Source organism: Leiobunum rupestre, chromosome 4 (assembly GCF_980474605.1).
Source record: "Leiobunum rupestre chromosome 4, qqLeiRupe1.1.hap1, whole genome shotgun sequence".
In the NCBI taxonomy this organism is placed as follows: Eukaryota; Metazoa; Arthropoda; class Arachnida; order Opiliones; family Sclerosomatidae; genus Leiobunum; species Leiobunum rupestre.
This window is the reverse complement of record NC_143387.1, coordinates 55478150-55622328: the sequence shown is the minus strand read 5'-3', so window position 1 is coordinate 55622328 and position 144179 is coordinate 55478150. Positions and strand designations below refer to the sequence as shown.

General features: G+C 36.3%; 6 protein-coding genes and 1 long non-coding RNA gene across 10 annotated transcripts in view; 4 read left to right on the top strand and 3 right to left on the bottom strand.

Moving 5' to 3' along the window:
- Positions 1 to 8506: 8506 nt before the first annotated feature.
- LOC149948364 (uncharacterized) lies at positions 8507 to 9138 on the bottom strand. Its single transcript, XR_016480499.1, has 2 exons — positions 8976 to 9138; positions 8507 to 8907 (listed from the first exon to the last, which is right to left on the bottom strand). It is a non-coding gene; the product is annotated as an uncharacterized LOC149948364 (long non-coding RNA).
- Positions 9139 to 23963: 14825 nt separating this feature from the next.
- On the top strand, positions 23964 to 25866 carry fsd (transmembrane protein fates-shifted). Its single transcript, XM_090171807.1, has 6 exons — positions 23964 to 24045; positions 24138 to 24199; positions 24296 to 24379; positions 24449 to 24535; positions 24596 to 24791; positions 24847 to 25866. Exons 2-6 carry the CDS (start codon positions 24142 to 24144, stop codon positions 25526 to 25528), a joined length of 1107 nt encoding a protein of 368 aa, XP_090027933.1. The 5' UTR covers positions 23964 to 24045; positions 24138 to 24141; the 3' UTR covers positions 25529 to 25866.
- Positions 25867 to 47728: 21862 nt separating this feature from the next.
- Positions 47729 to 107035, top strand: LOC149948362 (uncharacterized). The gene is made up of 2 exons (XM_090172028.1): positions 47729 to 47975; positions 106204 to 107035. The coding sequence occupies exons 1-2, from the start codon at positions 47962 to 47964 to the stop codon at positions 106688 to 106690; spliced, it is 501 nt and encodes a 166-aa protein (XP_090028154.1). The 5' UTR covers positions 47729 to 47961; the 3' UTR covers positions 106691 to 107035.
- A 238-nt stretch (positions 107036 to 107273) lies between these two features.
- LOC149948361 (uncharacterized) lies at positions 107274 to 110628 on the top strand. Of its 4 annotated transcripts, none has more exons than XM_090173334.1 (7): positions 107274 to 107394; positions 107482 to 107608; positions 107682 to 107867; positions 107931 to 108283; positions 108345 to 108514; positions 108705 to 108921; positions 108989 to 110628. In XM_090173334.1, the coding sequence occupies exons 2-7, from the start codon at positions 107495 to 107497 to the stop codon at positions 110442 to 110444; spliced, it is 2496 nt and encodes an 831-aa protein (XP_090029460.1). In that variant the 5' UTR covers positions 107274 to 107394; positions 107482 to 107494; the 3' UTR covers positions 110445 to 110628. The 4 variants fall into 4 exon arrangements, with proteins under 4 accessions (XP_090029460.1, XP_090029458.1, XP_090029459.1 ...); XM_090173332.1 differs by having other exon boundaries at positions 108690 to 108921; XM_090173333.1 differs by having other exon boundaries at positions 108345 to 108523.
- Positions 110629 to 110644: 16 nt separating this feature from the next.
- Positions 110645 to 113528, bottom strand: PolH (DNA polymerase eta). Its single transcript, XM_090173335.1, has 8 exons — positions 113303 to 113528; positions 113074 to 113208; positions 112665 to 113019; positions 112498 to 112601; positions 112314 to 112433; positions 112132 to 112255; positions 112002 to 112067; positions 110645 to 111914 (listed from the first exon to the last, which is right to left on the bottom strand). Exons 1-8 carry the CDS (start codon positions 113440 to 113442, stop codon positions 110748 to 110750), a joined length of 2211 nt encoding a protein of 736 aa, XP_090029461.1. The 5' UTR covers positions 113443 to 113528; the 3' UTR covers positions 110645 to 110747.
- Positions 113529 to 127684: 14156 nt separating this feature from the next.
- LOC149948359 (uncharacterized) lies at positions 127685 to 129595 on the top strand. Its single transcript, XM_090171804.1, has 7 exons — positions 127685 to 127870; positions 127956 to 128402; positions 128469 to 128662; positions 128720 to 128962; positions 129035 to 129246; positions 129310 to 129409; positions 129471 to 129595. The coding sequence occupies exons 1-7, from the start codon at positions 127771 to 127773 to the stop codon at positions 129531 to 129533; spliced, it is 1359 nt and encodes a 452-aa protein (XP_090027930.1). The 5' UTR covers positions 127685 to 127770; the 3' UTR covers positions 129534 to 129595.
- A 3606-nt stretch (positions 129596 to 133201) lies between these two features.
- The window catches only part of LOC149948358 (uncharacterized), a 21515-nt gene continuing 10537 nt past the window's right edge, over positions 133202 to 144179 (bottom strand). Inside the window, exon 2 of the mRNA XM_090172012.1 lies at positions 133202 to 133816. Coding sequence (XP_090028138.1) covers positions 133551 to 133816 — 266 coding nt within the window. The 3' untranslated portion in view covers positions 133202 to 133550. The remainder of the gene's footprint in view (positions 133817 to 144179) is intronic.

Here is a 144179-nt window from a genome sequence, read left to right as displayed (position 1 = left end):
GGCAGTAGGTCCCCTGGGCTAACATTTCTGAGTTCCCCTTTCTATGTTTGAGCTCTTTTCATTTTAGAAACTATAAATATTACAAAAAAATGGTACCCTTGGGCTATTTATATAGATCATAGCTGAAAGCCTATGAACGGGAACATTCGGAGGCCCTAATGTAATTAAAATAATTACTTACCAAAAATCAACTGAAACCAAGAAATGATTTTTATCAAGAGAATTCACTCAAAATCAATATTTAATGATTACTCTTTCTAATAAACATTTCTTGGTTATTTATTTCAGCTGATTTTTTTAAGTAATTATTTTAATTACATTAGGGTCTCCCAACATATATTGAGAGTGGGAGACTTTAATGTAATTAAAATAATTACTAAAAAAATCAGCTGGAATAAACAACCAAGAAATATATATATATATAATATAATAATTATTTCACTCAAATACTTTAACTGAACGAAATACTTAAGTTTACACAGAAATCCCCACAAAACCAGGTCCTAACTTGTGATTTTCAGCAGTTGTGACCTGGTTTAGTGGGGCTTTCTGCCAAATATTTTATTGTGTACCTGTACTTATTTCTATAATAAATCCTGTAATATAATAAATCCTGTAAAAACTTAAATAAGTAATAAATATAAATTTTTTCGTTCAAGTAAAGTATTTGAGGGACATAACTGATTTTTGCTTATAAATGGGTTAGTTCATAGTGGTAAAACCTTACCTCATTGAGGCAGTGCTAAATATTAATGAATTAACTTAAAATTTTTCATGGGTCATGTTCTCGTCAAAATGAACAAGAAAATCCATGTGCACCAAAACATGTCGATATTTGCATTTTTTTGAACCAATCTAATATATATATATATATATATATATATATATATATTGTAAAGATTTTGGACTTTTTTAAAACGTGATCTCTTCCGTTCGAGGATATATTTTGTAGGTGTAACGCGTCTTAGACGGCAAACCGTGGTCCACCATGCGTGTGCAAGTTCCTGGTCTAATCAATTAAATAAAATCCAATAACTGAAGCACGCGTGCAAAGACTCTTACAAACGGAATTGCAAATGAAGCGATTCTAAACAACCGAACTGGATATTGTCGCGCCCGCGGACGGACAGGACGGCGAGAGAGGGAAACGGCATTGACCATCATGGTGCAATGGGAGAGAAAAGGAAATTTCGGCACGTCGCTTCACCGGCTCTCGGTGGCAGGAGACAGAAGAAGGAAGGAGGGGGAAAACCCCGAGCGGGGTATAAAAGGAGCCCCACGCGGGTCGAGAGGGCAGTCTTCTCCGCGCTCTACTCTCGGTGGGATTATTAAGGCTGAAAAGCCCAGCCTACCTAGAGTAACCGGACTGGGAGTCTGGGACGCGTAAAGCTGTAAAAGCTTACCCCAGGCCACTCACCAAACGAGAGAAGCGGTATCCACGCGTGAATAATATTTTTGTATCTTGTACTGTGTAAATATTCAATAACCAATAAAAGTAATTTGTCTTACGTCCGGCTCGTTATTTCTACGCCTGACAATATATTGGAGTTCTGGTTTCATAACGCGATTGTACCATTTTCATTTCACTCTCTTATAGGATCCGCCATTTTGTTTTAAGAATTGAAAAATAAGGTGTTTTGAAGGGAGTATGAACTTAAATATTTATGATGGAACAACGAATTTTAATTTTAATTCAATAATTCTCCATGGATCCTTTTAAAAATTTTAATATCAACGAATTTCACATTACTGCCTGGGGTGATTGGCGTAAATTACGTTAAGAAAAAAGTTGCCGCGGATGTTAGTGGACGATTTTGCAATTCAATCCTACTTCCTTCAAGTGCTAACGGCAACTTATAACTTATCTTGATATTTGGGGAACGTCCAGAAACTAAGTAAAGCACTAAGAGGGCTCTTACAAGTGTTATGTAAAGGGAATATAACCTGCAAAGCAATCTTTATGGAAGAGTCCTTCAATTTTTCAAATTACCCTGTACAGTGGCGCCAAACATTTTTAAAGCCAAAGGCAAGAGCGGCCAGAGCTGCAAACTTTGGTGTTCCACACTAAATACCTGAGGTTATATTCCCTTTATTGTTACAAAGGAAAGGGGAGGGGGCACTGAAATGTAACGATATTTATCATTAATTCTATGCCAGAGCCTAAATTATCAGTGATCTATCTATATAAATAAAAGATGTTTGTATGTTTGTTTGTGTTTGTTTGAATACTTTTGATACGTTCTTACAGTTTAATTCTGTCCGAGCTCTACAAAATTTGTTTTGGGATTCCGTGGTGCCATAGACGCCAAAAAGGCTATTCTGTAAAAATCAAATATGACCAAAACATTTCTATCCGTCAAAAATGGCAATGCGCGTGCGAAGAAGGGGCAGATATCGAAATATCAAACTATCGATTGTGTAAGTTCAATTCTAAGTAGTGGCAGTATGTTACGCTATATCCGGTATTTTAGTCAAATGATAAACTAAATGCTTAAGCGGACATAAAATACCTGTTTATTTTTGGTTCCCAAGACTTAAATTTGCACCATCGACCTTATGTCGAAGCATTTAATTAAAATCACTTATGTCGGCATTACAGACCGCCACGATTTTGAATTTGACCAATACTGTTCTAAACCGAAATTGAAACCCAGGTCTAAAAGCCCGGCGGCCCGCTCTCCCCACAGGCCCCATATGATGACTTAGGCCTAAGGTGGTGCCTTGGGTATTAGCCTAGCTGATTTACGTCACTTTTTGTGACTATGATTTACGAGGCGTAGTTGCCGAAGGTCTTAGATTTTGCACTTTACGAGATGCGTGTGTATGCAGACTACCAAAATAAACTTTAAAATCAACTAACTTACAGAAAACATTATTTACTGTCTAACAATCAATATTAAACGCTTAACAAACTTCAACGTTTCGCTTCCGGGGGAAAAACGGGAGAAGATAGTCAACATCAAATCAGGAATATGGGAATATCGTTAACTTTTAACGATACATAACTTAATAATATAAGCTTCTAAATGGATGGCTTACGTTGAAGATCAAAGTACCGATATTTTAGCCTATTTTACATAAATAAATATTCGTATTAGGACTAAAACTTTAGGCCTACCTGTACACTTTAGTCGGCATATCTTCAAAAATAAATAAAAAACCTAAAATCAAAAAAACTTGGTTTATTAACCAAAATATAAGTTACATAATGGTTACATAATCCAACCAAATATAGATAAATACAAATAAATTCGAGAGTTATCGCGATTATCCGGTTCTATTCGTTTTAAAAATAATTAATGATTCGGAAACAATTTATTCGTTAAAATAATTATCACGCTACTGGCGTTCGTCTTAGGATATTATCTTTTAAGGAACGTGCAAACGTACAAACAGCAAAAGTTTTTTTTTTTTCCCTTTTTAGAAACCCAATTACTTACGAACTTTCAAGATATTTAAGAAGCAACTTTTGCGTCCCCTTCAAAGGGAGAATTTATTTATGGCAATTCCGTGTTAACCATTTTATTTTTTGCGGCACCTATTTAGCGATCATCTGCGGGCTTTTAGCCAGCCATTATTCAAAAACGCGCTTGTTTCGAAGAAATTTGATTGATTTTCCCGGTTGTGGAACTTGTGGTGCATTGTTTCCCCATCCGTTGTTTATTCGCGTAACTACGGCAACGGGGACGTTAAGTCGCAAATGCCTATACCGGACATTGATTTTACGTGTTTAATAAAATAGCATTTCGCGAGGGGGTTCCTAATTTTACTCGTTCGAATCAACCTGTGGAGTATTCCTATCGAGCGATAAGTGTTGCAGTTTTTGTTTACGGAAAGTCTGGCGCCATCTAACGGACTTTAGATGTACCTCAGACAACGTTCACTTTTTTGGTGGCCGCAATATATTAAATTAAAGAAAATATATATTAAAAATACAACTTAAAATATATAATCCCCAAAATAAGCGATTATAATTACGTATTTTTTCGCCAGTAGAGGGATAGGAATAGCCGTTTGTACGTTTTAGGCAAGTCGAAAAGAACATTAGCGTTCCTAGCTAGTAGTTTGTCGATGAGTAGTTGAAACATCCCTGTTGATTTAATTATTACAAACTGGCGCCACCTTCATGCGAACACTGGTATTACAAATTATTTTTGTTCATTGTTCTTAGCAACCTTGAGCTAAGGTCAGGTAGCCTTAACATTATTTTTAAATTATACAAAACTTAAAATTAAACCTATTTTAATTTTATTTGTGTGCATTTTGCTAAAGAGTGTTAATTTTACATTTTAGCTAAATTAAAAAAGAATGTTATGGTACAAAGCTAATCAATCTGGTACTTTCTAATTTGTATTACAATTACTCGCGCAGCTGGAAAATCGAGTCTGCCGATTTATCATTAACTACACACAGTGTACGTCTGTAACTTTTAGCAGTGGGACTGTGTTTTTGCTATATTGTGCTTTAGCTATATTGTGCTTTTTGCTATATTGTACTTTAGCTATATTGTGCTTTAGCTATATTGTGCTTTTTGCTATATTGTGCTTTAGCTATATTGTGCTTTTTGCTATATTAGAAAAATAGGACGATATATCGGTGCATCCCTAGTTACAATGCGTAGGAGGGTGGTGGCCATATGCGGCTTACTGGTTATTTTACCATTACTTACACTTTTACAGAACCAATTTCTAAAATTTACTAAGCCTCATCATTTAACCGACAACAACGGCGCCTTTTTGTCAAAATTGAACCTTCTCGCTCCAGCTTCTCTACGAAACTACGCCGGAAATCGACTTCAGCGACGCCAAGTTTGTCCACATTGAAGTAAAATTATCCGTGATTTTCCTATTCCCAGTATTAACGCGTGCTTTTTGAAGCCTGAACAGTCAGTCCCCTCAAACTAATTGAAGCGCATGCCTGTGAAGTTTTTCCTCTCCCCCCCCCCCAGTCATAAATTGGATCAGCTGATCGTTTCAACTTAGTCATTCTCCCTATAGATCGATTTACCATTTTTAACGGGCAAAGACGACTTTCAAGGGGTAAAATTCATCCGAGGTAACGTGGTGATGGCGTTATTTGTTAGTAGATGGCGCTCTGATAGCAACATGACGTCATAATTTTTATTTTCAACGATTGGTTGAAAGTTTTCAGTTTTTAGTGGAGAACGGTTTTGTCGAGCTTTAAAATACAAAATTCTCTTCCCTGATTGAGTGTTTAAAATGGTATTATAGTGCCATCTATCGCGGAGAGTGTTAACTTCTGTAAAAATTAATTGTTAATTTAAATCACAAAACTTATATACTTTTAATAAGAATTTAAAGTACTATAATTTAGTAATTAATTAATAACTTTTTAAAAAAGTTTATTTTTCATAAATTTTATAGTGTCGCCATCTATCTCAAACATTATTAAATAGGAAGGTACCTCGGGTGGATTTCGCCCCTTTTTGCATATTTCCCTGTAGGCCATATGTGAATGCGTCTATATATTATTAAATAAAAAAATTATACAAAATAAAGGTTGATTCACATTTCTGCGACATTTGTCTGCGTACTTGTCAACAATTTATCCCCTTGTTAAATTACGCGAAAAAGTAGAAAATTCCATAGTAAAAAGGTGGCAAAAAAGTTTAAGAGAAAACTTACGAAATACTCGAACCAATAGGTCTTCGAGGATAAAATTAAAACGTGGAACTCGGACTAAATTGATCTTCGAATCAAAAACTAATTAAAATATAATTAAAATAGCCAGAAATTCCAGCGGTACTCCGGTTTTGCCCCCCTCCCCTCTTGACGCGGTCGTTGACTTGAGCTATGGGTATAAAAACAAATCATCAAGATGTCTTTTAGCGCCCCAACCCTCCCCCTTGAGTTTTTTCTGTATCCGCCACAACTTGTGACTAACTAAACCGAAAAGAGAAGCTAAGCCTAAACATTAAAAATTTAATAAGTCGGCCAAGGCCGTAATATTAGTTCCACATGGATGAATTAATTAATTATTCTCTAAGCCTTGGCGCGTGTCAAAAGGTTAAGCATTACGTCAGACGTAAGCTTCTTTATCTGTATTGTAAGTTTGAGCTCCGTATCTCAAATCCACTAGGAACTACGAAGAAAATTCGCATACGCTCACTAACCCTTGGTGCGCGTTAAAAGAGTTCAACATAGGGTCAGACTTCAGCTTCTTAAATGTATAAAAAGTTTGAGCCCCGTATCTCAAATCCAGTCAAGACTGCGTAAAAATGCTAAGCCTTCGTTAATTTAAAATTAAGTCTGGTAAAATATCCGCAATACCTATCCTAATACCTACATCAAGTTTCAAATCGCACGCGAATAGCGTTAAAATTAGGCCAAAACAAGCTAAGCCTTGGTTAAATTACAATTAAGTCTGGTAAAATATCAGCAATGACCATCCTAATAACTACATCCAGTTTCAAAGTTATACCTCAAATCGCACGCGAATAGCGTTAAAATTAGGCCAAAACAAGCTAAGCCTTGGTTAAATTAAAATTAAGTCTGGTAAAATATCAGCAATGACCATCCTAATAACTACATACAGTTTCAAAGTTATACCTCAAATTGCACGCGAATAGAAATAAATTAGACCAAAACAAGCTAAGCCTTGGTTAAATTAAAATTAAGTCTGGTAAAATATCCGCAATACGAACCCTGATAACTATATCAAGTTTCAAAGTTATACCTCAAATCGCACGCTAATAGCGTTAAAATTAGACCAAAATAAGTTAAGCCTTGGTTAAATTAAAATTAAGTCTGGTAAAATATCAGCAATGACCATCCTAATAACTAAATCAAGTTTCAAAGATATTATTCAAACCGCACGCGAATAGCGTTAAAATTAGGCCAAAGCATGCTAAGCCTTGGTTAAATTAAAATTAAGTCTGGTAAAATATCAGCAATGACCACCCTAATAACTAAATCAAGTTTCAAAGATATTCCTCAAACCGCACGCGAATAGCGATAAAATTAAGCCAAAGCATGCTAAGCCTTGGTTAAATTAAAATTAATTCTGGTAAAATATCCAGAATACCAACCCTGATAACTATTTCAAGTTTCAAAGTTATACCTCAGACCGCACGTGAATAGCGTTAAAATTAGGCCAAAGCATGCTAAGCCTTGGTTAAATTAAAATTAATTCTGGTAAAATATCCGCAATACCCATCCTAATAACTTCATCAAGTTTCAAATTTATACCTAAAATCGCACGCGAATAGCGTTGGCAATACACGGCTTCGATAAGTGAGTGTCACACTTATTTGTTACTTCTGGTCATACATGGCTTCGATAAGTAGTGTCACACTTATTTGTTACTTCTGGCCATCCACGGCTATGATAAGCAAGTGTCACACTTATTTGTTACTTCTGGCCATACGCGGCTTCGATACGTAAATTACGCACTCTAAGTGTCACACTTATTTATTTCTTCTGGCCATACGCGGCTTCGAGACGTAAATCACGCACTCTGCGTAAGGCAAAAACGAACGTCAGCGGGAATGTGGTTTATGCGGCGCCCAAGGGCCCCTAATTTTTCTAGGGCACCGAAACCTGGCAAACCGTTAGAGCTAAAATAAATACGTAATTTAAAAAAAAATTTTAAGTCACTCAGTTGGGTAATAATCAGCGTGCGTAAATCAACGCTCACAATCGGAAAAGGGGGGCTTTTGCGCCCCCTGTTTCCACGACAGAGCTGAAACGCGCGCACATTGTAGAGGTATAGCGGTTATATAGATTAAAACTTAAACGGAATTTAAAAGTCAATCGTATCCAAAATTATAAGACTGCGTATTTTTAAAATAAGACTGCGTATTTGTTTTAAAAGTGCCTAAGGGGGGTCGGATAGAAGGGGCTGGCAAAGCGCCGCTAACTAAATTTAACCCGTGAAACTTGGTTGTGCAGATAGTGGCAACCATATTAAGCATTCTTAGAAAAAACGGTGGGGTTATGTCACCCCGTTCAAAAGATATGGAAGATGTTGCAAATGTGGACGACGACGACGACGACGACGACGCCGACACTTCACAACATTCTAACGAAAACAATAGTCCCACTCTATATATACATATAGATGTGGAACTAAAAACGTGTGGTGTAGCAATGGAAAGCCAAATATGGGGATATTGGTGGAGAATGAAACCGCCCACTGCGTCCATAGGTGGTTTTTATTATCTTTAAACTAACCTCTACACCATTTAATTAGTATTAACACGAAAATTGGTAAGCCTTTTGTATAGTGTGCTGTTAACTTGAAACAGCCTTCAGCAGTACAGTATCTAAACACTTGGCCGCCCCCCAACCAACATATCAAATTTCTTTTATGGTGCATTCTAATAAAAAGCTGATAGAAATTTTGTTATGTTTTGTTCAATCATTTTTAGTGAAATATTGGAAAGCAAATCCCCAAAAACTGAAAGACATCAAAGCAAAGAAGATGGCTGCTGTCAAAAAGAAGAAGGGTTGAAATTCCAATTGAGGAAAAAGAAACGTCCAATACATTATTGTAATAAAACCTTTTAAAAATTTTAATTAAATTTATTTGCCCTTAACAAAAAATACTTTGGAACTCGCGAAACAATTTTCTTCCTAAAATTGTATTTACCAATTTCAATTTATTATTGTAAAAACCCACCTGTGGCACCTTTGAATAACTATTTATAGAAAGTTCCGAGTAACAGCACCTCGCGTGAAATGGTTTAGTCTCTTTTGTCTTTGTACGGTATCCCCTTCATGCACTCGACGAGACAGTTATTTGGGTTGCTGCAGCACAACAATGGCTCGTCGCAAACGGTGTGGTTGGCGCATGTCCGTTCGTAGCCCTCCGGGCAGTTGTAAGGGTAATACTCCCAAAGGCGAGGACACACGAATTCTATTGCAGTCATGGAATAGTGGACTCCACCTGTAACGTCACAATGATAAAACAAAGCGACATCGAGGTCAATTACGTTCTCTGAAATGGGACCCTACCATTGTTGGTCAATTCGTGTCCTAAGCAGCCAAACACGAGACAAGCTGTTAGTAAATTTCTCAGCATAATCACCATAATTATATCGGAAATTCGGATACTCTATCTCTCTAACTCTCTCGAAACGGTCTAACTATTTTGCTGGAAATCTCGCTCTACACCTACAAGCCTTGCCAACTTGTCAAGTGTCCTTATCAATACTGATAATAAGTCAAATGATAGGGCTCGGTTTCGTTTGCTTACTGTCTTGAAATGACGCATTTTTTACTATGTCCCCTAGGAGGGGTTTTAAAATCACCGTATCTGTCATCCCCCTGTCTGTCTGTCTGTGGGTCTGCGAACGCGTACGCATTTTCGGGGCAAAGTGAATCACTGCGTACGAAGTTTCTTGAAATCGCCGCGTTCACAGTTTCTTAGAATTAGGGAAAAGGCTTTTCTAAAAGCGCCCTCTTTTTGTCATTGGGTGTATTATAATTTTCTTTTGCGAATTGTGATTGTACGTGAAGAATCTTCAAAGTTTGGGACGGACCGAGTGCTGAGGGTTACGGTAAATGTCTCAACGTCCAAATGGCAGGGTTTCCACCAAATATTCACGGTAAACGTCATAGTATCATTTTGCGATCGCATCGGGCGGGTTTCGAACCCGAGCCCTCCTGCAGGCGAGTGTTCTACCACAGAATTTAAAATTATAAGCTCAGCTTAAGCGGAAGAATATATTAATAGTTTTTAAAGTCTACTTTTTTTTACGTATGACTTTTTAAAGGTCAAATCTTGTTTTACGTATGAAATTATAAAGGTCAAATCTTGTTTTAGCGCGGTCGGCAGAGATATTGAGATAAGAGGGACACAGGTTAGAGTCCTTGGGTGGTCTACATAGTTTTTTGTCTATCGGTATTTACTTTTCATCTATGAAAACAGTTTCAAGTTGTATACATCGCTCTCTTATGCCTTTTCGTTTGGCTTACTTTACTCGTAACTTCGTAATTTATTTTACGTGTTTTCTTATGGGCTTTAGATGTGTGATACATTTTCATTAATGTGGTTACGTTGGTTTTATTTTGAGATATGCGCTGTTGTTTAGCCTTCACTATTCAGTTAAGGTTTTTTTGTGTTCGTTATAAGCCGGGAATTGTTAAAGGTGTTTTTGGTTTTTTCTATTACAATTTTCATTGTAATAGAATTACCTTGTTGTTTGATTGGGTTATTATTACATATTTTTTAATTCATACTTCTGCTAATACAATGTTTATTACTGTGGTTATTTAGATAGACTTTTTCTTGATTTTAAATACTTGGTTGGGTTATTATTATATATTTTTCTATTGGTTATTTTTCTTGTTTTATTTCGTCTATCGAAAGTGTTGATAATGTGGGGGAGAATTCGTGTCTAAGATTTTTTATTTGCATTGATATCTATCGGCTACGTTTGGTTGTCGTCATGAGCCCACGTAGTTTTTATTAGTGCTTTTACTTATAGTTTTGGTTTTCGCTTCAACTTTTGTTTTCCATATAACTTGGATTGTTTAAGACCTATAATACAAAAGGGATAAAAAAGCTGAACCCTAAACAAATTTAAAGAAATTTAAATAGCTCGTACCGATAGGTCTTCGAGCAAACAAAAAGACGCGAAACTCGGACCAAATAGATCTTCGAGTGCAAAACTAAATTAAATAAAATAAATTAGCCAGAAATTCCAACGGTAGACCGGTTTCGTCCTATTTGGGACTCGTCAGTACCGTGCGGGAAATCTGGCTTGCGACTATTAAACCGAAAAGAGAAACTAAGCCTAAACATTAAAAAATTCAAAACGAGTTGCGTAGCAACGGAAAGCCGAAAAGGGGGAGGGAGGTGGAGAATAGTATATACAAAATGTAACGTTAAAAGGAACCACCTATGGACTGCATTGCAAGGATGAAAAAATTAGCGAATAAGTAGATAAATCCATTAAGAAAAGGGATAAAAAGGCTAAACCCTAAACAAATTTGAAGAAATTTAAAAACTTACAAATAGCTCGTACCGATAGGTCTTCGAGCAAACCAAAAGACGCGAAACTCGGACCAAATAGATCTTCGAGTGAAAAACTAAATTAAATAGTTTCGCGTCTTTTGGTTTGCTCGAAGACCTATCGGTACGAGCTATTTGTAAGTTTTTAAATTTCTTCAAATTTGTTTAGGGTTTAGCTTTTCTATCCCTTTTCTTAATGGACTTATCTACTTATTCGCAAATTTTTTCAGGTTGAAATTTTGACAAACACTGGCGAACAATTAAGTCTTGGCATTGCTAGTGATGACAAACTCAAACAGCTAACAAGACTGGTGATAAAAATGTTTTCGAACATTCAACCGCAAACTATTGGATTCATTGGGACAAAACAAAAATCAGATTTTGAATACATATAATTAAATTTTTCAAAAACATTGTTAACAATACTCGCATATTAAACAAATCCGTAAACAGACGACACGAAATAGTTTTGTCATTTTACTTACGTCATTAAGCAGTTGCGGTTTCCCGCCAAAACCGCTCTTTGCGAAATGGCGCAATAATATCGAGAAAGTGACGCCTCACGAAATTTCCTAAGAAACGTACTTCCCCCCTATTTTCTTCTGATAATTGTTATTCCGTTCTATTATAAGTACAATAACAACACTGACACTCTCCCAACTCGGACTAGCAACGAAGCTGAGCATTATATTAACGTCCTTGCTAGTACTATATTACGCCTTAGTCTTATTTAGTCACTTGTGGGCTCTGTGTGCAACTAAACCTTATCAATACCTCTGAAAATCAGTTCTCTAATAAAATTTGCTAATTGACATGCTTTTGATATTATGTTACTTAGGGTTCTATCATTTGTTACCAAATCAGATATTGAGAGATTGACTATTTAACGTATTATTTTCCGGACAAGCACGGGCTACCTTCAAATGTCCTGGTACGACGTCGACTAGGACGTGTTATCCAGACCCATTCGATTAGGCCGTGTTCTGGTCTTGTCTACATGGTGAACCGGAGCGGTATGAATATTCCAGCAACTTGTTCAGGGCCATGCAGAGATATTTAGGTCCAAGAGGCCAATTATGTCCTCGCCGGCCCTTCTAACTAAAATTTTCAAGGTCGGGCGGGGGGGGGGGGGGGGTTGCTGGTGAAGGTAAAAGTGTTTTGAGTATATCAATGTATCTTTGACTAACGAAATTAACTCTGCGGCCTCTGCCTCTAAAAACATCGAGAAGGACACTAAATTGAACTTGGTACTTATTGCACTACGCGATAAAACAATCAATTCACTTTCCCGAGATTTTCTTTGGATTTTATGATATATCTGTAGGAATGTTTAGCGGATTAAAGGACCCCTTCTCTCAGTTTAATCTATTTGGAAAGCGGTTTTATCGACTATGTATATTTCGAAGTTGACTTCTGTCATACGCGAATTTGTTTCGCATCTTCTCAAATCAGAAGCGAAACCACGATGCGGTGGTTATATTTCTTTTGCTTGGCGTTCTTTTCGCTGGAAATTTCAAGTAACTGTTCTGGTACGTTTTGGGTATTTTGGAAGTATGATTGAAACGGTTTTGTCTAGCAGAATCCCAGTTATTCAGCGTCACTAAATGTGTCCCGAGCGAAATGAAACAAAGCATAACGGACGCGTGTAGATGCGATCGGTTTTACGAATGCGACCACTTGGGAGTTAGGAGACATCATACCTGCCCAAAAGGGTCATATTTCCACCTCGAAACGGGTTGCACGAGTGGAGAACCTACCATCGATTGCCGTTAGTAGAAATCAAAGCCACAAAGAATTTCCGCTTGACGACTTGATCTATAATTAGGTAACGCGACGACGTATTCTTGCCCGGAGGGTTTCATCGAAAACATCCTCTACCCGGACCCGTGCGACTGTGCCATGTATTTGGAATGCAGCCGCGAAAATGGAACTTCTTTCCACGATTGTCCTTCCAACCAATTTTTCGACTTTGATCAACAGGTTTGCGTCGAAGCGGATAATTGTGGTTAGTAAGATTTTCCAAATTGTAGTACTTCTATTTTAAGAATATATAAATCGTTCACTCCTCTAATGATTGAGGCTTTATTTCAGTGGTAAGAAATTCTGACACTACGACAGCATCGGGCTCATACCCCTATACCAGAAGTATGGAAATTACAAAAGTACCCTCTTCAGGTATTACTGGTTCTAGTACGACTTCACTAGTATCCACTGGTTCGAGTACTCAAGCTTCGATGACTAGTACTTTCTCATCGTCAGGAAATGTAAATGTCACTTCAGAGAAATTTACCGTTATCACGACTACTTCTGCCCCTTTTACTACCGCTACTTCAATACAAACGACCACTCTATCCGAACCGTTCAGTTCCGAATCATACAGCTCAACTACATTCGTTCCAATTACGTCATTAACTGTCACTACTCTTGCTCCAATAACATCAACATCCTCAACTACTCGGGCTCCAATAATATCAACACCCACAACTACTATGGCTCCAATAACATCGCCACCCTCAACCACTCTGACTCCAATAACCTCAACACCCTCAACCACTCTAGTTTCAATAACTTGGACACCCTCGACAACTCTGACTTCAATAACCTCGCCACCCTCAATGACTCTGACTCCAACAACCTCGCCACCCTCAACCACCGTAACTCCAATAACCTCGCCACCCTCAACCACCGTGATTCCAATAACCTCACCACCCTCAACCACCGTGATTCCAATAACCTCACCACCCTCAACCACCGTAACTCCAATAACCTCTTTACCCTCAACCACCGTTACTCCAATAACCTCGCCACCCTCAACCACCGTTACTCCAATAACCTCGCCACCCTCAACCACCGTGACTCCAATAACCTCACTACCCTCAACCACTCTGACTCCAATAACCTCGCCACCTTCAACCACTCTGACTCCCATAACCTCACCACCCTCAACCACTCTGGTTCCAATAACCTCGCCACCTTCAACCACTCTGACTCCAATAACCTCGCCACCTTCAACCACTCTGACTCCCATACCCTCGCCACCCTCAACCACTCTGTCTCCAATAACCTCACCACCTTCCACCACTCTGACTCCAATAACCTTGCCACCTTCAACCACTCTGGTTCCAATAACCTCACCACCTCCAACCACTCTGACTCCAATAACCTTGCCACCTTCAACCACTCTGGTTCCAATAACCTCGCCACCCTCAACCACCGTTACTCCAATAACCTCGCCACCTTCAACCACCGTAACTCCAATAACCTCGCCACCCACAACCACCGTAACTCCAATAACCTCGCCACCCTCAACCACCGTAACTCCAATAACCTCACCACCCTCAACCACCGTGATTCCAATAACCTCACCACCCTCAACCACTCTGACTCCCATACCCTCACCACCCTCAACCACTCTGACTCCAATAGCCTTGCCACCTTCAACCACTCTGGTTCCAATAACCTCACCACCTCCAACCACTCTGACTCCAATAACCTCACCACCTTCCACCACTCTGACTCCAATAACCTTGCCACCTTCAACCACTCTGGTTCCAATAACCTCGCCACCCTCAACCACCGTTACTCCAATAACCTCGCCACCTTCAACCACCGTAACTCCAACAACCTTCCCACCCTCAACCACTTTGACTCCAAGAACCTCGGCACCCTCAACCACTCTGGTTCTAATAACCTCGCCACCCTCAACCACTTTGACTCCAATAACCTCACCCCCCACAGAACCAACACCCTCTGTTACTACACTCGCTACTACAACGACAAACGCCCCACGCAACAAGTCCAAAACGTCTTGCGGTTCACCGAGCAACAATTCAAGCAATAATGGCAACGACACCGCAAACAGCGAACCTTTCACTTGCAAAAACAAGAAGGGTTTCTTTCCGAACCCGGATATCTGTAGCAAATTTATTCGATGTTGCCGAGGACGTAAACTACCACGCAATTGCCGATGTGGCTGGCTCTTTGACAAAAATCTGCGCAAATGCGTACCAGAGGATCAAGCTCAATGCGGTAAATATCGTCTTCCCAACCCTGATAAATTATATCACAAATACGTATTTTATTTTAGATGGTAAACGGCCTTTCGATTGCAAAGGAAAATCGGGTAAATTTCCTTTCAGATGCAATTGTTTCAAATACTACTCTTGCGTCCAGGGAGAAGCTCTGAAAATCCTTCGATGTCGCGAAGGGCAAAAGTTCGACAAAAAGAAATTGACTTGTTACGTAGTAAAATGATGTGAATAAAGTATTTGAAAGTTATATAAACTGATGATTTATTTATTTAATTTAGTGCAGAAGTGATAAACTTATATTGTGTTGCTAGTCGTACTATAATTATCGTACAAATTGATAGTTACGAGGCAATTAATAATAATAATAATAATAATAATAATTGTTGAACCATATACGATAATTTCAACCTTAGACCAAGAAACACAGGGACGTCTCGCTCAGAGCATACCCAACGCTTTATTTTTCGGCGGGGCTTTGTTGCGGCTTCGGTAGGGAGGGGGGGGGGGGGTTAGGTGATACAGATAGTCAATAGGCCTATATAATTAGACTTTAATATCTATATTTTTTTAAGCTAGGCTAATACAATTTTATAATGACCATTTATCTTCCATCGAGATATTGAACTACGGAACTCCTTCCGAAAATCCGGCGGGCTCTGTTTCTACAAAACATTTTACTCTCGATATTAATGAATCCTGGTTTTTAGTATCGTTTTTTTACTGGAAACAGGTTGAAGGGGTTGTATTTCGGAAGGGAAAAAATATTTTACCTTTTAACCATTAATCCGTTTGTAACGTCACATGACCCTTTAAAAAACTAAATTTTTGTTATCGTCTACGGAACTAATCGATCAGTGGCAAACAGAAGGGATTGGATTGGGGGAAGAGTAGCTGATTTACCCATGGATAGTAGATTTTAGAAGATCGGTAAAAAGCCTAGTTTTTAGCCCCCGTAAACCAATCACACTAAGGGAGTCGTCCAAGGTTATTTGAAAAAAAAAACAAGTATCGCTAAGAGTGGACGTTACTGTTCGAAAAACGAAAAAAGATAAACACGAAGTACATTTTTACGCCAAAATGTATTTTTTCACGTTTTTATAGATTAAATATGATATAATAAATATCAGTTGATAGTTTTTATTGAATTAAAAAACTAAAATATAAAGCGCAAAAGATTGCCATTTTGAAATTTTAAGATCACCTTGCAAGACTCCCTCGGAGCAAAGGTGGGAACTGTACAGATTACCTGTGCAGGTCTGCCGATAACTGCAACCTGCGCAGGTCAGGTCAGGTCAGGTCAGATCACGATAGAAAATATTTTTGGCCGGTTGCAGGTTGGACAAGTGAAAAGAGTGGCAGATACAGGTTGGGTAGATCATATTATCGCAGATTTGCAGGTTTACCTGCCAACCTGCCATATATACGAAAGGTCCGCTTTTCCGAAACATAAAAGAACTAAGAAAACGAGTATGCAATATGTATACTATGCTGTGTTGAACTGGTGCCTGTCCTCGTTAAAATAACCGCGTTGAGAATTGAAATGTGTAGCTTCTCGGATTACGTTTTCCCTTACTCTCTCCACGCCAGCTCCAGGCTCTCGTCTGTAGCTCTCTCCATGCGGTGGCGCGCCTCGACTTAATATCAATTTTCAAAAGTCGGTTTGGTTTTAGTTTCGTTTTTGACACTCTAGGCCATAGACATAATAAAGAAATAGACACCTTACGCGGAGTTTGATTTGCCAAAAATATACGGGAGCGATAACTAGCAGACAACCGGTATTTGTTCCGTATTCCTGTGGTACCACGTTTAAGCGACGCCTGTCGATTAGGCGAGAAAATACAAAATCATCACGTGACACGTCACACATGTTCGTTTTTGTAATCTTTTAGGTACTCTGACGTGATTCGCGAATATTTTGAATTCTTTCAAAACCCAAATAAAAAGCAGCAGATGATCTTATAATTAAAAACAAAAAATTCTAATTGCGAAATGATATTTTGTCAAAGGCTTAAGTAACTATCCGGTTTGTTGTGGTTATGGCTTGTTATGGGAATATTCTGAGATTCTAAATTGTAAACAAAAGTAAATGGAATTTTGTTGAAAAGGATGATTCTACCTTGGATTAATAATGATTCTACTAAAGGTATGTAGCTATTGTCCTTGAAATAAAATTAGCTTTGACAATTTAAGTCTGATGGCTTGACCCTTCATTTCTAGATTTTTGTCCTTCGCTAATTTATGGAGTCTGAGCTTGCAATATAAATTAATAACTTTCTTAATGATGATGTTCGATTCCAACTTGAGCATCAAACATGTTCGTGGTGATCTGGTAAGATGTCCATGCCAACAATATTTCGTAATACAGCAAGTTCTAGTTCTTAGACTACATTTCTTTTAAAGAGAGAGGAATATCTCTTCATAATAACTAAACAAAATTGGCTAAAAACCAAGGAGATCTTACCCAAATTATAATAACATAATTAAACCTACACGAAATGATCCTTGGTCAAAATTTAAAGGTGAGAAGTTGGCATCACCGGTTTTTTCTATTTCACTTTCAACTGGATGTAATTTCTTTAAATTAAATAAAAAAATTATTTAGACTTTTGTTACTTGTTTTAATTCTATGGAAACCAAACCAGAGTTGGAATGGCTTTTGGTGTGACCCACCTTTTGCCATTTACAATTTGTATATCCCGTTCTAAAAAGTGATCATTACAAATTAAATCATGATTTGAATGTGTCGCGATTTACAGCAATTGTCCATTGAGAAAGTATTGTAGGTTTCGTTATAAAAAGATTTTAAATAAGAATGAATATTCATCGAAATAATATGATAATTTAATCCTACTTATGGAATGAAACCTTTTCCGGTATTGTTTTACTTGTTATTGCAATGCGTAAAAACACTAAAATTAACCTTTTTTAACCAAATAAAAACAAGATTTTTAGTAGAAAACACTTTTTCTATAACTTTTTAATAAAAAAAAATACCAAAACGAATTATGAAACATGTTAGCTAACATAAAAGTACTACCCGTTTATCAAATTCACCCCTAAAGTTTTTGTGTCTGATTTTAAACCGGATAAATATTCCTAAGCGTTAGGTACTATATGGCCTAGGCCAAGCGCTCACTACTCCTCGAAACGTCTCTGTCCTGGCTTCCACAAGCCTTTGCTTCGTAACGGAGACAATGCCTTGTGGAAGGCAGGACGGATACGAAACAGAGAGCCAGTGGGCGCCTAGTCCAAAGCGCCACTTAAGTTTAGTGGCGCTTTATAAGTAGGATTAAACTATCATATTATTTCAATGAATATTCATTCTTATTTAAAATCTTTTTATAACTATAGGATTCCCTTATCTAAACCTACAATACTTTTTCAATGCACAATTGCTGTAAATCGCGACACATTCAAATCATGATTTAATTTGTAATGATCACTTTTTAGAACGGGATATACAAATTGTAAATGGCAAAAGGTGGGTCACACCAAAAGCCATTCCAACTCTGGTTTGGTTTCCATAGAATTAAAACAAGTAAAAATAGTCAAAATAATTTTTTTATTTAATTTAAAGAAATTACATCCAGTTGAAAGTGAAATAGAAAAAACCGGTGATGCTAACTTCTCACCTTTAAATTTTGACCAAGGATCATTTCGTGTAGGTTTAATTATGTTATTATAATTTGAGTAAGATCTCCTTGGTTTTTAGCCAATTTTGTTTAGTTGTTATGAAGAGATATTCCTCTCTCTATAAAAGAAATGTAGTCTAAGAACTAGAACTTGCTGTATTACGAAATATTGTTGGCATGGACATCTTACCAGATCACCACGAACATGTTTGATGCTCAAGTTGGAATCGAACATCATCATTAAGAAAGTTATTAATTTATATTGCAAGCTCAGACTCCATAAATTAGCGAAGGACAAAAATCTAGAAATGAAGGGTCAAGCCATCAGACTTAAATTGTCAAAGCTAATTTTTTTTCAAGGACAATAGCTACATACCTTTAGTAGAATCATCCTTTTCAAAAAAATTCCATTTACTTTTGTTTACAATTTAGAATCTCAGAATATTCCCATGACAAGCCATAACCACAACAAACCGGATAGTTACTTAAGCCTTTGACAAAATATCATTTCGCAATTAGAATTTTTTGTTTTTAATTATAAGATCATCTGCTGCTTTTTATTTGGGTTTTGAAAGAATTAATTGACTTATTTAAAAATTATAATAAAAATTTACCTTATTTTAAATTCTCACAGCCAAAAAATTCGCGAATCACGTCAGAGTACCTAAAAGATTACAAACACGAACATGTGTGACGTGTCACGTGATGATTTTGTATTTTCTCGCCTAATCGACAGGCGTCGCTTAAACGTGGTACCACAGGAATACGGAACAAATACCGGTTGTCTGCTAGTTATCGCTCCCGTATTTACCCCCTGTAGAATCGTGGGTCTATTTCTTTATTATGTTTATGCTCTAGACCCTAGTCTCGTCACTCCTGGGCCTTAGATGTGAAATACGTTTTATTTTGGAGACGGTTAATCATTATCCATGTTTAAATTGATTTTTTTCGGGGGAAAAATGTAAACAAAGAAATTTACCGGTTAATATTTCGGAAAATGATTAAAAAACATGTATTATTCGTAAAATTTGAACTTTTTATCGAAAAAAACGTCATTTTTCCGATTTTTTTTACAAATTTATCAAAAAATTAATCGGATAATACAGAAAAAAAAATACTTGATCAAAACGTTTTACGAATAATTTTAAGAGCTTTATCTATTGAATAAAAGTTAACCATCCCCGACCTCTAACGTTGGATGATTATTTTCTTTGTAGGTTAAGACGTCAAGTGTTTAACAGACCAGTTAATATTTAATATGTCTTTTAAAACATTACTAGTGAGAGACTCTCACTGGTAATGTTACTTGCTTACTCTTTAGCATTTACCTCAATAAAATATATATTAATACTTCTCTACATATGTCTTTATTAGTATTTCTGCAGGTGATTGGCAGATTACCTGCGCAGGTTGCAGGTTGAACAGGTGAAATAGCCTGCAGGTGCAGGTTGGGTAGATTATTGGTTTTAGAAAAATTTGCAGGTTGCAGGTGATACAGGTTAGAAACTTGGCAGGTGCAGGTTGGACAGGTCGTCGCAAATTGCTGCCGGTCCCACCTTTGATTTACCCTTACATACTTTACAATTCGTATACTAATAAACGAAAATCTGAGACTAAGTTTTCAATATCAATAATACCGTTTAAGGTTTCCTATTTAACGTCTTAGAAAAAATAACAAGTTTCCGTCGTCCGTATCCCGAACTGGCACCGATGCTCAGGCTGTGCTATGGTGTTGAGAACTTGAGAATACTAATGCAGTGCAAAATGTTTCGTATATTTAGAGCTTGCTCCATTATAATCCATTTTACACTCTAATAGCATACCGTCAAAAACAGTGTAAAAGTAAAAAAGTAAATAATTCCGTTAAGGCAGTTAGGTCATTTGTAAGAAAAACTTTAAAAAACAACAAATATCTATTTAAAACATGGGATTAAGCTAGTTTTTTTACATCATATTATTATACCGAAAACCGATATTTTATTTTGAGTAAAAACAAATACCTTAGGGGGGATTGTAAGTAGAATACAATTACCGCCGCAAAATTAAATGTCGCATTTCTATCACGCAGAATTTAGTTGACATCAGAATGGTAGCTTTTGGTTTGAAATCCCGCGTACGAACGTGACACTTGAGTGGACACTAGGTGGTTTTTTTTCGCTTGTCCGGGGACAAAGAGTGTAAACTTTTTACCCTAAGACGTTTTATTCGCCTGTTCTCGGGTTAAGATTTACCCTGTCCCGAATTTTGTTCGCTTGTTCCGGAGTATTAGGGTTACACTTTTTACTCCTCCTGGAAAGGAGGTGTAGAGGGAGTAATCTAGCTTTGTCGTCTGCTTAAATTTCGTTTCACGAAAACACGACGGGAAACTTTTTATAAATAACCTTTAACCTTTAACTACTCCCTTCTTACTCCAACTCGTTTCTTTCGTCAAGACAGAATTGAAGTAAAATGACGTCATATGGCTACACTTTTTAACCTGCTCAAAAAACCCAGAACACTCGAAAAAAAAACCACCTACTATCTACACATCACTTTGTATAGAGTTCAAAAAGTACCATCGTAAGGATTTATATTGGCCGCGTTCAGTAACAGCAAACGGTTGGACCGTTGAAGGCGCATTCGCTACTGTACGACTTTTTTCGCTTCCGGGATTGACGTCACGTTTGCAAACGGAGAGTCAACGAATTAAAGAGCCCGTTATTTTGTTGATAAACGCAATCGTGACGTCACAGCACGCGGGAAGGCAGACCATACGACAGACGATATTTTATAAAATTTAGAATCTCGTATAGTTATATAGTCAGAATAACAAACCATAACCACAACACGAGTTACTTAAGCCTTTGACAAAATAACATTTCATCAATTAGAATTTTTATATTCTTAATTAAAAGATCTGCTGCTTTTTATATGGGTTTCGAAAGAATGAATTGACTTATTTACAACTTAGAATTAAAATTAACCTTATTTTAAATTATCACCACCGAAATATTCTCGAATCACGCCAGAGTACCTAAACGATTACAAACACGACCAAGTGATGAATTTTTATTTTCTCACGTACTCGACAGGCGTCGCTTAAAAGTAGTACCCCAGGTTACGGAAAAGCTGCCGGTTGTCTGCTTGGCGTCGCTTCCGTATTAACCCCCCGTAGAATGTGGTGTCTATTTCTTTACTATGTATATGGTTATGACCAAAAATCGATAATTTTGAGCCTGCCCTGGTACCATATATAGCTTTTTTACATGTGGCAGCACTGGATATGGTCGAGCACGGCCAACTTTGATCACGCCCCCTAAATCGCCTGAATTTAACGTGTATATATTTTCCCACCAGGGTTTCGCTACGACCAAAATTTAACGTTAGTCAGATAGGAAAAATCCACAAAAAACAATTATTTTTAAATAAATTTAAAAAAACATTGAATTAAACCGAATGTAGGTTAATATTTAACTAATAGTATAATATTTTTTTAATGATTCTAATTTTTTAACCTTGTTTATAAATTATAAAAGAGTTAAACAGAAACCAAGAACATCCTCTAGATGCTGCCAGCAACATAGTATTATTGCGTAATACTTGAAACACATAATAAATAAATAAAACAAAAAGGGAAAAGAAGATTCACTGTAACTTCAGGGTAAATATATTATTTTAATATTTTTAATGAAATAATATTAAGTTAAAATATATTATAAGCGCAATAAATTATAATTTTACGTTTCAACAAGTTTTAAGCTTTCGTCGTTTTAAACCTAGAATAATATTGTATATTTAGTAAGGGCCGCACAGGGGGGCAAACTGAGCCCAAACCTGGTCAAAATTATTATCTCAAAAACCGTTTCCTGTACTAATTTCAAATTTTTGTGACACTTAAAACGTGTTGGGGGAAAATTAAAAATGATAAAATCTATGATCTTGAACAAATGATAACATCGATGATCTTGAACCATGTCTTCAAGGTCATTGAAAAATCATCTCGAGAATCGTTAGATTTAGAAACTTTGTTCCAATTAGAAAGTTGTTCCACAATGTTATCATTTTTAATTGTTCCCCAACACGTGCCACAAAAATTTTAAATTAGTACAGGAAACGGTTTTGATGTTATCGCCATGGGTCGTTTTTAAATTGAACGCCCTTTTTAATTTCATATTTCTATTGAAAATCTGCACAAAAAATAGAAAATAGGCAAATATTGGCAAAATTTTTAATCGATATTGTGATAAATAATGAACATTCATCAACTTAAATCAAAAATTGTAACTTAATCTACCTAAATTCATAATTAAAAGCTGGCCGGTTTGTAATTTTATCTGACTGAAATTTTTTTCCGTAATAAAGGTACAAACCTGAACAGAAATCAATCTCCTTGAAATGCAGGCTGCAGACCATCTATCTTTTTCCTATTTATTTCAAAAGATGTACCTAAGCATCTTTTATCTCCAATTATATTAGTTTTAAGGTTCTTACTCTTAAAACTAATTAGATTTACAGAAAATACTACCTAAGAACGGTTATAAACTCGTGAATTTGCTATATATATACTATTAATAAAGATTTGTTATTATTAAAGATTTATAAATTTTTAAGAGAGACATTATTTACACATCAAAACGCTCTAAACACCACTACAGCCTTCAAAACTATATATTCTAATATGGCGCCTTCGCGTAAAAAACACGTCTCTTTTTCTTCATTTAATATTTATAAGGTAATATTTTTTTAAACTATGAATTATACATAAATATATTGGGAAAAGATAGTTTAACTTACTATACATTAGCTGAAAACTATTCGTGAGTTCTGAACCGTTCAACCAGTCCCCATGCGCACTATTCGGCAAAAAAAAAATTCTAGAACTACCCAAATGCAAACTATTCGCAGACAAGAACCTCTTGTTGAACCGTTCGGAACCGTTCTAAATGGTACCTGCTCAAGACCAAGTACTGGCCGGAACTCAAGGTTGAAATCTCTAAAATTCGTCTGCACATCGGGCTGCGTACGTCAAATCGTACGATTCTAATTTGAATGACAACTATTCGTACAAAAGTTCTGAACTATCCAGAACTTTTTCGTGACGTCACAGCTCAGTCCTAGGCCGTTCTCTTAACGGTTCAGAACTCACGAATAGTTTTCAGCTATTGTTTTTTCTAAAAAGGAACGTGGAAAACCGAAGAATTTTTTTTTCCCCACGATTTCCCTTGTATTCCCCGCCTTTGGTGATAGTAGGTTTTGGGTCGTATGTAGCGCCCCTATCGGGATTATTCATACACGCAAATTAACATTAGATGCGACTCGCGAGGTGATTAACGGGGCCGCTAAAGCGCGGTACGCGCGATCGAAATTGGCCGTGGGTCGAGTCTCAGCTGGAATCATCAGGGTTGGAATTTGGAAGCGTAAGACGAGTAAGTAAAGATTCACTTTTCAAAATTGTTTTATTAATTGTCATCAAATCCAAATTATATTTATTTCTAATTATTAACATTGCGTAAATCAGAAATATGCCAAGGAAGGGAAAAACCGAAATTAATAAACAAAGAAAGGAACCAACACAAGCTGGTAAGGGTCTAAGAGATGCGAAATTCCAAAGGCTTAGTAAAAGTATAATCGTTATGTTGCGCAATTTTCTTGCTAATTTAATAAATTTTTGGTTAGATGTAACTCTAGAGGATTTCGCAAATGCCAAGAAAACCGCTCAGCGCTTACGTAAATCCGTCGCTAATTCTTTAAATCGAGAAGGTATTTATAATAGCGTTCTTTTAGTTAAGATTCGAGTTTTACTTACGGAAATATGATTTAATTTTTCAGTTAATGAATGTTCAACTTCAACATACAATATTGAATGGGTAGAATCAGATTCGGAAAATGAAGAAAGGCTTTATTCACCAGGACACAGTACAATTTAGAATTAAACCTATTCTTAAACAAGTCTTTTAAAGTTATTTTAAATTGTAGCTAAAACCAGAAGACGACGACGTCAAAGATCAACAAGAGCTCATGACTCTTTAAATGGGCGAACTTATCCAGTAGATATTTGGTTTTTACTGGGACAATACATTCAACCTGAGGATGTCAAAGTCTTTGCATCTATTTGTAAAACCTCTTATTACGTTACATCTACTTACAAATTTTGGATCTCTCTTTATAAAAGGTAAATTTTACTCTTGTTCTTTTGTTCACAATGTCAACTTTTTATATATTTACAGGTATTACAGCCCCAGTATAAAAATACCAGATCACTTGCAGCCCTTGCAAATAGATAGGCCCAACTGCATCAAAGCAAATGTGGTTCGAGCGCTTTATTACATCTACCCTCCATTTGCAAAAAGAACAAATCGACCCAGTATGCACAGAACTGCCAATCCAAGCGACGCGGGAAGTAACTTGTTAAAACTAGTTTGCAATGCAGTTTGGCATTTTCAGAATGTGGAACAGAAATGGAATTTCTTTTTCAAATTTGATACTTGTAAGATGAAGAAATCTCGCAACAGTTTTCGTGTTTTGCCCTCTCTTGATTTTGAGGACAATGACTGGGAAAATGATAATTTAGGTTGGGATATGACTTTTTGTAGTTCCAATATTGTTTCCAACCCTGATGAAGGATTTTGCATATTACGAATAACATGCAATCACTTTGTGGACATTCCCGCAACTGTTATGGGAACTCGTTTAGCTGAGTTCAAAACAAGTTTGAGCCGCGACTTGAGAGGACATCAGGCTCAGCTCTTTTTCACCGCAAATATTTACGAGTGCAATAAAAAGCAAACTCAAAGTGTATCAACACGAGTTGATTTCAATCCAGCTGACAGTGTTAATGTATTCCATTGGTGGGATCCTGAGTTTCCCAGAGCTAAATCTCATGATCCTGCCATTTGCGATGTCTTGTAAAAATAATCGCACTTGCAATTGTTATGTATGTCACGTTTTACTATAAAAGAGATTCATTTAGTTTTCAAACTACTTTGAAAATATATTTAACATTGTAAAAGCTTGTAAATAATATTGTTCGTGTCATATGCCTATATTTTTAAATATATTTTCAGAGTGTTTGAAATATTTTGTGGATTTCATTTAGATGACTTATATAATGTAATATTACATTGAAACAATGAAAATATAAGCATTAAAAAATGTGATAAACACAGCAGTTTATTTTTAAGGGAAGGTAAATAAGTGGGAAATAGTGCTTTACCAAGTTAGGAATTTAAAATAAAAAATTTCCGGGAAATTTGACTTATGGAAGGAATATTTGAGAAATATTTAATGCCTCTTAAATCAAGTTGGAAATACACTAGAGAAATTCGAAAAAGCTTTTTACACGTTTTGAGGTTTTGACTAATAAGTAACACACTATAACCGTCTGTAAGGGGCATCACGGTTTTTTGAAATCCAGCAGATGGCGTAAATATCGGGAAAATAAGAAGCGGGAATTTTTTCAAAGATAAAATTTTGTTTCACCCATAGAAATCTTATAATAAGATTTCTATGGTTTCACCCTAAGCCTTAAAATATCAATGTAATTATTAAAATATAACAAATCACTTTAATAGGGTTGCCACACGTCAGGGAATTTAAAAATGGGCCTAGAAAGTCGGGGAATTTTAAGAATTGGTAAAAATTTTATCTGGGCACTTTTTGAAGGTAATTTAATTCTAGATGTATGACAAATTCCACGATTATGATTTATTTCCTTGAATGTTTCAACATTGCAACAGAGAGGGTAAAGTCGCTTCGCTATAATAGAGAGGCGCCTCTTCCTATTCCTGCAATGTTAAAATTTTGTCGTACGTTTTTGAAGCGCGAGCGCCTAGAAGAAGCAGACGATCCTTTATGTTAGTCTTAGACGTTCGATGGCGCCACGGAATAAAATCAATTATAAATAAAAACAAAACAGCTGCAATAACTTTTTCTTCAATTGTTATTTTGAATTCTTTAAAAAAAATCGTGGATATCATTAGAAATGTAAGTACAAAAAAATTACTAATTACAATATTTCAATAATAAAAACTCCAATATTTTTAATAATTAAAAAAATCACGAGAAATTGTAAGGGAAGCCAAGTCTTAGATGAACAGAAAGACTTGGTCAGGAACAGAAGAACTCTAACAAGGAAGTTTATAAATTAGATTGGAGTGGAATAAATTATAATAATAATATAATTTAAAATAAAATAATTAATTTTTACAAGTAATGTAAATATGAACTAAATGGTAATTCAATACGAATATCTTTGCATGGATAAATAACGTTCAGTGTTGTATTTTTAATAGTTTTCTGTCCAATCTTTTCTGTGTTTTTGTATATTGGTGATCAAGATCTTGTTTTTTAAGGGTACTATTTATGCAGAACTCCTCAAAAAAAGATATCATGTTTTGAAACTCAGTTGCGCATGTTGAACCTTCAGGAGCCTGGAACCATTTAATGTCAATTCTCTGTGCTATGAATCTTTGTAAGCAGCCTTTTAAATTTGTCATGTGTGATAACAGTTTGAAACTGGTGTCAAATATCTCATTTACCTTTGTTACAAATTCCAAGAAATTGGCAGTTGGTACAATGATGCTACCAAAAGAAGAGTTTTTGGTGGATTTGAATTAGTGGTGTGCGAGTACTCGAAAATTGCGAGTACTCGTTATCGAGTCCGAGTACTATTACTCGCACGGGTACCCGATTCCCACGAAAAGGGTACATAATTACTCGAAGCGGACTCGAGTAAATAGATAATTTGAAAATTACCCGGCGTGTCTAATATTACTCGGCGAGTCCATTATTACTCGGCGAGTCCATTATTATTGGGCAAGATTATTTAAACAGCGGCAAATAAATTTCAGACGAATTGGCCACGATAACTTAGGACTCGAATTGAACTCGATAAAAATTAGGACTCGAATTGGACTCGTTAAAAACATTCCGGACTCGTATTGGACTCGAAAGCTTTAAACCTAATTCTTTAGGACTCGAGGACTCGATCAAGTCCTTAATATTTGGACTCGAGCACTCGCGAGTCCAAGTTTCTAAGACTCGAGACTCGACTCGAATTTCAAAAAACAGGACTCGCACACCCTATTTTGAATGCCTTAAAATAAGCAAGCACATTAGTTGGATAAAGAATTGGATTGTCTTGCCTTAGTTGACTGATGCAAGAAGAACATTGGTGATTTGAAAAGCAGCGATGGATTAGGTTAGGTTTCTTAATATATAACTAAGGAGTGGACATTTTCTTTGAGCAGGTTAGGACTTTCAATGAACTTGTTAGACTCCATATTTATCAAAATCAGATGAATCCTCTTGTGGTCCTGGAGCGGATTTCTTAAAGGAATCTGTTTAAAATGAAGTTATCCAAATCATCGATGCAATTTGAATCTGCAGGTTTTAAGAGATTATTGACTGATGCAGCTCTGTATGCTGCCCAAAATTGTTGAGAATTCAGATGATCTCTATTGCCTCCTCTTTGACGAATATAACCAAAAGTAATTTTCTAGAAAGTCTTGACTTAAAATTTAAATTATCATTTTTATAATTTGATTCATTAGGGCAAGCGTAGTTGTGCAATTGGAGAATTTGTTTTGTGCCGTTAGCTCTGGCCCTGTGTGTAGCCAACGTGTTTTCTTATTGGAATAATTAATTATTAATAAATATTAAGAAGAAAGTTATCCTGGTAGATGTTTTTCTACTTTTAATAGGCGTAGGGGAAACTGAAATTTGATATTTATTATTGTAAAAAATAGTTAGTCGATTTCTGGTTTTAACATTCATGAAACAATCGTCAATAAAATAGAGAGAACAAAGTGTATGGTTTGTGTAAAAATATTCATTTATTTTATGTTATAGTTTGTAATTGTTGACATTTTGCAGCCACAGTTCAGAACTAAAAGTTTGAAAGTGAATATAATAATAAAATAATAATAATCAGCTGGGCTAATACCCAAGGCCTAAGCTTATCTAATAAAAAAGCTTATTCACCGTTCTTTATCCTTTGGTAACTTAAAAAAAAAAGATAAACGACACTTAATTTTCTTAGTTGACGGACAATTTATCGCCGATAAATACAAATTAATAGATTTATTGATGTTAAATTATCCAATAAATAGAAAACTTTTTGCGTCGTTCTATGCCTAAATCGCGCGCCGCTCGAGGCAAATGGTGATAGCTAGTAGCGCCCTCAAACGTCTAAGACTAGTGGACATTTTAGCGAAAAAAATCATGCGACGGATTTTTGAAAGAGAGGCGCCTCTCTATCAGTGTTGTTCCAGGCGGTACATTTGTACTTTTTTAATACCTTTTTGATTTTGAAGTACATAAATACATTTTGAAATTTTTAATACGTATTTAGTACATTTTGTAAATTAATGATACAAAAGTAAAATTTTAGATACGTAGTTAGTACATTGTGAAAATATGTGAAACAAAAATAGATGGCGACATTCCGCTCATAGCTCCGAGTCCGACTTACTGGAATACTGGTTTTCAAAGGCAGCTGCGTTTTAAAGGCAGTTAAAATTTCGGACTTTTGACACGTCAGTAGCAATAGGGGGGGGGGTTCAACCCCTTTTGCAGACAAAAATGCCGGAAATGAAGTGTCTTTTTAGTAATAACGTTTTCAAATTTCCCGCGCTTTTTGGTAATAAAACTTATAGATGGCGCGCGCCACTCATCTTATAAACGAAAAGTACATTTTATCCTCCAAAAGTACATTTTGACCTAGGTGGAAAGTACATTCCTAAATCGCGCCGGAACAACACTGCTCTCTATACTATACACTCTCTGATTGCAATAACCTTTTTACTGAAATATAAGTCCATCTAAATTTATTAACTTCTGATAAAAGTAAAATATAAAAGAAAAATTTTGGCCTTAATAAGTCAGGGAGAATCTCTTAAAATGGTCAGGGAATTTGAATCTGAAAATTTTGTGGCAACCCTGTTTAAGCATTTTTCATGGTGAAAATATTACAAAATACTTTATCTGTTAATATATTTGATTTAAAAAATATTAAACAAGTGAATAGAATCAGTAATATCACAATATATCACAGCGCATGTTTGTACAAAATTTTAACTAGGAAATGCTTACTACAGACGGCTATGAACACACCATATCCCCACCGGGTACCACCCATGTTAGCTACGCCACTGGATCCCGAAACAGTGGGAATATGAAAAAATGGTAAGTAATATTTCGCCATTATATGATGTAGTTACAATATTATCCACTAGAGGGCACCCTGGACTAGCCAGGGAAGCCCAAGATGTGTTGTTCCAGGCGGTACATTTGTACTTTTTAATACCTTTTTGATTTTGAAGTACAAAATTACATTTGGAAATTTTTAATACGTATTTAGTACATTTTGTAAATTTATGATACAAAAGTAAAATCTTAGATACGTTGTTAGTACATTGTGAAAATATGTGAAACAACAATACATTTTAATACTTTTGAGATATATTTAGTACATTTCTTAATTTGGGAGATTGTTTAAAATTTCACCATCACAAAGTTTCTGCTTATCTCCGAATTCCCATTGTAACCCCCCGCCCCCGCCCCCGCACCACCTGTATATATGGCGAAATTCCGCTCATAGCTCCGAGTCCGACTAACTGGAATACTGGTTTTCAAAGGCAGTAAAAATTTCGGACTTTTGACAATAGGGGGAGGTTCAACCCCTTTTGCAGACAAAAATGCAGGAAATCATAGAGAAAGCATGGAATAACGAGAGAGGGAACGGCGGCCTTGTGTTGTAAAACTGGTCGTTAAAAACTTTAGGATCCCCTTTTCGGTTCATTCCCCCATAATATAGTAGGTACTTGCATGTTCATTTGCGCACACTTATCGCGCAGTCACTCTAGTGCGATCGGTTTAGATGTCCGTATTTGAAAGCTATCCAGTAAGGTACAGCTTGTTTGTTTGATATTTTGTTGGCAGTTGTTGCAGACGATTTTTAACGTGACTTAAGGCGGAACAAGTTAACTTCATTTTTTTTAAATTAAAATGGTTATTAAAAACTGTTGCTATAAAAACTGTAAAAATGATTCGAGGTTTAGCAATAACGATTATATGGATGGGATATTTTTTCTAACTTTTCCAAAACCCAAAACAAACTAAGCCTTTGCCGAGAGTAGATAAGTATTTTCAATCTACACCGCTAATGGTACGTCCAATCAAAGATAATTTAAACTCGTACCCTAGATTCGAATACTGAGAGCTTTCCCATTGACGGTTTTGTTACGAAGCGTTTACCCTTTTCCGGCACGTGACCTCAGAAAAATCGGGCTCCATCGGTTGCAGCACGGCCAACTTCGATCACGCGCTGCCGCGCTGTATAGCGTGGCAGCGCGTGATCGAAGTTGGCCGTGGTTGCGGTAAGGCGCAAACCACGGAGCGAATTTTTTCTGAGTTCCGGCGGGAAGTGGGTAAACGCTATCGGCAACGCGTGAGAGAGTGATTTCGAATCTAGGGTACGAGTTTAAATTATCTTTGGTCCAATAACCCATGGACTAATTAATGTATACACATTAATTAGTCCATGAATAACCACTTAGCATAGCGATATGATGTAATGCGCGCCAAATATGCGCATGAAGCTACAGAGGTTCCTACCCGAAAGGGGGAGAATGGGGGAAGACATTTTTACCTCGAACGTTTTTAGTACAGGCTTTCCTATTCTTACCGCCGTTCCCTCTCTCGTTATTCCATGGAGAAAGGAGGCTACTTGGGCGCTCTGAAGCACTCGCGGGGTAACAGGTGTCTTTTTAGTAATAACGTTTTCAAATTTCCCACGCTTTTTGGTAATAAAACTTATAGATGGCGCGCGCCGCTCAGCTTATAAACGAAAAGTACATTTTATCCAGACTGGATCAAATGTACAGGGCTGGAAAGCAGCCAATTGGGCTTCTTTTCAAGAATATTGGCTGGAAATGAAAGGGTTGGCTGTTGGCGGGAAATTGGGCTTCTCGGGTTTTTTCTTGGGCTTTCGGTACTTAAAATACCGCCAAGAGCCAAGACCAATAGAATTTAGCGAATTTACGGCGCACTACTGAAAGAATATCGGAATGTGAAATAGCGAGCCAAATCGGTCTCGGACCACCTTTCCCCCCCCAGTGTGGGCGCTCCCTTTTTATCGCGTTCTGAGAACGGGATTGGTACTGTCAAACCTTTACAGCAAGCTTATGATATGCCACCTGTCAGTAAACCGCTTATCAGTTATGGTCATAGGACAAGGTTCACGATTAATTGTTGGCTTGTTTTTGGGCTGAGTAGCCTAGGACTTCTTCTTTCCGATTTCATTTTGGCGGGTTGAAGGTTTTAAATCTGGCATCCCTCCTCCAAAAGTACATTTTGACCTAGGTGGAAAGTACATTCCTAAATCGCGCCGGAACATCACTGCCCAAGAATTTAAACAGGCATTCCCCCATTGGGCATAAGCCAGTAAGCATGTAACTTTCAGACTTTTCTTAATTTCCTAAATAAATAAATAATGTTTTAGTTATAACTGAGTAATCATTCATTATATACCATCAAAACATAACAATGGCGACGGAGATACTTCTTTAGGACCCTCTAACCACAATTTTCAAAGAAAAAGGTTAGAGTATCCAACAGCTGAACCCACGAGGACGAAAGGCCGCGAAAGATAATCTAGACTACGTACCCTAGATTATAAATACGGCGAGATTCGTACGGGCTCCCGTCTAACCTCGCGATTCCCTAGTTGCGGGGGGCAATGTAATAGCGAGGGGGTAAAAAGTCTGAAAAATTCAGTTCGGTTCAGTTTTAAATCTCGTAAAAATCGGGACTGGAGGACGAGGCCCGAGGTTTCGACCAAGTTTCAGCGTAAATTTTCTTTATTTTACTGATTGGAATTTTATTTTACCAAGGTGTAAATATGGGAAAATCTTGCCAATTCAAAAGTTGTAAGAACTATCACAAATCATCTTTAATCATAAGTTGGGTTAAATTGAAATTGTAGCGAAGCTTATTAATAACGTTGGTGCCTTCAATTGTAAATATGGACAAGTAGGCCTAATGGAATGCTTCATTTGTCATCATTTTTTATTGGATTTGCCTTAATTAGAGATCGGTGTTTGAATAAGAAATTATCCAATTAATTATTTTTATTCATAACCGCAAATTATCCAAAAAATATACGAAAAAATCGATTATTTTTGTATGTTAAATCGTTGTTTATTCGTATAAAATGTTCATAAAAAACAGTTAACCAAACTTTTTATGGTTAATCGAAATTTTGCCGGTTAATTTATTCGTTCCGCCGACCTCTAGCCTTAATTTTTTTCTAAGCAAAGCTGTTTAAAAAGAATAAAAATATAGAAAAACATTTTAAATTAAGCATTTAAAACTTATTTTTACAAAAGGTTAATCAGGAGATTCAATCTCTTCATTGGGCAAAGATATTAATTTTGAAGAGTTTTTTGAAGTTTACCACTGAAATTATATAAGACAAACAATTTATGACTACATCGATGATAATGAAAATTGTAATACTAACCATTCGGCTTTTTAGATTTGGGTTGTTTCTTTTGACAATAAGCGTGATCCATTTTTAGCCCGAGGCCCGAACGAGGACACGAGGTCCATATATCGAAGCAGACGAACCCGCTGAAACTTTTCAGACTAAACTTCCACCCCCACCTCTCCCACTAGGGAATCGCATGAGAAAACGCTTTTCGCGTACGTTTCTACCCCCTGGCCTAACGAAGTCTAAGCCTAACCAAAGATAATTTAAACTCGTACCCTAGATTCGAAATCACTCTCTCGCGCGTTGCCGATAGCGTTTACCCACTTCAACTCAGAAAAAATTCGCTCCATGGTTTGCGCCTTATCGCCAGACTTGGAAATAGTGATATTTTTAACGGGAGCCCACGGGCTCCCGACCACCTTAACTTTATTTTTGTTGAGTGCCACTGGCCCAAGGGAGGTTCAGAAGCGGCGTAAAAAAAATTAATTTCCAGAAATTTCCATTATATTTTTTATTTAATTTGGGAGCCCCGGTGGCCCGCAACCCCCGTTCGAATGATTTATTTTAAGGGTCCCTGATTTTTTATAAAGAGCCATTGGCCCCAGGACTCCCGCTACTTCCAAGTCTGCTTACCGCAACCGATGGAGCCCGATTTTTCTGAGGTCACGTGCCGGAAAAGGGTAAACGCTTCGAAACAAAACCGTCAATGGGAAAGCTCTAAGTATTCGAATCTAGGGTACGAGTTTAAATTATCTTTGGCCTAACACAGGGGGGGGGGGGGGGGGTGGACCACACGTGGACCGACAAAGGGCCGCCATTTTGAACAAGTAGAAAATTTTACGTTTTTTGTTGGTTATCAAACCAACTCTACTCAAGAAAGCTGGCTACTGGACAAAATCAAGATCTACCTACCCAACAAACTCCGGGCTCCCACTTCCATAATCACCAAACTCGGGGTATCATTGACAATAACCGACAACCTCTTGGAGGCGGTAATCAACAGACAAACACTACCAAACGACATAAGATGGGGAAGTTACCAGACTTTGATCAGAATGTTGAACCGTGGACACAATATTCCCAACGGTTAAGAGCATATTTTCTTATCAACAAAGTAGCAGATGTGGAAAGAACGGCAAGAATGGAGAAACAGTCGCTGAATACGTTGCAGAATTGAGACGTATATCAGTACATTGTGGATTTGGCAAGCTTCTCGAAGAGATGATAATGCACCAGTACTCGGATGGGACTTTAAGGAAGACACCAGTTCCTGAGTGTCGTCGTGAGATAATTTAGGGCCTTCCTCTTATTTGTTTTTCGCTTGTTGTGTTTGTGAATAACCAAAAGTACTTCGTGAACTGATATTTAATGGGTACTTATTTACATAATACAATTGATATAAGTTGGGAAAGATCTAACACGCGAGCGCTCAGTCTGGCGTCCTTACGCGACGCCTACAATCAGGTAGAACTTGCAACTGATTCACGGAAGTACACCGTAATTAACACTACCCTTGGCCTCTTCCGCTTCAACCGACTACCTTTTGGTGTAGCCTCGGCATCAGCCATCTTCCAACACTTAATGGATATGGTTCTGAGTGATGTCCAGAGCGTCACTCCCTTCCAAGATGATACTCTTGTTGGTGGTCGCGCAAAAGAAGTGCATCTGCACACCCTGGACAAGGTCTTACAAAAGTTTAGTGACTTTGGCTTGAAATTAAAATTGGAAAAGTGTAAAGTCGAATTTCTGCGCCACCGATTGGACGAGCAAGGCAACCACCAACCACCCATTGGAAACGAATATGAAGGGGATTATGGATGCACCAGAACCTGACAACATGGAGACCTTGCGATCATTCCTTGGTCTCTTGAACTACTACTCTCGGTTTCTACCCAACAACTCAACCCGCCTCGCACCACTGTACAAACTCCTACACCACAACGCACTCTGGACGTGGGGAGAAGTGGAGGAAAAGGCTTTCCTGGAAGCAAAGACGATCCTGCAAACGTCAAATCTGTTGGTTCACTATGATACCAATAAGGACATCACGCTCGTATGTGACGCTTCACCAGTGCGGATCGGAGCAGTGATTTCTCACATTATCGATGGCACAGACTGACCTATCGCATTTGCTTCCCGAACTCTATCTCCTGCTGAAAAAAAATATTCGCAGTTAGAGAAAGAAGCTTTAGCCCTAATCTACGGAGTAAAGAAATTCAAGGACTACCTATATGGAAAGAAGATCACGTTGTATACGGTCACACTCCTGGCAGCGAAGAAACCGGTTCCTCCAATGGCCGCGCCCAGGATTCACCGTTGGTCGTTAATTCTTGCGGCCTACTCTTCCGATATCAAGTTCCGAAAAGGTTCCGCAAATGCTAATGCGGATGTGCTTAGCCGTTCACCACTGCCGTTCAACAACCCGGCAACTCCTGTGCCAGCTGAGTACGTCTTCGTTATACGTACCCTAACCGAAACAGGACCATTGACACCGGACCAGCTTCATGCAGCTACACTTGGAGACCATATTCTCTAGAAGGTGCGGGGTTATATGACAAAAGGATGTAGAGGTTGGGGATGGTTAACTTTAATTCAATAGATAAAGCTCTCAAAATTATTGGTAAAACGTTTTGATCAAGTAATTTATATTTCTGTATTATCCGATTAATATTTGATAAATTTGTAAAATTAATCGGGAAAACGAAGTTTTTTTATCATTTTTCGAAATATTAACCGGTAAATTTCTTTGTTTACATTTTTTCCCCGAAAAAAATCAATTTAAACATGGATAATGATTAACCATCCCCGACCTCTAAATGGATGGCCCAACAAAGTTAACCCAGAAGTAGAAGCATTTCATCGTAGACGCGATGAATTGTCAAATTTCCATGGTGTCCTTCTCATGGGCAATCGGGTCATCGTCCCCATGGCACTAAGACAAGACATCCTGCAAGAGCTCCATAGTTCCCACCAAGGAGTGGTCAAGATGAAAGCTACGGCTAGATCTAGAATTTGGTGACCATCAATCAATTCAGACATTGAAAAACTCTCTACCAACTGTACCAGCTGTCAACAGCACGCTGCTATGCCGAAGAAGCAATATCAATCCTGAACAGTCGCAACACATCCTTGGCATAGAGTACACGCAGACTTTGCGGGCCCTGTGGAGGGCAAATACTTATTTGTAGTTGTTGACAGTTACACAAAATGGCTGGGAGTTTTTGTCACTTCGACCCAATCAACACAAGCAGTCATAAGATGTCTTCGTCCATCTATTGCGCGATTCGGGATCATACTCACTCTGGTCACTGATAATGGCACGTGCTTTTCAAGCAGTGAGTTTGACGACTTCACAAGGAATAATGGTATACGCCATTTGAAGACGGCACCTTATCACCCAGCATCAAATGGATCTGCCGAACGAAATGTTAGGACCGTCAAAGACAACTTGCGTAAGGTCTCAGAAGTCAACTTCCAGGCTGCTGACATACTACACACAGGCCTCAACACCCATAAAACAGGAACGTTGGAAGAGTGCATTGCAAAAATCCTTATTAATCACAGGCACACTATCTCCTCTTCTGGAAAGTCACCGGCAGAATTAATGTTGGGGCGCAATATCACCGCACGCCTAGACCTCTGCCACCCAAGAAACTTTACGCCACAAAATCCTGTAAACAGTCATACCAAGACCTTGAACAGCTCCTCCAAATTTAAGGTAAGCGAATTAGTTTTTGCATTCAATTTTGGTGTGGGAGAAAAGTGGTTCAAAGGTATTATCACGAGGCATTTGGGTCAAATGATGTACACCATACAAACCTCGAGGGGAGAAATACGGCGTCATCAAAACCAACTGCGCCCTCCGAAGGAAGATGCACCTCCAGTTACGTCAGACAGCACTCCGACCACATTCGCATCACATTGGACCCCACCTCAGGAAATTGTTACCACTCCAAGCGCCTAACCCAATTGTGGAACATACTCCAAAGTGAAATCCGCTAATAGATAATCCCATAGTACGACCCGCACCGATCACCGGTGCTCTTGAAAGCTCACCACACGCTGGACCTGCCCAAAACACACTACCTGGAACTTCACTTCCACGCTTCGCATCCAGATCTTCAGTACCTCACTCCGCAAACAGACCTTAAGTCCCAGTACCAGGATCTACTGCATCTCCTGCCACTATTCAAACTAGATTGGACTTTTTACCACAGACACCATCACGATCAGTCCCTACAGCCGAGCAACCAGTACAGTCGCGGTCGCAGAACACCAAAACCTCTATCGCACAGTCAAGACCAGCAAGGCAGAGACGAACCGTTGCTCGTTACAAGGACTAAATGCATTTAAAAAAAGGAAGTATTGTTATGATTCACCCTAAATAGTCTAGAGCACTTCCTACCAAAACCGTTAGGTGGTGCTCAGGTAGATAGGGGGTCAAGCGCGTGCGGGAGATCTGAGGCTGGCATCCTTGTTCCGGACTCTAGACTGAGCGCTCGCGTGTTAGATCTTTCCCAACTTATATCAATTGTATTATGTAAATAAGTACCCATTAAATATCAGTTCACGAAGTACTTTTGGTTATTCACAAACACAACACTTTGACACTGGATCATCTCTCGGAGGTGGGCGCCTTACCGTAGGGCTCATATGGCGAACAACCACTTGAGCGTACGACTTTGGGCGCACTATCGCTCTAGTTTATCTAAAAGTGACTTCGTATACGCGGCGGGGAAAACTAGCTTTAAATGAAAAGTACCTTGAGATGGCGCCCAGGTCTACACAAATGTATCTGGAAACGGGTATTTTGTCGATATTGGAAACTCCATTGATTTGAAATTTTTAAGGAGCGACTTCTCTAGGGCGTTACAGAGCTGTACTTTATAACATCAGGTTTTGTACTGGTCTGTACATGACTTTAATTTTTAGAGCTAAACACGATAAGCACCCAATTTCGAGAATTATATTAATAAAGACCACTTTTATACTCGAAATTAATGTTGCTAGAAACTATTAAAGCGGTCACTATTTAAAATTAATAAAAACAGTGTACTTAAGGTCTTTTTTAAGTCGGAAATTGCACTATAAATTTCGGTCGGCACCCTGACTAAGAAAAGTCTGAAATACGTACATATATTTTTTTTAAAGATTAAGACTTTTTAGGTCGGCTTTTGGTCATGGACCTAAAACGACTTTTCAACCCAAGACCGACCCGTAAGCGACTCCCGTGTAGCACGAAGAGTCGATTTAAAGTCGATCTTTGGTCGAAAAGTAGCTTTAATTCGGTCCTGGTCCAAATACCGACTCTAAAAGTCCTAAACGTTTGTGAGATAATAGGTACCTTGTAAAAACGTTTTTGGTCGTTTTAAAGTCGGTATGGCGATTCAACATTTTGGACCACTTGCCGACTCTTAAAGTCTAAGCATTGGAACTATTTAGAATCCGAACGCCGACCTTGAATTGTTATAGCTGTCGTGACTTGAAAAAGACATTACACATTTATAGCCCAACCAACGGTCGACTTATATCCGACATTTTATTTGCCAATTAATCCCTCAAAACTGTGAAACTTTGGCGATTTAATAAAACAAATTATTGTATTATATTTTTTCTAAAAAGATTGTATATTCAATCTGAGAATGTTTCCTTATTAAAAAATCTCTCAACTCAATTAGGTTATATTCATATAGCTAAATATTTTAGGGTAAGATATTTTCAATGAAGATTTACTAGTTAGTTTTACTAAGCCCCAAGAAACTATAGAACTCTGTACCCTAGATTCAAGAGCTTTCCGACGGAAGGAAATTCGTTGCTTCACTCCCGTTCATGGGACATCACCAATTACATACATATATATAGCTATTTATATAGCTATATATATGACTTTACGTGGTCGTTTTCAGTCATATAAAATATCAAAAAGGAAGTCGGCCCGACTACCTGACGGTGTCCGGCCGACGTCGTTTCGACGTAATTATATAGTACATTCTTAGTCGGGATGACGTCGGTAATTTTGGGTATTTATCTTGATCGCCGACGTCGGCCCGACCCTACTTTGACATACCGGCCCACCGATGTTTCGGAGTACATACGACGAACATTTAAAGTCGGCAGAAGTCGAACATACGACGTCGTACCGACCCTAAATCAAGTAGGACATTTCGACCCTAAATAGTGCAGTGGGCCAACGTCCACCCGACTCCGATTTGCTACAGGGGAACTGTTCCATAGATGGCATTAGTCATCTGCCTTGATTTGGCGACAGCGTGGGAAATAAGGCAGTGGCAGTGGGCAAATGACCAGTTTAAAAATTGCCCGGACCAGTTTATAAACTAAATCGGAGGGGGGTTAATGGTCCACTGGACCACTTAATTAATTCGAGGTGTTTTATTTTTTTGAAGTGATTTTGCTTGATTATTTTGAAATTGGTAGGTCCAAATGTTATATTATTAGTCTTTGGATTTGAAGGTCTGTGTAACGGCGGCTGTGGCATGTTTGTACACTCCAATTCGAATTCAGTAATTCACGGTGAAAAGTTAAAACAAGCTATTCTAATATAGCAGACGACGTGCACTGGTCACGGTCCGGTTTATTTATTCTAAGCCAGGGGGGTCACCTGTCCACTTAAAAAAAATCCTTATTTCCCACCCTGGTTAGCGATGTAGTTTTTAAAAAAACATTCACAAGAGCTAAAAATAGCGCTATCTACCTTAATATCCGTCAACTAATATGTGAAGAAATAGCAGACGACTTTGGAATTTCAATTTTTTCCGCTTGAAACTTTCAGCTGTTTTGCACAGCTTTCATATATTAAACTTAAAACTGGATCGGTATGTGGCTATACTTGTGACCAAAATTTGAACGTACGAAGCCTATGCCTAAAGTGTACTGGTAACCCTTGAGTTGGGAATATTAATCTAGAGGTCCAATCAGGACTTCGAATTTCGGTATTTCGCGAAACAAGTTTTGAGAAATACAAATGTGCCGTCTGCTCTAAAATGACGAGAAAACTTTATAATTCGACCCGTGGCGCCGTCTATCTCTTGGAGAATCATAAGAAAAATAGTCTGTTTTGCTCTCCTGCTCAGATCCCGAAATACAACGAACAAAGAATGTACAATCGTCGAAAAAAATTCTAATCGATTGAAAAATAAATAATATTTTCTTTTAAATAAAGAAATGATAATTCTGAATATAAAATAGAACTATTGACCTTTGATCAATATCAATTTGGTAAGTTGTTTAATATTGATTAGGTAAGTGTAAACTGTAAAGTAGGAACCGAATTTTTCGATAGTGAGCATATTCTTGAGATTTTCTGAAAGTCCGATTGATCAAACTGATCCCCGCAGATAGCATCTTTTGGTTGCGGAATCCACTAAACATTACCAATAGCCAAAACCCATTTCTTAAGTAAATCTGACTTTTTAACTGGGAATCTTTATTTTAAAACAATATTTTTACAATTAACCTAACCCATGTACTAAGATAATTAAATAAATCTTTAGTTATATCCTTACTTACGCCACGAAACCTTTTATTTCTACCTGTGTTTACACGAAACATTTTCGTCCCATTGTTTTATAATTATTAAATTAAAAACATTTAATTTAAAACATATTTTTTACATTAAAATAACTTACATTAAGTTTCCTATAATTACTTTTCTTGAAGGTTTTTTTCGAAACGCGTTCGAAATGAGCAGGTCATTCACTAAGCCTAAATATTTCAAATAAGACGGGGGACAGTATTTGTTGAGTTGGAGAGTTAGGCCCGACGATTGGATAAAGTCAGTGTTGGGCACCGCTCATCTCATTGGGAGCGGATTTGTTAGTATGAGCGTTAATGAGCGGTAAAATATCTTTTTAAAAGAGCGCAAAACAAAAATGAGAGGAGCGCCAATTTTACCGCTCAAAAAAAGAGCGGAAAGAGAGGAGCGAAAGTTTTACCGCTCAAAAAAGAGCGGAAAGAGAGGAGCGAAAATTATACCGCTAAAAAAAGAGCGGAAAGAGAGGAGCGAAAGTTTTACCGCTAAAAAAAAGAGCGGAAAGAGAGGTGCGAAAATTATGCCGCTAAAAAAAGAGCGGAAAGAGAGGAGCGAAAATTATACCGCTCAAAATAGAGCGGAAAGAGAGAAGCAAAAGTTTTACCGCTAAAAAAAGAGCGGAAAGAGAGGAGCGAAAATTATACCGCTAAAAAAAGAGCGGAAAGAGAGGAGCGAAAGTTTTACCGCAAAAAAAAAAGAGCGGAAAGAGAGGAGCGAAAATTATGCCGCTAAAAAAAGAGCGGAAAGAGAGGAGCGAAAATTATATCGCTCAAAAAAAGAGCGGAAAGAGAGAAGCAAAAGTTTTACCGCTAAAAAAAGAGCGGAAAGAGAGGAGCGAAAATTATGCCGCTAAAAAAAGAGCGGAAAGAGAGGAGCAAAAATTATACCGCTAAAAAAAAGAGCGGAAAGAGAGGAGCGAAAATTATACCGCTAAAAAAAGAGCGGAAAGAGAGGAGCGAAAGTTTTACCGCTAAAAAAAGAGCGGAAAGAGAGGAGCGAAAATTATATCGCTCAAAAAAAGAGCGGAAAGAGAGGAGCGAAAATTATACCGCTCAAAAAGAGCGGAAAGAGAGGAGCGAAAATTATGCCGCTAAAAAAAGAGCGGAAACAGAGGAGCGAAAATTATATCGCTCAAAAAAAGAGCGGAAAGAGAGGAGCGAAAATTATACCGCTCAAAAAAAGAGCGGAAAGAGAGGAGCGAAAATTATACCGCTCAATAGACACCTTACACGGAGTTGGCTTTGCCAAAAATATACGGGAGCGATAACTAGCAGAAAACCGGCAGTTGTTCCGTATTCCTGATCCTGAGGTACTACGTGTAAAGCGCCATCTAACGCTTAAGAATATTTATCGGGTTTAAAATCAGACGCAAAAATTTTAACGGTACGTTAATGAAATAGGTAACATTTTTTACAATTAAATACCCCAGTTTTTGTGATTTTTGTAATTAAGAAGAAGTAGTAAAAGTGTTTTCTACTGAAAATCTATTTTTATTTCGTAAAAATGGTTAACATTTGTGGTTTCACGGGCCTCAAATTTACATTTAAAAAAGTATATTTTAAATTAAATATACATGGAAGCACCGAAATGTTTTAAGTGCCTCAAAGGTTTTAATCCTCCACGCGCAGTGCCATCTAACGGTGATTGCAGGACTTATGCAGTGATAAAGGGAGCTACTTCACCTAAGCTGTAAGTATTGCGAAACGTAGGACATGGCCGTTAGATAACTGGCTCCTATATTATAAGGGATAGGTTATTATCTGGAAAGAACCTAATTTGAAATCGTCGTTTTTTATATTGCTTAAATTTTAGCCGTATAGAGTTGGTTTCAAGCCCACATGTACAAACCATGACGATTCTGGTAGTTTAAATATAGGCAGTTACACCAAGAAAAGTACCATTTAAATTTGTACTTTTTATGACCAGCTATGCAGTAGGTTGATTTTTCGTATATAGTTAAGGTGAATATTTTTTTTGCAAAAATTCAACTATTATAATATAGAATACCAAAACAACATTTGAGATATCGTTAATTCTTTGTATGAAAAAATGTCTGTTACAAATTTCACCAATCAATGAATAAAGTTTCATCACTCAGTTAAAATTTCGACTTCCTATTCAAAAGCTAAAATGCAATTTAGCAGAAGTCTGTAGTATGATTGTAAGAAACAAGCAGGAATTTCAGACATAGTGAGTGAGAATGGCGGATATAGTGAGCGAGAATGGCGGACACAGTGAGCGAGAATGGCGGACACAATGAGTGAGAATGGCGGACATAGTGAGCGAGAATGGCGGACATAGTGAGTGAGAATGGCGGACACAGTGAGCGAGAATGGCGGAAATAGTGAGCTAGAATGGTGGACACAGTGAGCGAGAACGGCGGAAATAGTGAGCGAGAACGGCGGACACAGTGAGCGAGAACGGCGGAAATAGTAAGCGAGAATGGCGGACACAGTGAGCGAGAATGGCGGACACAATGAGTGAGAATGGCGGACATAGTGAGCGAGAATGGCGGACATAGTGAGTGAGAATGGCGGACACAGTGAGCGAGAATGGCGGACACAATGAGTGAGAATGGCGGACATAGTGAGCGAGAATGGCGGACATAGTGAGTGAGAATGGCGGACACAGTGAGCGAGAATGGCGGAAATAGTGAGCTAGAATGGTGGACACAGTGAGCGAGAACGGCGGAAATAGTGAGCGAGAACGGCGGACACAGTGAGCGAGAACGGCGGAAATAGTAAGCGAGAACGGCGGACATAGTGAGTGAGAATGGCGGACACAGTGAGCGAGAATGGCGGAAATAGTGAGCTAGAATGGTGGACACAGTGAGTGAGAACGGCGGAAATAGTGAGCGAGAACGGCGGACACAGTGAGCGAGAACGGCGGAAATAGTAAGTGAGAATGGCGGAATAGTGAGCGAGAACGGCGGAAATAGTGAGCGATAATGGCGGAAATAGTGAGCGAGAATGGCGGAAATAGTGAGCTAGAATGGTGGACACAGTGAGCGAGAACGGCGGAAATAGTGAGCGAGAACGGCGGAAATAGTGAGCTAGAACGGCGGACATAGTAAGCGAGAACGGCGGAAATAGTGAGCGAGAACGGCGGAAATAGTGAGCGAGAACGGCGGAAATAGCGAGCGAGAACGGCGGAAATAGCGAGCGAGAACGGCGGAAATAGCGAGCGAGAACGGCGGAAATAGCGAGCGAGAACGGCGGAAATAGTGAGCGAGAACGGCGGAAATAGTGAGCGAGAACGGCGGACACAGTGAGCGAGAACGGCGGAAATAGTAAGTGAGAATGGCGGAATAGTGAGCGAGAACGGCGGAAATAGTGAGCGAGAATGGCGGAAATAGTGAGCGAGAATGGCGGAAATAGTGAGCTAGAATGGTGGACACAGTGAGCGAGAACGGCGGAAATAGTGAGCGAGAACGGCGGAAATAGTGAGCTAGAACGGCGGACATAGTAAGCGAGAACGGCGGAAATAGTGAGCGAGAACGGCGGAAATAGTGAGCGAGAACGGCGGAAATAGTGAGCGAGAACGGCGGAAATAGTGAGCGAGAACGGCGGAAATAGTGAGCGAGAACGGCGGAAATAGTGAGCGAGAACGGCGGAAATAGTGAGCGAGAATGGCGGAAATAGTGAGCGAGAACGGCGGAAATAGTGAGTGAGAATGGCGGACACAGTGAGTGAGAACGGCGGAAATAGTGAGTGAGAATGGCGGACACAGTGAGTGAGAATGGCGGAAATAGTGAGTGAGAATGGCGGACACAGTGAGTGAGAATGGCGGACATAGTGAGTGAGAATGGCGGACACAGTGAGTGAGAATGGCGGACATAGTGAGCGAGAACGGCGGAAATAGTTAGAAGTAATGTCGGCGCCCAATTTTAAAAGCCAAACTATATTTTGCCCTTTTCAATCTTGTTTATTATTGATAGTTTTAAAAGGTACTCCCGAAGAAAACAATTTTAACGCGCTCCAAAGTTTTTGTCTTCGTTTTTGGGAGGAAATACTAGCTATGTCCAGAAACTAATGAACCCCAATTAAAGGTCTTAGCTAGAACGCAAAAAGCATTTTAGCAAATTTAAAAGGTTTTGATCAATTTCTCCAGTACAGCGAACGGGGAAGAGTGCTGGGTTTCAGGTTTCCGTTCCATTTTCGGAATGAATATGTAGGCATCCTAAATGCTCTCATTAACGCGGATGATTATTGATATTTATGGCGCTTTTACCTTTTTGTCTAATTGCCGGAGAAAGACCCTACCCGCCAAACCCGTCTCTCTCGTTTACCCTTACAACGAACCTTATGGTCTCTAGTCGGAACACTTCAGGGAGGGAACTCAATCGATGAAAATAACACCCAATTCAAAGGACATTTTCATTTTTATTACCCTGGCTTGCTAAAGGCTCGAAACATTTACCTTTCTCCCGAACGGTATTTCGTTATTTTTATTTATAATAATCAGCCCAAGTCATCTAGCGACTTATAAGGCCTTTAAACAGGTGGCCGGGTTACAATGTGTAGGAGGGTGGTGGCAAGCCCCTCATGCCACGCGAGCCAACAGCTCCCTACACTAACTATTAACGTTAACCCCTACAAGGACACTGACTGAATCAAAGTTAGGCGAAGGGACACTGAATAAAATTTTGGCGAAGGGACACTGACTGAATAAAATTTTGGCGAAGGGACACTGACTGAATCAAAGTTAGGCTCCATACACTCACTATTACCGTTAAGCTCTACAAGTTTTTAAGGAAAGGGAAAACTGAAGAACTGGGGTGAGAGCCCCTTTAACCAGTGGGGAGAGATCTTGCTAACTCAACTCAGAAATAGTTGTTCCGAGTTTTCACCCAGTGCCACAAGCTGGGATCGAATCCAGATCCTCTTGCTGCGAGGCGAAAGCGCTAACCACTTTTAATATAAAAAAATGTATTTATTTATGCTGAAAACCGCATAAAAAATAATATAAAAAAATTTATTTATTTATGCTGAAAACCGCGTAAAAAAATATTGAGTGGTTAATTTTTAAAAAAAATCAGAAATTTCGGGAAATCTAAAAGCGCGCGTCCGCCGCGACACCTGGTGAGAAGTCGGTGAGACAGAAAAACAACCTAAAAGCGCGCGCTGCTGAAGACGCAAAAAATATGTTTTGCACGCGCGGCGCGTTCCAGTTTTAAGAGACCTAAGCCTAAATTGCGCGATTTTAAAAGTTAGGATAGTTCGCAAATCGCTCATACGGGGTTAGGGGCGCTGGCGGCAGCCCCTAAGATGGCGGCGAAAATTCAAATCCAAACACCTGGCGTTATTTTTCGTTTCAACTTTTTGGGCCAAAAGCTATTTTTTCAAGACAAAAAAGGTACGTGTTAGTATATTGAACGTCTTGTTAATCTTTTGATACGGAAATAAGGCCATATTTGGAAAAGCTTGGCCGTTCCCCTTTAACTTCCATGGCTGTGATGGCTCAACGAATTTTCCATTTCTGCCACTAGGTGTAACAGAAGCTAGCGGTGATTGGAGCTAGGTAAGTTAAAAACCAAGCCGTAGCGCTTTTTAGCAGGCGGTTTTTCGATTTATAGTTTATACTTATTACCGGCAACAAGGGGAAGATTTTGATATTTTACAAGGGTGGTAACCGAGGGGCTAACCACTCTTAGAAAGTCTGTACACCGGATTACGCTTAGATTAGCACTGCCAAAGGCAGGGACTTCAAAGATTACGCGTAATCCCATTAGTACAGTGAAAGGTACGGCTCTGTACACCGATTACGCGGAGTGATCAGCCCCTCGGTGGTAACTATTTCATAAATGTACTCAGAAGAGGTTATTCTTATAGATGTTTGGGTATAGGATAATAAATAACTATTACTAGAAATATATGGGAAAAGGTATGCTACGTCCATATTTGGTAATCTGAAAATAGCCAAAACATCGTGCGTTAATAAATGCAATGGGCATTTTCCGTTCAGCGTATGCGCAAAAAGCAATTCCAAAACTCTACAGTTTATTTCTTAAATATGTCAGTTATTTAAAATAATTACTTATAACTCTATGTAAAATGACGTGATACCCAAAATACAGGGTGTTTCAAAAGGTTATACAAAATTTTGAAGGAGTTGTAGGGGGTGAGTTGAGAAGTATGCCTGTCCCCCCCCCCCCCCCCCCATTTTCCTACGATCGGTTAAAAGAGCGCCAGAGAGCTTCAAAGTGTGGCCTACTAGCCCCTGGAAGTAGGCTGCAACAAGCGCAAATCCAAGCAGCAGAGACTTTCAATACGGTTTAAGTTATCTTTTTACATTGGGTACCTCGACTTGTTTACAAAGTCCTTTTTTACCAATCACACAAACCAAACCTTAATGTTCGCATTTCCCTTAAATTTTTGCATAACCTTTTGAAACATCCTGTATAAGCGCCTTTATTATTTAAAAATAAATTATCTACGCTTCCCTGTAATTATATTATGAACTTATGATAAAAATGCCGAATTCAGAAATACACTGGAGATTATCAAACAACAAGAGGATCTTTGTTGTCAGTCCTTTCTCGTCAAGTGATTTATTTAGTCGGTGTCGTTCCGCGCTCGGTGTAGCCTCGACTAGGTTGTTAAAATAAAATCTTTTCGATTTAGAATATGGTTGAAAATATTCCCTAACTATAGCAACGTGAACCAACTCGGGGCGACACTTGGGAAAGTGTCATGGACGTCCCTCAGACTTCGTGAATAATTATGGGCCATTTTGAGATGAACGGTGACTGGTTGTAATTAAGGGAAAATTTTCAACGGAGCTGTAAGAAACAACTTCGATAATAAGAACGCTAGAAGTTACGAGCCGAACGTCTGCCTCAATCCGCTTTCACGTTTTTGATCCTGGACGTTTTCCGCTACTTCTCAACGCGCGAGAACTTCCTCCGGAGAACGGGGCGAGCGTGGCCCTCCCCGCGAATTAGCCTTTTAAAAATTAGCGCTCTCGACGGAGAGAGCGGAGTTAGGAGGCGGTTGCTAGGCAACGGCGTGTTCTCCGCCAATCGGGAAGCCGCATTCGGCGCTACAGGTTAGTTCGCGGCGGCGGCCAACTTTCGCACATAGGTATAGGGTCCCGTTTTTCTTCGACTCTCACTTCAGCTCCGAACTCGGCAAGTTACTGACAATCACGCCAAAAAGTTACAGATCTCAATTTTGGTTAGTTTGCGAAACTTTTTAAAATCAGCAAGAATTGCTCTTTTTTTAACGACAGTGTTTTTCTTGATTTTAAATTAATATCGAGTACGTGGTTTTTAATTTTTCTAAGCACGCTGATTATTTTCCCATGAAGCTCACGGGGTGAGTCGATTTTTTTCCGATTCAATTCTAAAATTTCATGTTTGTAATTGTTACGTATGGTAGTGCTCGGATTTCGATTAATTTTTATCCATGGATAAAATAAGCCCGGCGTTATTTAAATAATATTTATTTAAATAACCAATAGTTGAATAAAAATGATACAAAGTTTGAATAATCGTGAGTGAATAAGCCTATTATTTAAATAAAACAAACAATTATTTAAATAAATGCCACTTTTTTCCAAATAAATGCTTGGTTGCGTAAAAAACATAATTAAATAAGTCAAAATGATATCCTTTTTACCAACGTTTGTTAAATAAATTTGTGAATAATGAATAAACAATTCCGAGCACTACGTATGCGTTAAGGTTTGCTATATCTGTTAACGTGTTTGAATTTGGAATTTTTAGATAAATCGGGTGCAACGCGCGAGTGGTTATAATTATTTATTAATTTTAACCAACACTAATATGAGGTCAAACTCTACTGTTTCGAGGGTGACCAAAATTTAAAAATTCTACGAAAATCTTTCTGCGTTTAAATTTTGAATTTGTAGGTAAATATCGCGATTTGATAAATTTTTATAATTATTAATTGTTTTCTCCCGTTTCAAAAATCCGAGTAAATAATTTTGCATTTATATTGTTTTATTAAATTATCATCGAAAATTTTGGCATTTTTAAACTTTTTGTCTCAATATCTAATAGAAAACATTCTTAGCTTCACTAGCGTCATTTTTAATTTTAAGCTTGACAATTGACGGGTTAAGCCAGCCCTCGAAAACGTGTAGGGAAAACTTGTAGAAGGGGTACACGTAGCTTTATTGTGTACAAACCATACTCCTACAAGTTCACCCGTTCACGTTTCCAAAGGGGAAGCTTAACCTGTCTAATAATCCAGAATCTATTTCGTGGGGTATCTTAAAAGCCGATTTAAACCCAACGAATTTACAAGCAAATCTAGTAATAATTATCGAGAGCTGTATTTTTTCATAATCATTTAAACTCTTTTCAAAAAGCTCCATTAGTTATTCGGTATAATAATAATAAAAATTATTATTATTATTTTTCTATTGTACCTGCCTCACCTTGTAAATAAAAGACGTCATACAATAATAATAATAATATCTTGTATACTTATCAGAACGCGTGCACCTGCTTCCATTATCACGGCCATCTTTCCAATCCATAAATATCAAACCAAAAAGAATACACTTAAAAAAACTATGATAGCGTAAATAGAAGCTGTAGAAGAAGTTGGGGTCCTTTCGCCCCGATAGTTCTGAAAAGTCGGCTTAAGCCCCAACAAAAACTCTTAAGCCGTTTGCCGTATCTTTCCCAACGCCTTAAAAGTTGGTCCAATATAAATATTAAATTGAATTTAAATATTTATATAGTTCCTCCACTAACTACAGCGGGATTATGAAGCGTATTTAATTCAATCCTTTAATGTTATATTAAGAAACAACTTTTAAAAGATAATGTTACGAACTTTAACATATTCAACAGGAAAACAAATCATAATATCAGCCATTATTAAATGTCAACATTATTACTCTAGTTGCTCTTTCGGGGTTCACATTTTGTATGACATTTTGTTCCAACCTAAAAGAACAATTTAAAAGTTTTACCATTTGTTGTCATGGCAATGAAAAATGAAAGTTAATCAATAGGTATACTTTCATTAGCGAGGTTAAGCAAAGTCTCTCGCAATTAACATAAAATGGAACTTCAAAATACTCGCAACGTATCGTGCTGTATACCTCGGTTGTCCCTTGGCAAAACATAGTAAACGCCATTTTTTAAATTTGAGATATTTTTAAGTTTCTTTATTTTTATTAATATTATTTCTTATTTTAAGGTAAATTTATTTAATGGAATATTTATTCCGGGAATGGTTTTGCAATTTCTCGATTTCTTGTTGGATTTCTGGATTTCTTGCCAGATTTCGAGATTTTTAAAAAATCTCCGGATTTTGAAGAAATCTAGGCAATATTTCAGATTTATTGTCGGATGTCTTGGAAAGTGTACGGGATTTCTTTGAATGTCCGACCCCTCGTTTTAGAGGGTTAAAATGTTTCTAGTAGCACTTGAATTTAGCAACTAACTGAAAATTTTCAAATTTAGCGTTTATTAGATTTTGCCTTCGAGCAGTCTAATCTCTTTTTTGTGTTTTGCAAGCCTGGTTATTTGTTTGAAAATCTGATGTGGTAATTATTGATAATTGTGTATGGCATATACGTGATAACATAGACAGTTGGCGTGCGTAAAGATACGCTTGCCGGATAGGTCAAGGTACCCTCAAATAAATATAACAAGTATACACGGCTGTAACACCGATTGGAAAATGCATACGCGATCCATCCCGAGAGATGGCGTTACTACACACTTAAATCCTTGTAGGGTAACTTATCGCTATGGATACCGGGTTCGGTGGTGAACTCTTCCTGCGGGGACCACTTCGGCGTACTTCTTTATATTCCCAATTTCCTGTCAAAGGAACACTTATTAATAGCATGAGATTTCTTTATTTAAAACACTCAAAGCATCACGTTAAATCACAAGTATATAGTATTGTTGCGTAAGTTCGTCACTTTGGCGAAATTTTAATGAGAGGTGGTAACGGAGTGACGTCATCACACGAATAAAATCTCCCCCTAGCGAGGCTCTTTCAAAGGCTACGCGTGACGCGTTAGTAAGCGGACGCAAAATGGCGACGAAGCCCGTAATGCAGTCTGTCTTGTGAATAGCTCTCAGTAAAACTTTTGCGTGTGTAGAATATAAAGTGTCACACTTATGTTACAATTTTATACACTTATGGTGATACCTGAGAACGAGCAATGAAGCTCGTTATAGACTCTGTGTTGACAATAGCTCCTAGTAAAACTGATTCGTGTAAAGAATAGAAAGTGCCATACTTATGATGCCATACTTATGATGCCATACTTATGATACCATATTATACACTTATGGTATAATTAATCAAGCGAAAACGGACATTTGTTGTTCGATGCCACTAATATTAATGAAAATTGAATTATGTCGTATATAATTTATCTGTCAATCAACTGTATGCAATATTTTGTACGCAATATCTTCTCATGTTCTAAACTATAACGCTCTTAAAATTGTTGTCAGGCAATTCTAACAAGCACCCCGCACCCTGTCAATCACTGGCTTCATTTTTATGAGAGACAATATAAAAACTGTCCGTTCAAATGCGCCTAATTAAATTGGACCAAACATATTACTCTTATACGACGGAGGATACCTTATAACATAAATTCGTTAATATTTGACGCATCAATTGGACAAATTGACAACCACACCTACCGTTGAATTAGTAGCTAATTAGTCCCTCCGGGTTCTTATAAATAATTCTATTTGCCCGGATGACGAAACGTCATATTTTTTTTTGTCTCATCAGCCTTAAAACGATTTCACCGCGTGTACTGAGTGGTGAAGCTATACCATAAGCCTATCAACCCTAAGTTTGAATCAAAAGGCAGTGTTGGTTCAAGCAAACGACTGGCGAAAGTACAGAGCTAAATCCACCCGGTGGCGGAAAAGAGAAACGTAACGTGTCCCGCAATGCATGATGCCAGCTGCTTTGGTAAGAGAGAGGTGCGAGAGAGAGAAAGGGGGAAGGAAGAAGCTTCAATTTATCTCTACCAGGTGCCGATACTATCGCCTGATTTCTTCTTTTTCGCCCGTCCAGTGGTGGTACAAAGGGCGCAATGCGCGTTTCAAACTTAGAGGTTATAGGTTTATGGCTCTACCTATAGCCTATAGGCGGCCGTGAATTCTATTTTTCCCATTCCGAGGCGAGCTCCGCGCGGGGAAATTTCCCGGGGCTTTTCCCTGGGGTGCAAAACGATGAAAAGGGAACAGAGGGTAAACGGACGGATGGTTGGTCGTAGCTCCACGTCAATTTCCATAACGCGTCGATTGGTTTAATAGGACCTAAACTTTATCTTTATAATTAATAAAAACACTCCCAAATAGCTCGTATCGGTCGAAATTCTCTGGAGGTCCACCGCGCGCAGACTTTTAAAAGTGCGACGGAAACTTTCGTTGTTTTCCAGACTCAAATATTTGGATTTTAGCGCCAGTTTTGTCTATCGGCTATTTATAGATTATTCTCTTCTGTCCTGTAAATTTGGATTTACGTAATGAGCTGAGGCTATTGACGCTGCGATATCCCCATTTCAATGTCCACATTATTCGCGTCTTCTTCGGGGACATTTCGCCCATGGCCGCGATTCTCAGAAATTAATAATTTATTATGGTAAAAGTCGTGGAGAAACCTATTTTTCTAAGACGCGATTTTTACGCAAACTTATTTCTCGCGAGCAGCTCCGTTTACTTTAGAGATTATATTGAAAATATTGTTTCAAAATCCCAAAACAAAATTACTTTTAGGCTGCAAAACATATCCTTTACTTAATTTCGGGTTAAGGAAGACCAAATATCTAGTACATTTGGCGGAAAGATACTACCACGAATTTCCGGTAAATCGGCGGCGGGAATTTAAATTTCACCTATTTTCTGTTTAATTCCTAAAGGTTCCTACGCGTGTTATATTAATCCAGCTTAGAGTGATCCATAAATATTTATTGAAGATTATTATTTTAAGCCTCATTATAGTATATTTTCATTATTATGCTCCTAAAAAATCATCAAAACGCACGTTTATGTACGTCAATGTGGTAATCTCAGCATTACCCGTTCTATACTTACCCTGGACTAACCAAACTGATTTTCTTAGGTAGTAATAAAAATAAATTATTACAACGGTTTTTAAATCTAAATTAATAAATAATAATAATAATAATATAATCAGCTAGGCTAATACCCAAAGCACCACCTTAGGCCTAAGTCATCAAGTGACTTTTAAAGCCATTAATGCAGGTGGCCGGGTTTCAATGCGTAGGAGGGTGGTGGAAAGCCCTGCGTGTCACGCGAGCCAACAGCTTCCTACACTAACTATTACAGTTAACCTCAAAAAGTTTTTATGGAAGGGGAAACCGAAGAGCTCGGGGGAAAACCCCTTAAACCAGTGGGGAGAGAACTTGCAAACTCAACGCGGAAAGATTTGTTTCGAGTTTTCACCAGTGCCACACGCTGGGATCGAACCCGGCTCCTCTTGCTGCGAGACGAAAGCGCTAACCACTAATTAACTAATAATCACTTTGAAATATAACGCCAATTTATGAAACAATTGAGGTATACTTAGAAGTTCAAATTATTCAACCGTAAACAGGCCAAATTCAAAATTCCCGCCGCCTATTTACCAGAAATTCGTGCTAGTATCTTTCCGCAAAATGGACTAGATATTTCGCCTTTATTAACCAGCAACAAACACAAGGAGAACGCAGCTAGGTTATAAACACGCTAACGCAGTGTTGTGTACAAATTTCATTGGACGAGCCTTTACGCTGAACGTTTTACGGAAAGGGGGAAGACAATTTCCGAATTTTCCCCGACGACAGCGGGCGCTAAATCATCTAACCAATGAAAACTGTATGCAAGAAAATGCACGACTTTTGACGGCTGGTGTTGTGTGGGGTGCTGTGTTTAGCCTCCATTTCTTTATCTTGAATAAATTTAGCTATAACTTTTTTCCCCCGAAGTGTACCAAAAATTCTACCTTAAGTGTATTAATTTATTCATTAAAATAGGGATCTTGATAATAGCGTATATAATTAAAAATTAAAATTAATTAAAATAACGTTTAAAAGATTCAAAACGTGTATTAAAACAACCGTATTTCAATTTTTAGTTATATACTTTTAATTAAATTGATAACGGGGATTCTAAAATATTAAAATTATGATCTCCTTAATGAATTCATCTTAATGCAAATGCGTAAGGATTTGAACCCGCAGATTGAAGAGTGGAATATTTATATCCCGTACCTGTAAAATATCGCCGTTGATATAGGGGTACAGTTTAATTAAATTGTTTCTATACTCGACGATTTCCCCAGTGAAAACTCTATATTGTCAACTCAAGATATATTGCAATATCACCGTATAGTTACCGCTAAAACTGTTACAGTCGTTGCATCCAAGTTTCCATGTTAAGTCGATATTTCGCAATTTAATTTGCAATGCCCGCTGGGTTTTGGTGATTTTTCAACTACTTTTCTGAATGTTTTCGTAGAGAATCTTCACTGGTCTTTTAACACGCCTATATTTTGTTTAAAATCACAACGTTCCGACGAAGTTAATTTTCGGTCATACCAAATCATCTAGGCACCATGTTTTAGGTTTTTATATTAGACTTATTCACGAATTATATGCGGGGAAACAAACATTTAAATTTTTATTGAGATGTGATTTATCCGAGGGGCAGGTCACTTCCATTTTGGGTGCGTCTTAATCATAGTAAAGTTATTAAATCTGGGTAATCAATATTAAAAAATCTAATCAAGATTAGAAAATCTAATCACGATTTAATCAATCTAATCATAATTTAAACGATATTTAATTATTCTAATCATGATCTAATCAGATTTAATCATTTTAATCAGATTTAATAATTTTAATCAGATTTAATCATTTTAATTAGATTTAATCAATATAATCGGTTGAATCGAGATTTTATCGAAAGCGGTAAATACGAAATAATAATTCTAATCACATATTAAATTATTCTAATCAGCTCGTTCTAAACTTCTAATCACGCGCAATTATAATCATTCCAACCACCAATATAATCATTCTGATTCTCGTTCTAATTTCTAATCACGATTTAATCATACTAATCACGATTAAATCGTTTCAATCAGGATATAATCGTTTTAATCAGATTTAATCATTTAATCATGATTAAATCAGATTTAAACATCCTAATTATTGATTAAATTGAGTTTAATCAAAATAATCACGATTAAATCGGATTTAATCTTTCGAGGGGTTAATCAAGGAAGTTCATCAAACAACTTTAAACACTTACTTAAGCGACGTTTTATGGAAAATGTTTAAGCAAAGCTCAACTCTGGGAAAAACGCACTTTCAAATGAAACACGAAACATTTAACATTTTCCACGGTTTTTGGATAATTTCAATTATCTGGGTTTCAGAATGCTGGCGCCATCTGGTAAAGATCTGGGACTTAAAAGAGGCTTCTAATGGCGTTACTCCCGTGAAATAACCTTCCCCCTTGTCGCGTGTGTTTCGGTCTATTGGAAATGATAAAAATTTCTAGACTTTTAAAGAGACGAGGTAAGAAATAATCTAGTTTTCACTATCGTTGGCTTTGATCTTAAAAGTGTAATTTGACTAGCCCAACTGGTTTTTATTCCTTTATTTTAGGGTTTTCAGCGAACCTTAAATCTCACGGCGACGTGTACGTTGGGATCGCCCGCTGTAGGATCGCTTAGGCGAATGAATTCCGCGGTTTAAACCTTAAGAACGCCGTTGGCGGCGCCGAAACATAATCTTCCTTTGTTGCAAACGCAACCTGGCTTTACAATTAAGCTGCGGATTTCTAGCCGATAAGAAGACTTTACTTATTTCACTTATCTAGAACTTAATTCCATTTCCTATACATGTATAGTGGCGTGTGAAATATTTACGAGATAATTTGCCTAATTGTTTCGTAATTAAAAATAATATTGGGTCATTAGGTCTACAAGCGGACCAGGATAGTAAGGTTTTGATTATATCCAGGTGGGTGCTGTACCAATTAGCTCGTTCGGTATATATATATATATAGAGATATATATTCAGTTTATTCACTAGAAATGGAGTATTTCCAAATACATTTCCGCATAATTCTGCATTTTTAATATAAAATATTTTCATTAATTGCCATTGAAAGGATAAATATTTCCATTAATCGCTATTGAAATAAAACATATTTTCATTAATTGCTATAAACGAAAAAATATTTCCAGGAATTGCCATTGAAAGGGAAAATGTTTCACTCAATTCCCATCGAAAGGGAAAATGTTTCACTCAATTCCCATCGAAAGGGAAAATGTTTTACTTAATTCCCATCGAAAGGGAAAATTTTTCACTCAATTCCCATCGAAAGGGAAAATGTTTCACTCAATTCCCATCGAAAGGGAAAATGTTTTACTTAATTCCCATCGAAAGGGAAAATGTTTCACTCAATTCCCATCGAAAGGGAAAATGTTTCACTCAATTCCCATCGAAAGGGAAAATGTTTTACTTAATTCCCATCGAAAGGGAAAATGTTTCACTCAATTCCCATCGAAAGGGAAAATGTTTCACTTAATTCCCATCGAAAGGGAAAATGTTTCACTCAATTCCCATCGAAAGGGAAAATGTTTCACTCAATTCCCATCGAAAGGGAAAATGTTTCACTCAATTCCCATCGAAAGGGAAAATGTTTCACTCAATTCCCATCGAAAGGGAAAATGTTTTACTTAATTCCCATCGAAAGGGAAAATGTTTCACTCAATTCTCATCGAAATTGAAAATGTTTCACTCAATTCCCATCGAAAGGTAAAATGTTTTACTTAATTCCCATCGAAAGGGAAAATGTTTCACTCAATTCTCATCGAAATTGAAAATGTTTCACTCAATTCCCATCGAAAGGTAAAATGTTTTACTTAATTCCCATCGAAAGGGAAAATGTTTCACTCAATTCCATCGAAAGGGAAAATGTTTTACTCAATTCCCATCGAAAGGGAAAATGTTTTGCTCAATTCCCATCGAAAGGGAAAATGTTTCACTCAATTCCCATCGAAAGGGAAAATGTTTTACTCAATTCCCATCGAAAGGGAAAATGTTTCACTCAATTCCCATCGAAAGGGAAAATGTTTTACTCAATTCCCATCGAAAGGGAAAATGTTTCACTCAATTCCCATCGAAAGGGAAAATGTTTCACTTAGAGGTCGGCGGAACGAATAAATTAACCGGCAAAATTCAATTAACCATAAAAGCTGGGTTAATTGTTTTTATGAACATTTTATACGAATAAACAACGATTTAACATGCAAAAATAATCGTTTTTATCTTATATTTTTGAATAATTTGCGGTTATGAATAAAAATAAATAATTGGAAGCGGTTATGAATAAAAATAAATAATTGGATAATTTCTTATTCAAACGCCGATCTCTAGTCTCACTCAATTCCCATCGAAAGGGAAAATGTTTCACTCTATTCCCATCGAAAGGGAAATCGTTCCACTCAATTCCTATCGAAAGTGGGAAATATTTGCCTTAATCGATATAATATTAACTTGTTTCAGACATTAACAAGGAGACTACCCGAGGTGTAACACACCGATTTTGTTCAAACTCGGGATTCTGGTAGAAATTCATCATGCCTTCATGTAACTTGAAAAAACCTAAAGGGAAATATTTCCATAGGCAACCGTTTTGCCATGGCAACCAAATTTTTTTTTGACAACACTAAATGGAAAATTTCCCATTGAAAATAACATGGGAATTTGGCCAATTTTAAGGGTACCTACCCCCTGTAAAAAATTAAAATTTTTGAAAATTCTATAAATAAAAAATAAAAATTAAAAAACAGTGAAAAAGTTTGAAATTGGTTAAAATTGGCCAAATTCCCATGTTATTTTCCATAGGAAAAATTCCATTTAGTGTTGTCAAAAACATTTTTGGTTGCCATGGCAAAACGGTTGCCTATGGAGACGTTTCCCTTTAGGTTTTTTCAGGTTACATGAAGGTCTACCAGAATCCCGAGTTTGAACAAAATCGGTGTGTTACACCTCGGGTAGTCTCCTTGTAAGTGATCCAACAGAAGAAAATTTGTTGCAATTTAGAAATGACCAGGAATTTTTAACTTATAATTTCTTCAAACTCAATTTAGAGAATAACAAAATAATTTGAGAAGTATGGTTCAAAACGATTGTAAAAGATAGTGAGTTCCAATGTTTCTATTAATTTGAATCAAATTAAGTATTATCTCATAATTTGAAGTAATTTGTAAAAACAAAACGTTGTTTGTCCAAAGCCCCCGAAAACATACGGAGAAGTTTCAATCTTATTCCGCACATGTGCTTAGTTTCATCACAATCTACGAATTAGATTGTAGGTGGTCTAAATACATCACGGCCACCATCATTCTTAGGCTGTTCCCCGGGGAGGCTCTGTCCAATTATTACAAGGCGGTGGGTGGTACGTTGCAGTATCCCACAGAGGGCCTTAGTTACCTACAAATTTGATTAGACTATAGAGGGGGGGGGGCCTTGAATTTTCTAAATGGTTCTCGCTCAAAGTTGCTCCCTTTAACCGCGTTATGAAAGACGGAGGACCATTGGACAAATCACGTTATGGCGAAATCAAGGTTTGTTCCGATTCGCTCATTTCGATCGCCAACAAACACTCCACCTGATTAACTCTGCCCACAAATGATTGTTTTGGGGAAAATACGCGTTTTCTTGACCTAAGCCCTTTTGTCTTATAGAGCCCTGCCGTTTACATTCATTTGGCAGTTCAGTAATCGCTTACGGAATAACCTTTATCCGAACTAACGGAGGATTGTTTTGGTACAGACTTAGCATCTACGAACTAGTTCGCCTAATAACATTAACTAGAAATTATTTCGGCACAAGTACGTAAGCTAATATTTTAATTTCAGTTATTACATTTTGGTTTATACAAAATTGGCGCGCAACCTAGTGGCGTATTTAGGATTTTTCGCATTAATAATATTATACTTCAATCTGATTTACATTTTCCTATTGATATAAATATAGTTTGTATACCTTGGGGACTTATTTGGAAAGGACCTACAAAGAGCTCGTTTCGTTTCATACGCTTTAACTGCATGAGCAGTTAATTCATTGGGTCCTGGCTCTACTAATTAATTATTATTTTTCTTACTGAAGCAAAAATTCTCACACTCAAGGAATTTAAATTTGGCGTGGGCTCTCCTTTGAATTTTACCCGTGGAAGGTATTGAAGGGGTTGAAAATTTATCCCCCGCCCCCTGTTTTGAAGAAAAATTCTTACGCTGTACTTTAGAAAGTTTAGGGGATTAATTTTGTTTCGTTATGTCCATAAACGCGTGAGGTAATAATCGAATGACAGCTTATATTCTTGGGAAGTATGGTACACGGTGTTTTTTCCATCCTGTTTAATTGATCGAATTTGTTAATAATTAAATTATTAAAGGCTTACTGGCTCGTTAGATAGAGCTAAAAGGGTCACGCAACTCTGAAGCTTAACTGGTTCTAAGCTCAACCAAGAACGTACTTATTGATATTTAGGGATAATGACTAGGTTGCGATGATCAGCGGGCAGCATCGTAGAATTTCCCCCCAGCATTAGAGGCATGGATTATTGGATTTATATGCCCCCGTAGTGGGGTAAGTAATGACCCCCAGGGGCGTACCCCAGGGGCGTAGGAACCGGGAGGGGCAGGGGGGGCAATGCCCCTCCCTGGAATATTGCTGGGAGGGGCAACTTATGTTATTGCCCCCTCCAACCTTTGGTCAGTTGAAATCTTCAAAAGACTCAAATTATCATTTTAAAAGCATATACAGTTTATAGAACCTCAACTGTGTTTAAATTTCAGTCTTTTCCCGCCAATTTACATAGTAGTGACCAGTACACATGCATTCGGAGAAGCTACACTCCATTAAAAATTAAAAACCTTTCTCCAGACCCCTTTTCGTTTATCTTTGCCCCCTCCAACTTCTAGAACGTTCCTACGCCCCTGATGACCCCGCAGACTCCGCAATGCGGGGGCCCCCTGCCTCAATGGGCCCCATAATGGAGGGTCCCTTATTAACGCCACTGATTATAGGGGACCCCAAAAGGGTTTTGCAGGGGGGACCTTAGCTACGCCACTGATGAGAGGGTGCGAGTTAAAACGTTAAAATGATTTGGGCCGAAGGTGGAGCCTTGGGTATTAGCCTAGCTGATTATTACTATTATTATTATTATTATTACTATTATTATTATTATTATTATTATTATTATTATTATTACTATTATTATTATTATTATTATTATTATTATTACTATTATTATTGTTATTATTATTACTATTATTATTATTATTATTATTACTATTATTATTGTAACTATTAGTTTTAAAATATATTTTAAACACATAAACGAGAGTATACTCGCTACGTGAAAACTATAGATTATCTATAGAGTGTAAGTACAAAAATGGCAGCGTTCTCCTGAAACTAGAACTAATGTAATGAGCTTGTACGGGCCTCGTAATGTATAGTACACGACAAAGCGCGTTTTTGAATAGCGTATCAAGTAATAAATAAACCGCCCTTTTTGCGAAGCAAAACAAAACACGGCTACTACGTCCGGGTCAAAGTAATACGTGCCTCTGGACGGCGGTGGCTTTTTCGGGGTGTCCATTTGGCGTCCGTCAGCCCGCGGCCCTTATGTCGCAAATATTTAGTGTTGACTCGTTTGTATGCTAATTCTCCGGGGACATTCGAGCCGCCTTTCAACATTGAAGGCCCAATTTCTGCACCATTATTAGACAGACGCCCACCCAGCTTCAATCCAGAATTAACAATTATGAGCCGACTTGTGGACTTTTGATGTCGCTATATTAAACGTTGGCCAACCGTAAATACCTCCAAACCACTGACCGTTTTGCCTTATTCATATCTTCAAAGTAATTTTACGTAGAGACTCGAAGCCATCTATTTCCACGTTTTAAACAAGAATGTATTTATTTCAAATTAAATTTTAAATAAAACACTATCATTATTTGCATTATATTTTTGTTTATTTCAAATTCAATAACATCGGCATGAAGCTCCACTCTAACTTAGAGCCGCCTTCTGGCTCTTTATATATTTTTTAAATGAGTTATTAAATATTCACATGAATGTATTCATTTCAACTATTACCCTTCCTACCATCTGGGGCTAAGATGGGCGGAGCCTTTCTACGTCTTACGTCATCACTTGAGCCAATCAGAAGACAGGCGTTTGCCTTTGACACCATCCACAAAACGTTTCCGGTATTATTTGACCGGATTAGATTTGTGTATACTGTATAATAGACCATTCTATAAAATACTACTTATGTGGTTATTTTCTTTGGTGTATAGAGAGGCTGAAGGTTTGACGCGATTTTTCGTGAACCAGGGAGGCTCATTATTATTTTTCATCTGGCAAACATGCAACACTGGTTGGCTGGTCGATATAAAATAACTAATAAATAAACTTATAAATTTAATATGTCTAGCACAAATTAGAACCAAACAATAATGGAAGTTGCCAGTCCTACAGCAATAGCCTTAAAGTCTTTGCCAAGGGTTCGGCTCGGATTTTATAGAGAGGGTCTATTAACCATTACACTCGCCATTACACTAGTTAAAGCAAGAATGTAGTCAGGTTAACAGATGATACGTCGCCGCAACTTTAGCTTCTGTTTTTATGATTCCCTTATTATTAGTCTCCCCTCCTTACCGGGAGAAAGGGGGGAAGATATCACGAGGAAAGCGAGAGGGGCGTGTTTATTTGTCCGGGTATCACTAGCCGAACAGCGTGCTGCCCACATATTATCTGTTCACCTGAATACCTTCTTGGTTAAAGGTATTAAAGACTTAATGATGCAAAAATGACTCCTAATTATAATATAATGAAATGCGTGTTTAATTTTGAATAAATATTGGTTTTGTATCAAAGTACGCTTAAAATTTACTACGTTTTTTGCTATTTTTGGGTTAATTATCACGTTAAAGGGAGTATAACCCCTCTTGTTTCGTAGGGTGCGCTTAGACTATACCGAGTAGCTTCCACGAGCCTTCCTAGAGAGGGGCGGCCAGGAGTTAGTTTGATCGGGTTTTACCCCCAAATTCCGAAAAAGATTACACACCCTATAACTAAACAAACTCCTTGCCGCCACTCGGTATAGTCTCAGCGCACCCTACCAAACAAGAGGGTTATACTACCTTTAAATCCATCTAAAAATCTACAAAGACAAAACAGTACTAAATCTTGATGGTTTCCGTCTCTCATGACCAAAAAAACCATCTCCGCTTTCACGGACCTAGAGCTGCATTTCAGTTTCCTTGTCCTCTCCAACTTCTCCTAGTCCCCTCATTTTAGTAAAATTGTGTCCAAATGTTGATGGCATTTGTTTGAAGTTCATCAGCGGCTTATTAACTTAATACTGGTTTTGAACTAGACACGGAAACATTTCAAGTTCATTTGCATTTGAAAAAAAAAATTATATATCTCTAGTACACGTTTGAGAAACTTCAATATTTCGCGATACAGTTAATATCTTTGCAAGAAGTTCGGATTCCCAAATATCAAGGCTAATTGCGCTTTCTCCGAGTTTGTAATGACTTATATTTGTGAAAATAGTTACAAACTTTTGGGGGAAATCAATATCTTGGGAACTAAAACACACTCTCGTCGCAAATCGTGAAAAGACTTTCTATCGGTATATAGACTATGATTATATTACAATTTGGTTGACTTACAAAGACGGTCCGTAATATGGTTTCAATTAAATTATTATTTTCAAAAGTACGCGCTTATGGCTTGAGACAAAGCCGTTGTTGCCTCCTCCATTGGTCGTTTGGTCAGCGCAAACCTCGAGAGGACCGCGCCGGTTGTTGACATTTACTTCTGATTCGCAAAATAAGTTTGAGTGAGAGATAATTCGTTAACTTTTGTCAAAGTCCTATTCCTTAAATAGATGGCGGCACTAGGTACACTAGCGCCGGAAGCGTAAAACTCGTCTTCTTGGCGATAGTTAATTTGAGTTTCCAGGAACTTGAAATCAGATTTATATCATTTAACTTGTTGAGACGAAATTCGGCTGGCGCGTGATTTCAAGCGAATTTAGCGTCTTTGTCCTCGTCTGGAAAACACCTTGAAGGGCCGCGGCTCATATATCGCCACTCATTAGTCTAATTAACCTACATTGTTATATTGCCGGTCTGGGTGACGTTTCAGCGAAGAAGACGTGGGAAGAAGATTTGATTTGACGTTGTTTCTACCCGCGTCATTGCTGACCAGTGTGGCGGTGACGTTTTCCGCGTTGCAAGCCTTTCCCAACCTGACGATTCTGTACATCATTTTACTTGTCGATTGAAGACGACCTAATTTAAATATTAACGATGTTGACCGACATACACGGGATAAAATATTTATTAAATTAGACCGAGATTTGTTAATATTCGTATAAACAGAAGTTAATAACCTATATCGCTTACGAGAGAAGTATCCGACTAGGCCGTTAAATTATCACGTGAATCTTCACAGGTTTTAGGTGTTATTTTAGCGCCAAATCGCGGATGCGTACACTGCGTGTCACGGTTCAAAACTAACTTCGTTTCGCTATGAAAAAAATTAAAAATTGCGCTTTGTAGAAATATTTACTCATAAAGTTAAGCAAAAATGTTAAGGAGTTGTAGGGGGTGAGTTGAGAAGTATGCCTGTTTTTTCCCATTTTCCTATGATGCGTTAAAACAGCGCCAGAGAGCTTCAAAGTGTGGCCTACTAGCCCCTGGAAGTAGGCAGCAACTAGAACAAAACAAAGCCGCAGGGAAATGAGATTTCAGGGGTATGATGAATTTGCGAATGCGTGGGAATTGAGATAAATAACAAAAAACACATGAGTAAATAAGAAATGTGCAATGAGTTTAATTAAACACGGAAGAACAAAGTAGGAACCCAACCCTTAATGATCGCATTTCCCTGCCTGAGAATTGGAACAGTCGCTTAGTCTGCTCTAAATCCTTGCAAGCCGACTTTAGCCACGTTCACACTAGAGCTTAAAACCTAGTTTAGGTCGGTTTGTATGCCAGTTCTGACCGCCGACGATAATTCTTGGTTCACACGGCCGAAATCGCTTCAGTCCAGTTCGCTTATACCCAAGGCTTAACGTAATTTCAAATAATGACCAGAATTTTGAAAATACTAAAATGTATCCCAAAACAACTAGTTAATCATGTTTACTAACATACAGTATTATTATTTGACGTTATTTAGAATTTTATACCCATTATTTTTGAAAATACGAGCAATTTCACTTCTCCGCCTTGTCGTTTTGATAGCGATTCTAAAGCGACTTGGACGAGTTGCTTCTCGAACCAACACGAAGCGATTTCTCACCGAGCGTTTCTCACGCTGCTGGTTTTGAAAACTAGTTGTCTAAAACAAAGCGATTTTAGGGGTAAGTTTCAGGGTTGGCAAGAACTAGCCAGACTGGTTTAATCACACCCTGGTTTTATCCACCGAAAAAAATATTAAGAAATGAATTAGAAATATTTTTGTCGTAAGTAATGAGAGATATAAGCAATTCGAAGCAATTAGAGGATATTAAAATTCATTTTGCGCTTGAAAATACGCCGTCATGTTAAGGTATAAAAGCGGGTAAATAAGTCTGCTATACCTCACCATGTAAAGGTACTGTCACGCGCAAAAACGTAATTTTGAAATCGGGCAATTTGAGCATTTTTGAAGTAATGAGGGCTAGATATAAGCAATTTGAGAATTTTTTTTTATTAATGGTTTTAACTTTTTAAACCTCCAGTTACAACCGGTTTTAGCCATACTGGATTTTTAAATTTAAAAAAGCTGGTTTTTTGCCAACCTTGGTAAGTTTGAACCTGGTTCACACTTACCCCTAAAATCTAGGAGGATGTATACATCATCCGAACTAAAATCAAAGGATTTTTAGGCAGAGAGAGATAAAGTAAAGAATATTGGACGGAGACCAGGCTGAGAAATAAGGAATTTTTTTAAACTGGACCTGTGGCCAGTAGAGCCTAGGTAGTTTAATTAAAAAACTGGCCAATGGCCACTTACCATTTTTAACCTTCAAAATCAGGCTTTCATAATTTATGGTCAAATAGGGACTTGGCAGCATGACGTAGATAATACGTCACTCATGCTTTTTCCAATTGGAAAAAAAGGTATACCAGCATGGCGGCCATGGCCAAAGGTACGGCGTGACGTCATGCTGCCAAGTCCCTATAGAGTGTAGAGTAGACAGACTCACGACACCCAGTCACCCAGCCATACACACAATTGACACAAGGCCAAGCACACAGCATAGAAGCAAAGACCAAACAATTTTAGGGATTAATATGGTATTTTGTAATAAACTAAAATCTTGAAGGGAAAAACTTTGAATTAATTAGGTGGTCACCAGGGCCACTAACACCCCAAGCATTTAATTTTTAAACTGGCGATTGGCCTGTGATAGTGCCCTATTTAGGGATTGCAATCCAGCAGGGTTTTCAATCCAGCTGGATTTTTGCTGGACCGACATCAATTCAGCTGGATCCAACGCGGATCCAGCAATTTATATATTTTTCAAAAAAAAAAGAATTTTATCAAAAATGCTCAACAAGTTAGAAAGCCAAAATATGCCTCTCCTCGGAAGTTTTCCATGGGGAACTTACCGGAGTTTTTTTTTTGAAAGGCGATGCTAGCATGCATGACCTGGCTGTCGAGACAAATTTAAACTTCTCCTGTTATTCCACCATTGTATGTCGATGATATTTTTTATTTGCAATAAGTAGACGTGGCAGTCATTGGCTCATTTGTAAAAGATCAGTGTTCCTAAAAAGCCACCTTTTTGGATTTTTGTCCAGGCCAGTGGCAAAAACTGGCAAATAGTGGCTAATAAAAAGAAAATATGCCTTTTGAAAAGAGAATAATAAATTTTTGGACTAGCCCAAATTCTGGCAACTATGTATAGGTATTTGAATTTTATAGCCCAAAATGCAAAAACCTTAAAGTTGAAATCTTAATAAAAGTAATATAGGCCTATATATATTTCCACTAAATAAATTTTTGGCCAGGCCGGTATTTACCACTATTTGCCACATTATCTTCCACCTGGTATTTACCACCTCGGAACCCTAAAATCCACCTGTTAAAAATATAACTCCTGCTCGTTTCCTGTTCGCAACTGTACTTTTAATTATATCAATTAATTCTAATTTAATCTATAAATAACAAAAATCGTGTTGAATAAATAAAATATATAATAAATAATATAGAATAAATTACCTTAATGAGTTCATAAAAACGTAAAGGTTAACGGACTTTTCCCAAAGTTGTTGGTATAAATATCGTTGCGACATAATTTACCGTAACCCTAAGCACTCGGCCCGTCCCAAAAGTAACAAAAAATAGGAGTTGGAGAGAAGAAGCCCCATATACATACAGAACACACACAACATTTGCCCATATTTGAACAAAACATTACAAAAACACGAATTCGAAACCGTTGTTACGGTGGGCGTTAACGTTAAAAAAATATATCAGATGTAACGAGGAGTTTAGCCGTTACACCGGTTTTGGTCTGGAGAACCTTTTCCAAAGTTCATGAAACTGCCAACGCGGTGAATACACTTTGCCAACAGTCACACCAAAAGATGGTAAAACCCCTCATCGGGAATTCTGTTACGGTAAATTCTTATTAGAAGTAGGAGTTATAAAATATTAGTCTTGAAGTATTTTAAAGGATTAAATCAATCACGTTTGTATAATTTGTAACGCACGTGGGTTGGGGGTATCTATCTACACCAACTAATTAAGGAGATTCTTGTTGACATCTTGGAAGAATAAATCAGACAATTACATATAAACCAGACTATTGTAAATACTGGCAACTAGCTACATTTTATTAAATATTAAACCACATACATTAATACAAGAGGCCTTTTTTAAAACTTTTCTGGAAGTACAATCTCAAGAAACAAATGGTATTGATGGTCTTGTCTCACGCAGGGCCGTAGCCCACCTATCGAAGCGGCAATGTTCACTTTTGTGCCATTCGCGGCGCGTGAATCGCGATTCACGTGCCAATTATTTAAAAGTTAATTACTTGCGAATCCGCATCGCTGGATCCAGCTGGATTGCTGGATGAGGGATCCAGCAATTGCAATCCCTAGCCCTATTTCTAACACTGACAGAGACCCACTCGCGGAGGGGGCCAATGGACTGAGAGAGCGGGAATGAGTAGTTGGCGGGGAAAAGGGTAATGAGAGAGAGAAAGAGTAGGAATCGCAAATTGTTGAAGGGGGGAATACAGTGAGAGAAGTCAGAAGTAGTGTTGCCAGCTGAGCTGTTTTCTCGCCCGATTGGGCTACTTTCCAAAGCGCTTTGCGGGAAAAAAAAGGCTTGGGTATGAGGCGGATTTTAGGCCTTGTTTTTGTAGTTTTCACCAAATAGCAGCTGCCCAGCTGTTTTGGGAATAATTATACCGTAAAATGTGTAAAACGGAGGGAAAGTTCAATGAAAACGAGGCGATCGCGTGACTACCCTAATATTAAACCGCAATTCTGCTAAAAACAAATATTACACTCGTTTTGGTTTTGTTTAAGTATAATAATTATTTGACCGAAAATTATCAAATTTTCCACTCTTTCTTGAAAATTTGGCTATAAAATGGAATAGAATTGGGCTATTTTTTTTGGGGGGGGGGATTTTTGACGGTGAGATTTTGGGGGTTAGTTTAATTTCCGTTTGGGCTGTAGAGCGTCACTCAGGCGTGTTATATGGTGACTAGTTATATAGTCTGCCAGTCTCGCGTTGCGACTCATTTATTGCTATAAAGTATTTAAAGTGAAATAAAAATAACCAATTTTGGCACACTTATTTTTACAAACTCGCGGTCCTTCTAGATATAACTTTCAGAAAAACATTTAAAGTGCACCAGATATGGGACTGACTCATTTATTGTTATTTGCGGTTAAGCTCGTGTGAGAGCTCGTGTGAGACCATTGTTCGGGGCACGACGTGACCCACTTGTAGGTTAAGAAGAGCAAGGCTATGACGTCATTTTACTCCGATTCTGTGGTGGCGAATAGTTTGAGTCGGAGTAAAAACGCTTTTCCAAAATGGCTGCCTGTGGCCTTTTTAGAAGATAAATTCTGGCTAGCAGACGACGAAATCCGTTTTACTCCTTTACACCTCATTTTCAGAAGGAGTAAAAAGAGTAGCACCATAAGTAACATAATAACAATAAGTATGACAATTAACGAGATTTACAACCGAACTGATTTTCATAGCTATTGCGTAATCAAGATGTTTTCTCAGCACAGAGCGCTCTAGTGTCTAAAATATGCGAGACTTCCGCTAAGCCGAAATATCCGGTTTCCGATAGAAAGGCGGAATATTAGGCTAAAATGATAAAAATTAAAAAAGGTTTTTTTGCCGCCACGAGTTCCTGTTTTTTTTATCACTCATGATTCGCACGCGGGCTTCAAAACAAAGCCAAAGCCCCTCGCGACTCCAGAACGTGCTCTCCGATATTAGGCTTAAATTTTTATCAAAACGTTGTCATCCAAAACGGTAAGTCGCGAGTCCTAGTCACAGCTTGAAGAGAGTATCAGTGCCGAAAAAAGGTTCGGTTGGAAAATTAGCATTAAAGCAATAGGAAGTGTCATACTTATTTTTATTATGTTACTTATGGTAGCACTAATACTCCGAAAAAAGCGAGTAATTATCATCCCCGGGAGCAGACGAATAAAACGTTTTAGGGTAAAAGGAGTACACTTTTAGTCCGAGAGCAGGCGAAAAGAAACCGCCTAATGTGTTTGGAAAAATCCGCAGGAGCCAAATCAAGTAGATGTTTCAAGCGAATAGCATTAGCAGGATAATCAGTTGCATACTTCTCCGTTACAATATTTATTATTTACTTCTGGGACGAGATATTTTAATTAACACATTCCAAATGACAATAAGATCTGAGACAAGACTTCGTTTCAACGACCTTCTCCGTCCATTCCACGTAACTTGAGATACGTGGTTTTGTAAAAATTGACATATTTAGATTCTACACCGCAATTTACGTATATAACATTAAAAACATTAATAGGTTGCAATTGGATTTATTTTTTAAATCGTGAAAACATTTAAACGCATCTTTGATATTCACAATGAATTTCGCGCAAAAGCACGTATCTTGCTTATTTTCAGCTCCTATCTCACTTCATGATGCAAAACCACGTATCTCTAAAAATTCCCCTTTAGCAAAATATTTTTAAATGAAAATCCTCATAAATTCAATATTGAAACGAAATTATTTAAAGAGATAGTGCCAACTCAGATTAATTTAAAATTTTGTTCTTTGGCTTACACATTATGATAGATTTTTAAGTCCTGAATCAGAATATATATACATATTAGCACTTTCAATTAGTATTTAGTTTTATATTTTAATGTAAAATAATGGTATTTCAATAGCCGGGCAAAACTTCACAGATTGTTGACGTCATTAGTTTGGTCGATTTCGGCGCGCTCGAGCGGCGGGGAATTTCCAGTAGTCTTTTTCTACTATCACGTAGAGGATTTGTAAGCGCGATTTTACTTTCTTCTCGCGTGACGACTTCACGATCCGGCTACGTGTAAAAATATTATTTTCAAAGTAGAAATTGAAGAAAAAAATCGATAACAAGGTATTGTTTAAAAATTATATCATTATTTCTTATACGTAGTCATTATAACAATATTTATATTCTACGGAAAGATGCGCCACAGTGTATTGCGCAGTTCCTTCCTGCAGTAATAACATCAAAAGTGGCTTATCTTTCCATTACTTTCCATCAAATGAGGGTCTTAAAGCGTGCGAAAGCGGGAAACTCGGATCAAAAGAAAGCGATGGGAGTAAAATTTCCTCCTGTAATCCCCTAATAATTATATTTCCAGCTCGCTCTAAAATAAACCTCAACCTATCTATGACGTAGACAGTATGTGATAAAAAAAGTTACGCTATCTTTCTATTTTAAAATTTGAAATTAATCGTGAATATTTATATTTATACCAAATGTTTTATAGCTATATTTTTCTTTACTATATTTTTAAATAATTGATGAAAAAACTTCATATACGTAGAAAATTCTGACACTATCTCTTTAACTATAAAATTAACTCATGTGTAAAAACCTAACACGCGATTTCACGAGTCCCTGCAAAATTAAAAATCAATTTTTCTCAAAAAGGCCACCGAAAAGATACGTGGTTTTGTTTTAACGGCGACGAATTATCTGCGCATATTTATCTCATTGTAACCTTTGGAACTTATCCGTAAAAATACTCTTTGAGATTCTTGAGAAGAGGATTTTGGCGAGAACAACGCGCGATTTTTTTATTCTTTCTAAAACCTAAAATTTCATTGAATAAAACAGTAACATTTTGTTCTACGGATGGTAGGTCATATTTCTTGGTTCCGAATCTGGGCGCGTTGAGGCTTTTAGATTTGGCAAAAGGGGAAAAAAGCCCAAATCTCATATTTTTTGCACTTTTTAGCTCCGGAAAATAGAAATTGGGTGGAAGCTTTTCGCGTTCCCTCAAGTCCGCGACAGAAAAGAATAACGTTGGCGCTAAAATCATGTCGGGGGGTTTATATTCAATCGGATATTTTTAGAATAAAGCCTGTGACACCGGGTTCTTTAAGGGATTTATCCATACGGACCTCGTGTACTATTGAAGGATATTTTCCATTACACAGAAAGTTTTTCGCAGAGAATACTAAATTAGATTTAGAGTTATTTAATAACTTATTGATAACATAATTGTTTCGTTTCACTTACTTAAATAATAGTCTTGCTTTCGTAACCGATATTATGAGACTTACAGGAGACATCCCGAGGTGTTTCTCTCCGATGTTTTTCAAACTCGGGGGTTTAGTAGACCTTCATAGAACCGTACCAAAACGACTACCTTGTAACCTTGCATAACCAATCTCTTGTCCACTCTGTGACTTCGTGTCAGGCCGCTCAGCATAGAGGGGGTTGCCCCACCCTTGTTCATTTTGTTTGGCCCCAACATAGTTTTTTATATAAACATCGTTAGGATTTGAATTGACAACATTTTCCCAGCATTAAACAAATATGAATAGTCTAACTATAATTTGGATAATCATGGTCCAGTTATTACTTCCTTTAAGTGGGTGCTATGGCATTTTTATTTATTTTTTGGTTTAAGTTACGTTGTGAATTGTCACTTATGGAATTCAGGAACGTATGTAATTAAGTGCTTCGTCTTAGAGGGGTAGGGCGAAAAGTTAGGGTTTTGCCTAGTCAAATAGAAAAAGGTTGGTTTTTGGGTTCAAACAAAGTTCAAATAGAGAGGAGCATGCCGTGGCATAGCCAGATGGGTGGACCAAGGGGCAAGTCCACCCCCTACGCTACTGAGAGCATGGACGCCAGCAGAAATTATTTCAAGTCATATAGCGAACTCGCCCGATGAAATATACAACCTTTACACATACAACGATCCGATAAATGAACGAGCTATAGCTAAAGCTTAGTAGGAATAGGGATATAAGTTTCCCGAAATTGATGTAACACACATTTCAAGTAACTGGATCACTCTTCTTCGTCACTGCACTCCCCAAAAAGTATGGCTAAAGAAAGGGGTGGTGGAGCAATTTCCCCGTTTGCCCACCTCTGCGGGCGCCCATGGAAAAAAACCATTTCCCATTTTCAAAATGGTCATTGTGTCAACTCTAGAAAAAGTTGGTTTGCTTAGCTACCCTCTTACTCCATCCTTGAGTCCTCTACTTGTATTAAAGGGGCCCCCGATAGCCTAGTGCCTAGAGGCCCCCAAGGGTCTTAATCCGGCACTGATGGTACATGAAGGTCTACTGAACCCCCGAGTTTGAAACAAATCGGGGAGAAACACCTCGGGATGTCTCCTTGGTGTTAGTTGAGTATGCCATTAAAAAAATGGTGGATCAAATTTTATTCCCAAATTATTATTTTGGAGCTGGCGCCATCTGGTAAGACTTCGGATATTTAAAAATCGTCCTCTAATGGAGTTACCCCTGTGAAAGGATCTATTCCCTCGTTATATTTGTATTGGAAAGAGACTTTTAATCGAGTGGGCCAGTCTACGGTTACGAAAACCCCCTTCTTTGTAATTATACAGGGTGTTTCAAAAGGTTATGGAAAAAGTTTAAGGAGTTGTAGGAGGTGGGTTGAGAAGTATGCCTGTTTTTTCCAATTTTCCTACGATGGGTTATAAGAACGCCAGGGAGCTTCAAAGTGTGGCCTACTAGCCCCTGAAAGTAGGCTGCAACAAGCACAAAACCAACTAAATATTGCGAGCAATCCGTGATCGACCTACTTCGTTCCTGTTCTGTAAAACGAACAAACGTCGCGGAGAAGTTTAAGTAAAAAATTTAGTAACGTAATCGACGATGGACATAAAAGTCTGTGAGACGGGGATGCGCCAGTTCGGGTACCTTTCCTGGTAGAGACGTTGAGCAGCTATAGCATTGCCATCCGCTAGTCCATACACGAAATGAATATCCGCCAGTTCTTCCGAAGTGAACTCCATTGTTGCAGTTTGAAAGTGGTGAGAAATCGTGGTCCATCTCGACTTAAAATACTGTTTAAGTTTACTTTTTTACGCTTGTTACCTCGATTGGTTTACTAAGTCCTTTTTTACCTAGCACACGAACCCAAACCTTAATGTTCGCGTTTCCCCACTGATTGTTTTTGTGCTCGTTGCAGCCTACTTCCAGGGACTAGTAGGCCACACTTTGCAGCTCTCTGGCGCTCTTTTAACCCAATGCATCGTTGGAAAATGGGGGAAAAACAGGCATACTTCTCAACTCACCCGCTACAACTCCTTCAAATGTTTGCATAACCTTTTGAAACACCCTGTATTTGTATTATTATTTTCTCTAATTGTAAATATTCATCATAGTAAATTTTATATTTGTATTGTACATTTCTTTATCACATGCAACGACGAGTTTTGACTCCTCCCGGTTCCAAAAGGGACCAATTGTAATTTGGCGTTAATAATTAAATAATTAATTCATTCATTCATTCGGTCAATTGGAGAGACAAAAACTCGACTTCGATCGAAAATCGCAATCCAAAATGCGTTATATTTTATCCACTTGCTTGAATAATATTTAACTTTATTCCAATTTGATCATTAATATTTGATCCAAATAGAATCGGATTCAAATTTGGACATTGCATTCCTAAGGGTGGTATCCGATATCTTAAGACATTTCCAAAGTTATTAAAGTTATATCCTAAAACCACTGTCATCGCGACCGACATCTGTTCTGTGGATTTACGCCAAATTGCTTCCGAACACGATAGCGTAAACAAAGTTCAAAGTGAAAATCGCCTTCATCGGATCAGGAAACGCGCTAAATTAATCAATTTTCAATTTTCTACTACCAAACGGAGCAGTTCGTCCGGGTTCGTCAGTTTAAATTTTGACAATTTTCTGTCCTTTTGACAACGTGTAAATAAACTTTTGAGATAAACTTTTTGTTTTTATGTGACAGAAATTTGTCGAAAGAAAACTAAATCAACTCTTGACGGGTCTAAAATAAAGATTTTTTCCCTGGAAACGTCCGAATAAAACTTCTCTTGGTTTTTTCCACCTTGATTTGGCTTGGTCCACTGTCACGCAATGTTGCCAGTCGTTAATCCGAAATTCGTCAAACTCAGAGGGGGTCGAGAAGGGGAGGAAATTTAGTACAGTGAAAGATACGCCCAGGGGATGGACACGGAAAAATCACTTGTCCATGCCACAGTTAGTTACGGTTTCCTTATCAATTCACCTATAACAAAATTATGTTTAAATAAAACAAATTGATAAATTTAAAATTAAAAGTCATTAGTTACCTCAGAGCCCTGAAAAGTGCCATTTTAGACCATGGCAGGACCCCTAGGCTTCGAGCTTCTTTGGGCCCCTCAATCCCTCAAATCCTCTCCCCCACTTGTGAGGCCTTTGGTGGGCCCCTAGGTCTCAGCCTAGTCAGCCTTGTGGCTAGTGCGGCACTCACACTGAACAAAACATTATTAATGTTCTTCTTATTCCATTAATCATTGCTAAACTAAAAACAATAATAATTAGTTGGGTGGCGGAGTGGTAAGCACTTTCGCCTCGCAGAAAGAGGAGCTGGGTTCGATCCCAGCTTGTGGCACTGGGTGAAAACCTGGAACCAATTCTTCCGCGTTGAGTATGAAAGTTATCTTCCCACTGGTTACAGGGGTTTTCCCCCGAGTTCTTCGGTTTCTACTTTCCATAAAAACTTGTAGAGGTTAGCGGTAATAGTGAGTGTAGAGAGCTGTTGGCCGGCCCCCACCCCCTCCTACGCATTGTAACCCGGCCACCTGTTTAAAGGCATTAAACTTGTAGAGGTTAACGGTAATAGTGAGTGTAGGGAGCTGTTGGCTCACGTGGCATGAAGGGCTCGCCCCCACCCTCCTACGCATTGTAACCCGGCCACCTGTTTAAGGCATTAAAAGTCGCCTAGCTGATTAATTCTATTATTAATCTAATATTTTTCGTATATTGAAAACCATTTTTAAAAAACGATTTTTAAAAAGAATTACACTGCATTTGTCTTAATTAGTGAAATAAATTTCATCGTCCTTTGGAGAGAAATCTAAAAGAGATTATATGAATGAATGAATTTTTTTTGCCTAAAATTATTTTTGAAACAGGAAGGAGCTACAATTTTAGAAAATGAGTATTACATATAATACATATACACATGAAAGTATATATAAGGGATTTAAATATTAAGATCATATAAAATATTGGCATGTTATAAGTTATTTACAAAAGGGTATATATATAAGTATATATATTGGTTGAAGTTGAAAACGAGTTCTTATTCTGAATTGGCTCGTTTAAATTCAGTTCTTTTAAGCCACCACAAGTTGAGTATGAATTTTGTCGCACCGATTAATTGTTTATCAGCCAAGCCCTCGAAAGCCAGTATTGTCTCCACGGGGAAGAGATAGTGTTCCTCTTCTCTGGCTTCCTCGAGCGCTCTGTGCAATCTCCACCACTTACTTCTAGTCGCGATCTTTCCAAGACTCTTGTTTCAACCCTCTTTCTCCAGTTTCTCTCTCCGACTTGGCCTCCCCTCTGCGACTACCTCACGCGTACCACTGGTCCAGATGTGTCATTCGGCGAAACCACAGGGCCGGACTTAGAGATGCTGGACCCATAGGCAGAAAAGGAGTCTGGGCCCCCTTTTCAAGCGCTGCATTTACTCTTATCCCTGGAACTAGGCTGTGCCTGAATTTCCCTGATTCAGCGTAGAAGTCTGAGCTCTACGGTTATATTACTAAATAAAAGCTCTTAACAATCGTCGACTAAATACGCGAGAATTATGCAACATTGAGATTTAAGGCTGCGTCCGTAAACTGCCATGCAGAAATTTTGGTAATTTTAAAACAAAATCGTTTACCTAGGAATTTCTCCAATATAAATTACGATTGATATTATAGATTTATGACTTCGAATACAGTAATTACGGTCACTAGAGGGCCCCTTCTAAGTATGGGCCCCTAGGCCATGGCCTAGGTTGGCCTAGGCGGAAATACGGCACTGCGAAACCACTTTGTTTTGGTCCCCGTTCGTAATCAAAGACTCTCTTGGCGAGTCTATCTCAATCGGGGTTGGACATATGGCACGGCATTTGACTACTAAAATCAATCGAAATCTGGGGGCTCACTAGTCAATTTGACTAGTGAAAAATTTACCTAAATATTCATAAATAACGGCGAATATGGCGTATCATAAATTCATCATTCATCAATCCCATTTTATTTAAAAACAATCATAACATTCTTGTAGAGCTTGTAGAAATTCAAGAGTCCAGAGAGTCCACTGCACCTCATACAAGTTCTGATTCAGAATGTCCATCTCAAATTAATGCGTCATTTGATGATATTATCAATTAACTAGTCAAAGTCGTGAAAAAATTGTGATCGGCCAAAGTCACGTACCTCAAGTGATAATTCTGACGGGGAAAGCCAATTGTTTTTATAGCCCCATTTTTACCCCCACCTAGTCAGTGACTACTAAAAATAAATTCAGATAAGAGGCTCACTAGTCAGGCTGACTACTAAAAAAATAAAGTTCCCATAAGAAATGGTTTATTATTTCTTGAGTAAAGTGCGAAAAACAACGTTAACTCGAAGACGGACAAAATTTGATTTTTGTATTTTTCCGCGAAACTGGCTACGAGCTGATCAGTTCTCCTTCCATGTCAAAAATGGTACACTAACTCATTACAGTACGAAACTTCTTATCTACAGTCGACTAACTTTCGTTAAATGACGGGATTCTAATACGTTTCTCGCTGAAGTTGACAGTAGCAACAAATCCGTATGGCTATCTCTGTACTGTACACCAACGCTGATACATTAATATTCTTTGTAGTACTTCCAGACAATAATTGTTTACAGTAAGAATAATCCCGCTAGGCTACCACAATACTGAATCTTGGGCATGGAAATCGCTTAAAATAAAGTCTTAAAATTTTTAGCGACCCGACTATTGATTCTCCTGCGCTTGGCTGTATTAATTTAAGACATAGGAAATCGCGCTGACCCCTTAAATAAGAATGTCCTACCGGCGATTCTTAATATTCTTATGTCCAACCCTGATCGTGAAGCAGACGACCTAAATAGTTCAACTTACTCTTCGCCTCCCGCTGTTTAAAAGTGGTGTTGGGCTTGGTCTATTTGTTTGAGAATGACTGGGTCGATCTTCAGCACCTCATTGGAGTCATTGCCATATGTCAGTGCGGGGACACTAACGGCTTTCCAGATAGTACGGGTAGTCAAGTAGATGTAGCGCCACACTCGAGGGAAAGCCCCCTTTCAGTAAATAAGATTATACAACTTTCATATTCATTCAATTTTCATTTAAAATGTAAACCCAATAAAATAAAATAAATTACTACCTTGAATACAGGTACACGTATTTGGGACGAACCCACTTTCAAGGCCGATTGAATTAAATCAGCTGCCGGAAGAAAATTAATATACCGAATATCAAACCTTTCCATTTGACCCAAAGGGAAGGCAATCGATATGTTTATAACTTCCCTATTTACTCAGAAATATCAAAATTCTTGTTGCAACGATTCCCTTAAAATATACACAATTACGCCCGTCTATTTCACCGATTTTCACGTGTTAGATTATCAAACCCATTCTTAAACTACGAATGAACCTTGAACTGTAACAATCCCTGAGGAACTGGGGATGGTAGCGATGCGCCACCACGCGGCAATGCTAGAAATTAGTTTTTCTAATTTCTGAAGACGGCGTATTTCGCCTTCGGGCTGAATTTGCGCGTGTACCGTGAGCAAGAATGTATATGGGTTAACAGAGAATATGTGACGGCAACTATAGCCTCTGTTGTCATGATTGCCGGTAGATGTTCTCCATCTATGAGTGAGAGAGCAAACGATCGTACCGGAGTGCCTTCTCCCTTATTGGCAGAAAAAGGGGAAAGTTAACCGGAGAAAGGCTGGATGGGCGTGGTTTTTCTTCGGGGAAACATTAATCGGGTACTGTATTCTTTGCTAACCTGAATATATTCTTGCTCTAACGAGGAGACTACCCGAGGTGATAATCACCGATTTGATTGAAACTAGGTGGGTATGTAGACCTTATGTTAACATGAAATTTCACCAAGGGAAAAGTTACAATGGACATTAGTTTTGCCATAGCAACCGAAAATGTTTTTGACAACACAGTATGTATATTTTCCCATTGAAAATAACACGGGAATTTCAAAACCAAAAAAAAATAGATCAAAATTGACAAATTAAATTAATTTTATGATATTTTGATGAATTTTGGTCAATTTGATAAAAAATATGTAAAAATTGATCAGAATCGGTAAAAATGGAGAAAAGCGAAGATAAAAAAGTTGTATTTGCCAACTAATCGAAATTAATAAAATGGAATTATGTTGTTTGAATTTGTTCAAAATTAACAATTTTAATTAGAATTATTATCATTATTTTTCACAGGCGGACCCTTAGAAGTGCTCAGATTCCCATGTTATTTTCAATGGGAAAATATACATACTGTGTAGTCAAAAACATTTTCGGTTGCCATGGCAAAACTAATGCCCATTGCAACTTATCCCTTGGTGACATTTCATATTACCATAAGTTCTACACACCCACTTAGTTTCAACAAAATCGGTGATTATCACCTCGGTTAGTCTCTTCGTAAGTGAAAGGTTTCTTGAGGATAGTGTTGCCAGACTTACAATTTCCTATTCCTCTCAAAAGAGGGCGTGCAGTGCTATCGGGTGTTCATTAAGTGAAAGAAATGTTCAGAATGAACTGCCGAATAGGTGCAGTTTTCTCCCTACTTTAATTGCTATTTTATTTCCCTTTAAAGGAAGTAGAGAGTTACTAAATCGAGAAATCGTCAGCGCTACGTAACCAGCGCCAATCAGTCCTAGCTCCCGTTAAAATAAGAAATTTGTTAATAAGAAATACAACCAGCTGGGTTAATACCCAATGCAACTCTTAAGACCCAAGTCATCTAGCAACTTTTAATGCCTTTATATCAGGTGGCCGGGTTACAATGCGTAGGTGGGTGGTGGTAAGCCATTCTTGCCACGCGAGCCAACAGCTCCTTACACTTGCTAATCACCGTTAATCTTTAAAAGTGTTTAGGGAAAGTGGAAACCGAAGAATTCGAGGGAAAATCCCTTTAATCAGGTGGGTGCCACGCGAGCTAACAGCTCCCTACACTAACCATTACCGTTAACTCCTACAAGTCTATTAGGAAAGGGACCACCGAAGAACTCAAGGAGAAACCCCTTAAACTTGCAAGCCCCGAGTTTTCACCCAGTGCCACAAGCCGGGATCGACCCCGGCTCTTCTAGCTGCGAGGCGAAAGTGCTAACCACTCTGCCATAGTTTTGCTAATTAGGTTATTTAATTATTAAGTAACCTAAAACAATATTAGACTTCCGGAAATATAATTTAATTTAAAATTTTAATAAGAACTGAGATTTCATTCATTTAAATTAAATTAATTATTTTCTGGATGGTCTCCGACACAAAAATAAGTTTTATTAATCTGATTTTTAATTTCAATAAATATATATAAACTATAATTGTTACGACTGCAGCGCTCGATCCAAACCCCATTAAACGAATCGTTAAATTGGCCTATTTCTTTTCGAAGGGGCCACGTACACATCGAATGGCGTTTCCAAGTAAAATGAAACATTTGATACGTATTCGTCGATGCGCGCGATTTTAACAAGAAACCCAAATAAACCATCTTCGGTTGCCCGGCGTTAAACAAAAAAAAGGCTAAAAAGAATATAAACTAACAGAATTCGGCGAAAAATTTAACACCGTAAAAAAAACACAATTTATTTTATTCCTTGTTTAAGAAAAATTGCCGTAAAAGTGTGTCAGCATTTTATCGGTTCTTAATGCAACCAAGTGCAGCAGAGGCTTAACGAATTTCTGGCCCGTCCTAGAAAAATTAAAAGCAAAGTTAAAAGAATAAAAAATTATTTGGCACTTTGAGATCATATTCTTTAACCTTTTGACGTAATTTGAAACGATGGGCTCTTTAGCCTTTCTGTTTTTTTTTTTTTGAAATTTTTAACTTATACCATAAGTAACATAATTGAATTAGTCTAACAATTACCAAAACATATTTCGTTATAAGTAATACATTTTCAAAGTATAGTAAGCTTTGGAAACAATGGCGTAGGTTAGGAGGGAGCATATAATTAACCAAAAAATATATAACACTTGGTTCATACAACCATAAGTAACATAATAAAAATAAGTAACGCAAGTAGAAAATATTACAATCGAAGTGATTTTCAGATATATTGCGCAATCAAGATTTAATTCAACGCAAAACCCCCTTAGTATCTTAATATTTCCGAAACGAAAGTTACTACCACCAACGACGATAATATACTACTCAGTTTGGTTGCGAGTCCAAGTCGGAACTGGGAAGAGAGTAAAAAGGTTAGCTCGGAAAATTAGCATTAAAATAATACGAAGTGTTGAGGGATCAGACATGGAGCAAAATCCCGTTGAAAATTTGTGAAAAATCCACAAATCCAAGAGTTTCCTACCTTCGCACTTACAGGAGACATCCCGAAGTGTAACCCACCGATTTTGTTCAAACTCGGGGGATTGGTAAACCTTCGTGTATCATGAAAAACCTAAAGGGAATCTATTCAATGGGCAACCGTTTTGCCATGGCAACGAAAAATGTTTTTGACAACACAAAATATTAAATTTTCCCATTGAAAATAACATGGGATTTTGAACTCAAATTGATCAAAAGTTGATCAACTTTGATGTTTTTTTTGTCAATTTTTATCTATTTTTCTATTTTTGGCATTTTCGAAATTTTGAAACTTGTTCAAATTTTTCACAGGGGGGTCCTAGGAATCGGTCAGAATCCCATGTTATTTTCAATGGAAAATTTCCATTTGTTGTTGTCAAAAACATTTTTCGTTGCCATGGCAAAACGGTGGCCCATTGAATAAATTCCCTTTAGGATCTTTCAAGTTACATGAAGGTCTACCAATCCCCCGAGTTTGAACAAAATCGGTGGGTTACACTTCGGGATGTCTCCTTGTTAGATGTAAAATCCTTCGAGAAAATCCCGTAGTCCAAAAATTCTTACGGCTAGTACCATACTTATGCTTATACGTAAGTACGGACGAAAGACGTTATATATGGAAGTTGAAAGTTTCAACGAACAGCAATGGCTTTGAGCTGGAAACGTATGTGTTTATCTCTTTAGAAGTTGTGGAAATTTATTTGTATAATGTAAGGGCCGCGCGCTAATTCAATTTCGCGATCGTAGCGAGAAAAAAAGATTGAAACTTTTCCCACGAGCTTTGTTCCCCATTATTATCCCCCCCCCTTTAATTGCTTAAAATAAAATGCTCCTGCCAACAGTCTTTGCCTTTGAAGCCGCCTATATGAATTAGACTTCAAAGGTTGTCTGTGAAGAGTTTTTGTCGTCTGGTAGAAATGAAATTACGATTGTTACTTTGGGTTTGAAAATTAACTTCCTCGCGCTTTATTTATTAAATAATATAATTAATCTTTTATTTTTAATCATAAATTTCGGTGTCTGTGTTCGATATAGTTCTTACATACATAAACCGTCAAAAATTACGACATTATGTACAGTACCGATATATGTTTACCGATAAGACAAATTCATTCCAGTACCGATATGTTTACCGATTTGACAAGTTGATTCCAGTCGAGGCGTACAAGCCCGTAGCTTTGACTGTACTAAAGTGATTACGTAATCGATTACAGATTTAGCACTACCAAAGGCTGTACTCGTTGTAACCGGTGTACAGAAGTTAAGGAAGTGGTTAGCCCCTCGATTCCAGTACCGGTAATTTTACCGATAAGACAAATTCATTCCAGTACCGAGATGTTTATACCTATTATGACAAATTACTTTCAGTACCGAAATATTTACCGATAGGACAAATTCATTCCAGTACCAATATGTTTACCGATAGGACAATTCATTCCATTACCGATATTTTTACCGATAAGGCAAATTCATTCCAGTACCAATATGTTTACCGATAGGACAATTCATTCCATTACCGATATTTTTACCGATAAGGCAAATTCATTCCAGTACCGATATGTTTACCGATAAGACAATTCATTCCATTACCGATATTTTTACCGACAAGGCAAATTCATTCCAGTACCGATATGTTTACCGATAAGACAATTCATTCCATTACCGATATTTTTACCGACAAGGCAAATTCATTCCAGTACCGATATGTTTACCGATAAGACAAATTCATTCCATTACCGATATTTTTACCGATAAGACAAATTCATTCCAGTACCGATATGTTTACCGATAAGACAAATCTATTCCAGTACCGATATTTTTATCGATAAGGCTAATTTATTCCAGTATCAGTAATTTTATCTATATGACAAATTCATTCCAGTACCGGTAATTTTACCGATATCACAAATTGATTCCATTACCGATATTTTACCGGTATGGAAAATTGATTAAAGTTCCAATTTTCACCGATTTAAAACAGTTTATCCGACGATTTTTACAGAACAAATCTTACTTACTTAGTTTTTTCCAGAAAAATCGCGATATCGGTAACCGAAACCGATATCATATCGGTTTGTACCTATCATAATCATTTATTTACCAGCTAAACATCGTAAATTGTGTTGCGTAAATTACCATATGACATCAAGTTAAAGAGCCCATCGAGTTAAAACGGTATCTAAATTCACTTTCTGAGGCTTTTGACTTTTTGTTTACACAGCTTTTTTGAATATATTACCGAACATTATAAAATCGTCGAGCGTATTGTTCACGTAGTTACGCGTATTAATTCGCTAAAAGGATCTTGATTTCGCAGGAAGCTCGATAATATAACGCTGCAGTTTACTTTTGGGGGAACAATAAAGAAATATTATAAATGACGAATGCCGGAACATCTTTTCTCAGGCGCTAAATTGAAAAATCAATTTCAAACGGCTTCGCTGAAAACACGAGTTTTTGAATGAGGTTAGGCGCGTTCGCTCTCCAAGAATACGAATTAGTCAGCTACGTTACGTATTTTAAATAGGCGTATAGAGGATATCAAAAATTTATATTGATATGAAAATCATTAATATTTTCACGTTCAATATTTATTTAAGTCTTACTAAGTTTTAGTTGAATATGTGATGAAACTATAAGGTCCAGCTATTTTGGGAAACTTTTCATTTATAAATTTTTGCCAAATTTAAGATATTTGTGCAATTTTTGTACTTTTTGAAACGTTAGCACTTTTTTTAGTTTTTGGAATTTAGGGCACTTTTTTTAATTTGGGGAACTTTTTATATTTTTTTGAATTTGGGGAACTTTTTATATTTTTTTGAATTTAGGGAACTTTTTATATTTTTTTGAATTTGGGGAACTTTTTATATTTTTTTGAATTTGGGGTACTTTTTATATTTTTTGAATTTTGGGAACTTTTTATATATTTTTTGAATTTGGGGAACTTTTTATATTTTTTTGAATTTGGGGTACTTTTTATATTTTTTTGAATTTGGGGAACTTTTTATATTTTTTTGAATTTGGGGAACTTTTTATATTTTTTTGAATTTGGGGTACTTTTTTCGTTTTTGTAATTACGGGCACTTTTTGTAGTTGTTAGGTTTTTATATTAATATTTTGGGTACTTTTTGAAATTTTGGTAACTTTTTGTAGTCTTTAGGTTTTTTTTAATTTTGGGTACCTAATGTGGTTTTTGAAATATTTGGTGTTTTGGCGTTTTATCTAGGAATATTGCGCGATTTGGCGTCAGTTTGCAATTTTTGTCGAATTGAGGGAATTTGGGTATCTTTATGGAATTTTGAGAACATTTTTTAATATTGCGCTGTTTTGGCATTTTTGGAATTTGGGGGGAGAACAAAATCATTAATTAAATTTTATTGAAATTCTCAGTTTAGCTTGTTCAATTAATATTAAAATTAATTATTCAACTTGAAAATTTATACTAACTCCGCCAACTCGTTAATTACTAATCGGACAATAAAGTTTACAAATCATAGAAATAATAGAGTCTTAAGCAGCGTTCAGACTATGTGAAAATATTACGTTTGCGTCGATCATGTCGGTTCTTTCGATTTCTTACACCGTTCAGACTTCTCAACAGAGACTTTAAATTTTCGCGCGTGTCGTTTACATTTTTGCATTTCGTTGCGCTCAAAAAGTTCATAGCAGACAATTAGCCTTATGCCTCATCAGCGCTGACTCTAGGTAGTGGCGACCTTTAGAACCATCGAAATACTATAACCAATCAGAGGTGGATAAAAAATTATTTCAATTTTTATGCCGTTATTACTGAGCTCTGATTGGATGAACAATAACTTTTTATGTTAATCTATGTGCAAGGTTGGTTCCTTTCTGAACAGTGAAATGAACGAACCAACATAACCGAAACGACACGACCGATGCTAACGTAATATTTTCACATAGTCTGAACGCAGCTTAAGGTTTCCCAGTTTAATTTGTTCAATTAATATTAAAATTAATTATTCAACTCGCAAATTTATACTAACTCAGCCAAATCGGACAATAAAGTTTCAAAATCTTAGAAATTATACATCTTACTATAAGTCTATATTTCCGGTTAAAGTTTAAATTTCCGCAATATTAATAAACAACGCCTAGTTTACATTTATGACGTATGAAACGTTTGCGGCTTATCAGCGTCGCTCGTGGCGTTGTGTCTCGGAGGAGATGGCCAAATTCCGAAATCTCAGAGTTCCGAGAAGATTGCCACAATCGAGTTCACTGTTAACCAAAATAAATGATATTCCCTTTTCTCTGCCTCGAATATTTTTGCCATTTTTATTAATAATTCATGTAAAAGCCGCATTCGCGCATATTCATAAGAGTCACATTTTTATTCAAATAGAATTTTCTTGACTCTCTCTCTCTCTAGCTTCGTCATTATTTATATAATATTTTCTGCTTATCTCTTTTATTTTTTGGTTACCTCCGAGAATGTAATTCTAGGAGTATAATCCCCGTTTTTGATTCCCGACAAACTTCATTTCGTTTTTATTTTACGGCCGTTTTCTCAGAGAGAGATAAAAAAGTGACTTAAAGACACATTTGCGTAAATCTAATATTGTGTTATGGGTTTTACTTCATTTGTGACTTTGACTTTTTAAACCAATTTGTTGTCCCCTATTTTAAACGCAAAACCTGTTAAATGAAATGAAATAATAAACGTAAAGTATTTGATTTTCTCAAATTAAATAATAATAATAATAATAATAATAATAATAATAATGATAATAATAATAAGCTAGGCTAATACCCAAGGCACCACCTTAGACCCAAGTCATCTAGCGACTTTTAATGCCTTAAATAGGTGGACGGGTTACAATTAGAGGATAGCGCCGCCGATTATTTAGATAACGCCGAACCGCCGCCGCCGAAACATTTTCATTTCGCCGCCGAATTAATTTCCATTATTAAAGTATAATAATTACGTTTTGAGATCTAAACTACATAGATTTTTCTTTTGGTAGTGCTACGATTCCTAGGCTGTTGGGTGCACCGTACTAGCGTTATAAAATTAAAAATAATTAATAATTTTCAAAAGATCTGGATTTGGAGTTGCCTCGCCTCGTATTTTGTAATAAGTACAGAAACGTATCAGCTGCATTCAGCAATAGCTATTCTATTACATTTTAAAAATTCCTTTGATACAAAGATAAAATAATTTGTGATAATAGAATTAAATGCGCGGAGAAAAACCGGATTTGGGGGGATGAAATTTATGCGGTAGAGGGCTGGCTCGTTGGTTGTCTGTACGATAATGGCGGCGCCCAGCAAAAGTTTCTAAAAAGAGTGTAATACAAGTGAAATGGTAGTAAATTAGTACCGTATTGTTATTACTAGCGTAAATGTTTTAGTTTAATAGTATCATATGTGACATAGTTACTCATAAGTGTGCCTCTGTTTAACATATCTGTATTAAAAATTTAAATGAGACCTTGTTTCACAGCCACCAAAGACTATATAAAGCTACGCGAAACTTTATATAGTCTTTGACAGCCACCAAAGAAAATACAGCACTAACGTCGCGTAAAACTGGTTTTAACTTCCTTCCCCCCCTACGCGAGAACTAGTTTTGATGACGATAAAACCGTCATCGACTGGGAAGTGACGTCAATAACGTCATATCCTTGCAACAAGGTATCATTATGAAAAAATTCTTTCAGGCACACTTATGATTAAATAAGTTACATCTGATAGTATGTAACCAAAGTTACCTCTTCTTTGTTTTGGAAACAAGTGGTTCCTATTTTAATAAAATACATTCTATTAAACATATATTTTTTTAAATGTGTTTAACAATTTAAGTTCTAGCGGTCTATTAAAAGGCTGGCGCTATTTCTGGGGGGGGGCAGTTTTTCCCTTAGGCGCCGCCGCCGCCGATTTTTTTCTACGCCGCCGATTATTTTCTGAAAATCGGCGCGCCACGCCGCCGCCGAACTAATTATCGTTCCCGCCGCCGCCGTTGAAAATTGGTTCGGCGCTATGCTCTAGTTACAATGCGTAGGAGGGTGGTGGCAAGCCCTTCATGCCACGCGAGCCAACAGCTCCCTACACTAACTATTACTACTAACCTCTACAAGTTTTTATGGAAAGGGGAAACCCCTTTAACCAGTGGGGAGAGCTTTTAAACCCCTTTAACCAGTGGGGAGAGCTTTTAAACCCCTTTAACCAGTGGGGAGAGCTTTTAAACCCCTTTAATCAGTGGGGAGAGCTTTTTTAAAGTTCATAAATTTATACTGATAATTTCAAAGGCATTTTTAAAATAAATTGAATCGACTATTCTATAATGTTAATTCGCATAAAGAAAACAAGATATCACGGGCATTTTGAATAAGGCAAATTTTCAGCAAAATAAAATGATATAATGACAGTGAGGGATTGATAACCTCTATCGATCAAATTTGTCATTTTCCTTTTTTTATTCCTAAAGGTGCGAGACACTGACGACGTCGTGAGTGCGCAAATTGAAATATCACGCGGTCTACTAGGCCTTTCGAATCGGCTAAAAGATCCATTTAACAAAAAAAAATAATTTTCAATCGAAACTTAATTTCATCTAGGAGCAACAAACACAAGGAGAACGCATCTAACCTTTAAACACGCTAACGCAGTGTTGTGTACAAATTTCATTGGACGAGCCTTTACGCTGAACGTTTAACGGATGGGGGGAAGACAATTTCCGTATTTTCCATTTCCGACGGCAGCAGGCGCTGAAGCGCCTGACCAATGAAAAATGTACACAAGAAAATGCGCGACTTTTGACGGGTTGTGTTCTCCTTGTGTTTGTCGCTCCTAGATTTCAAAACAAAAATTGTAAAAATCGTTAAAATGGCCAAATGAACAACGTCCGAGCCTCCGATCGCTGAAATTAATGTTAGGATATTGAGGGCGTGTAACTTTCTATCGATTAAAGGGAATGTAACCTGCAAAACAATATTTATGGAAGACCCCTTCAATTTTTCAAATATCCCTGTACAGTGGCGCCAAACATTTTTAAAGTCAAAGGCAAGAGCGGCCAGAGCTGCAAACGTTGGTGTTCTACACTAAATACCTGAGGTTATAATCCCTTTAATGTATAATAAATTTGCTATTTTAAATAATTTTATGTACAATACGGCGGCGGCGGCGGCGGTGACAGGGTGGACGCGACGGCTATACCATACACGGTTTTAATACACACAGCGTCCCACAATTGATTTCTACGAGCTGCTAATTTTAATGGTTAATAATGAAAACACCCTCGGCAATAATTTCCAAATTTTGATCAGGGCCGGGCCTTTCTTTTAGAGTATATTTTAATAAAATAAAATTATTTATATTCCCCAACAGAAGTCGATCACATTATGCAAACAATATTTCGGAGGAGCGGCATTAAATTTTAATACGCGTTTACGTGAAGCTCTAAAATTAATTCCCTTTTAATATTAATAGAGTCGCCTATGTCGATCGTCACTGGTCCGTGGTTCGCTTGTATATCTCTCTACCGTTCCCGGTCGTAATCGTAAAAACAAAAATGTCCAATAAAAGAAGACTTTATAATCTTTATTACCGTGTTATGACACCAGTAAAATAGGGGTCAACTACTACGGCTTTAGTTGAATGGCTCGGAACGGGTCTTCAAGGTGATGGCGGACGTTTGTCTACGTAAGAACGGTGTACGAATTCGACCCTTTTTTTCGTTTTACGACTGAATAAAAAGCCCCCGCGTGATCTCGCTTTTATATTAACTGCAAACTGAGACGTCACCTTTACTAATACCTTTCTTCGTTTCGCAGTTCCATATTATAATCCTTTGTTTGCCCCTGCGCCTTTATTTCTACCGTATGTAGGTTATGAAATTGAGGGTTTTGACGCTGTTGAATAGCCCCCTCGTTTCTAGGTTTTGTAGATGTTTCGAATGACGAAATATTCAATAGTGGCCCAACCCTGAAAGGCTAATGCCATATATTATTTATTTAAACTAGAGAAGTAGCTTATATAATCAAGGAACCTATTCGGGTTATTGAGAACATACGAGTCTATCTTTAAAGCCCGCTGCCATGATCTACTACCTAAGATCGGAAATTTCATTTTCCCAATTTTATCGCACCATCTATTAGAGAAGTTAAGGGATCAGAAAATAAAGGTGGGTGTTGGAGTGGTTAGCGCTTTCGCCTCTTAGCAAAAGGAGCCCGGGTTCATTCCTAGCTTGTGGCTCCTAGCACCCCACACAAGGAGAACGCAACCCGTCAAAAGTCGTGCATTTTCTTGCGTACAGTTTTCATTGGTTAGACTGCTGCCGTCAGAAGTGGAAAATTCGGGAATTGTCTTCCCCCTTTCCGTAAAACGTTCAGCGTAATGGCTCGTCCAATGAAGTTTGTACACAACACTGCGTTAGCGTGTTTAAAGGCTAGCAGTTTGTGTTTGTTGCTCCTAGGTGGCACTGGGTGATAACTCGGAATTACTCCTTCTGCATTGAGTTTGCAAGTTTCACTTGCCACTGGTTAAAGGGGCTTAACACCGAGTTCTTCGGTTTCCCCTTTCCATAAAAACTTGCTGAGTTTAACGGTAATAGTGTAGGGAGCTGTTGGCATGAAGGGCTGGCAGTGGCCACCACCCTCCTACGCATTGTAACCCAACCACCTGTTTAAGGGCATTATAAGTCGCTAAGTCACTAGATGACTTAGGCCTAAGGTGGTGCCTTGGGTATTAGCCTAGCTGATTATTATTATTATTATTATTAAAATCGGTCTGCTAACATCCATCAAAAACATGAAAGTTCATACGCCCTTTAAACACGCTTCGAATTTGAGAACAGTTCTAATAAAATGTTAACAAATTTTAGAAATATTTGCTAGACTAGGGTACACGATGCTCAAAATAAAATACAAAAACGTGCATTCTGTTTTGTTTTGAGCATTGTCTAGTTTAATGAAGATTCTTTTCATTTTAAACCCCAATTATCACTTTTTATTTGTTTCGTATGAAAATAGTAATATTCATTATTCCAATTTAAACAATTATACGAAATGTGACATAAGAAATCGCATTTAATTTGTTACAGAAATGTTATATTTAACTTTTTTTTTCGTGCTGTGTTTAACGATTTGATTTTTAATTCATCATAAATAACAAAGTAGTTTCTTTTTTATTATGACAATGAACAAAACAGGTCCACGGCAGGCCTCGGTTGTACTTCTTGCTTCCGTAAACTGCTCGATTCGTTAGTTCTTAATAACCTAAATACGTTCTTGAAGCTTGAGATAATATACCAGCAAACTTGTCTTAGAGCCAATAGTTCTATCTCGACACAGTACGGTACTTATTCTGGATTGATATAGTTAATTATTTACATTTTTCCTTATTCATCCATTTAGTGTATAATTCCTTTCGGGCTGAGTAGATTGATACCCCCTTTCAGTGTCTGTTATTGTGTCTGCTATATTTCTGTTGTATTCACCTTAAAAGCTATAGAAATTATTAAATACTTTACAAAAGATGGCTAAATAGACAAATTAAGTGTTAATAAGTTTATTATCCAAATTAATTTTAATCGTCTTACAAATGTTGAAAGAGTTTCACCTAGCAACGTCACTTTTATTTTACGAAAATCTCCTACATATAACTCAAACAATTTGTTTATTATTAACGAAGAAAATCAACTGATAGCAGATCTGGCGAATCATATTCGTGGATTTTTCTAGCCTTTTTCACGCGGGAAATTAGCAAAATTCAAAAGCCAGGGTATAGCCCTTTAAATTTTCTAATCGAACTTCGATCTTTCGGAGAAAAATAAACCTTCTAAATCCGCATTATCCGGAAGTTAACTTCGGATCTCGGTCGTAGACAACTTTCGGGACGATCAAATAATATCTTCGGTTTCAAACCCACGCTCAGGTCGAAATAATTAGACTACACAAATTGTTTGAACTTTTATTGAAGGTAGCAAGGAGGGATCAATAATACACTTTTATTCGGCCCTTCTTTACTCACGTACCGGTATTCGGTTCATTCTATTTTTGAAGGCGTTTTATATACCTGTCTAATACAGGTCTAATTTCGGAAGGTCGGAGAAGCTAGGAAAAAGCTTGGACAGAGACCCGGCTCAGGCCGCAGGGTTTGGACGCAAGGATTCTCACTATTGAGCCTCCTATATCTTAATTTATTTTAGTAGTTACTGACTAGTGGGGGTAAAAAGGGGGTATAAAACAATAGGGACAGCCAACATTTGGCTTTACCCGTCTGAATTATAATAGGAATTTATTAACATTTGAGTTACATGACTTTGGCCGATCACAATTTTTTTGAAGTAAAATTGGATTGATGAATGATGAATTTATGATACGCCATATTCGCCATTATTTATGAATATTTAGGTAAATTTTGCACTAGTCAAATTATTGACTAGTGAGCCCCCAGATTTCGATTAATTTTAGTGGTCAGAGCATTTATTTTAGTAGTCAAATACCGTGACTAGTGCCTTCTGTCCAGCCCTGGTCAGGTAGCCCTTACTAAAGCTCAGTGTAGCTTCGTTGCGACGGTTGGTTGTTAACCTGCCACTGATCCAGCTTTTGTTGGTAGGTAAACGGTTGGATAGTAATTGGAAATAAATGAACCAAAAAAGCATTCAAGTTTTAATTTTGCATATCGCTCGACCAGAATTTAATTCGCTTTTACACCAAACCTTCGCCGGAAATGCCCAAATTTCAATAGATGTTTCTATAAAATACGGGAGGTCACGTGTAAATATTTTTTCTACGTCACTATCTATAGTTATTGAAGATAGAGAGCACGCGCTCGAGGCGATAAATATTTTGGATTTTGAAGTTCACAAGCCAAATGCGCGTGCCAATAAAGCACTAAAAAGCTTAAGATCGTGATGCAGATAAAAACATTTTTATATTTTTAATTTTGTATTGTTTTATTTTATGGAAACACCTAATGTCTCGAAAACGTCTTGTTCGGAAACTACGTTGATCATTTCAAAGTCTTCTATGTGAAACTACGACAGCTATCGATATTCAAAATTAAATGCAATACTTAATAAATCAAAAATAGTGCAAACTGAAACACTATTTACTTAAAATGAGTGTAAATGTGTGGTCCCCCTCGAACAGTCTATATCAGTTCTGATTGCCTTTACATCGCGTGGGTTCGAATGCCATTTCCGTGGGCATTGTTGTCTTTTTAGTTAGCCAGCGTGTTTACTTTATACTTGTTTATTAACAGTTAAAATACCTCTAATTAGACTAATAATGCCGCCGGAGATTGCCCTATTCATATAATACGAGTACATACACTTTTTATCGATACCGGCGCCATCTACGTTTTACATGGGCGAACTTCTAACGCGGGACCAGTGTTATTTAATTTTGAGGAGGTCAGATGACGACGCTATATCAGTAATAGAAACACCGGTCGCCAAATAAGTTAGGATTTCCCTCTCTCAACCTGGGTGAAGGAGGATGATTTTACGTTGATTTGAGAACAGCGCCGTCTATTGGCAGAGAAATAGAAGCTCGTGAAAAGTAAGAAAACAGTAGTGGGGTCGATTAATTATGAATATAATTTAAAACGAAAAGAAATAAATATTTTCCTTAAATATTTCTTTAAAATTATGAATATCTTTACTCAATGTTAGGATCAGAGTTAAGAAGTAGGTTACCTAGATGGCGCTACCACGAAATAACCATAAAATAACTTGGGGAAAGCAAGTCTGACTTATGGGCACCATCCGAAAGCTTCCGTAATCCAACCTAAAGTTGAATAACCCTGTCTGAATACTTGAATACAACATCATCCAAAAACAATGCAAAGCAACCTTAATAAATTCGTAACAATTAATCTTGGAAAATTTAAACGGAAGTCAACGACTTTACTCTTTAGGGTAGTTGTCCTTTACGATGAAATTATACCACCAGCTAGACTAAGAGGAATTTTTCTCGATAATAAATTTCTGCCAGGTGACCAAATTTTTTTTCCTGTTTAAAAAAAGGCTCGCAGTGCTACCAGACCCCTGAAGATATTTCTACATCAAATTAAATCAAAAGTACGCAATGACGTCAATGTAGAAATGCTCCTTTATAGCACATGTAGAGTGCGGTGCACTCGCAAAAACTAATTTCCACCACAATAAGATAAAATATCCCCGAGCGTGGAAATATACATACACGCTTAATTATTAATATTATAATATAACTTGTTTGCCCAAAATCGTATTAGCATCGTCAAATTACACAGCGACACTCCGCGACTCTCGAACGTCAAACTCCGGCCCCCGGGGTAAAATATTACAGGAGGATGGTTTGCCGTTCCGGATTAACCTTGATCGTGGAAATTAATTTCCACCTAATAACGTCGGATCCAAGCCTTATGGCGCTACATTCAAATATTTGATCAAAACGGGCCTTTTGGAAACATTTATAGTTCGATTATCAATATTGAAAGGCCCCGTAAATTGACGTATGGATCTGGTCATATTAGGATAGCTCTCTATTGTTATTATCAGGATTAATGGCGAATTATATTTTAATCCCTCGCCCAGCCGCTAGATGGAGCCCGACAAAGACTTAGCCTAATTAATGAAGTTTGCGAACATCCCCGTGTTTTCTATTATCCGATATTGTCACAAATTTATGATCGGATATATTTTTGGGGGTGTATTTAATTGATTTCGAATTCAATATGTTACAACCCCGAAATATGATCTACAATTATCTTTTACTTATTGTTAGAAGTGTAAAAGCTATATCTATCTAATTAATTAAGCTGCTATACGGAGGATAAAGTGTTTAATATTGAAGAACAAAAGTTCAAGAGCAAAGCCGTATCTAGGCAGGTGCGACAGGTGCGGCCGCACAGGGCCCAGAAGCCAAGGGTAGCTCATAAATGAGGTTAAAAACAAATATGTAAAATTCTTTTTTCGAGATTATTTGGAAATAAGTAGACACCCTCATTTTTATTATTCTTAAAGCTTAATATGGAGAGTCACCGTCTACATTTCAATTTCTGTTTCCATTAGAACAAGTTGGCAAGCCAAAATATACCTCTCCTCGGAAGAATTGTCCCTAGTTGTATTAATTTCTCAAGATATCCCTTAAAGATATATCTCCGCAATTTAGAGTTATTTGTTAAAAATGTTATCCCAGTTCTATCCCGCACGGTATAAAATTTAATTATAATTAGAATAATTGAGACGAAACGACCAATTTTAATTTATTCAGAATATCATAAGTTAAGTAGTTACAACAGTGAGTTAGACGTACTATAACAATGCACAATTGAATTACACCCTTTTTACAGTACAAGTTTGTCAGTTGAATATAATACAAAGCAAATTTTAATGAAAGAAATAGCTACAGAGGGTATTATAACGACCGTTCGCTTTTTGGTTTATAATTTTAACGGAATCGGGCCGATTTTGATTAAACGATAGTTTATCGAAATTTTGTTAAAAGAATATTCCCTAAGGCCGCGCGATAAATTTACGAGAATAATTTCCCGTCGCCGTTATATCGCAAATTTAGTTGATTCGGGATTGCCAGAACTTTAATGTTGTGGGCGAGTGATTAGAAAATAAAATGGCAACCAGAATTATGCAAAATTATAAATGTTTATTTTAATTCAGAACAGTCTATGTAATGTTCTAGATTTAACTTTCATCAATAACCCAACAATATATATCCCTCCTACGTAATTGTGCAGAACTGGTACTCAAGTGTCCAAGACTAGATTTGTCTTAGTTCATCGTGATTGAAAAATAAACCAAAACACACTTACACTTACACTTAAGTAAATATCATAAATTATACTGAGTAATTTTAACTAAATTCAAACTACCTTACTATAAACTCTGTCTTAATTAACAGCTGAGAGCTGTTCGCTACTAATATCTTCCAATCTACTTAATTAGCCTCACAGGTTGAGGTGATAATTTCAAGGGTATAATTAGGTTATTCCAATTCAAAAAAAACAATCAATTTTATCTTACAGCTGACTTGAGTTAGTTCACAATTACTTTAACACTTTCCGTCTTAAACACGCACTGTTCATACACTTAAGTCCATTCGCTTACGTTCCAAACGCGAACCACAATTTAACTCTTTCCTTGACCGAAGACCGAACATACTAATTAAAACCGCAATGTTACCTCATAACTTTTGACCGACACCAGGACCCCGTCCTGTAGTAGTTCGTCCGACCGCCAAGAACTAAGAAAGACTAATCTTCCATATTGACGGCAACGGCTTTATATACGTTTATTTGATGTTTTTTAGTCCCGTCAAGATTTGACTAAAGTTCGAAAAATTGAAGATATTAAAAAACCCGCCTTATCATAATGGTTTCTTTACTTTTTACATTCCTAAAGGAAGTCAATGGCTCGGCGGTAAACTATCTGCATTGTAACGATGCAACCCGAGTTCAATTCCTGAACACGATCAAATAAAGTAAAATACTCAGATATTTAATTAAATATAATATTAATATAATTTATAAATATAATATTAATATAATTTATAAATATAATATTAATATAATTTATAAATATAATATTAATATAATTTATAAATATAATATTAATATAATTTATAAATATAATATTAATATAATTTATAAATATAATATTAATATAATATTAATATAATTTATAAATATAATATTAATATAATTTATAAATATAATATTAATATAATTTATAAATATAATATTAATATAATTTATAAATATAATATTAATATAATTTATAAATATAATATTAATATAATTTATAAATATAATATTAATATAATTTATAAATATAATATTAATATAATTTATAAATATAATATTAATATAATTTATAAATATAATATTAATATAATTTATAAATATAATATTAATATAATTTATAAATATAATATTAATATAATTTATAAATATAATATTAATATAATTTATAAATATAATATTAATATAATTTATAAATATAATATTAATATAATTTATAAATATAATATTAATATAATTTATAAATATAATATTAATATAATTTATAAATATAATATTAATATAATTTATAAATATAATATTAATATAATTTATAAATATAATATTAATATAATTTATAAATATAATATTAATATAATTTATAAATATAATATTAATATAATTTATAAATATAATATTAATATAATTTATAAATATAATATTAATATAATTTATAAATATTTAATTAAATATAAGATTAATATAATTTATTAATATTTAATTAAATATAAGATTAATATAATTTATAAATATAAGATTAATATAATTTATAAATATAAGATTAATATAATTTATAAATATAAGATTAATATAATTTATAAATATAAGATTAATATAATTTATAAATATTTCATTAAATATAAGATTAATATAATTTATAAATATTTCATTAAATATAAGATTAATATAATTTATAAATATTTCATTAAATATAAGATTAATATAATTTATAAATATTTCAGACACGGTGATTGTATAACCCCTCCTAGGGGACTTTGTCCCCTCGGAGAGGTAAAAATGTCAATTATAGTAGCAGGAAATGAAGCTAAATGTTTTGAGACAAAATTGAAAATTCAAACATTGTAAAATATTTGAAAGGAAATATAACCTCAACGCGTTATTTATGGAAGACACCGTCACAATTTTAGCAAGAATTCACGAATTAGCACTAAAATATCTAAACCCATACGAGGAAGCGGGAAATGTGGGAAATGTTGATGTTCCACACCAAATACCTGAAGTTCTATTTAGATGATAGCGCCACCGATCGAACGCCGCCGCCGCCGATTATTTAGATAACGCCGAAACGCCACCGAAACATTTTTATTTCGCCGCCGAATTAATTTCCATTATTAAAGTATAATAATTGCGTTTTGAGATCTAAATTCGAAATACATAGATTATTCTATTGGTAGTGCTACGAATTCTAGGCTGTTGGGTGCACCCTGCTCGCGTAATAAAATTGGAAATAATTAATAATTTCCAAAAGATTTGGCACCACTGCACCGTGCGCGCCACGATTTTCTGCATCAGACAGCTGGGATCGGAGAGAGAGAATCGGAAACTGATTTGGAGTTGCCTCGCCTCGTATTTTGTAATAAGTACAGAAACGTATCAGCTGCATTCAGCAATAACTAGGCAATTATATTTTAAAAATTCCTTTAACACAAAGATAAAATAATTTGTGATATTGTTATTACTAGCGTAAATGTTTTAGTTTAATAAGTGTGCCTCTGTTTAACATCTCTGTATTAAAAATTTAAATGAGACCTTGCCACCAAAGAAAATACAGACTAACGTCGCGTAAAACTGCTTTTAACTTTCATCCCTCCCCGCCAGAACTAGTTTTGATGACGATAAAACCGTCAAATTACGTCATCGACTGGGAAGTGACGTCAAATTACGTCATATCCTTGCAACAAGGTCTCATTGAGATAAAGTTCTTCCTGGCACACTTATGAGTAATTATGTAGTATGTAACCAATGTTACCTCTCTCTCGTTTTGGAAACAAGTGGTTCCTATTTTAATAAAATACATTCTATTAAACATGCATTTTAAAAAATATATAATTTCCCCTTAGGCGCCGCCGCCGCCGCCGTTGGAAATTGGTTCGGCGCTATGCTCTAGTTCTATTCCCTTAAAAACGATCAATTACATATCATGTAATTTACGACTCACAATGTTCAGGTAACACAGTAAATTCAGCTCTGCATTAGACAAAATTAAGCCCTTGATTATTTCCTTCGATTGAATTAAACTTCTCTTGATCGTTATATTTTTTATTGTTTTGTTAACTACCGGTGCCGGGTATCCAATTGATTTGTAAGGACATCTCAGCTTGGATTAATAATAGAAGCTAACGCTTCCTGGATATGACACTCTAGCCTTTGGTAGATGATTTTGGTTTGGCTCACATAAGCCATTGAAAGAAGGGGACGAAAAAAAGGGGGGTTTGGACGACTTCCATTAAAATGTTACCTTTCCGGTTTTCGCGACGCATGCGCGAGTCTTTAGCAAATCAGGAGCCAATATTGTAAACAAGCGATTTGTAGTTTGAAAAGCCAAGGGTTTGAAATCCCTTGCTCTTAGTTTTTTGAAATGAAAGCAAAATTTAAGGTTTTATTGGTTTTACAATCAATTTTTTTTTGTTAATGGGTGTGAAACACCTAAATGTAAAAGTGATTCAAGATACGCTGGCCGTGCTTATATGGAAAACGTAAAACTATTACCTTTTCCTAAGCCTTTCTCAAAACGTGTTTGTTCGCGTATGCATGTGCTCCTTGTTTGTCCGTTGTGCTTCTTAAAATTCCCACTAGCCCATTGGCTTTTGTGAGCCGCGTTTTTGAGTAAGTGTCATATCCAGGAAGCGTTAGCTTCTATTATTAATCCAAGATCTCAGGGTCTACTAAGGCAGTCTTTGGTGTAGGGAAATAATTGAAATAAATAAATCTGCGAAATTCAATTTCTACGCGGCTGATGTTCATCTTAGATTGTTCCTACGTTAAAAATTTCAATAAAATTTAAGCAAAACTAAATTAACGGAAGTGACGGTGGCTATTAAAGTGGAACTTTGTAGTTTGATTTTTAGACGTTATCCGAGATGCAGGTCACTCTGTTGCAGGGTGTCCTAATAATCATTATTTAAAATTTAATAATGTATTAATAATTTTATTTTCTGTACAGAAAAAGCTAAAGATTTGATTTTTACTATATTTAATCATGATTTATTCATGTGAGGGTGTTCTAATAATCAAGGAAGTTATTTGCTCCTCGGGTTTCCCTTTAGGAAATAGTTCTGAAAAAGTGCGAAGAATTACTGAATTTTTACCCAGATTTTTGTAAACGTCGGTGTGGCCCTTGAAAATCAATTATTTACAGGGACGAGAAAGTGTATTGGCGGCCTCTGTTGGAATATATCACCTAAAACGACCTAAACGCGAGGAGAGTTAGTTGTAAACAAAAAAAAATGGCGGTCACCTAATTTTAGCGGTTCTTGACGAGGCCTAAGTGTTCAAAACAAATGGCCATTTTTTATTTACGCTCGTAGTTTTATTTTTAATTTAACATCAAAATGGTAAAAGCTAACTACAATAATACTGTCCATGGTGAACCACGTCATAACAATGGCCGCGGTTTGTTTACATCTAACTCCCCGTGAATATGAAGACGTTTAAAATCGAAATTTTTTTCCTGCTTTCTCGTCCCTGTATCTACTGTCCTTGTGTAAATTTCCCAATAGGAAGCCAATAAAATAAACACCAAAAACAAGAGTCATATATATATATATATATATATATATATATATATAAGACGCGGTAATTCAATTGAGACTTGAAGTCTGGTTTCTTTTCGTTGTCGATAATTTGAAAGATAGCCGATGAAAAATGGGCCCGTAATCGAGTAGACAGCGATTTCTCCTAAGCATAGGTTTTTATCCGTATTTTTTCAGCGTTATTATGTTACGCGAAGCTCTTTAGATAACGTTCTGTTGAAGTTTCGAAATGTGCCCTAAAAAGTTACTTTCAGAACTCTTCAAGTCGCTAAGACGTATATTGATTTTCCAAAGGAAAACTTTGATATTTCCTTGTTAGCTTATTATAAAACCTGTCCAAAATGTAAAAAAGTGTCATCTCTGAAGAGTGTTCGCTTAACTGACAGCGCTATTTACCTTACGAATTGGTATTAACAGGGTACGATAAATATATCAAGTAACGTGTGTCCCTGAACGTGGTTGCATTGCTGTAGGAACACTTCTACAGGCGCTATAGTAGGTACAAATTTTTGGGTTCGTAAATTTTAGGATCATATTCGCATAAATAATAAGTTTCGTTTTCAAGTTCATTCTCCAAAATATGCTATTATCCCAACGTCATTACGCCTTGTGTTGCGCAGTTGGTGGAATAGTCTACATTGGGGATATCGGCAGTCGTTTTGCTGACCGTTCTTGTGACCACGACAAGAATCACATTACTCGACATTTTGATCATGTTCACACTATCAACGCTATCTCCATCCGCGTCCTTAAACGACTTAATAGGGTCATGGAAGAAAATAGACCAATTTTTAATTTCGGGACAGAACACCCTTTGGAAATGAACGACAAACTTTCGTTTCGCCAAAAAACTTTTATGTAATAATTATCTATTTTAATTTTGTAAATATTTAATTTGTTTAGGCAACGTTTGATTTTGCACCCATTTCCTTTTAAGCCAATATTTTGGTTGATTGAACGATTTAAAAATTACGTTTTTGCACGTGACAGTACATTGTGAGGTATAGCGGGTTTATTTACCTGCTTCTCTACCCTGGCATGGCGGCGTATTTTTACGTGCAAAATGAATTTTAAGATGCCCCAATTATACCCATTTGGCCCTTTATTTTGTGTTTTAATGTGTCGCTCCTTTTAGTGCGTTCGTTTTGCGCGTGTTAAAATCATGTTTAATTCTTCAATTAATCTTAATAGGCGTTTCTATACAATACGTGAGGTCACTAGCTATTGTTATTGACAGGAATCCATACCTCTACTTCGAATGCTTATCCTGGCGTATCGCGTATGGTAAGATCACTCTGACGGTTTTGGCCCCGCCTACTAGAGAAAAAAACACCTCTGCGTGCGCTCCCTTCTCACGTTGTTGTTTGTTAAGTTAACATAGTGACGTCAAAGAAACCGTCAGCCACATCGAGACGAAAATCTGCCGCGATAAGCATTCCAAGTAGAGGTATGGATTTTGGAATTTGAAGTCCACTTGCGAAACGCGCGTGCCAATAAAGTACAAAAAAGGTTAAGCTCGTGACGCGGAGAAAAACATTTTACACTTTAATTTTTTTATGGTTTTATTTTATGGAAACCCCTATTTTGTAACCTCCTAGAAGTAGTGCGTTTTTTCTTATTAAAATTAATGGCCCTATTACCATTGTTTTACTGTAATATTTAACATAATGATTGTTCCAAGTACCTCATTTTGGAAAATACTATTGGGCTGTACTAAGTTATGCAATATTAAAAAACTCCAATGTTTAATATTTATTAAAATTAGTGAGATAACTCAAATAACTCTATTCTAAAATATCTCTTCATATCAGTAAGTCAAAATAAGTCAAATGCTCGAAAGTAAAATAACGTTTAAAACTATTTAATTAAACAAAAAACTATATTTTTAAATATAGTAAGAGCAATTATCTGTTTAGTCATTTAATGTTGTTTAGTTTTTATTATTTATAAATAAGTATTTAAAATAGTCCTTTATTACAAAACGAACTTTAAGGAAGCTCATTTACACACTTAGTTTAAAGTACCATCATTAGTTCTCAACTCATTTTGAGAGGAAACGGAAGTTATAATTGAAAGAGAGACCTTCGAGGATTTAAACGAAAGTCTGATCTTAAGGGCGTAGAATAAACTTTCGTATTCCCCCGTTATTTGAGGTTTTTCGTGAGACGCTTTGTACCGACGCCTCGAGCTCCCGTTTTTCGTAAGCCTCGGTCTTTTAAAATGTGAACCATTTCTGCATTCCCTTTTATATCGTTTTCCACTCTAGAAATAAGCAAATTAAAGCGCTTATTTCGGCTTGCGAGATAATTCTCGGTTAAGACAATTTTGTTTTTTGGTACGAAGTTGGCCGTGTATACTCGCGAACTTTCAACAACGGGTCAATCCTTATCTTTACTCATTACGCTTGGATTAGCGCTGCGCGTGAGATAAGAACTTGATAAACCTTTCGTGGCGTGTTGTTTGTATTTGTTTCACATCTATTTTCAATAACATAATGAAGGTTTATAATCATGTATGGGATAAGAATATTATATTTAAAAAAAATGTTTATCGCTTCATGCGTATAACGAATTTAATTAATTTGAATTCATTATTGTAATTTTATGGATACCTGGCAGATATTTATGAAAGTTTTGTAAAGTCCCGCGTGCAAATAATCAAACTTTCAAATTTGCAAAACGCGATACAAATCTTGGCCTTATTTGATGAAGTTCGAGACTAAGAAAAGATTATACGCCATTGTGTTTATTTTCTCTTTCGGTGAATCGTCTTCTTCTTTGCCGCCTCGGAGTTCAGACTGTTTATTTAGAGAATTTTCGGTCAACTCACCTGTTCGTGGTGGTTTTGTTTGACCAATTAATGGGGAAGACAGCCGGGCGGGAGTGGGAGCTCACTTTTGTTGCCTCGAGATATAATACCTTTATTAATATTCAAGAACTCTGTTTTTGGCTTTCTGTTTGAGTTTGCCGAATGATCGTCTACCGGCCAAAAGTTGACTTCATTTACATCAAGTTTTTTTCATTCTTAGAATGGTTAGAAATAAGTTATTTTTAACGTCATTTTATTAAATTTTCGAAAGTTGAAATTGTTTACGTACTCATTTACACATTGGTTAATTTTTATATATCAATAGTTGTATAATTTATTATACTTTTTACAACCAAAATCTCCACTGGCTACGCCACTGATCCCGTTGATTTTTCAAAATACGTTTCGATAGAAAAATTGTATGTTAATAAATATGTATTAGGCTTAGTGACATCGGAGTTCAAACTGATTTTAATTTATTTTAGATACTAATTAAATTAATTATTATTATTATCTGTGAAAGTATTGTTAATACTTAGATATTTATTAGCTATAGTATTTTATGATAAACAACCATCTTTACCTGATACACTAGCTACTGACTACTGTGACTGTCAATGAAATGTTAATCCTTAGTTCACGAGGCTATAAAACTGTTAAACATTATCAAAATTCAAAACCGTACTAAATTTTTCGTTATTTTAAACATTTAAATCCTCTTCTCTTATGACTAGTTAAGTAAACGAAATACGTTTATACTTTAAACATTTGATATAACCAAGAATGTATTTATTTATATTTAGGAAGAATGATTATGTTGCGACAATAGAGTAGTACCGCTCTGTAGCTTTGGGCTATGGCCGCCATTTTGAGGGCAGTTTTTTATCTATAGGAAAAATCATGGGTGACGTCAACATACGTCACGCCGATATTACTCTATCGCCGGACACGTTGAACGCCTTTCCCCCGTCTCGCGCGGGGGGGGGGGGAGACAAAACGTCACCGGCGTTTGATTACCATCGCGTTAGGTGACGTAAATTTTAAGCAGCCAATGTAATACCGGGACTATTCGTTTTATTTTAAGTGGAGGAGCGTACCGGGGGGGACCAACGGGTGGATTGAGAGAAAGGCTAAAAACCGTCAAATTAAACAATATAACTTGGATAAATTTTAATCCGCCGTGTTTTGTAAATACTTCCACTCGGTAGCACCGTAGCAGACGACATATCGAGATCAAGAGTCAAGCGAGGGTAAAAACAATAAGTAATATATATAACGTTGATCTAAATCATCCTTGCAAAAACAGTTTTAAACTTTTAATCCCCTCTCCACGGCCAACTTTGATCTCTCGCGCTACAGCGGCCATCTCATTCGTTGACGTTTCTGTGTTAACCTATAAGCAAAAGATGTGTATGACGTCAGCGCCCCTAGCGGATTATTATTTTTAGAATAGCTATTACATTGAAGCCAATATAAAAACCGAGCGTGGCGCTGACCTCCTACACATTATAGTACAGTTTATAGGGGGAAAATCCTTGCTAGCGGAATTTAGACGAATGTGTTGGCCGCTGTAGCGCGAACAGCATGTGATCAAAGTTGGCCGTGCCCCCTCTTACCGTAACGAACATTTTATGGGAAGGTCTATTGTAGGTCTATTGTAGTGACTTTCTGAAATTATTATATCGGGAAAATATAGTTTATAAATAATGAAATATCCGTATTGTAAATTATTCAGATTACATTTTCAGGCGTGTAATACACGATAAACATTTTCAGTAATGATATAGAGTAACCCGGAAAATTGGCTTCTATTGAAAACGGCCTTTGAAGTGTCTAATTTTTATCTTCTAGATGAATAAATTATATACTATTGATATAACCTTTATTGCTTAAAGGACTAGTTTCAGATAATTTCATCCCCCAGTGTCGAAAAAGGGTTCAAACATCTTTTTGCTTTTCCCGTCGCTATCCCCGTATTGATAGCAACGGTCACCTCGTCATTCGGACTTCGCGGTACTCAAGGATAACTGCTGACAATTTTGACAGCGCTAACAATGCCGGACTTAATCCTTCCACATGGAGAGGTCGGGAGAGCGAGCTGACACGTCGCTATCAATGGTGGGGTTTCGAGGGGGAAGTAAAAAGGATGTTTGAACCCTTTTTTTGGCAAAGAGGGGTGAACCTAGGCCTTTAAATAATTAATTGTTCGCTCAATTGTTTCCTAAACCATAACGGACAGGGGCGTAGCTAGGAGCCATCGAAAAATATAGCTTCATCCTAAGTAACGTAAAAACAATAAGTATGACCAAGAATTGTTCTATTTATATATAGAGATAATCTTTATATTCCGTCAGTGGCGACGCATCATGAACCAGGGGAATCAACTAAAGGGGGGAGAAAATGGAAAAGGAGGCATTCTTATTTAACGCGTCACTCCCCCGAATGTCAATCGCGTGAAGAGGACGTCATATTTAGGTAGCCAATAATGCGCCGCCTGGAGTTGATTGGTTTTAAGGGGAGGGGCCAGGTTCTTATCCTAGAGCTGCAACGGGAGCGAAGGTAAAAATTGACGGAATATAAACATTATCTCTATATATAAATAGATCAATTCTTGGTATGACGCTACCTTGTGTTTTAATTATAATTTTCTTACCGAACTTTTTTTCGACGCTTATACACTCTTGCTCAACTAAGACTTGCAACCGAAATGAATAGTATATTATCGTCCTTGGTGTATATTTCGCCTCGGACATATTTAGACACTAGGGGACTCTGTTCTGAACTAAACCTTGATTATGCAATAACTCACTCATAAAATCAGTTTGATTACAATTTTTATATATGCCATACTTATTGTTATTATGTTTCCTATGTTCGTATAATCAAAATTTTATATGCATTTTTTAAGAGCTATTATGTGCCCCCTCCTAACCAAACTCCTAGCTGCGCCACTGTTTCCAAAGCTTTCTACGCTAAATTGTATAATACATAGCAAAATCTATAAAAAAAAATATTATTTATTTATATATATTTATGCATTAAATTAAAGGGATAATGAAATCGGAAAATACAGTACCTTCAAACTATTGAGCTTCCAAAACTACATATTTTTCCAATTTACAGTCATTAGAAAAAATTTAAACTCAAATTTTAAGAAAACAAGTTGGCAAGCCAAAATATACCTCTCCTCGGAAGTATGGTCCCTAGTGGTATTAATTTCTCGACACGACCCCCAAAGATATCTCCGCAATTCAGAGTTATTTACGAAAAACGTATTCTCGGTTCAAACCCTGCCCGGTATAAAATTTTAATTTTAATTTAAATAATTGAGACGAAACAATCGAGTTTAATTTATTCAGAATATTATAAATTAAGTAGTTACAACAGCGAGTTAGACTCACTAAAACAATGCACAATTGAATTTAACCCTTTTTACAGTACATGTTTATCAGTTGAATATAATACTAAGCAAATTTTAATGAAATAAATATCTACAGATGGTATTTGTATTTTTCTCGCTTACGAAATACTTGCCGCATCTTTAACGCTCATTTTATTTCAACACTCGTAGACTTCCAGTTGACGTTGTGACACATACCGCATGAAAAAGACCAATGCCGTCCAATTTCCAATATCATATAATGACTCGCACACCCAGGAAATCATTGACTGCGTTAGAAATCGTAGATATCCAAATATCCACACCAAATATATTTACAAGAAGCAAAAACCTTACCATCAACAAAGCACAGAGAGCCACTTTACTAACCGCCAGCTCTTAAAGCAATAAACGGTAAATTATCGCCTTTGAATTAACACAACTATATATAGGTCGTTAATAATACCCGTAAATAAATAACAAAAAAACTAACAAAGTGGACCACCCACAGGGTCTACTCTTTAACCCTCTTATCTCGGCGACTGGGCTAAAACAAGATTTAACCTTTAAAATTTCATTCGTAAAAAAACCAGATTAGGCCTTCATAAATTCATTAATAAAAAAAGACTTTATTACCTATTATGCTTACGATGCGAGTCTTAATTTCAGTGAACCTAAGCAGCTATCGGTGGTTCTGTGGTAGAGCCTGGGTTCGAAACCTGGGTGGCGCATTTGTTTTTAATCAATAGAGAAACGCTAAATTAGAATTTCTTCGATGCAATAATTTCAATTTCAATTCTATTTCAATTAAACCAAAATTTCGTACTCTATTAAATACGCTTCCGATAAAGCTGAAGGTCTAATTTTCAATGAAGCGTAACGAGTGTCGGTGGTTCTGTGGTAGAACGTCCGCCTGTCAAGCAGGAGGTCTCGGGTTCAAATCCTGCCCGATGCGATCGCAAATTGATACTAAGATGAATACCGTGTACAACTGGTGGTAACCCTGCCATTGGACGTTGAGAGGTAGCATTACTACAAGAAGAAGTTGGAGAGAAAACGCCCATATAAACACAACAGACTCAACATGCACAACCATCAGAACACAAACACAACAAATTCAACACTCACAACCTACGCATAAACATTACAAAAACGTAAAACACCAAACCGTCACGACGGTGAGCGAAAAAATACCATCCAAACCAAACCGCAAATGAATCCGTTAACGCTCACCGTCACACGGTGGTTTTGCCTACCCTTCGAGAAACTGCGAACGCAGAGATCTCGAGAAACTGCGTACGCAGTGATTACACTTTGCACCGAAAATGCGAACGCGTTCGCAGGCCTGACAGACCCACAGACAGACACGGTGGTTAATAAAAACTACGCTGAAAAAAGCAGACGCCGGCAACGCGAAATCGCACTGTGTTTTGAAAATCCCGGAATCTGTACGGACGCCCAATGAGAGGCGACTTTTGAACTTTAATTACACAGTGACTAGTTTCGCTCTCTTTCAGAGGCATCATCAGGCCTGATGATGCCTCTGAAAGAGAGCGAAACTAGTCGTTGTTAAAATTTTAAATCTTATTAAAGATTTTACTGTGTAATTAAAGTTGAAACGTCGCCTCTCATTGGGCGTCCGTACAGATTCCGGGATTTTCAAAACACAGGGCGATTTCGCGTTGCCGGCGTCTGCTTTTTTCGGCGTAGTTTTTATTTTCTTAAAATTTGAGTTTAAATTTTTTCTAATGACTGTAAACTGGAAAAATATGTAGTTTTGGAAGCTCAATAGTTTGAAGGTACTGTATTTTCCGATTTCATTATCCCTTTAAGCTAGACATTTTTATATTCACTGTTAATATTTTACTACACTTTGATAAGTGGAATGAATAGTAATTGAGTTATATTTATTTATTCTATCCAGAATGCACCGTTTCCTGATGTTATTATCGTTGACGGCCTTAACATTATTAATGAAATGTCAAGCCGGACCAATCAGCTCGACGTTACGTGACGTGGACAACCACCAGCGCCAATCGAACGGCGGGGCTCCCCTCCTACCGAGCTTCGTCGATCGTATCTACCAATCAGGTGCCAAATCCACCGGAGAGCGTCTGGAGACGGGCCATTCAGCAGATGAAGGTGCCCCCAGAGGCGAAAAACGTAATTCATCTAAGTACAAAATGGCGACCGTCACAAGGAGGTCAAAGAGGGCGACTCTACCTGTTCCACTTATGAGCATACGAATGGCGCCCATCGAATTTTACGGGCTGCCAGAGAGAAATCTTAATCTGCCATTCGAAGAGCGGGAAAGGAGGAAATTTCCCGAAGTCGATTCGAGGGGATTCGACGAGGATATTTTTGATGAAGGTTTCGGAGAATTTCATCCCATGAAACGCTGGCCTCATTGAAAAAATGGACTGAAAGACGTTTAAGAAAGGATGGTTTCGTACGACCAAAAACCCTAAATTTATCGCGATATTTATTGATATGATCTCAAGGGACTGGAAAGCTAGTTTAGAAGAAGAAAATTAAATCGTTGAACTGTTTAAGCCAATAATTTGCGTTAAATATTATGGTAAATTTAGGACTTGGTGGGTTTATTCCTAACAACAACTAAGTGACTTGTGTGATATTTAAAGCGTTACGTTTTAAGATGCTCGGGTTGAGTCAAATAATTCAGTAGGTTCCTCGATTTATATTATTTTTCAAATAAAATTTCAGCGTGCCACTAAAATTTGGTTTGGTCATCCTTAAAAGTGTATAAATGTACGAGTCGCAGCACGACTAGTAGTTCAAATAAAAATATTAGAAAAATGTATATTGCAAACTTGATATAAATTTCCCGCCTGTTATTTTGACCTATCACAAACTGCTCGTTAGACGGCGCTATAAATCTCCAAAACGTCGTTATTCGAATTTTTTCCAACCAATCAAAAGTGTTTTATTTCCTTTGATAAGTTTTCAAACATTTGCAAACTGAGTAGTGTTGTCTTCTGGTCGTTTGTGTATTTTGAACTAAATGACTAGCGTAAATATTTTCGGGATAATTAACATCTGAAATTTAAACCACATGAATCATATGGTTCAAATTTGACGGTTCAAAAATTAATTGGTCAGCTTTACTTTCTACTAAGTCTAGTCTACTTTTGCTTTTTTGTGAAAGGCCAGTAAACTTAAAAATTATTTGCATGTGTTAAAGCTTTTACTGGAAAATGAGTGTTGAAGATATATCAGAAGAGCTTGAGGAGTGGATTGTGAGTAGTTTGGTTAAGCTAGGCTTGACAGTGCCCAAGTTGAAAAAAATTAAATCCCAAGTGTATAAACAAGTAAGCTATTTCATTGCCGTCATATGTACTGCTTAATATTCCTTTAAAATCAATTCATTAACTACATTAATAGAATCACAAAATTCCACATGGGAAAGTATTTGGTGTCATGCTTTCTCAGCAACTGAGTAGCGACGAAAACAATATGGAAGTGGTCCCCAAGTTTCTATTAGAAGCCACGTCCTTTTTAATTCCCCATTTGAACCACAAGTGCCTTTTCCGTAAAAGAGGACAAGATTCCAGAATTAAACAACTGAGAGTATAAATAAAGATAATTTTTACTATTTTTACACGTATGCTTAACAAATCTTCACCTTTGTAGGAAAAAATTGAAGCTGGATTTATTTTTGATGAGACAGTTTTCGTGGATGATGTAGCAACGTTAATCAAAGCGTGGCTACGAGAATTGCCAATACCTGTCATACCAAATGAATTTCACAATTTAATTCTCAATTGCCATAAACTATGCGTTGACGGGAAGAATATGCCACTTCTACTTGCATGCTCCCTTCTTCCAAAACCTCACCTGGATACACTTAAGTTTTTGCTCAACTTTCTTGCGCAAGTTGCGTGGAATAGCGTGGCCAACTGTATGGATAGCCAAAGTCTATCTATTGTGTTTGGGCCCAACTTGATCAGGGGAGACTTAAAACACATAAAAAATGAGAAGAATGGGTACCCTTTTTAATGTTTTTCATAGTTTACAGTTTTGTTCTTTAATGTCAATATCACTTAGATTAAGCGCTGAAATGTTAAAAGAAAAAGAAGTTAACGAACGGAGAGTGTTGCAATGGTTGATTGAACACGCGGATGAAATTACAAAACTTCCCGAGTCAATTCAACTTGTGGCTTCTGTGTCAAGTCGTCTGGAAGATGATTTTTCGACAAGGAAGAAACGACGTAAAAGTATGTCAGGTAATCATGGTTTGATGAACTGTTTCACTATTTATTGATAATTTATTTTACATGTCTGTAAAATATTTAAAAAAAATTTTAATGAAATTGCATGTGATATTATTATTGTTGCCAAATTTACAAAATAAATTGTTGAAACTAAAGATGTATCTTTTACTAAAATAAGGTTTTACGGAACTAGTTGGCTGTAAAATTAAGAAAATGGTTACAAATCAAGATAAAACGCCCACAATTACAAATAGTAGCAGACGGAAAAGTTTGAGAAAATCTCAAAGAACCAAAGCAAAATTATACGTTCAAAATGGAGATGGGAAAAAAATTGAAGTAACAAGAGCCAAGAGTGTAAATGCTGTCAAAACTGTCAAGTGCCAATCCCAAGAATCCACACCTGATAAAACGTATGTTTGGTTTACAATTATCAACTTAAGATGTTTTATAAATTAATAATTTGTATTTTGGTTATAGTTGTTGTTCACCTATTGCCCATAAAAGTCAGAGTAAATCTAAGGAACTAACTGTTGTAACAGTACACACTCCAGTTACTCGTTCCCAGTCTGCAAAAAAGTTATTAGAAATTAATGAAACTGAAAAACGTGAATCTGCCAAAATGAAATCCAATTCTATCAATAAAATGGATCCAAACAGAATGCTTCAAAGTGTTGCTGAAAATGCTATCAGCACTACACCAGTCACGAGATCACAGTCGTACAAAAAATTAGCATCTGAATTTAAAAATCAGCCATCCGCAGCGACAAAACGGAGGTCTAGAAGCGAAGCAAGCCTAATAAAACCACTGAACATTTCAAACATTCTTGAAACTTCTAACTTGGCGCTGTCGCCACATACTCCAATTTATATTGAAGCCTGCGAAATAGCCTCGAAGATTGCAAAAATTAGTTTGAATTCTTCTTTAAAAAGGTCAGGTAGCATTCAAAGAACGAGGGTTGCCAAGAGTGGTACCTTGAGACGAGGAAGACCAAACACTGTTAAAACTGGGCTCAGTTTGAATCGTAAACCCAAAATTAGATCCAATTCTTCTGTTTCTAGTCGGGGATCAGTTGGTGCCATTAAAATGGCAAGAAGGTCCAGAAGCTCGACCAATTTTTTGGTTACAGAAGCTGATTCAATTTTAAATTTATCAGAAAAGCATTCGGAAGAAGAAATATTGAAAGAGGCTGACGGAAAATCTGTTGCAAATGAAAATCAATTGATTAAAAAGAAACTGGACTTTTCCACTAGTTTTGAAATGAAGAATAATGTGTCTTTCAGCATGAGTGACAACGATATGTGTGGATCCCTCGGATTTTCTCCTTTACTCGATCAAAATACAAATGATAAAATTGAAATCTTTGAAAATGGCAAAGATTTTAAAGATGAAGAAGAATTAACATCAATTACTAATGAGCAAATTGAATCCGTCAAAGCACCAGCATTTTTTGCAACTGCAAATGAATCCCCCATACTTCCAGCCAAGCTTCCGAGAACTAGGTCGAAGGCAAAAATGAGTTCCACTCCAACTGTTGAATGGACAAATGGAGTTGAGTTTGATTTCTCCAAAAGTCAAGAAGAGGATGTAACTGGGTCAAAACGTGACAGCATTATCAAACTAAGGGCAATGAATGCTGGGAAAGTCCTAGCTAGCATTCATTTGTACAATGCTATTGAGAAAAATCATGTTGTCCAACCATCACCAGAACAACTTGGAAAATTTGAACGGAATGCAATAGCATCAAAATCTGTGCGGGATCGAAAAGAACTATTTAAGGATGCCCAAGGCTTCCTAATTCCTAGAGACTTTCCTTCTTCTATCAAAAGGCCTGCAGTTAATCAAAGGCTTTTGTCACGCACACCGGATTCACCAATGCCCCGTAACTGGCACAAAAAGAAGAATGCTAGTGCAGATTTGCTGTACGTTAATTGATTCAGTGGCCACTGTTTACTATCGACTTATTTCAATGAGCAGTTTTAAACTTTATATCTCTCCTTAAATTCTTTGTATATTTTTTTATCTTCTGTTTTAGGAATGTTTTTAACATTCAACACTTGTAATTTCCAATTTTTAAATATGATTTATCTTCATTTAGAGTAAAATTGTTTTTAATAAGGGAAAATAATAAATTTTACATGTAAATGAATTATATAAAATTTAATGCAATATCACTGATTAGAAAATAAGATAAAATCTGACAATAGTCAATAAAAACTAGCCAAAAGTCATTGATTGCTACCTTTTAAGATAAAAATCTAACGTCCTATTAGTATTTTCATTCTTTGATTTCTTGACATCTTTATTCCTTGATTTTAGCTTACGTTTAGTGTTTTTGGGGCTAGATGTAACAGCCTTAGATTCCAAATTTTCAGCTCTTAATTCTCTTTGGATTTTCTGAGCGTAATGGAAATCCAAATGATCCTCAACTTCAAAAAGAAAAATCCTCCGATGACAATCGTCACAGTTATAAAATTCATAATTCACCGGGAGATTGGCTTCAGGTTTTTTGGCAAATAGAATTGGTAAGTCAGAACTACAACAGGCAAGATCTTCACCTGCAGTTTGTTTATTAAAAAATGCTTTCTTAGGGGTATTTGTTTTATCATTACTACTTTCACTGCTGTAAACATCATTAGTTAAAATTTCGTTATCAGTGCTTTCACATTGAACACTTCTCATATTTTTTGCCATTTTCATTGCGAAAAAACCTTTGTTAGGGGAATTCGACATATCGCTGCTGCAGCTGTATTCACTGGTAAGGACAAAATTAGCTGGAGATTTCACATTTTCAGGGTCTTTTACAGGGTTTTTCATTTTCAAAGCAAAGAAACCTTTTTTAGGTGAATTTGTCATATCACTGGCGCTGTTTTCACTGGTAAGACAAAGGTTAGCTAAACAATTTTGAGGTTTTTCAGCCTCATTTACAGAATTGTTCGCATTTATATAGCAAGACCTTTTTTCAGGACTTTCAGAACTATTTGAGTTCTTTTTCATCCCAAAGAAGCTTTTAATTGTTGTTTTCTTGGGAGATTTAGTTTCCTTGTTAGAAATTTCTTCAACAGCTTGACAACCGTCTTCTTGTTCTGGTACTACTTTTTGTTTTAAATCTGAATTGGATTTGCTAGCGTTTGCAAGTGATCCTTTGGAGAAGTAAGAGGCTATGTTCTTCGAAGATGACAAATTATCTTGAAATTTTCCAGCTGATAAAGATAGATTGATAATTGGTGGTGACCAAATATTAGGATCTGAAGAGCTTATATTCAATTTTTCTAAGATTTTCATAGCATCTGAAGTTAATTTTACAGCATCATAGAAATGTAGCGGGCATGACTTGGAAAAAGTGCTAAAATGATCACCCAATTTCTTAATGGATATCGTGAGTAGCTGCGCCATTCTTTGATTCTTAAGTATATTTAACAAAATTTTAAATAAGTTAATCACCCATATTAATAAAGAGGATATTAATTATTATTTATAAATAAAGCTTACTCTCTCACGATCGATGTTTAAACGTTGCTCTAATTCTTCCATTAATAAGGTCAACCATTTTAATACCTTTATTTAAATAAATTAATGCATTAAAGTACAACTTAAATATATAAATGTATTATATACTAACGTCATTTCTATGGGCTAAAGCTGTTTTTCCAGGGAAATTTTTCCCACATCCAATGGATTTAGCTAACAGTTTAGATGTCACCGGATCCGTTTCCAGCCCTTTTGCCAGATTATACAAATATGTCCTTTGAAATTTTAGCAAATTTTAAAAACAATATTTTAAATATTTCAAAATTGTATTACCCGTGTTTTTCTCCAAACAATTTTTGTAACTCATTTTCACTGAATTTTGCTAAGTCACTCATCATTTCAATTTTTAATTTATCTTTTACTTCTTCCCCAAATTTTCCACCTAAACTTCGCCTGTGGCAAAAGAATAAAACATAAGAATGATCCTATCACTAATTAATAATTTTAACCTAATTACACTTTATGAATAGGTATTGATTGGTATAAAAACCCAATGGAAGAAAATGGGAGAATAGTTTGACGATTTGGTTTGTGCAAACCACATGTTAGTTTGGCCAACATCTACAAAATGAAACATTTCCTTAAAAGAATGCTAAGAATTTATAACGTTTTCGGTTTTCAAACCTTATTGTGAGCTATACCAGCTGAGCATCTGTACCCAGTGTTCTTGAAGACTGCTTCTCTCATTTCCTCTGCTAAAATACCCGCCAATCCCAGTCGCTTATCCAGATAATTGAATTTACAGGAAGAATTTAACCACTCTTTTACAGAATCTTCTTTTGAATTTTCAGCATTTGAAGGTTCAAACCCAACCACAAAAGTGTTTGATAGCATTTTCGGTGTTATTTCTATTTCTTTTTTCATTTGTTCAGTAATTATGTCAGTAACATCAAGAAAGGCTTCATCAATACTGGCGCGTTCAACAATATCACTAAACTGACAAAGAACCTGGATAACTTCAGCACCTGCATCTCGGTATCTGAAACAAAAATTTTTTTTGTGAAAAGTTTAATTTTTGGATTGCAAAACATACTTGGTTAAGTTTGCTTTTCCTCTCTCTTCAGGTACCTGAAATAAATGAAGGTCGGGACACTTTGTTCGTGCCATATCACCTCTCATGCTTCTGGTAACACCACGCTCCCTAGCCTCATAATTTACAGCAATTATTCTGCAATGAAAAGTTAATATAAGAGCGAATTGTTTCTATTTTTATTACTGATGCTACGGTATTAAATACTTCAGTAGATTAAAATAATATTTACCCTCCTCCTTTCCAAGCATTGTACTGAACCACCGCGCAAGGCTTACCCTGAAACTCTGGAGCTAATTTCTGTTCTACTTGAACGTAAAAACAGTCCATATCAACTAAAATTATAATTCTTTCCGGTGACATTAATGACATTTTTAAAATTATAATATAAAGGGCAAAGTAATAAAATTTTAAGCAATATAACTAAGAGCGGTTAAATAACGTAGGTAACGCTAACAGATGTGAATTTCGCGGCACGATCAGCGTTGCCAGATAGCCAAAATCCAATAATTCCAATTATAGACCCAAGGACTAAAAATTATAGATTAAGTCCAAATTATGGGTCACATTGTATTTGGCGGTAATTCCAATTTTGCATCAGATATTCCACTGATGTTTGATAAAATTTCACTTTTAAATAAACCCATTGACGTATGGTAAAATAAAACTTTTTAAATAAAAAAAACTGAACAATAATAAAAACACATTTATTCATCGCATTTGTCAGCTGCTAGCCGAGAAACTCTTGGATGGTTCAGTAAGAAATTTTAAAATTGTAGGATTTATAGGTCATCAATATCGAAAAATCGAAAAAAAACGCCCAATATAGCACACTATTAAAATTATAGGACAACGAAAATTTCGTGACAATTATAGGACGTCTGGCAACGCTGGGTACGATACTCAAGAGGATAACGGCCAACCTTGACAAGTGAAACAGAGTATACCATAATTTCTATCTCTATGGAATATACAACAGGTGGAAACTATTCAGCAGCCCGGATCTCCGGAACCCATAGAAATATCATAGGTACCTATGAGATTTCTATGCCGGAACCGTTCGATGAGTCCTCGCGCAAATTATTCGCCGAAAAAAATTCTCGAAACGTTCCAGACGTAAAGTCACGCAAACTATTTGCTCGCGGGAACCGGTTCTCGGACCTTTCGGAACTGTGTTCAACCATGCAGTACCTGCTCGAGAACAGGTACTATCAAGAACCCAAGGCCGAGTTCTCTTAAATTCGTCTGAAATAGTTTTTTAGACTAGTCAATAGGTGCTTTTAGGATGCGCGTACATCAATTTCTGAACGGTCCCGGACGTTTTGGTGACGTCATAGCTTGGTCCAAATCAGTTCTTTGAACGGTTCCGGACTTACGAGTAGTTTTCACCAATTAATGGTACGTCAAAAAAGTTGTAATTGATTGCGTTTTCCATTTGAATGCTCCGCAGTCTCAGGCGTAATCAATCTTACTCTGATAGAAGAGAAAATAAAACACGACTTAATTGTTTCGAAGATTCGAGCAATTTGGTTCTCGAGCTTAAACGTTACGCACGAAAAAAATCGCTCCGATCGGACCTAGCGCTTTGGAACACGCAAAAAACAAGCCTGATGATGTTTCCTAATAAATAAAATCATTTTATTGTACATTTAGTGGTTATTAACAATTTAATAACTCGATACGTGTGTAAAAGGGTTGTTTTTATATTATTTTCTAACTTGCTGTGTGAGCGATCTCGATTAGTTAGTTAGTCAAAATCCGCATTGGGGATCTAAGAGCGCTCGAGAGCAAAAATTGGAACAACCGAAAATTGATCGGAACATGTAAAAGCAGGTAAATGAAACCTAATAATTTGATCGGAGCTATCTTAAACGCTCAAATGGAAAAAGCTATAAGAATTGTTAGATGGAATGATTTTTTTGGCTAATAGAATAGGCGCTTCAATAAAACATCTTCAAGGAAATTGCCAAGACTTAAAATTTCCGAGAGCCAGGAGCTGCAAGTCACTGTTTATATAGTGCTTGTTAAAATAATGGAAACTTTGCTTCTAACTTCTTGGCAATTTGCTTGAAGATGTTTTATTGAAGTGTCTAATAGCGTTTTCCATTTGACTGCTCTCGAACGCCCAGAATCGACTGAGCTATCGAGTGCTCTATTCTAATCTGCGGATTTTAACAGACCAACGGATAGAGATTGCTTGAGAATGAAATCGCTCGAAACATGTTCCATTTCCTTCTCAATCGGAGTGAGACTAATCACGTCAGACATGAATTCGGAGCGACTCTCGAGCAGTGAAATAGAAAAATCAGAGTTGCCAGATGTACGATCCGAATCGTATTTGTACTGTTTTCTTTAGAGCTCAAACTTTTATACAGGGTGTTAACTAAAAAACGATACAGAGCCAATTACTCAAAATGTGTTTTATGTAAGAATTTGAAATTTGCAGGTTACATAGAGGGTGCAGGGGGACTAATGACATTGAAAATTTCAATGAACTCGAACCACGTCTTCAAATTGTATCTCGAGAACCATTAGGATTAGAAGAATGGTTCCAATTAGAAATGTGGTCTACGTTTAATTTTAAGTCTAAACAGTTTTAACCCGATCTAATTTGAAAATTGGGAAACCGAGAAATTTTAGACCAAAAACCATAAGGTCGTGTGTGGTATTCTAATAAAGACACGACATTTAAGGGCTTATAAATCGAAAACTACCAGATCTAATGGATCAAAATTGTCGTGACACTCTAAACCGAGTAGGGGAGTTCGAAATTTGTATGATGATCTTGAAACATTAGTTCAAAGTCATTCAAAATTTATCTCGATAACCATTAGGATTAGGAGAATGGTTCCAATTAGAAAAATGCCGGCCAAGGTTTTTTTAAGTCAAATTACCTTTTACCCGAGGTAAATAAACCAATAAAACTCCAAACGTTAATTAATTGATTTCAGACGTACCAAGTATTTTATTAACTTTTTTAGTTTAAATGTTTTAAACACCAAAGAAACTAAATAAGTAATTGAAATAAATAAGCAACTAATAAACGTAAGAATTATTTACAAATAATTTAAATAAATATATAATGAAAAAACTGAAGATTAACTTTCAAATAATAATGAACATAACAATGATAATGTAATATGTTTCAACCTCTTAAATTCTAGACTTATTTGATGAAGTGTTAAAAAATAGCTCCATTGGCTACTATGCATGCTTGCGCTCGTGTGACCACCGAGTTCATCGTATTCTCTAGAATTTCTTCGCTGACATCGCATATGCTTCAACAATTGACGGCTTTTAGAATTCATTTTGCGCGTGAAAATACCTCTACATATGTTATGGTCAAAAAAGCACGCAAAGAAGGCTGTGTGCCCAAGACATGTTTCTGAAGTGTCGAGCGCTAAAACGTCATTTCCAAATCCGTCAATTCTTTCACGAAGAGTTTCAACGTTTATAACTGGGGTTATAAAAACTTTTTCTTTCATAAAGCCCCACAAAAAAATCCAATGGTGTTAAGTCTGGAGAATGAGGCAGCTATTTAAATGGACCATTGTTGCCGATCCATTTATTGAGAAAATGCAAATCAAGGTACTCTTTCACTATTCGATTCCTATGTGGATCGGCGCCGTCATGTTGATACCAGACTCTAGGATAGTCTAAAATTGGGAGGTTCTCTAAAAATTCCACTACCCCATTTTGCAATAAATTCAGGTAGGTCATTCTATTCATCCTATCAGGAATGAAAACTCGACCAACAATTCGGTGGTTAATATTCCGGCTCATACATTTAGGCTAAACCTCTCTTGGTGCGAGGTCGGCATCTTGAAACGGGGGTTCTGGGTATCCCAATAACGCGTGTTGTGAATGTTGACTAGGCCATCCCGAGAGCAATTGCTCTCATCGGAAAGAAGAATGTCCCGATGACAATGACGGTCTACTGCTATTTGATTTAGCAACCAGTTACTGTAATCCAAACAGGAGTTTTCATCGCCGGTCTTAAGTTATGATTTTTATGATTTATTTGTTGACAACCCCTTTGGAACAGGGCGGCTCCCTCACAAACGAGGAGCACAATCGAAAAATATTAAAAAAGTACATACACAAAACCAGCATCGAATATAATACCAAAAACCCAAACCAGAATTTTACAGCAGAAATAAAACCCAATTCAAAATAATCATATAAATAAAAAATACGTATATATAATAGGATAAGAGCGAAGGAAACCGATTAATTAATATTCAAACGCCGCCAAGCGTCCTTGGCCTTCTTCCACAACCCAAGAATCCATTTGACGTGATGTACATCCGAACCAGCATTACCGAAGCCTACAAGCACCTCTGTAGGGAGGTGTTCGTGATCCATCCGCCATTCCGAAACTCCCGGATGGTTCTCCAAAGCTGGACACGTCAAAAAGGATGTGACTTAGGTCTTCAACCTCATGGTTACAGAGTTTGCATGCTGGCAAGTCACCGAAAAGTTGGGCCTGTCGTTGACCAGTCAACAAAGCACCACAACGGGCATCAAAAAGTAGGCCACTCTACCACGATCCGTCGTAGAAGGGCTCTGGATCTGGAACACTTTTCAACTGATATAGGCAAAGGCTACGCTTCTCTCTTATTTCAGCTTTCCAGAGTTTGCTTGCAGATTCCCGCACGTCCCTTGTTACAATACTGGCCCATTGATGTTCGTTCGTAGCCTCACTCCTTTTAGTTCCAATACCGTAAATTTTGTCAAGAAGCTCTAGCCGCCGAAAAAAACCTGTTCTAACATTTTCTTGTCGCAAGGCCCGAAACACGATACCAGGAAACATGTGGCTTGGCATCAACATCAGCCGGCCCAAGCAGGGCCGGCGGAAGGTGTGGGTATAGTGGGTAGCACTACCCACAAGGTAAATTCATCCCACAACCTTATAAGAACTGTACGATTAACCCAACTATTTGGAGCTCGCACAGGCTTTCCCAGCTAGTTAATATATATTTGAATTTATATAAAAATTTCATTAATTACTGATGTAATGTTAAAAGAGGGTCAGATCGGGTCAGGTAGCTCATATTTTACCTAGTTTTGGGTAAATGTGGGTTTTTTGCGCGTTTTTAAGCATGTACTTACCTGTTTTTGAACAATTGGTTGAGCAGTATTCGTGTCATTTCGTGAGACAACGAGAATGAGGCGTACATGGGATAATTGCATTAGCGATACCACAACAAACCTTTGTCTGCTTATTTATATAGAGATATGTATAATGTTTAAGTCACGAAAATTGGAAAGACTAATTTTTTGCAACATAATAATGAAGAGGAGCTTAAAATATCTATCCACATTCTTAGATACCCAAATGCGTTCTTGAAGTCAAACAAATGTAGAATGAAATTAGAGAAAGTTGTAGGTTGGCATACGGCAACTCCGAACGTATCGTACAAAACCTTGAATAAGGAAAGTTATCTTTAGGCTCACGGAAAACTACGTTTCAGCTTTTCCAAGTCTATCAAATTTTAAATGAACTCCATTTCGCCAAACGCTATTTTGCACTGTGACTCCGTACGAATTAAGGTAGCTTCAAAACCACTCTCTCTAACTCCGAACACACAAGAAAGAGTATATGTCTTGCGTAAATATTTAGCCCGTCTTATAACGTATATGACATATTATTTCATGAATGTGAACAGTTAAAGTCGTCCATCGTAAATACAGTTCTTAGTTTAGTTGTTTTATTTACAATTTCTAACGCTAGCCTGTGAAAATATATTTTCGTTTGAGTAATTACACAGTTTTGAATCATTGCTCAACTTTTATGAAAAAAACCACGTTTCAAAATATCAAAAAAGCCGCGTTCTCGGGTTTCAACAAAAAGCGTCCAACGACGAGCTTGAGACCGCCATTTTATTTTGGAATTTTGGGATAAATAGTTTTTAGTTAGACGTCATGGAGATGGCGTTACTATCGTACGCCAGCCAACGAAAACCTCAGGCTAAAGGTACGATAAACTGCAACCTTGTACCTTCATGGTGGAAGCGAGTAACAGGTGGAGGGGTAACACTTCATTCTTAGGTCCTACCCCTGACCCGGCTCAACCTGCAAGGGTCTACCTCTGGTGTGACCCAGTCGTTGGAGCAGGGGTCCAATGAGGGCATGAACCGAAACCAAAGCGGAATCGACGCCGCAGAGAAAAGAAGCGGTTGGAGGAGAACCAAAATGGGGGAAATCCCCCCTCCTCCTCTTCAAACAAAAGATCTAGGGAGCATGATTCCCCAGATTCTCAGTCCCAGGCTTCTAAGAGGTCCAAGGCTCAGGACCAGACCTTTAGTGAGGCCTTGAACTCAGTAAAGATGGCCATTGTTCGAGCTGAGTGGAGGGGCTGTTCTCTACCTATGTAAGGACGAACTTAAGGTTGAGGAGTGCATTCGACCAGAAGGAACAGGTTCTTGGGGGCGCGGCTATTAGTAACGAAGGCCAGCGACCTACCAAAGCCGTTCAAGGTTGCATTCCACACCAAGGACATCTATACGAAGGACGTTAAAATCCTTCTTAAAAGGCTTCGAACTTTCAACAACGCGCTTAACACGCAATGTTGGAAAGTCGTCACCAAGGTCGAAGGACCAACTGCCATCCGCTGGATTTTTTAGATAGATTGAGAGTTGGTCAAGGCCATCAAGAAAGCTGAGCTGAAACGGGCTTGGACATGGGTATCTTTAAGGTACTCCATGATCCTGGCTTGGTGATCCCGAAGACCCAAGAAGGCGGGGCTTGCCCCGTATCTGGAAATGATCCAGTAACCAATGCCTCGGAGGACTCAGAAATGGAAGGTGAGACTTTTTGTTGCGGGGACTCCGAGGAAGACCTAAAATCTATTGGCTTATCGGACATCGATGAGACCAAAGAGGATGCTCTTCTGGAGGATACAACGAGGGGACTGGCAGGGCCAGTTGGAGTGGTGTGACAGATCCGCCTGGGAACCAAGTTATCACTACCTAAGACAAGGATGAAGGTGCTGCAAATTAATTTTCATCACTGCAATGCAGCCTCTGTAGTACTATGCAGAAGGTTTGTGAAATAACTCGGTGTCATCCTTGACAGCAAATTAACATGAAAGCCACATCTTGATTATATTATCAAGAAGTGCAAAACGTTATTTTGTAGGATTAGGAGTACAGTCAGTAAATCCTGGGGCCTTAGTCCCAGAGTTGTATACTGGCTGTATACTATGATCATCAGACCCATTCTGTCTTACGCAGCTGTGGTCTGGTGGCCAAGAGTTAGTTTAAAAACCGTGCAGTCTGAACTGTGCACCCTGCAAAGGTTAGCCTGTATTGGCATTAAAGGAGCTATGAGAACAGCCCCTAGTGCTTCTCTAGAAGTTCTCCTGAACATTCTTCCTCTGCATCTTTTCATAGAGGAAGCTGCTACTTTTGGTGCCTATAGGCTTAGACACATGGTTGGTGGAAGGCTAATAATTGGGTAACCATCCACACCAAGCTCTATCGTGATATTTCTAGTCAGTTACCTGAACTTAAGATGGGTTCTGACATTTTGGCTGCTAAATTACACTTTAGTAAGCCTTTTGAGGTTAACTTCCCTAGCCGCACGGATTGGTCTAATATTACCCTCGGTACCAGAGGTGAGGTGGTCTGGTTTAGGAATATAAGTTTGGTAACTGGCCTACTTACAGGCCATTTCCAACTGAACAGACACTTAAATCTCATTTGAGTCAGTGATGACCCAATTTGTAGGGCTTGTCTGACCGAGTAGGAAACTGCCTTTCACATTCTTTGTAGCTGTGATTATTATGCGGCTCAAAGGTTTGAGCATCTTGGTATGCATCAGTTGGAGACGCATGAATTCTTCAACACACTGGCCAAACGGATTCTTCACTTTGTGTCGGAAATAGGACAGGCTGGGGGTTGTGCGGCTTGCCAACACTTTCAATAATTATAATAATAATAATAATAATAATAAAGGTACGATTCTAATCAGCCCCTAGATAGTTATTTCTCGGATTTCTATGGATCCAAATCAAAACTCTATACGATAATCTAGCGCTTGGAATCTGGCAACCCTGTAGAAAATGGTAGCCATTGAGTTAGGAATAATACAGAGGCACAATTGAAATCTGATAGTCGTGAAACAAAAATTTAGCTTCAAATCTGAAACGTTATCACTCGACGATGTTGCCATTTATCTCAAACCGCTATCTCAAGCGGTGGGAATCTAAAAAGCCTGAAAGCAAAATCCATGTATATCTTTCATATTTGTGTATTTATAGTTACGTGGATCTTACTTTCAGGCGACGTTTTAGCGCGCGACACTACTAGCGTGAAAATACCTCTACATGTTATGGTCAAACAAGTTGGCAAGCCAAAATATACCTCTCCTCGGAAGAATTGTCCCTAGTTGTATTAATTTATCGAGATGACCTTTAATGATATATCTCCGCAATTCAGAGTTATTTACTGAAAACGTAATCGTGGTTCGATCCCACCCGGTTTAAAATTTTAATTATAATAAAAATAATTGAGACGAAACAACCGAAATTAATTTATTCAGAATATTATAAACTAAGTAGTTACAACAGTGAGTTAGACGTACTAAAACAATGTACAATTGAGTTTAACCCTCTTAACAGTAAAAGTTTATCAATTAATACGAAGCCAATTTCAATGAAAGAAATATCTACCGAGGGTACTTGTTATTAGTTTTCTCACTTACGCAATACTTGACGCATCTTTAACGCTCATTTTATTTCAACACTCGCCCATGATGGAGATAACCTGGGTAAAACCGATACCCTTTCTTAGTTCTTCTTTAGATAAACCCTCGTCTCCTGCCATCTAATATTCAAAATTTACTAACTCTTATTTAAAAAGCACTACACCAAATTCAATAAAACAAACCTCGTGGCATAAAACAATTCCTTAATAACAACAAAAAAACCTACTTTAAACCATTTCACACAAAGAACAATAATTTAATGCTAACAATACCGCCCAAAAGCTCAACACAATCAACAAATTAAAATAAAAAGCCCAATCGACCAAATTTCGGAGCCAAAATTACCAAAAGAAAAATATATAATAACAACCCAATCAATCAGGCTTCAGAGCAAAAATAATTAATAGAAAAATAAATAATAATAACCCAATCAGACTTCAGAGCAATAATAATTTATAGAAAAATTTATAATAATAACCCAATCAATCAGACTTCAGAGCAAAAATAACAAATAGAAAAATATAAAATAACTCAATCGATCAGGCTTCAGAGCAAAAATAACCTATAAAAATATTTAATATTAACCCAATCGATCAGCCTTCAAAACAAAAATACTTAATAGAAAATATATAATATTAACTCCATCGATCAGGCTTCAAAGATAAAATAACCGGAAGAAAAATATAACGCAATCAAGCAACATATTCCTTCAAAAATTTAGAAACCAAACAATAGAAAATTTAATTATAGCTTTACCATTAACAAACAGGAATTTTCGACGTTATTATTATGAAACCGGATAAGCTAAATAACACGACGTACACACTGTAACCTCAAACAAGATTTGACCTTTAAATTTTCATACGTAAAATATTTAGACTTTAAGAAGTTCACAAAAATTAAAAAACAAAGTTCAATAAAAAATATCCACAGATATTGTATTCATCCGTTTAGTAAAAAACCCCGCCCAGATATTGTATTCATCCGTTTAGTAAAAAACCCCGCCTTATCATAATGGTTCCTTTAATTTAATATCCGTAAGGAAGTCAATGACTCGGCGGTGAACTATCCGCATGGTAACAATGCGACCCGAGTTCAATTCCTGATCACGATCAAATTTTACATTAAAATACTAAAATATTTAATTAAATATAAGATTAATATAATTTATAAATATTTAATTAAATATAAGATTAATATAATTTATAAATATTTAATTAAACATAAGATTAATATAATTTAAAAATATTTAATTAAATATAAGATTAATATAATTTAAAAATATTTAATTAAATATAAGATTAATATAATTTAAAAATATTTAATTAAATATAAGATTAATATAATTTAAAAATATTTAATTAAATATAAGATTAATATAATTTAAAAATATTTAATTAAATATAAGATTAATATAATTTATAAATATTTAATTAAATATAAGATTAATATAATTTATAAATATTTCATTAAATATAAGATTATTATAATTTATAAATATTTCATTAAATATAAGATTATTATAATTTATAAATATTTCATTAAATATAAGATTAATATAATGTATAAATATTTAATTAAATATAAGATTAATATAATTTATAAATATTTAATTAAATATAAGATTAATATAATTTATAAATATTTCATTAAATATAAGATTAATATAATTTATAAATATTTCATTAAATATAAGATTAATATAATTTATAAATATTTCATTAAATATAAGATTAATATAATTTATAAATATTTAAAATTATAGTACCTAACGTTATAACTTTGTAAAGGACATTCGCCAAAGCTGTTTTTTGTAGAAGGGGAGTTAGTGTGAAAGAAAGGGACTTCGTAGAAGGGGAGGTTTAGTTGGGATTTTTAAGTAGTTCAGGACTTTTTGCTACGCGTGTTGCGTTTTTGCTACTGCGTTTACCTTTCTTACGTACAAATCAGATCTAATTCATTAAAACTAAGACCCCGGGCGAAGCCGGGTATTAAAGCTAGTACATTCAAACTTGTATAGGTTAACGGTAATAGATAGTGTAGGGAGCTGTTGGCTCGCGTGGCTTGCACTGCTTGCCACCACCCTCCTACGCGTTGTAACCCGGCCACCTGAATTACTGGCTTTAAAAGTCGCTTGATGACTTAGGCCTATGGTGGTGACTTGGGTATTAGCCTAGCTGATTATTATTATTATAAATGAGATCAAACTGAAAGTAAATAATGTTGAAACATGAAAATTGCAACAAAAAATGCAAAATAGATTTTTATAAAAAGTAAAGCACGGTGCAAAGGAATCCACAAATACAATTAAAATATAAACCAAATTTAAAAACCTGGGAATTAACAAATACGCGTCCTAGTAGACTGAATATTAAGAAATTTTAAGCGGTCTGGGGGTTTAAGTTTTGTAAGCCAATTTTGGGCTTTTTGGAGTTAAAGTTTATCAGATTCTAAGCGCAGGGTCCAGATAGGGGAGCAGTAGTCAAATAGACAATTTTAAGAATTTGTAAAAAGTAAAAGAACTAAAAATTGATATTGAAATTGTATTAAGGTAATCTTAGTAGAGTTCTGTGATAAATTCTTTAATTATTATTAAGTACCTTAAACCTAGGAGCAACAAACACAAGGAGAACGCAGCTAGCCTTTAAACACGCTAACACAGTAGTGTTGTGTGCAAATTTCATTGGATCATTTCTGAATTTTCCACTTCCGACGGCAGCAGGCGCTAAAGCGTCTAACCAATGAAAAAGGTACACAAGAAATTGCATGACTTTTGACGAATTGCGTTCTCCTTGGTGGGGTGCTGTGTTTGTAGCTCCAAGCTTAATCAGTCTAGCTATTTTTGAAAGTTTTAATTTCAAAATATTGACTTAATAATTTTTGGGAGATCGGAAATACAGGTTATGGCGCCAATTACCAGAGGCAATTATGGATTTAGACCCAAAGCCCCATGGACTAATTAACCACTTTAGAGAAGAAATTGTATATATATATATATAAATGTTGCCTTCATTATCAATGTTTCCCATATGTAGAAACTTGTACGCAATTTGTGGGAACATCATAATATGCTAGTTGATGGCCGAAATGGCAAAGTATTTTTCATTATAAAAAATTAAAATGAAATTAAATTAAATGTAAAATTTATAAAATTAAGCTTATATTTAAGGATGTATTTTGGTTATTCGTAATGTTGCTTGCCAACATGATTATTGCTTAGCATCGAAAGGCTTAATAATCCTACGGGATTATGAAGGGTTAATTTATCCATCTGAGAGTGTTGTTAAAATTCTTCAAATAAAGGAAAAATCAAGGGGCCTCAAATAAACGCCTTACCTTGATTTTTTTTTTTTTGCTCCTGGTCCAGTAAGAGCTAGGGCTGTGTAGCCTTAACAGCTCTGTGGTGTTCACAAATAAATAAATAAATTGAGAACATTGTCAATCAGAGAGGGGAATCATTTTGACATATTAAGAGTGTTATACAATTAGAAGGTAGTTAATTTTAGTAATAGGGAGAATTACAACTTTAAGAAATCTTTAAGTTTAGATTGAAAATGATGATAAGCTTTTAAGGAAACTATCTCTTCAGGAAGGGCATTCCATAGCGGAATGACCCTCCTAAAGAAAGAGTTTTTGAGGGCGTCCTTATTAGAATGTTTAACAAACAGTTTACGAGAATTGCCACGCGTACAGGTATTTGCAAAGAAAAAATATGATTGATTGGGATTCGAAAGAATTTTGAAAAGGCTAGTCAGATCCAGATACGTACGACGCGAACTTAAGGAGGACCAATTTAATTGCGTAAAACGTTGATCGCGAGGCAAGTAACGCAAAGAATAGGGGATACGAGAAGCTCTAGCCTGGACATCATCGAGTAGTTTGATGTCTCGCAACAGGTATGGATTCCAGATCTGACTAGAGAATTCCAAAAGAGGACGTACGTAACATTCAAAGAGTCGGGTCAGCAGCTCTTGGCTGATTCCTGAAAAGGTGGCCTTTATGGTAGCAAGAAGACCTGTTGCCCGACCACGTACTAGTGATATGTGCTTGTGAAAGCTGAGGTCGTTAGAAATATAAACGCCCAGATCACGGGTTTCATTAACTCGTTGAATGTTACTGTTAAATAAAAAGTAAAGTGATGGGACATGAACATCAGATTTGGTTTTTTGGATAGACAAAACAACAGATTTCGAATCATTAAAATTAAGACCATTAAGAAGTGACCATTTTTCTAAATTCAGTAAGTCAGATTGTAGTGTTAAAATGTCAGCATGAGACTTGATTACTCTGTAAATTTTAAGGTCATCAGCAAATAATCGTAGACTAGAACTAATGGCACTAGGTAAATCATTAATGTATAACAAGAAAAGTAATTAACTTTTACACCGACTTAAGACTCAGTAAAATAGCGAAGAATGTTAATGAGAAGGTGAAAATACTAAATTGATATTGTTCAAAGCCTCCAAATGCCAAAAGTTATTTTCATTCTAACAGCTTGGAGTTATGTTAGAATAATACAATATTTACTTTTTATTATAATCAGAATATTTAACGTTATTTTGAGTTTCTTCCAGGTAATTTAAATATCTAAATACAAATTACCATAAGATACACCAGAAATACATGAACCGAAATTATCAGCGTCCTATTCCCCGTTTTCCCCCACCTTAGTGGCCACGTATCATCTTCTCCTCCTCGAAAAGAGAACCTCCCCACCTCCGCGGCGAAGGTTTGAATACGCTACCTGGCGACTGCCAAGCGAAACTTTCTCGAAAAAAAAATAAAATATGCTGCTGGGGAAAAATTAGAAGTGCATCATGTGTCAGTAGAAGAAAGGCAAAACCAAAACTAGACTAACTTGACTACGTTAAGAATTATACACAATAAATATTTGTATTATTTTGTTAAAATAATTGTACTTGTTTTATTTGAAATATAAAACGAATAGCAACGTAAAGGTAGCCTTACTCGTAATCGAAATAATTTTTTTTTTATTAAAATGGTGTTAAATTCATCTACTTTTTCCATTTCGGACAGCTGCTGCAGCTACCGCCTTCCACTGACCTTTTTTTTATTGAGATACACAAACATCGGTGTCGACCCGAGACCTTAGACACCAGCACACACACAATAACTGATTAATCAGGGTGAGATATGTGTAACGGCCACGCCAACGGGGGGATACGTGGGGACAGGGGTGGGGACACCCGTGGCGGAAGTATCCCGACCACCCGTTGGTGGATTGGTAGTCGTCCTCACACTGCCTTCCACAAACTCTGCCTCCCGGACGCCTGGGATTACAGGAGTGAGCCACTACTCCCGGCCCCTTCCACTGACCTCTATCAATAGGTTTGCAGACCACGATTTTCTTCGATGAAATAATTTATCTTAGCCTCACTATATGGCGGTCTAGTTACCCGTGGTACATTTGAAATTTCCCCTGTAGTCGCGGGAGGCGGAAAATTAACAAGGCCTCGCTATTTTACCCTCCCCTGTCGCACGGGGAAAATGCCGTCCGAGAAAAATTTGCTCACTGATCATTTCGGTTCATGTATTTCTGGATACACGTAAACCAGTGGCGAATACATATGACGTGAGTGGCCCAGCACCAAGCGTGGTTCACGGCAAGGGGAGGGCGTGCCCCCGCCATGTGACTTGATGATTTGTTATTAGATGTCTTTTAGCGCCCCCCTTGAGTTTTTTCTGTATCCGCCACTGACATGAACCGTGCAAAAAAAAGTATATAAACAGACGATATTAGCAAAAATATAGTATTTTGAAAAAGATAGAAGGCGCCACCACCGAATGATAAATATTACGATCATTGAAAAATTTGTCCCGCAAAACCTCGATTTCTGAAGCCATATTTGTATCTCTAGTTATATATACCCAAGACAATGGTCGTAGCAGACAAAAAACCGTTAAAAAATTTTAACTTTTCTTTCTTATTTGTTTTATAAAATTTTGTAGCTAATTTAATCTCCTTCAATAATGGCACACGGAGAAAGAGTGGGACCTGAAGGTTTGTCGAGACACAGTGAAGATGTTGGTGTGCAAACATCGCTTTTGTTTCCATCAAATTTGCCAAATGGTAAGGCTTATCCTCGGTGTGGAGTCTGAATATTAACTGTTATTAATCTAAATGTTAACGCTTGTTTTATTATTTAATCTCACAGCTGTAATCTCCAATGATGTTTTTGTCCCAAATACATCAAGAGATGACTATCTACATAGTTCAAACTATATTCACCCAACTACTTCAATGGAAGAGCTTTACCGATCTATGTCCCAAACGTCAATTAATGATAACAGTCAATATCGAGAGGATATTGAAATAAATAATCAAGAACTTTTGACTACATCGCGCGATGTCCCTGTTTGCCTGCATCAAGGCATGCAGGGTGGAAGTCCAGTGTTAATTACCCTTCCATTTCAATCAATGGACAATTTACAAACGTTTGTTCCATGCTCAACGTGCCATCAGCCAAATACAACTTCACCAAGCATAAGGGCAAGCAATGTAGTCGCATTTTGTGTTTCCGAAGTCAATATTAGGACATCTCAACTAACATTGGTCCCTTGTTTTTTGTGTTGGAAGCCTGCTTATCAGTCTTTAAATAATGGTTAAATTATTTTAAATTGAAATGGAACTTGTATTTTTTGTATTCTCATGTAGTTTTTATTTTCAGTGCCAAATAAAATATCCGTACCACTGTTCCCAACCCTGTCAACCAACAGTGAGGAAAGTGGTACAAATGAAGAATCTATTCGTTTTGTTCCTTGTGGAGTTTGCCTGCAAGAAGATCACGACATTTTAGCTTACCCAAACTCTACTCAAACTCAACAAACATATAATCAACCTCCTTTACAGCCGGAAGTAGAGGTAATATAATTAACTATATGAAAGTAATATCTATCCTGACTCATTACTACTTTTTAGGAAAATCAATATCTAGAACAAAGTGATAATTCTCTTTCTGATACTCGGACGTATTTTAAACCATTAAGAGTCAGTGGAACAACAGAAAGTGTCCGTGAATTTATGACTCAGACATCTCCTATTCTGTGCGATGAAGTAGTAGAAGAGCAAGACGATGAAAACGGGGATTTACCTGTAGCTTGGTTTGTTCCATTTTCAAATAGAAAAAAAGTCACTGAGGTTGAACAACCACTTAGTTTACAGGTAATTTTATTAGAATCAACTGTCTTAATTTATGAAATGAGACTAATTTTTAGTTTTTTATAAATTTTTAAGCGAGCTTTTCTAAAACACTGTACAAAATTAGTGAAAAACTCCAAACAACGCCAGCGTAATATCCCTGAACTTGCTCAATTAAGACTGAAGACTGTCAAAACCGCTGCCAAATCCAAAGAAGAAAAGAAAATTCATTCTTCAAATAAGTATTTGTATAATTTTGGTTCATGTCCACCTTTTACGCATAAAGAAATGAGACAACAAACTGAACGGTAAAAAAACAATTTTATTTTCAAATATATCAATATTTTCATTACGATTTTAATTTGTTATAGAATATATCGGAGGCTACCTGAAGCTTATGAACCTCAAAGGCAAAAGCTCAAAGAAGAACTAAATCAAACGCACAGATTGATGGCTTATTTATTCCAGAAGGTTAAATATATTTTTATTATTCTAATTACTCTTATTGATAAGTTTTAAATAATTTTTATAGAAATTACAACGTGCAACGTTGAAAGGTAAAGTAAGCTGGGAAATTACAGAATCTTGTTTGTAAATAAATACTAAAAATTATCCCTTTTGTAAATAAAAATTTTAATTTCTAAAATAAAATTTTAACGAGTTTTTTAGTGTATAATTATAGGTTTTTTTTTTTTAGTTTATGCCATATAAAGGTTATAGACATCTAATCATGGAACTAATTATATGCAGAAAAATTTGTATATGGAAGGCTCCCACCTGGTCCCTAAAAACCCCAACTTTTTTCGAGGTCCCTAAACCACCTTAAAATCGATATTTGGTCCCTAAAGCACCCTATGGGCTATTTCTAGTAAATTTGGTAAAAAGTACTGAAATTTAAATATTCGGTAAAATTCATAATGAGCCTCCCTGTCTTAAAGTTGAACTATATAATTTTGAGTAAAGATAGGTCATTTTTGTGATTCGTAATAAAATATTTTTACAAATTAAAACTAAGTTAGTTTTAGCAATATCCTACTTAAAAAGTAATTTTTGTAAAAATTAAGGTTAAAATAAAGATCTCAATTTTTATTAAAACTAGATCTTATGCCTGCGAGTTGTTTTAAAATATTATTCTCCCTAAATACAAATAAATAGATTCTTAGTGTACGCTTCTATTACTGAACTATTATTTAATACAAATGTGGCATAAATGATTATTTTTAATTTTTCACCCTCATTTTGCGTGTCTTTTTAACCGCATTTATGTACGATTTGTCCTACACATATTTTCGTAATCAGAATAGATCTTTCAATAAAACCTATTCAATGATTCGCCGACGCTAAGAAGTATTAATATACAGTGTGAGAAATAAGGCACTATCACAGGCCAATCGCCAGTTTAAAAATTAAATGCTTGGGGTGTTAGTGGCCCTGGTGACCACTTAATTATTTCAAAGATTTTAGTTCATTAAAAAATACTATATTAATCCCTAAAATTGTTTAGCCTTTGCTTGTGTTCTGTGTGCTTCGCCTTATTTATTTATTTATTTACTTGGAAAGCCTCAGGGGCCTATGCCCAAGCATCGGAATACAGAGAGTAGAAAAAAAAACAACAATAATATAATTACACTACAAAAGAGAGATACAAAAATTACTAGAATACAAAGAAAAAATAAAAATACTACGAAATACACTAATACAGATAGGGAGACACAAGGTTTACTCAGCTAGGTAGGTCCGTAACAAATTTTTAAAAACAGTGTAAGATTTTTGCGTGACCATATCATCCGGCAGGCTATTCCAGCAGAAATAATTCCAGTCATTAATGACGCTGTGGGAAAAATGGTTTTGCCGGGTTGTTACACTGGCCCTAGGTTTGGACAGCTTTAGGGTATGACCTCAAGTAGTTTATTTAGAATTGAGGGTGAAAAAGTCAGAGAAATGTAGATCGAGACCGTTATAGAAAAACTTATGGAGTAGGCAAAAATTATTGTGTCAATTGTGTGTATGGGTGGGTGACTGGGTGTCGTGAGTCTGTCTACTCTACTCTATTTGACCATAAATTATGAAAGCCTGATTTTGAGGGTTAAAACTGGTAAGTGGCCATTGGCCAGTTTTTTAATTAAACTACCTAGGCTCTACTGGCCACAGGTCCAGTTTAAAAAAATTCCTTATTTCTCAGCCTGAATATAGGAGTTTTTCAGTCACAGTAGAAGCTTGGAAAATGCGTGAAGCTTTATATGCAGCGCGCGTTGGACACATAGGAGTATAAGATTTCTATGGTTGGACAGCGGCCGGTTATTTTAATCAAAACTCGTACTGCCAAATCCAACTCAACTAGTGTCGCCCACTTCATTTAGCCACGGAACTTACAACTTGTTATTGAAATCGGGAAAAAACTCAGTGTTTTTTTTTTCGATTTGGTAACTATTGTGATTTTTTAAATCGGATAATTATCACTCTGCCCTGCACATGGAAGAAGAGCACCGAGGAACCTCGCCGTCTTGCTATAATTCTACAAGTTACAAAGCTTTTCAAGGATGAACGTCAGGCAAATAAATAGGCGATATAATAAAGTAACGTGGCCTTCTTGTTTTGATGGGAAAGGCCACCTTCCACTATGCTTCCATTAGCTTTCCCGCCAAAGAGCCTATGAATTCATCCGTAGGCTTTAACTGTACTATTTCGTTATCCCATTTTAACAAGTTGAGCAAGCATATCTGACTTTATAATATCGCCTATTGGAAATTCTATCATTCATTTGGTACATGCTAGGTGGCGACGGCAACGATTATTTTTCCTTTAGGGGATAAGTTGATTTTTTAAATATATAAAGAGAGGGTACAAGTGAGGCATCCCTAATTAGAATAATATCAATGATGTAATAGTTATTGTTATTTACAAAATAACTATAGGCTTCGTGCTTAGAAAAAATAGCGCCATCTACTTTTTCGTTCGAGAGCCAAAAATGTTGTTCGGAGCAGATCCGAGGACCCAAATGGAACGGGGTAAGTTGATCGGAGCGAACTCGAGCATTTGAGAGAGAGCAGTCAAATGGAAAATACTACTAATTAGTTTGAAAGAATGGATGCTTCAATTAAACATCTTGAAGGAAATTGCCAAGAAGTGAAATTTACGAGAGCCAGGACCTGCAAGTTACCGTTTATATAGTGCTTGTTGAAATAATGCAAACTTTTCACTTCTATGGTATGCAACAAGTGTTTCCATTTAACCAGGTAGCGTTTTTGACATATTAAGGCTTAGCAAAAACACAATGTTCTATTTACAGGTGAAAAGTTTCCATCATCAGTTAGGCTAATACTCAAGGCACCACCGGGTTAGGAGGGTGGTGGCAAGCCCTTCATGCCACGCAAGCCAACAGCTTCCTACACTATATTACCCTCTCTGATATTACCATAAGTCTATAATATTGTTCCATAAGTTTGTCATCACTTTGGGGAATATTTTACTGAGAGCTAGTAACGGAGTGACGTCATCACAAGAAGAAAATCTCCCCCTAGCGAGGCGCTGTCAAAGGCTACGTGCGACGCGTTAGCAAGCGGACCGAAAACAGCGACGAAGCCCGTAATGCAGTCTGTTTTGTGAATAGCTCTCAGTAAAACTTTTGCATGTGAAGAATAGGAAGTGTCACATTTATGTAACAATGTTATACACTTATGTTATTAGTGATTGTGAATTTATGATTACCAAAGGATTTTGGGTAATTCCAATAATTTCAATTGCATGTCAATGTTCTGTTTTGCTCCTGCTGTTGGAAGATATCCTGGGGTCTGCGGCTATGTTATTACTATTAGGTTAATTTAGTAGGCCTTTGTTCTCCGATATAGAAAATAATAAAGTTTCAAAATTAAACATTAATTAATGAATTAAAAGATCTAGTTAACTATCATCTCAAGGGAAAGTTCGCGTCAGCCCCTCTTTATTCAGGGGCACCGGATATTTTTTTAATAATATTGGACAAGCTGGTTTTGCCTCCCATACCGAATCGATAAATTTCCGATTTGCGCCGTTAAGTGGCGAGGCAACAGAGAATTTTTGTGTTAATTAATCCGTAAATTGTTTTATTTTAAAATAACTTAAGTTGATGTGGGAAATTTGCCCCAGTTCAATAAGGGTATGTAAGATGCTTACTAAACCAAGTGAGGATTAAATATAAAAAAGTTTAATCAAATAGTTTGATATGTACAACAATATTTTTAATATTAACCATCATTCTGGTTTAATGCAAAGTTTGTACTTTTTAAAGTACAAACTTTTTACTTTGTTTAAAAAATGGAAATATGTACAAACATGTCCTACGAAACGTACAGTTGTAAAATAAATGTCAATAACAGAATGTGATTGGGCTGGTTAAGAAAATTTGTGTGTTTTTATCAAGGGAGATTTAATTTTTTTTTTTCAAATTTTGAAGGAAAATCAGATCTTTTAAAAACAAAATACATTGTTTTGTTAACTTTCTTAAATTAGAAAAGTTACTTTACATTTTCTTGAAAAATAATTAATTTTCACGTTTTAAATATCTTGATATAAAACTATTTTTTAGCATTTTTTTCGGTGTTTGTCGAATTTTATTTATTCCTAATTGTCCATTTCAGTTCATTGTCCAGGGTTCAGGTTTTCTAAGTGATCGGTGATCATCTATTAGGTCAATTGGCCCAATACAATCTACAAAAACATCATCCGGTCCACCACGAAGTTCGCAAGAAACGGCTGGTGTAAAAATTACCCTCCTGCGTTTCTCCAAAATTTCGTCCATCGCTAATTTTCGATCGAGAGTTGCCAAGTTGTGCATGTACTCTGTCGTGTCCAGTCGATCTCGGGAAAAGAGCCTCGCTCTAGTGGCCAAAGATTGTGGATCTGCAATTTTAAAATTAAAGTAAATTAATCAAATGTCAAATTGATCGAGCCCCATGATTTGAAACTGACAAACTAATAGAACACTATGTTCTATGTACAATAGGTTCCTTTTTTTATTTGGCACTGACACTTAACTATTTTGGGAATGGCTTATGAAGAAGAAACGTGTTTTCAACTGTATGTCGGTTTATTTTTAATTAATATTAAAACCATTAAGCATTTATCGTGTAAGAAATGTAGCTTATTTTTTTGGAAAGAATTTAAGAAGGATTTAACATCTTAACCCTAAAAATAGTTGATTTTTTTTAAAGGTAATCTCGTTTATAGACAATAAGAAACACTTGACAAATAGTTTATTTAAAAATTTCAAATTGATAAGAGAAAAAATTAGGCTGTAAATAGGCTTTAGGCCTTTGTCTCAATCGTCTTTATTTTTGAAGTGGTCGCGTCTTTACCACCTGGCATTTTTTAGGCTAGGCCAAACCCTAAGGTCAAAATTTAAAGGTAGGCAGTACATCTGCTTGGCGTTCCACAGCTGTGTCTAGCCCTCCCAAAGTAAAATGCTTTTCTTCAAGTATTCCCCATCCCCATTGAAATGTCTTTGGGATTTGGGAGTCCGCCAGCTGCTTAGCCAGCTATAGAAACAGGGCAGACTTATGTCAAGCTTTTTTTGTGTTGTACTCTTAATACCGACTGTGAAAGAGTCACCTGCTTCCGGTGCTTGCTCATTTGGCACAAAACGAACGTAACACAATATTTTTCGTCCTTAAAAGACCCAAAAAGACCTTGAGTAGTACATTTATTCGGTACTTTGAACCTAATTTAGGACTGGCTATCCGCGGGTAATCGAGGCCTAAACGTGTTTGCAATTGTTTCACTAGAGATGTCGCCACCTCCGTCGTTTTCATATTATCGCCCCGATTTTAGCGACGCGTTTTCTACCGCTTGGGAAAGTTTTCTCGAGTCGATTCTTTAATAAACACGTGAAACGACTTTGAATGTTAATTAACAAAGTCCGACGGGAGATTTTTTTATATAAAAATCAGCTTTAGGCTTAAAATAACTACCAAATCGCTATAATTATAAATACCTCGCGCATAGCCAGACTTAATGTAAATGATGCCGCGGCGAAATCAGGGGGAAGTTGACTTAATTATTATGCGTAAAAACTAGTTTTTTTGTTTCCGTTCGTTATTAGGTGACGTCACTTATTAATGGGTCCGACAAAAATCTTATCAAAAACCGGTTCGTCTACTTGCATATTCCGTGAGAATCAAAAGTAGAACTCTTTGTAAAATCCATAAAGACTTAAAAAAAAGTCTACTAGCTTTTTATGCCTTTCATTAAAAAAACATCTATATGAGTATCGCAGAACCTCCGAAGAAGCGGGGGAAAAACTCTGAAGCACAACCTATACTACGTAAAACACAAGAAAAAAATAAGTTAATACCATTTTATTGACGCCGGGGTTTCATTGTATTTGCACGATTTTTCGCGCTGTCACTAGGTTCGAATTCTAGAAATGTAGCCCATTTTTTGGCTGTTACCCTAAGAGGTGATTAACCCAAACCGAACCTTTCCAGATTATTCTATCATTAACGTTTAGTAACGCTTGATTTGGTCGCCGCCAAAAAATTAATTGGGAGATTTTTTTGTGGTTTTTTTTTAATTTTTTACCCTAATAAAATTTTGACTTATGTTTTGGTTCACCGAATTCATTAACTCATCGCTTTTTTAAGCTCCTTCTGGGTTGAGATTAACATTTGGTTTTATCCTTTTATCGATTATAGATTAATTTTAAATGATCATCAATATTTTTTTGATATATAGATAAAATTTTTATGAAAAAATAAACAAAACCTTATCAGTTACAGATAGCTTGAAAGTGTAATTATAGAAATAAATTAATTATTAAAACAACTCATTTAAAAAAAATGGGTGTCAATTAGAAATTAACTTAAAAAATTATATTTTCGTAAGAAATTAACTTAAAAAATTATATTTTCGTAAGAAATTAACTTAAAAAATTATATTTTCGTAAGAAATTAACTTAAAAAATTATATTTTCGTAAGAAATTAACTTAAAAAATTATATTTTCGTAAGAAATTAACTTAAAAAATTATATTTTCGTAAGAAATTAACTTAAAAAATTATATTTTCGTAAGAAATTAACTTAAAAAATTATATTTTCGTAAGAAATTAACTTAAAAAATTATATTTTCGTAAGAAATTAACTTAAAAAATTATATTTTCGTAAGAAATTAACTTAAAAAATTATATTTTCGTAAGAAATTAACTTAAAAAATTATATTTTCGTAAGAAATTAACTTAAAAATTATATTTTCGTAAGAAATTAACTTAAAAATTATATTTTCGTAAGAAATTAACTTAAATTTTTTCATTAGAACTTTACTGTAAAAACTCGATGTGGGCTAAAAATTAAATCTGAGTTAGACATTTACTGTAAAGATTCACTTCAAGTTAGAAATGTATGGTAAAAATTTTATAAATATTCCATTAACATTGTAAATAAAATATCTTTCGAAGCGAACTAAATTTCCATACGTTATTTGCGTCGTTATATACAGCTGCAAAAATATAAAATTGTAATTTTCCCTGTGCCACTAAGGAAAATATTTCCCTAAACCTTTGGACTGTCAGAAAGTCTGGTAAAAAACCTATCTTTATTATCGTACTTGAGCCTGTACCCGTAGACGGTAGTAAAAATAGCTGATGGTATATTTGTAACGCGGAAAAAAAATGCGATCGTATTTCGAAAAGGGGTTTAAAGAGAGTCGGGAAGAAAAAAACTCAAATTGGTAAAAATAAAATAATTATATCGTGGCCGTAATTTCGTTCCTTTTCCGAAGAGAGATCATTTCAGGATTTCCCGCGTATTTTTTTGTTTCTGTCCGTGGGTTTATTTATTTAGTGGGTCGAAATGTCAGGCGTGAACTGAATAACGTGTCGAGAACCCCAATTTAAAAAATGTATTTATTTTCTCGGCAGTACATTGTTTCTTCAAGTGTGGCGGCGCTGTCTGAGGTGGCGAGGCCCATTGGCCCATATTCGCCGCTTGTTACGGAAAACCTTCCTCGCACGCTTCGTATAATTGTAATTGCTTGGCTGCTGCAGTTACGGCTTTTTCAAATGCTTTTCCCCTAATATTCCACGCTAATTAAAGGCCTTCACCTCACTTGACCTTTAAGAATAAGTTGCGCTTTTCGTTGCGTCCCCGAATTTTGCTTTTACTCGCATTTCTGTATATTGCAACAATTTATTTGAAAATGTTTTATCTAATTTGAAAGTTTTTTTCATTTTTTTTTATTTTTAATTTAAAAATTTAGTTCCAAATACCCGGAAAATATAATTTCATATTCATTGAGAACAGTCGTATCTAAAAAATTTCTTTGTTAAAGTGTGCGTTTTATGTTAATTTCTACCATTTGATATCTTTAGTGAACTAACACTCCGTAGCTTTGGCTGTGGCCGCCATTTTGGGTAGGATTTTTTCAATATGAAAAAGCATGGGTGACGTCGTGTGACGTAGAATCTGTTAGGTCCCTATACTCCGTTTCAGGTTAAGAAAGGCAAAATACCTAGTACAATTGGCGGAAAGATACTAGCACGAATTTCCGGTAAATCGGTGACTGGAATTTAAAATTTTACCTATTTTCTGTTGAATTCCTTAAGGTTCCTACGTGTGTTATATTAATCCATTTTTGAAATGTCTATTGCGTTAATTTCAAAGTGAGCAAAAAATATTTAATGAAGATTATTATTTTTAAGCTTCATTATAGTGCATTTTTAATAGTATGCTCCTAAACAATCGTCAAATCGCACGTGTATGTATGTCAACGTGGTAATCTCAGCATTACCCATTCTATACTTACCCTGGGCTCGCAAAACGGAATATTTTTAGATATGCCTCACTTGTAATAAATTATTACAACTGTTTTTAAATCTTATCTAATTATGTTAATTAATGATCACTTCGAAATATAACGCAATATTTTCCAAAATTATATAACGCGCGCGGGTATAGAGTAGTATCGCTCTGTAGCTTTGGGCTATGGCCACCATTTTGAGGCAGTTTTTTATCTATAGGAAAAAGCATGGGTGACGTTGACATACGTCACGCCGATATTACTGTATACTTAAAAATTCAACCGTAAACAAACCAAATTCGAAATTCCCGCCCCCGATTTACCGGAAATTCGTGCTTGTATATTTTGCCTTTCTTAACTTTTAAAAGGCCAATTAATTTGGAACGAAATAAGCAGTGTGACCAATAAAAGCTGCTAAACCTTAAGGGACTAACGCAGAACCGTTTTCGGGGAAGTGAGTGATTTTGGGGTAAGCAATTGTTTTGAGATATCCAACTATTTGAAATTCAAATAATGACATTATTCCAGACGCACTGACGAGCTACATTTGAAATATTCAACTAAATAAATAGCAGAGAGAATAGCATAGGATAATAAAAAACACGAATTTATAAATAATTGCGGAATTCCAAATCGTTGGCCCTCGTGTGGACAACTGTTGTACTACAGTGGAAAGATTTGAAATTTAGTTGGTACATTGGACGTTCTTAACTAATTGACGTAAATTAAATTTGTTAAGTATTTACATATCAAAAGTCAAAATTTATAGGGCACTCTGAATGTTTATAAGTATTTACATTTCATCGTAGTTGCTTGGATTTGTCAAATTTTGGTTAATTCGGTGAAATTCAGCTGTTATCAATACGTGAAGGTCAATTTAACTTGTCAGTACGCGAATTTATATCGCATATTATAGACGGGTTAAGGTATCCATCGGAAAGTGGTAGGTGAAACTTGGAGTGTATCGCGTGTTAAATAATGTTTTAATATTCTACCTTCAATCGTGGTAAACCGGGCATTTTTTATATTTATAAATGATTTCGTTGATACAATTTAGGTCGAATTTGGTGGGTGTTCGAAAAGTTCAAGGATGTGTTACAATAAAGCTTCGTTCACATTATACAAGTTTATTGCGCCAATTTCTTTAACAATTTTTGTTCGTCCAATTAAATGCACACAGGGCCATCTTCAATTTTTTTATAGGCAAAACAGGATTATATTTCTAAAAATATAGAACTTTATAGGATTATTTTTTCTAAAAATATAGAACTTTATAGGATTATTTTTTCGAAAAATATAGAACTTTATAGGATTATTTTTTCGAAAAATATAGAACTTTATAGGATTATTTTTTCGAAAAATATAGAACGTTATAGGATTATTTTTTCGAAAAATATAGAACTTTATAGGATTATTTTTTCAAAAAATATAGAACTTTATAGGATTATTTTTTCAAAAAATATAGAACTTTATAGGATTATTTTTTCAAAAAATATAGAACTTTATAGGATTATTTTTTCAAAAAATATAGAACTTTATAGGATTATTTTTTCAAAAAATATAGAACTTTATAGGATTATTTTTCAAAAAATATAGAACTTTATAGGATTATTTTTTCAAAAAATATAGAACTTTATAGGATTATTTTTCAAAAAATATAGAACTTTATAGGACTGTATATGGTATTTCAATTACTAGCTTTATGCATTTAAAACAATCTATATTTAGTACTTAAAAATAAAAACTATTTAACCATTTTATCACAAAAATATACTAATAATGTTAACAATAACAAAAGTATACACTAGAATGACTTTGTATAGGAATTGATCCTATAGCTAAATTTAGCAATTTAACTGAGTGGCGGGATTTAAAATGGGCAAAATATCAAAATTATATAAGACTTTTTGGGGATTTTGCTAAAAATATAGGATGTTATATAACTTTTTGAAAATATAGGATTTTATAGGAATTATAGGATTTCTGGGAGCCCTGTGCACAGTGTGAACACTGAGGGTTAGTCAATTTTGTCTGTTCATAATATACATCAAATTGTAAGTACAATGAATGTTCAATTAAAGGGAATATAACCTCAGGTTTTTTGGTGTGGAACACCAACACTTCGTTCATTTCCCGCTCCCTCCTATGGCTTCAGATATTTTTGGCGCTGGTTAGTGATTTCCCGCCAAAATTGTTAACATAAAAAAACCTTAAAAAAGACTTGAGGTTATATTCCCATTTTATCACTCGACGAAAGCGAAAACTGGTAATTGAAACCTGGCGCGCTTCAAATATTTAGGGATAAGACAAACAGAAAAGTCGATTCGACAGGGGGGCTATCGTCGAATAATTCGGCAGGATGGGGTTGGTATGGCGCCTTAATATATTGGACACCAGGCAGCGCCACGACCGGCCGTCTCGCTCCGCTGGGCGGCCGAGTTATTGGCCCGTGCTGGAAATCTGCACTTTCCATCGCGTAAGAAAGTGGGTTTTCAAACCAAGTACGCATTTATTTATCCACGCTACGCGGATCACTATTGCGTATTTTTGTCGCCACTTATTAACGGAACATCTCAGGCGTGAGAAAATTATCCGCGCCTGTTTTTCACAGAAATGGTGTATCTTCAATCGCTTTTATGGTTACCCGTATTTATACAATAAGCCTTTTTAACGGTGGTATACTTTCGGTTTTTGGCCCTCTTTCGACTATAATTTGATAGAAAATTTTATTTTATTTGTTTTAAAACAATAACTTTTTATCCGAATAGATTTTTACAAACTAGATAATAGACCTTAAAGATAATTATTTAGAATTTGGCTGTTAAATTTAATTATTTAAATATTACAATTTCTAATAATTTCGATAAACATTGTACTATTAAAATTATAATTAATTAAATTCATTTATAATAATTATATTAGAAATAATTTAAAATTATTGATGTATTACGCTTATTGGGATAAAATTATAATTAAATTATTTAAGTTATAATAATTATATTCGTATAGAAAGATTGTTTACTTATTACGTTTATTGGAAACAAAATACGTAATTGATTATAAGCAATAGTGAGTAACTAAGGAGATAACTCGGAAATGGGTTGGACAAATGTAACAATATTATCATATATATTTCGTCATTGTCAGGAAATGATGTCAATTACGTCATTTATTTTGAAACAAGGGGGAGTACTTAAAATTAAAATAAAGCAGATTGAAAGTAAAAAAATAATTTAATTTAAATTAGTTTTTATCATTTTAATCCTTCACAATTGGTAATGATATTTAGACAATATACGGCTCGAAAGCTTCCAAATATTTTTAATTACATATTTTATTCCATGAAGTAGCAGTTCTTTCTTCATAAATCTAAAAATATTCAAATCCTATCTAATAGTCCGCGCTGTAAAACGTGTAGGGTAAACAGTCTGTACACAAAAACTAAGACTTCTACACGTTTTCCCTTCAAGTTTTTAGCGCTTGCTTAATTTCGTATAATCTCTATGAGAAACCGGTACGCGTCTAATACGATTTACATTGCCAAAACCATTCGCTTTGAATCGATTTAAAGCGTGAGGGAGGGGGGGGGGCGGGGGCCGGTCGATCTTGATCATTTTTTTAAATTTTAAAATCAAGTGATTTAAAATTGAAAAAGTGGTGAAAATCGAACAAAAATAAGGAAATAGTTTAGCGAATCGACCTATATTATGACGCGGGGGGGGGGGAGAAGGGAAGGGGAAAGAAACATTCCACGCCACCTTTATCTGCGGATTTAACGTTCAAGTATTTCGGAGAAAAAATATTTCTTTCTTGGACCGTTAAATGAAATCACCAAGCGAGCAGGACGCGTGGGATCAGTAGCACCCCCCCCCCCCCCCGCTTTATTCCAGCCCCCTTCCCAACCACTTGTTCTTTATCTAGATATTCTTTATATCCAAATTCCAGAATAAAATGAAAAATAGTCGATATGAAAAATATATTTTTTTATGATTAAAAAGAATGAAGAAGGTTTTGTGTCAAGTTGAAATCCTTCGGAGAGAAAATGAATTCTGTTTTTCGTAAAAACAATTGTTTTTAACAATATATTATATACATTAATCCTATATAACAATATATAAGATTAAAACTGAAAAATACGCCTATTTTACTTCAAATTGGGTTGTTTTATTAATAAATTGATAATTCTGCAGTAATTATAAATATTATTATTATTGTAAATTATAATTTATTTTTTATAAATAAAAAAATCATATATTTGAAATCTATAAAGTCTGCTTTGCTAGTATCGCACATGTTGAATTCTATGGGCTAGCACTTTGGCTAGGGCTTTTGCAACAGACCCTAAGGCGTTTTGGTTTTCCAACCACCGGGATTTTATTTAATAGGCGCTTCAATAAATCATCCTCCCAGGAAATCGCCAAGAAGTAATATTTCCGAGAGCCAGGACCCTTAATTTATTGTTTATATCGTGTTTGTGGAAATAATTGAAACAGAACGTCGTGTTTTTGCCAAAGACTATATAAGCGTTATATAGTCTTTGGTTTTTGCCAAGCCTTAATATGTTAAAAAAAAGCTACCTGGTTAAAAGGGAATCCTTGTTGCTGCCCTAAAAGTGAAACATTTCCATTATTTTAACAAGCGCTATATAAACATTGACTTGCGGGTCCTGGCTCTGATAGCAAAGGGTTCCGTTAAAAAAAGGTTGAAAACCACTGTTTTACAGAATATTTTTAATTCGCCTCTGATTAAATTTAATTGGTATTCTCGTGACATAATTTCTCCCTTTTTCTTTGTCGGTAAAAATGACTTTTTCTTGAGCAAAGCGTTTCTACAAAGTCGAAGCGGAATTAGCGGATACGCAACATAAATAGCGGAAATTGGGCGAAGGGGAATGAGGCAGTCGAAAAAGGAAGTACCCTACCGGAAGTGGCATCACGGGGAAACAATAGAGTAGGAGTTGCCCTTCCTTGTGATTATTTTCCTCCGCCGCCAATTGGGGTTTACGTTTCCGCTGCGCGCGTTGACTGACGATTGTCTCTCCTAAAACCTCGCTCTTTTCAACGTCAAATTCCTCGAATTTCTCGTTAATTACTCTTGGAATAATCGTCATTTTTTGTGTGGAAAGTGTTTTGGCCTTCCGCTTAATTCCGAATGTGTTCATTAATAACGGGGTTAGTCGAGTCTGTAAAGTTTTTTGTTATTTTGAAAAATTTTTATTCCAAAAAGTTTCATTTTGTAAAAAGACTTTGTGTCATTGGATTTCTAGGCGAGGTGAAATATTTGTAAAAGATGAAACCACTAAGGGGGGGAAAGTGCCAATATATTCCTCAATTAGTTAAAACTCAATTGTTATCAAACACTCCGGGTTTTTTCTAAATTAAATTTGATTCAAACATCGCTTTATTTTTGCGTGATAAAATCATTTTGTTTATTGTTTTTACTTCAACAGTTGGTTGACTGGTTTAAATCAAGTGATTGAAAAAATAATTTATTTGAAATCACACAATGTATTTCAATGGAAAAATAAAAAATTTAAAAAATAAGTTCTTAAAAATTAAAAATATATAGAAAATTTTAGCAAACTAAAAAATGACATAGTAATTAAATTTAATTCAAGATTAGCTAACTAATCCAAGGAAAATATGCGTTTATTGTAAAGCCATTATTTGTACAAAAATCAATAAATTCAATAAAATCAGATTTAAATAAAAAAAATCGATTAATTTGATTTTTATTAAAAAATCTAAAAAGTACCCACTCTAGTTACAGTCGATATCTGAAAACTAAGTCAATTAAGATAAGTGAACAATCCTAGTGTTTTTACATTATATTGACTGATTATTATTATCTTTATAGTGAACCGAGAAATTTGTTCTGGTAATCAAAATAAATCTTTATAAATCGGGGAAATCTTTTTAAATCCGTAAAACAATCCTAGTTACACAAAAAAAAATGCGAAATCTTTCAAATTAATTTTGAAATCCATAAAGTAATTCTAAATAAAAAAATATCTTTAGAAATAAAAGTAAATCTTTGGCAATCAGAAATCTGGTGTACCATTTTCACGAGTATTTAAAGAAATATTTGTAATTATTAATTGTAATTTAAATATAATTAAAATTCGCTAGTCCTATCGAATAAAATGTTACAAATACGATATTGGAAATTATATAAACTTTTGTCAAAAGTAAGAATAGCAGTAAGTGGCCATTTTTAGTTCCATAATAAATGCCTATTTAATAGTGTCGCCCCTTTAAGTCGCCTCACGTGTGTAGAAATATCTCCAGAAAATGCAGCGTCGACTCACTCGTATATTCATCAAAATTTCCCCCGAAAGGACGCCACCTCATAGCTCATACTTTGTCGCCAAGCCGTCGTCACCCCGACAACGACCGAAAGATTGTCACGTCGCCTACGCTAGACGCTGGGGTTTGTCACAGTCTGCGACACACCGTATTTCCCCCTCAACCTCGTA

Bases quoted from the DNA above. Each gene is read 5' to 3' on its own strand.
- fsd (XM_090171807.1), top strand. From the start codon at position 24,142: ATGCCAAGGAAGGGAAAAACCGAAATTAATAAACAAAGAAAGGAACCA. The intron at 24,536-24,595 runs GTACAATTTAGA...TTTAAATTGTAG, and splicing joins GCTTTATTCACCAGGACACA to CTAAAACCAGAAGACGACGA. The intron at 24,792-24,846 runs GTAAATTTTACT...ATATATTTACAG, and splicing joins TGGATCTCTCTTTATAAAAG to GTATTACAGCCCCAGTATAA.
- LOC149948361 (XM_090173331.1), top strand. From the start codon at position 107,495: ATGAGTGTTGAAGATATATCAGAAGAGCTTGAGGAGTGGATTGTGAGT. The intron at 107,609-107,681 runs GTAAGCTATTTC...CTACATTAATAG, and splicing joins AATCCCAAGTGTATAAACAA to AATCACAAAATTCCACATGG. The intron at 108,284-108,344 runs GTACCCTTTTTA...AATATCACTTAG, and splicing joins ATAAAAAATGAGAAGAATGG to ATTAAGCGCTGAAATGTTAA.
- PolH (XM_090173335.1), bottom strand. From the start codon at position 113,442: ATGTCATTAATGTCACCGGAAAGAATTATAATTTTAGTTGATATGGAC. The intron at 113,020-113,073 runs GTATGTTTTGCA...TTTTTGTTTCAG, and splicing joins GGAAAAGCAAACTTAACCAA to ATACCGAGATGCAGGTGCTG. The intron at 112,068-112,131 runs GTTAGTATATAA...ATTTAAATAAAG, and splicing joins CTTTAGCCCATAGAAATGAC to GTATTAAAATGGTTGACCTT.
- LOC149948359 (XM_090171804.1), top strand. From the start codon at position 127,771: ATGGCACACGGAGAAAGAGTGGGACCTGAAGGTTTGTCGAGACACAGT. The intron at 128,403-128,468 runs GTTAAATTATTT...TTTTATTTTCAG, and splicing joins TTATCAGTCTTTAAATAATG to TGCCAAATAAAATATCCGTA. The intron at 129,247-129,309 runs GTAAAAAAACAA...AATTTGTTATAG, and splicing joins ATGAGACAACAAACTGAACG to AATATATCGGAGGCTACCTG.